Source organism: Canis aureus, chromosome 34 (genome assembly GCF_053574225.1).
Source record: "Canis aureus isolate CA01 chromosome 34, VMU_Caureus_v.1.0, whole genome shotgun sequence".
NCBI lineage: Eukaryota > Metazoa > Chordata > Mammalia > Carnivora > Canidae > Canis > Canis aureus.
The window spans coordinates 2,560,553-2,704,731 of record NC_135644.1 but is presented as its reverse complement, the minus strand read 5'-3'; the positions used below and the strand labels follow the sequence as shown (position 1 = coordinate 2,704,731).

The following is a 144,179-nucleotide window of genomic DNA, read 5'->3' as shown; positions in this document are numbered from 1 at the left end:
ATGCCTATAAGTGACTCATTTTAGACCTAAAAACCTATGCGAATTGGAAGCGAGGAGATGGAGAAACATTTATCGTGTAAATAGGTGTCAAAAAAAAAATGCTGAACTTATATCAGACAAACTAGACTTTATTTATTTACTTTTTTCAAACTAGACTTTAAAACAAAGACTGTAAAAAGAGACAAAGAAGGGCACTATAACATAATAAAGGGGTCTATCCAACAAGAAGATATAACAATTGTAAATATTTATGTACCCATTGGTAACACCCAAGTATATAAAACAATAACAACATAAAGGAACTAATGGATAATAATACAATAATAGTAAGGGACTTTAACACCCCACTTATGTCAATGGATAGATTATCTAGATAGAAAATAAACAAGGAGACATAAGCTTTGAATGACACACTGGACCAGATGGACTTAACTGATATATTCAGAACATTCCATCCTAGAACAGCAGAATACACATTATTTTCAAGTGCACATGGAATATTCTCCAGAGTAGATCATGCATTAGGCCACAAAACAGCCTCAACAAATACAAAAGATTAATATCTTCCCATAACACTATAAAACCAGAAGCCAAACACAAGAAAAAAATTGGAAGGACTACAAATACACAGAAGACAAAGAACCTGCTACTAAACAATGAATGGATCAACAGGAAATCAAATAAGAAATTTAAATTTACATTTCCATGTAGGAAACAAATGAAGAGGAAAACACAATGGTCCAAAACCTTTGGGTTGCGGCAAAAGTAGCCCTAAGAAGTATATAGCAACACAGGTCTACTCTAAGAGGCAAGAAAAATCTCAAATAATATAACCTTACACCTAAAGGAACTAGGAAAAAAAAAAAAACAAACCTAAAACAGCAGAAAGAAAGAAATAATAATGATTAGAGATAAATGATATAGAATTAAAAAAAAAATAGATTACTGAACCTAGGAATTGGTTCTTTAAAAAAAAAAAAAAAATCATTAAAAGTGATAAGCCTCCAGCAGACTTAGCAAGAAAAAAGAAAGGACCCAAATAAAGAAAATCACAAACGAGAGAGGAGAAATAACAACAAACACCACAGAATACAAACAATTATGAGAATATTATAAAACACTAAATATTAAGAAATTGGACAACCTCAAAAAATTGGCAAATTCCTAAAAACTTACGTATAAGCTACCAAAATCAAAACAGAAAGAAAAACAAAAATTGAACAGATTGCAAAGAAATTGAAACAGTAATCAAGAAACTCCAAATTGGGGCGCCTGGGTGGCTCAGTCAGTTAAGCATCCAGCTCTTGGTTTCAGCTCAGGTCATGATCTCAGAATCTTGTGAGATCAAGCTCCGAATCAATTTCTGTGTTTAGTGTGGAGTTAACTTGAGATTCTTTCCCCTCCCTCTCTCAATCCCTCTGCTCCTCCCCTGCTTACACTATCTCTCTTTCTCTAAAAATAAATAAATAAAATCTAAAAACACAAACCAAAAAAACCCTCTAAATAAACAAAGTCCATGGCCAATTGGCTTCACAAGCAAATTCTACCAAACATTTAAAGTGTTAGTACCTCTTCTTCTCATATGATTCCAAAAAATAGAAGAGGAAGGAAATTTTCCAAATTCATTGTATGAGGCTAATATTATCTTGATATCTGAATCAGATAAAGACTCCATTAAAAAAGAAAACTACAGGCCAATATCCCCAATGAACAGGGATGCAAAAATTCTCAACAATACCAAAACAGTCCAACATTTATTAAAAGAATTCTTTACTACGGTCAAGTGAAATTACTCTGGGATTAAAAGGGTGGTTCAATATTCTCAAGTCAATCAATGTGACACAGCACATTAATAAGAGAAAGGATACAAACCATACGACCATTTCAACAGATATAAGAAAAAGCATTTGACAAAGTACAATAAAAATTCACAACAAAATAGGTTTAGAGGGAACATATCTCAAGATAATAAAGCCCATCTATGAAAAACCCACAGCTAATATCATCCTCAATGGGGAAAAACAGAGTTTTTACTCTATGGTCAGGTAAAGACAGGGATGTCCACTCTCACCACTGTTATTTAACACAGTACTGGAAGTCCTAGCCTCAGCAATTGGACAACAAAAATAAATAAAAGACATCCGGGATCCCTGGGTGGCGCAGCGGTGTAGCGCCTGCCTTTGGCCCAGGGCACGATCCTGGAGACCCGGGATCGAATCCCACGTCGGGCTCCCAGTGCATGGAGCCTGCTTCTCTCTCTGCCTCTCTCTCTCTCTCTCTCTCTGTGACTTACATAAATAAATTTTAAAAAATAAATAAATAAAATAAAATAAAAAAATAAATAAATAAATAAATAAATAAATAAATAAAAGACATCCAAATAGGCAAGGAAAGAATAAAACTTTCACTATTTGCAGATGACATGATACTCTATGTGGAAAACCTGAAATACTCCACCAAAAAACAACTAGAACTTATAAGCAAAATCAGTAAAGCCACAGGATACAAAATCAATGCACAGAAACCTGTTACATCTCTATACACCAATAATGAAAGAGCAGAAAGAGAAATTAAGGAATCAATCTCATTTATAATTGCACCAAAAACCATAAGATATCTAAAAATAAATCCAACCAAAGAAGTAAAAGATCTGTACTCTGAAAATTATAGAACACTGATGAGAGAAATGGAAAATGACACAAAAAATGGAAAAATATTCTATGCTCATGGAATACAAGAATATTGTCAAAATGTTGGTACCGCCCAAAGCAATCTACAGATTTAATGCAATCCTTATCAAAGTACCACCAGCATGTTTCACAGAATTAGAACAAACAATCCTAAATTTTGTATGGAACCAAAAAAAGACCCTGAATAGCCAAAGCAATCTTGAAAAAGAGAAACAAAACTGGAAGCATGATGATTCCGGATTTCAAGCTACATAATAAAGCTGTGATCATCAAGACAGTGTGGTACTGGCACAAAACAGACACATAGATCAATGGAACAGATTAGAAAACCCAGATGGACCCACAACTATATGGTCAACTAATTTTCAACAAAGCAGTAAAGACTGTCCGTCCAATGGGAAAGAGAGACTCTTATATAAATGGTGTTGGGAAAACTGGAAATTTACATGAAAAAGAATGTAACTGGGCCGCTTTCTTATCCCACACACAAAAATAAATTCAAAGTGGATAAAGGACCCAATGTGAGACAGGAAACCATCAAAATCCTAGAGGAGAACATAGGCAGTGACCTCTTGGATATTGGTGGAAGCAACTTCTTTGCAGATATGTCTCCACCACAAAGGAAACAAAACATTGGGACTTCATCAAGAAAAAGCTTCTGCACAGCAAAGGAAACAATCAACGAAATAAAACGCAGCCTGTTGGAATGGGGAAATATATTTGCAAATGACATATCTGATAAAGGGTTAGTTCCCAAAACATATAAAGAACTTATCAAATTCAACACCCCAAAACCAAATAATCCAATCAAAAAATGGGCAGAAGACATGAATGGAGAGTTTTCCAAAGAAGACATCAGACGGCCAACAGGCACACAGAAGGATGCTCAACATCACTGATCATCAGGGAAATGCAAGTCAAGACTACAATGAGATACCATCTTATGCCTCTCCCAATGGCTAAAATCAACAACAGAAGAAACAGCGGATGTTAGATGCAAAGGGGAGCCTCTTACATTGTTGGTGGGAATGCAAACTGATGCAGCCTCTCCAGAAAGGAGTATGGAGTTTCCTCAAAAAGTTAAAAATAGGGCAGCCCGGGTGGCTCAGTGGTTGAGTGCTGCCTTCGGCCCAGGGTCTGATCCTGGAGACCCGGGATTGAGTCCCACGTTGGGCTCCCTGCATGGAGCCTGCTTCTCCCTCTGCCTGTGTCTCTGCCTCTCTCTCTCTGTGTCTCTCATGAATAAATAAAATATTTTTAAAAAGTTAAAAATAGAGATACCTTCCAATCCAGCAATTGCACTACTAGGTACTTACCCAAAGAATTCAATAATGCTAATTCAAAGGGGTACCTGCACTCTCACGTCTATGGCAGCATTACCTACAACAGCCGAATGATGCGTACAGTCCAAATGTCCATCGACTGATGAATGCACAAAGAGGTGATGTACGTATATAGACATGCATATGATGGAAAACCCCTCAGCCGTAAAAAAGAATGAAATCTTGGCATTTGCCATGCCATCTATGAAGCTGGAGAGTATTACACTAAATGAAATAATTCACTCAGAGAAAGACAAATACCATATGATTTCACTCATATATGGAATTTAAGAAACAAAAAAGAAAAATGAGTAAAATGGGGGAAAAAGAGAGACAGAGACAAACCAAGAACAGACTCTTAACTACAGAGAACAAACTGATGGCTACCGGGGGGAGGTGGGGGGGTTAAATGGGTGATGGGAATTCAGGAGGGCACTTGTGATGAGCACCGGGTTGAATTACTAAATTGTATACCGGGAACTAACATTACACTGTATGTTAACTAACTGGAATTTGAATAAAAACTTAAAAATAAAAAGAATTTTCTTAAATGATAGGGAATTGATCAGTGGTTAACCTCATATCAATCTTGAGAAACGATTTAAGATGTCTTGAGACACAAGCAAGAAATGACCCAGGTGAAGTTAGCCTCGCAAAATAAACCAAACGAAACTTTGTCTGTGTGACTAAACTGGTTTTGTCAGCTCAGGGAATTTTCAAGGCTGGTCTTCATTTGCTTTTTATTTTCACGGATGTATTGAGGTCTCAACTCCTGGTAACTGATTTCTTGTCAGGTATGAATATGGGCTTACTTGAATATGGGCTGAATATGGGCTTACTTGGAAAGAGGGTCATTCTAGAGAGGATCAAATTAAGGCAAAGTCATTCGGGTGAGTCCGTAATCCAATGTGACTGGTATATTGACAAAAGGGAAATTTGGACCCATAGGAGAGGAGCAGAGACAACAATCATGTTCCCTGGAGGCAGAACCTGAAGTGGGGCCCCTGGAGCAAGCCAGGCAACACCAGCCATCCACCAGCAGCTAGGAAGAAGCAAGAAAATACTCTCCCCCGCAGGTTCCCAAGAGCATGGTCCCGCCAACACTTTGGGTTCAGACTTCTAGCCTTCAGAACTTTAAGACAGTACATTTCTGTGGTTCTAAACTGCTTGATTTGTAGCACTTTGTCACGGCGGTGCTAAGAAATTAATACAGTAAGTTTGTGGTAATTTGGTACACAGCAATGAAAACAAATACACCAAAAAACCAAAACAAAACAAAACAAATACACCAGACTTTGTGAAGCAATCTTATGTCAATTTAATCATTCTTTCATTATTCTTGAGACTTTTAAGAATACCTCCTTTTTTGATATTTTTAATTTCAAAATACGCCTCTAATTTTTACCTGAGTAATGTTCAACACTGACAATTATTTCCAACTAAAGCACTGCATCTTACTTTAGTTTTTGACAATCCTTGCTCATTATTTATGCAAAATACTCTTACACTTCACTTTTTTCACTTTCTAAAACATATATACTTCTGTTCCTTGAGTATCCTATATTTGATATCATGTATTTTTATTTTAAAAAATATATATATGTGCTTCCGTTATATGTGTGTAGGTATGTATACGATTGTATCATGATGATATTATTAAAACATCCATGTTTCTCACACCCAGTTTAGAACTTAGAACATTAATGTTAGTTTTAGAATCTCCTGTGTGCCCCTCTCTAACCATTTCTTTGATGGAATATCCAATGTTGATTATTTGAGAGGACAACTCGTTGATAAGTGTGTTATCTAGTAAGGAACCAAAAGTCCCATATTGAATTTCATGGATTAATTTAAGCAGTGTATTTCCTCATTCAAAATTAAAATCCCTAATTAACTCTTGGCTACTTCAGATTCTAATTACCAAGGCTTCCCTCTAGGGTTGGATGGTTTAGCGGGTTAGAATAAAAAATTTAAAAGTGCAGGTAATTTCTCTCTTCTTTTTCATAATCTACTTAAAATCTGTTTTTGTGACTGTCTGAGATTATCTTACATGCTTCAATTTCCCTTGTTGGCTCAGTCAGTCACCCCGGTATCTTATTTTAATAAACATTTTCCTTGTTTTGATTGCCAGTGGTTGCAAGCTGTTGGCAAGGACGGAATTCAAGCAATTAAAGCAGTAGATGGGTTTTATTTGCCCCATATGGGAGGCTTGAAAATTATGTTTGAATACCTTAAGTGGACATGAAACACAATCCACAACAAATTTTGTCGATGTAATAATTTGCATACTTGTCTTGTCCACAAATATCATAGAATTTATACTTCATGGATTAAGTAGCAAATCTTAGAATGTCAGTTTAGGATCCACAAAAGAGGGGGAAACAACCAAATTGCCCCAAATATTTATAATCCTTTTTAAAACTTAATCATTTATATCATTCTCATTCTTACTAAGAATTTGGTGGAATATGAATTAATGAATAAACAAAACATATGATTCCTTTAAAGTTCAGTTTAAATTATGCTCCCCTCTTCCACCCCTCTATATTTTGCATCGAGTGTAGATTTTGCATCCCTAATGTTTTTTCCAATTTTCCCTGTTTTGGGTGTACATATTTGAATTTACAGATAGAATGTTATAATATATGTCATATATATATGATATATATGTAATATATACAATATATATAAGCTTTATATAAACTTTTTATATATAAACTTAAAAAAAGATGCATCCATAATCCTCCAAGCTATCATGCCCATGTAATCTATAGTTTCTATATGGGGCATAGAACTCCATGTTGTCCTAATACCTCTCTTACCTATCTTCCCACCTAGTAACAGACAAGATATCTCCATCCCCTTGGCACTACAGAGAACATTTTAATAAACATTGTACTGATGTCCCCTTATTGTCCCTATGTGTGAGAAATTCTGTGGGATAGAGGAGAGAAGGTATACATTATACCTAGGAGCATATTTATAAGGAAAAAGGGTATCGGTATAACCATTTAAACAGTGGTGCCAGACTGTTCTCCAGAATGACCCTATCATTCTACATTCCCATAGGTGAAATATTATTTTATATATTTCCATATCCCAGAACACTTGGTTAAATCCCCTTGTGCTCTTGCACCTGGCTTTTCTGAATGAAAGGTTTCTGTGTCTACAGGGGACGACAGGACACTAAGTAAAGTTATAATTACTGTAATAGGGCATACAGATTCTGTGGATGTATAAGGTTAGGAACTTAGCACTGGGGAGGGGATAACATCCTGGGAGGAATGGGAGTGGAAGAAGCATTAACGATCTTTTGTATTTTAATACTGCCCCAAACAAAAACTAGACACAATTATTTAAACTAAGGACCCTAAAGCTTATCAGTCCTCTTCAAGACCATTTTAGAGGCACCTTACAACCATGCCCCTTGTCTGGTATAGGCCCCATTGGTTGGAGGAGGGTAATGAATTTCAACCCCATATCCTTTCAAGAAGTACATATGCACTCCCAAAACTGGACATCTTAAGTGGAAACCAGGCATAAATGGGCTCATCTTCTGAAAATACAGTGACTTTCACTTCAGGGTTGCTCATAAGCAACTTATAAGTAGATTATGTAGCTCTCAGGTTACAGATTTCTCCAAAATATGGCTGTCATTTATGTGCATGCTGCAGGCCATTTTCCCTGCAATAAGAGTCATTCATTTAGGAAAGTGGGTACAAAATTTACCCCTGATTGTAGTTGAAGTGATCAATGACACCATCTTGGTCATGGAAGTTATTCAGGTTAGCTTCAACTCCCTATACAGGGTAGTGAAAGATTATAGTACTGTCTGGACTTCTTTGTGAACCAAGATGGAGCTTGTGCAATGACTGATACATCTTACTCTAACTGGATTAATGCTTTAGGCCAAGTGGAAAAGCCAATACAGAAACTAAAAAAGATAATCATCCAACTCTCTAAGGTAGATCCTTACAGTATATATGATTTGTTCAAGAAGCTGAGCCTGGAACTCCGGGGAGCAAGGTTGAAATCAATACTGCAGGTTGACTCATTGTGCTGGTTCTAGTCATGATGATAGTGGCCTTGATTATATACTATATGAAACTAATGGAATAGATTTGGCCCCAGTCCTCGTCAGTCAGATTCTCTTCCATTTCTGCCTATCTTGTGAGCAGAGAACACTGATGGGTTTTGTTCAAACAGCTTTTTCAAGGATGTTTGTATAGCAAACAACTTTGAAAGCTGGAGATAGTATTTCCCATTGGAATAAAGGACTGATCTGCTTGTTGTCCAGTATAATGAAATGATGTCTTCCTCCAGGGCAAGTGTTGGGCAGATTTGCTTGTAGAACCTTATAACGAATTTGGGTTTCCTAAATTCAAGGTTACTCAATTGTAATGAAAACCCACTGTGTATTCAGCATCCATTTGTGTCCTCTTCTACTACACTTGGGACATTGGGGGCCAAAGTATTCTAGCACAAACATGAAATTCATATTGCCATCTGTGCTGTAATAAATCCTTGTCTCTGACCAAGGAGTCTCAAGTTATCTTTCAGCATCCATTAAGCCAATTTGTTAATTTGCAAGTAGGGTAAAACCTCAGTCCCTTCACATTTACTGACATTACTATATGTTTAACATATGTCCATGAAGAAATATTGCTCTTATATGTACTCTTTTCTCCACTACTACAGGATTTAATTCATTTTTTAAAAGTGTAATTTGCATTGTCAAACTCACAGATGTTCATTACATCTTATAACATCTAATCTAATACCAAAGGATGCAACCCCTTCCATCAATATGGCTTTATTCCACTGAAAAGATTTATTCATGTGGTTTATCTCTCACACACACACACACACACACACACACACACGAAAATAAAACCCTGGTGTTTCTATGTTTTACAGTGATCTCTTCTACAATTATCCAAGTTGATTGAGTTCAATCTACACTATGAATTTTAACTTACCAGATACTTTAGAGATAAGTTATAAAGCTATTATGGGAATCTCATAGAATGCTAGAAAAAATACAATGTGGACTTAGAACTAAAACGTTTTACATTCAGCAGTGTTGCCTCTAGATACCTAACATACTCAGCATCATTTCAAAGACTGTATTTTTTCCTAATCAATACACAGTCATACCTAAGAAAGAAGCATCCCTTGTCCATGCTCATTTACACATGTTTACTCAATGAATATTAAATTAATACAATATGGCTAATTTATAGCTGTGAAAACAAATGGCGTGTTCAAAGAATGGTAATGAGCACTTGTGGGGGAAAAAATCTTTTTTTTTGTTATTCCTTATGCTCTTCCTTATATTATTTTAGGAATTGTCTGAAATTATGCCGAATAATATAGTTATAATATCATTTTGTTTGGTACTTTCACAGACTGAAAAGAAGCAAACTAGTTTTCTTAAATACAAACAATTTTGTAGTTTATATTAAAAACTATTTTATAAACATAGTCAACTCATGAACTAAATATGTAAGCATCCAAACATCAGAATATGTATTTAAAATGACTTTAAACTGTCCCAAAATACGATGATGTCAAGAAGATGAGGGTCATCTTTTTCTATTAATCCAAGTTGATGATTAGCAAACAATCATGTATAAGCATGAAAACTCAACATATATTCATTCTATAAATCTTCCATATTTATTTTTCTTTTCAATCCATTTTATTTTGTCAGACATAGACTAACCAAAACAGAAAAAAATTATTTTATGCTATAATGTAGGAATTATTTAAGACCATCAATATACCTTCCTATCCACTAGCTGTCTGAATCCGACAGCTCGTCAATTTATAACAAATACCAATAATTGCTAATTTCTTCTAAGGCAATAATTAACACACATCTAAGGTATTCGGATCAATTAAAATATATTTGAGAATAAATGCTCATGTTTACTAGATTTAGGATTTGGCAAATGATAAACCGCTATAATCCTTTCCAAAAAAGAGAACATACTTACGTAAAATTAGGTCTTCTAAATGATTCACCAGTTTTTTAAGACAAAAATTTTTAATGAGGAAAAAGCAAGATCAACTCTGAAGGACAGTATACATAGCTTTCAGCCTCAAAATAATTTCTTTCATATCAAATTGTATATTATACACTAGTCTTTACATTCATAGTTTATATTCAGAGGTAGTTTCTATTACTATGACAAATGACTGTAAATAAACAATGCAATGACAGTGAACTCAGAATTTCAAAACAGTTCATTATAAACATACATCATGCAAGAATTAGGAAATTATCTCTATGATTTATTTTGATCAACTATGTTCATATCACAGTTGAGAAAGAAAAGGGAAAATCAGTATGAGAAAAATGTAGTTCAAAAATTATCCCACATTAAATTCTGTGAAGTTATTTATTCTGAATTAAAAAGAAAAACATCTGAGTCTCATGACACATCAACTGTCTTAAGAATGATGGACAGATACAAAGGTAATTGTATTTCTAGTGAAATGAATGAAAACAAAGGTAAAGGGAACACTTTCTGACTCTAAGAATAACTGCATTGTAAACATGGATTCAATTATAACTGGATTTGTCCTGTTGTTTGTGCTCATGTCCAAAGTAATGATAATCTTGTGAGAAGCAATTTCAAACGCTGAATATGACTGTGAATTAATACAAGTGTTATATTTAGACATCCACGACTTGTTTTAATACTCTATACGATCCTCGACAGGCCAAGGGTAAACATATAGCCCTCATTACTGCTTTCATCCAGTCATGGGGTAGGTTGCTTCATTTTCAGTAAAATAACTTTGGGTATCTTAACCCTTAAAATATACTTTTGTGCATTGCCTTGTTCTAGCTCATAGGGCCCACTATCATTTGACAATTTCACAAAGTTTTTTTTTTTTTTTTTTTAAACTCTATCTCCATCTGGCACATACAACAAACCAAATGCTGAAAATGTGGTCAGATGGGATTTCTCAGGTTTATTTGAATACTCTAGATCTTTTGTGCTCTTATTTTGAAAACATTATATTTTAAATAGAGAATATATGATATGTTTCCAAAATATAAAACCATATTTTATTAAGAAACAGATCTGAGGGGAAAAAAGTGAAAATGAATCAAGTTTCCTGAATACAAAATTACTACAGAGATTGTTTTAACTGAGGATGAACATATAATAAAGACAAGGTGGAAAGAATAAATGGAGAAGCCCTGGGATACCTGTAAAACGCCTACGTGACAAGCAGCTCTATAAAGAGCACATGTGTGAATGACCATAGTGCAGACTGAACAGTTGAAAGCTTTAGAAGACAATGGGTTGTATATTCCCTATATCTTAAGAAATATAGATCACGAGTACCCGGTGCACATCTACTGAATGGAGAGGTCATACCAAGGAAAGGGAAAATATCTTAGCATAATAACTTCAGTGTTCTTGGAAAAAGATACCTAGCTAATAACAATAACTATAATAGAAAAAGCACCATAAAACATAAAATTCATAAGGGCAAATTCCATTTTGCCTAAAAGTGAAAAGACTTGTTAAATAAAACAAAAAATATTCAGTATGTACCTAAGATAAGAAAAAAAAATAGAAAAAAAAAACAAGTGCCAGACAGAAAAAGAATAAATAAATTCAGAAGAATAGATGCAAGAAAATGGCCTGGTTTTGAAGCAGATTTAGATCCTGCAGAGGGTAGGAATGTGTGGATTTTTAATACCTACGTGGCCATCCTTTCTGGCTCCATGAGGCAGGAACTGAGTTGCCATGCCAGATTTCAAAATATGTTTTAAAGCCAGTGCTGTGGGATACATTTTTCTTCCTTATAAAAGAAAACTTGAGTGAAGTTTTATCTTTGTGAATAGTGATGCTGAGGAGAAAAGGGTAAAAACATTTCTAGAGAGACACAATTAATTCATTTTGATGGGATAACAGCTCAAGGCCTCAATGATGACTGGGAGACCTAAGTCTACGGGAATTTACATATTTAACAAGATTCCAAGCTGATTCTTAGTCACACTACAAGTTGAGTCCCACCGACTTGGGGATATGGTCCAATAAAGATAAAAGTATTCTATTCTAAATAGGTTAGCCCAAACTGACTAAAAAAAAGAAAGAAGATGTATTCCATTTGATTCACAATCAACTCTCAAGTTATTTTGTACATGATGCTAAAATGAGATTGCATAGAATATCCATTGTCTAAACTTTCCTTTCATGCAAATACTTACTAGAGAAATTATTTCAATAAGCCGATTTTATTTCATAAGTTTTAAGTTAATATTTTAATGGCAGCAAGTAGTTAAATTGGTGTCATTTTAAAAAGCATAATAGTTTCCAGAAGTATTGAAATAAAATGTTCTCCGTAACCAGAGACAATGGAAAAAATGATTTTATTGCTCTCCTGGATTCTTTCCTTTTTCCCAGGAACTACTTAATGAGCCAAAGACATCACTATTTAGGGAAAAGGTTTGATTATCAATTGCTTAAATAATAAATTAATGCAAAGTGATTATGTGGATTCTGAATCCGACAGCTCGTCAATTTATAACAAATACCTATTAAATGCCTTCTGCATATAAGTTACTGAATAGTACAAATACTCTTTGCTTCACTGAATTTACCTTCTTGTATGAAATAATTGTCATCGGTTGAATTCAATTTGGGGCTGAAAATTCACTGTTTTATCCTCCCCTATGTTATCATAGGCAATATATGAATATTGAAAATTGGATTGTTTGGGAGGACAAGAGTTTGTTTATCTTCTGAAGGGAATTTGAATTTTGGTCATAAATGCTTGGAGCACATCTGGCATATAGGATAAGGAAAATGATAAGTCATTAGACAAACTGCAAAGGGTCACAGTGGAGCATGTGCCCGTGCGTGAATATGAGGACTACACCCTGGGGGAGTGCAAGGCATGTTTGGCCTGCTGCTTTAATTTGTCCTACATGATTTGTTAAGCAAACAAAAGACTATGGGAAGCTCGCTCGTCTGAGTGTGCCAGGGCGGCAGTCGGGCACTGGCCCCATTCTTTCCAGCCCACCAGCCCTGTGAGAGCTGCAGATGCAGGAGAGCTGGCTGCTGCACCAAGGTAAAGATGGCACAGTAGCCACAAAGAATTACCAACTACAGAAATGTAAACTGCAGCTGCCGTCCTGGAAGAGTACACAGAGAGGGAGAAAGCTAAAACAAAAAACAAAGCAGGCATAAAACACGCACAGAAGCCAAAAATTAAAACCCACTCTCTTAGATGTGTATTTAAATACATTAAAGGTAATCGATACAAATATCATAGAAAAGTGTATGACATATATATATATATGTATATATTGAGTTTGTATATATTGAATATATATATTTTTTCAATATATATATTCAATATATTGAATTCAATATATTGAATATATATATTTTCTTTTTTTATATATATATTTTCAATTCAATATATTGAATTTGTATATATTAAAAATATATATTTTATATTATAAATATATAATATAAATATATAAAATTATATGCAATAAAATTATATATTATATAATTATAATTTTAAAATTATATATATTATATGAAATTATATATATATATATATATATATAAACTGAGACATGAGGAAACTGAATTGATAGAGGAGAAACACCTGTCACCTGTGATGGAAAATGGTTTTCTACGTAACACCATAAATTTGAAGCAAGGCCAGAATTACAACCTGAGACTCATAATTTCTAGTGTAATCCTTTTTCCACAAAGCGTGCTGTGTCTTACCAACACTACACGTTCTCTGTATCACCAATATCACTCATGTTATGATGCAGTTATTTGACTATTTTCTCAAATAGTACCACTTAATAAATTCAACTGATTATTTGATGTTCTGATAATATGTGGAATGAACATGCGCCACTTTTGTTAAATTTCTCACTTTATTAAACAAATTATAATAGTGGTTCTAAAATATTTTAAGTACTATACATTATAATCTTTTCTGTGACAATGTTCCTTCTATTATTTAACCCTTTTGTTGTTTTGGTTTTATTTTAGTTTCTCAAAAACTAAATATGTGGTACCCTTGATCCTTTTAGGAAAGATTAATTAAGTGTAAAAAATTCTCTTCCATTCTTTACATTACCTCTGCATGTTTTGGGAGCTGTGGCTCAATTTTTATATTCTGACCTTGCTTTTTCTGCTGCTGGCTATCTTCAAATACTTGTTAATCTTCAACCGGTTTTTAATATTTACAAATGAAGGACTATGTTGTTTAGTATTACCATTAGCATTTTATTCTTTCGCAATGGTAGAGGGTTGCAAACAAATTACAACAATGGTGGGAGGTTGCAATATTCTTTGCATTATGCAAGAAATAAGTCCAAGCTCTGAAAAATGGACAAGTTCTAAGTAGAGGCAGCCTTCTACTTAGGGAATGTTGTTAAGGAGATGTGTAGACCCTTCGAAACACTACAATAATAAAAAATATGCTATTCTGGGGTTGGCATACTTAATATTTATTTCAAAAACGAGTGGCATGAAATTCTTTTCTTCCCGCCAGCCTCTTGACTAATTTGGGGATGGAAAATTGTCTGAGCCTTTGTTTGCTCTCCAATTCTCACACTAGTTCCCTTCTTTGAAATGACTATTTTAGAAAGCATGTCTTAGTGTCATAGCCCGTTGCTCCTCGTACACAGAACATATATGCTTTCAAAGATAGGTCTTTCGTTCATTACTGTGATTGCTCCTCCAACAGCCCATCACCGCATTCAGATTCTTTACCACATCCTCTTCTATGCAAAAATCAGAGTTATACCTTCTTTTTAGAGGTCTCAATCAATAACCATCCACTCTATTCTAGAAATTTGTCAGTGTTTCTCTTCTGTTGAGTCACTATTTCTTATTTTGAAATGGATTTATTCTTTTGTTATTAGTATTTTGTATACATCAACTCCCACTTCAGTTAGATTTTATGAATGAAAAAGGGTAAATCATATACTCTGCCATCTTGAATCAGACACTCATTTATTCTTCATGCTAGTTTTTAATAGTTTGTTTTGACTAATTTTTTAATTCATATAAATCTGTGTCTATTTTTTATAGTTTCTTTCTTGTTTTTATTAGAAAGATTTTGCTCTCCCTAATATTATGTGGTATTTTATTGTTAATTACAATTATTTCAAAGTTTTATCCATATTTTCCTCTTTCTATATGACCATGAGAAACACAATGGATAAAATAAATAAATAAACAATAATTATGGACACCAACATGTGACTTACTTGGCTCCACTTGAAGAATTAGGGGGAGTTCTAAAGGGTAGTGAGTAATGAAGAAAGAATAAGACCAAGATGGCATAAACTTGGGTTTTAAGTAGATTAAACTGTAATGAAAATGCAATTAAAGCATTTATAGGACATCACAGCTCTATAGATCTCCCAACTGGCATGGGTTATAATCAATGTGAATGAATTAAGTATTAAGTATCCATGTATTTACATCCTCTAACTTGGCATTGCTTCCAGAAGGAAACTGCAGAGTCAGGAAATGATGGTGCAGATTTCCTGGCTTTTTCTGTCTTCTGGCTTGAGCTACTAATCTCTTGCTGATTTGTTTGATCTTACTTCGAGTTTTTACCAAAATAGATCACATAAATCCAAAAGAAAAGTCACCATATTGAACACACAGGATTTTTACCTGAAATTTTGGATTCTATTAAACTCCCTATGGGAATATAATGAATGCTCGCTTTGACATAATTATGTGATGACTCTTTCTTTGTCTAACACTATAAAATCTTTCAAATTTTCCTAGGGATAATTTTTTTTTAAGTAAATGGTTAGAATAATTTATGCTTGATACATTAAAAATTGCATATTACAGGTTTTTTTTTAATTACAACTATTATTTAAAGCAGTTTAAAGTTCACCAAAAAATTGACAGGAAAGTGCAGAGATTTCTCATATACCTTCAGTCCCCACATGTTTTTTTAAACCTAAGAATCTGTGTTTCTCTCTCTCCACCCCCACTCCACCCCACTCCAACTCCATACGGGATCTCATTCAATAACATACGTAATAAATAGTATACTCAGACTTGCTTTCCATATCTTGCTTCAGTCTTTCTGGTTTTAGGTTCTTTTTCTTTTTTGTCTTTATGTGTTTCATTTTCCAAAATATAGTTTGTTTTAGAGCTTTACTAAATTTCTTAAAGATTATTTATTTATTTTTAATTTAAATTCAATTAGCCAACATATAGAACATCATTAGTTTCAGATGTAGAGTTCAGTAATTCATCAGTTACATATAACACCTAGTGCTCATCACATCACATGCCTTTCTTAATGCCCATCACCCAATTACCCCATCCTGCTACCCACCTCCACTCCAGCAACCCTCAGGTTCTTTCTCAGAACCTGAGAGTCTTTCATGGTTTGTCTCACTCTCTTTGATTTCTTCCCAGTCCGCTTTTCTCTCCCTTCTCCTATGATCCTCTGCACTGTTTCTTATATGCTTCGTATGAGTGAAACCATATAATTGTCTTTCTCTGATTGACTTATGTATTTATTTTAGAAAGGGAGAAAGACAGAGAGAAAGTTGGAGGGGCGCTGCAGAGGGAGAGAGAGAGAGAGAGAATGTCAAACAGACTGCCTACCAAGCACAGAGCCCGATGTGGGGCTCAATCTCATGATCCATGAGATCACGACCTGAGCCGAAAACCAAGAGTCAGATGTTCAACGGACTCAGCCACTCAGGTGCCCCTAAGCTTTACTAAATTTAAAAGGGAAATCTTTTATATTATGTAAGCCAACTTGAAACTAAATTCTGCTTATTCAGCAATAAAATAAATGAAAAAAAAATCTATTGACTAATCCCACAAATAATCTCCACCTGTTTCCTAGACTTTGATAATATACACTGGAAGGTTCAATGTTGAAGAATAACAGTAAAATATCTTAGTTTATATTATGCATTTTCTTTATAAAAATAATAGCTTCTTTTGTTTGCCATTTATAATCAACAACTTTATATTTAGATCTTCATATTCACTTCAAATGTTGTCAAAGTACGTCATCATCCACTTGTTCTATTTCCCTTTCCTTATCTACTCCTAATACACACTGCACAAAGTGCTCTTCCTCCTCAGTTATCTCTTTCATGAACCTACCTACTAATTAGTTGCACAGGCCAGAAATATGGAAGTTATTTTTGATGACTTCCTTTTCCTAACTTCAACATTTAATTAATCAATCAGCAAGACCTCTGTATCATTCAAATCTATCTACTTTTCTCCTTTACATTGCTATAGTTTAAGTTCACACCACCATGTTTTCTTGTTTTCTGAGCCTCTGAGGGTTTCTTGCATTATTCCTGCTTACATAATTTCACACACTGTAGCTGTAGACATTTTTTTCTTTCTGCATTATTTTAACCCATAATTAAAATATGTTAATCATAGAAGAAAATATTTTCCTATGTTAATAACTATACAGATTTAATAAATAAAGTGGGTTTATCATGTTTATACTTCTGGATTTTATTATATGTCTTTTTTATTCCTACATAATTGTAACTTTTAGATATGAGTACATTTTGCTAGTAATTATTTTTATTAAAGTTGAGGAATCTTGCACAATAAAATCAAATATTAATATATGAGAAATATGCTCAGGTACACTTTTTCTAAACATATTTTCAAAACTGTCAAGTAGAATTAATTTCATTTTTAAAAATTTGTGAATACTTATTTTTTAATATATCATGATAAATTGAAACTGTCATTAAAATTTTGTGATATTTCAGAATCAGTTCCTTGGTAATATTACATTCAAGGATAATTTAGACATAAAGAGAAATATGATATATTTTCTAGGCAATTATGCATAATAACCTTGCTCAAAATTTGTAACAAATTAACATTTTAGGAACTAACTATCCAGAATGATAAGATGGAAGGTGAGAATAAAAGAAAAATTATTAATTCTGCATATTTCTCTATCTTTAAAAGATTATTATAGGTTATTATAGATACTATATATTATTAAGAGATTATTACTTATGAATTCTTATGATCTGTTGGCATCAGGGTATAATTCTTATTTAAATTTGCAGGAATAAGAAATGACCTAATATAGCCCACTTCCTATTTAATAATGAGTTATATTAATTTCCAATTATTTCTTCATATAACTCGTCAAATTGTAATATTGGAAATTAACATTGCTATTGCAATTTAACAGTATTTGTACATTCTAGCAATACTCTCAATCTTATAATAATTTAATAAATTGAAAGTCTGTTCTGAAAGTACTCCTATAATATTAGGATCAATCAGAAAAAACACATTTTTATTTTTGTGAATATATTTTAGTGTCTTTTCTTTCAAATGTAAGGACGTTTCTTTCCTTCAAGTAATTTATCTAGGAAAACACAAAATTGAGAACTTGGGTTAATAATGAAAGAAGATATTAAACAATCAACTGCGTTTTTTTCCTGATTAGTGAATCTCTACAAGAAATCTAGTTCAACAATAACAAAAATTTACCTAAAATGAAATACTACAGAGAAGGAAACTAAAAAGAAAGGCAACTCCAGAGATCAACTGCTTGTTGACAAAGAAGCAAAGCAATTTAACTGAGAAAGAACAGTCTTTCCACAAATGGAGCTAGAAGCCCTGGATATCCATATGCAAAGAAAACAAAACAAAGCAAACAAAAAGCAAAAAGAAAAGCAAGAATCTAAATTTTAAAACTTTCCAAAAATTAACCCAAATGGATCATAGATATAAATATAAAATGCAAAGCTATAAAACTCCTAGAAGATAAAAGAAAATCTAGCTAACATGGGGTTTGGTGATGACTTCTTTGGTACAACACAAATTTTTATGATCCATGAAAGACAAAAAAAATTGACACATTCAAATTTAATAAAATTAAACACTTCTCCACTGTGAACAACTGTTGAGAATGAAAAGACAGGCCACAGACTAGAAGAAAATATTCATTAAACACATATCTGATAAAAGACTAGCATCCAAACTATGCAAAGAACTCAATAATATACAAAATATTTTTGAAGGGTCAGAAAGAAAATAACTCAATTTAAAAATGAAAAGACTTGAAAGACATGTCACCCAAAAAGATATACAGATGGTAAATAAACATGTGGATAGATGTCCAACATCATGTATCATTAGGGAACTGCAAATTTAAAACATTAAATCCCACTATCCGCATATTAGAATGATTAAAATCCAAAACACTGACATCAAATCTTGGTGAGGAAGCAGAGCAAGAGAAACTTCTATTCATTGCTACTGAAAGTGCAAGACTGTGTACGCACTTTGAAAGACACTTTGGAAGGGCCTTACAAAATCAAACACACTATTAACCATATGATCCAGCCATTGTGTTGTTTGGTATTTTCTCAAATGAACTGAAAATTTATATATTCACAAATGCCAGCACATAAATGTTTATAGCAGCTTTATTCATGATTGTCAAAACTAGGAAGCAGCCAAGATGAACACTAATAGGTGAATGAATAAACAAATTGTAGTACATTTAAAAAAAATACAATACTATTCAGCACTAAAAAGACAAGAGTTATCATGTCATGAAAAAAGACATGGAAAAAATCTTAAATGGTGATTTCAGAACCATTTAAAACAAGCCAATCTGAAAAGGCTACATACATTTCCAACCATATGATATCTGGAAAAGGCAAAGCTATGGATACAATAAAAAAATATCAGGGGTGTAGAGGGAGGGAGAAAAGGATAAAAGGGAAGGAAAAAGGAGGGAGGGAGAGAAAGAAGGATAAAAAGGTGGATCACAGTGATTTTGGTACACCAAATCTATTCTGTAAGAGACTATAATGGTGGATACATTATATATATATATATATATATATATATATATATATATATATATATAATGATAAAAAATGTAATAGAGTGAACTCTAATGTAAATTAAGTATTTTAGTTAATAATAACTCATCTATGTTAAGATCATCTATGGCCCATCTATGTTAAGAAATGTACCACCATGCTGATGCAAGATGTTAGTAATAGGGGCAGTGGAGAATGTACTCGGGAATTCTGTATTTTCTGCTCAATTTTTCTACTCTATATACCTAAATTTGTTCAAATAAAAAAAAAAGACTGTTTAACTTAAAAACATGGACAGGGAATTGAACAGACATGTCCCCAGAGAAGATAAACTGAAGGCCAATAAGCATATGAAAAATATTCATCATAGTTAGTCATTAAGGATCCTTCAAAACCACAATGATATACCACTTGATACCCACTAGGACAGCTACTATGAAAAAACAAGAACAAAAGACAAATATTGGCAGGGAGTTGGAGATATTGAAAGCCTCTTACAACACTGGTGGGACTATGAAACAGTATAGTCTCTGTGGAAAACACTTTGACAATTTTTTGCAAAGTTAAACATAGACTATACCCTATGACCCAGAAATACTGCTTCTAAGTATATTTCAAAAGTAAATTTGCATCTTGATTTTTTTAAAGAGATTTTATTCATTTATTTGACAGAGAGAGCGAGACAGCACAAGCAGGGGGAACAGCAGAGGGAGAAGGAGAAGCAGACTCCATGCTCAGATCCCTCCTGGGATCATGACCCGAACCAAAGGCAGACACTTAACCCACTGAGCCACCCAGGCACCACTGTTCTTTCACAGTCTTATACTTTTATAGGATTCTTATATTACACTATGTAAAGTAGTTTAATAGTATTTGTAGGTAGACTGTGAAAGAATAAAGACATAAATGATATTCTTCAGAGCAGTGAAAAAAAAATAAAACCAAGAGATACAGATAGGAACCCATAGAGGAGAGAGCATGGAATACTAAAATATTTTAAAAAACAACCAGATTGGGCAAAGAGAAAATCAGAGCAGTTGAGTCCCAGATATGATATGTCCTAAAACAGTTTCTTCCTTGAGCCTTCGTGTCACTTCTTTCAAGTTATGTTCAGTTGTTTCAGTTTCCAAAACTTCTGATATATATATATATATATATATTTTTTTTTTGGTCTATATTAGCTAAAATTTCCACCCCACCTCACTTCTCAAAAAGTCAGGATTTAGCTCCTTTAGCTATAAAGGGAATTTCCTTCTCGATTGAAATAGGCCCTTATGTTAACTCTGAACCATCTGACTCTTAGGCACAGCTCATTTAAAGCCTATGTGTGCACACTCAATGCTCAGATGTTCTTTTTTTTTATTTTTTCTAGGTTTGTATTTCTATTCAATAAGTATTTTGCTATAATTCCCTAGATGTAAGGAGTAGATTTGAGGTTATTTCTGAGGTTTCTATGTTAAAACTAACTTTCCACTTAAATACAACTCATGATTTTGTGTCTGTTTTGTGTTGATTCTGCTTTCCTGAGTCTCTGGAATCCAGGCTTCATATTCCCCGTCACTGTTTGAGAATTTATGTCTAGATATTTTGTCATCCTTTCTGTATCAGTTTAACAACTGGGTTTAGCTAAAAAAAAAAAAAAGAGAGAGAAAGCTGCCTACAGAAGCTTTAAGAAATAAGACTATTTTTCTCGTGCAATTAAAAGTCTGGAATAGGTAGTACAGAGCTCATTTAGCTGTCAAAAATAAAAATAAAAATAAAATAAAATAAAATAAAATAAAATAAAATAAAATAAAATAAAATAAAATAAAATAAAATAAAATAAAATAAAATAAAATAAAATAAAATAAAATATAAAATAAAATAAAATAAAATAAAATAAAAAATAAAATAAAATAAAATCTTCCTTCTATCGAAAGATAACATTTGAACCTCTGTGACTTTTTCCCTCATGGCCTAAGAAGGCTATTCTGAGTTCAGTCTATCTATATTTTAGGTGTAAAGAAAAGAACAGGATGAAGCCAAAAATTTTCCCAGAAACTCAGGTCTACTGATTTTGCATCTTTTTATCCAGAACTGTAATACGTGGCCTCACTGGCTGCAGGACAGTCTGAAGAGGTGAGTGTATTTAAAAGGACACATGCCTCTCTGGACAAAAACATGGGTTGTAAAGAAGGGGGACACTGGAAAACAAAGATGAAATTAGTATAGCCAAAAAAGTCTATTTTAATAACTACTTTCTGGGTTCTTCAGTACAATCCAAGTAGTAGAATCTCTTTTGATCCATATCAGTAGTTTACACTTCCCAAGGCAAACAGCAATTCACTCCCACAAACATTATCCTCTTGTCAAAATCTCTAAAGATCTAGGAAATGCTCCTGTCCTCCATCCAAGGACATGCATAGACTCAGTAGTCCTATTGCATTCTTTTTCTTTATGAAATCTCAAGTTGATATGAAATCAGAATCCAGATAATTCAATTTCTCATTCTTTTTCCTCCAGATGATCACATTTTGTCCATTTCAGAACCTTTCCTCACAGATCTGAGCTGTAAAATCCTTGATCTATATCAAAAATTTATTTAATCTGTATGCTATATCATGAGAATCTTAAAAACACTATTGTGACTTCTATGCAGATATTGCTGATATTCTAAAGTTCTACTGACAAAATTTTGATATATCTAACAAATTATTTAAAATATGTAATATTTGGTTATTATTTGGTCATTTATCATTATCCATTAATCTGAACAAATTTTTTTCTTTTTTCTTTTGGGAGCTGACATGGCAAACTGCATCAAACTAAAATTTTTGAATCAAATATTCATGGCTTTCTTCTTATAATTTTCTCATCAAATGGCTATTTGTTGGGGCACCTGGGTGGCTCAGTGGTTGAGCATCTGCCTTCAGCTCAGGTTATGATCCTGGGGTCCTGGGATCGAGTCCCACATCAGGCTCCGCACAGGGAGCTTGCTTTTCCCTCTGCCTGTGTCTCTGCCTCTCTTTCTGTCTCTCATGAATAATAAATAAAATCTTTTAAAAAGTGGCTATTTGTGGCTCTTTAATTAGTTTTCCCATAATTCATTTTATCTTTTCCTTCATGCATTTCAAGGTGAATGCTAGTATCATTATATTTAATGACATAGTACTGTCTGTATTGAATACTGGAGTATGGACAGAATTCAAGGATTTTTTTGATATAAATATTCACCTGCAATAAAATGGATGAATTTTAAGTGTACATTGGCTGGATTTCGATGAATGAGCATTCCTATGTAACCCAAATCCTTACCAAAGTAGAGAACGTTATCATCACCTCAGAAATTTCCTTTATTTCCCTTCTCATTCAGCTCTTACCCACACTCCTTCAAATGTCAGCATTGCCATGATTTTTCCCCTATAAACACTAGTTTTACTTGTTCGACAAACTCACGTAAATGGACTCCTTCAGTATACATTCTTTAGAGAAGGCTTATTTTACTCAACAAACCGTTCTTGAGATTTATGCTGCTGTTGTGCATATTATTAGTTTGTTCCTTCTCATTGCTGAGCAGCGTTCCATGTGTGAATATACCACATTTGTTTAGCAAGTCTCCTAGTGTAGGACGCTGGGCTGTTTCCATGGTTTGGACTATTATGAAATAGAATGGTTATTAACATTCATCTGCACCTCTATTTTGAAAAAATATTTATTTCTTTTGAATAAATACTCAGATGGGGACTGCTAGGTCAAAGAGTAGTTTAGTTTTACTTTAAAGAAAAAAGAAGGAAGGAAGGAAGGAAGGAAGGAAGGAAGGAAGGAAGGAAGGAAGGAAGGAAGGAAGGAAGGAAGGAAAAAGCTTCCACATTGTCTTCCAAAGATATTTCACCATTTTACATTCCATCACCTATATATTTGTTGGTTATCCCAATCGAAAATCAAATAGGTTTGGTTATGTCACATTCTTGCTGATATTTGATATTGGCATTCATTTTAATGGTGGACATCCTGATGGGTGTGTAATAGATCTCTCTGCAGTCTTAAATTGCATTTCCTTAATAACAACTAATCGTGTTGATTTGTACTGTTTTGAGTCAGCTTCAGGTATGCATGGCTTTCAGAGTCAGCCAGAGATTTTACCACAATTTATACATACAATTTGGAGCTCCTTATCTCTGTACTTTCAGAGCTAATATTTCCACTGAATTTTTTTTTCACTTTGCTATTTTCTGCTTATACTTCCTATATTTTCTCATTGTAAATATATGTTCCTTTACTTCACTGAACGTAGTCAAAATAGTTGCTATAAAGTCTTGGTCTGACAATTGCAGCATTGCATTAATTAGCATTTACCATTTGTTGATAGTTTTTTTTTTTTTAATACTAGATCACATTTTCCTCCCTGTGTGAATAATTGGATTTTGTCCCGATCATTATGAATAATACATTGGGTACATTCTAGATTCTGTTATTTTGCTTGAAAGAGTACTAACGTTTTTGCTTCAGACTGTTTTACTTAAATTGCTGATTCATGCTTGCATTGAATGGCAGCGTAGATTTCCATTCAATTTCTTAATCATTGGTTGCAAGTTGCTTTCAATTTGACCTTCACATGACTTGTTCAGGGATCATTCAGTGACTTGGACTGAGGTTATGAAACAATCAGGAATTTTCTCCTGGCTTTCTCTTTTCTGGTGACTCCTTCTCCACTTTCCTGTAGCTCTGGTTTACTGGCGCTCTTTCATTTGGTTCCTCAGCTTGAAAGATTTCACATTTTTCTGTTAAACTTTTGGAAATCTGTGCCGCCACTTTCGCAACTATGGTGGGAATTATTCCCTTTTGATTGATTCTCCTAAGTTTTGCCTCCGCACACAAAAATTAATAACATAATTGCTTACTTTTTAAAGCTATAGAGCCCTAATGTAGTATTTTGTTTTCTCCCAAAGTTATTAATAACTTACCTAGAACTAGTGCATTAGGTGCTCATTCCTCCAAGCCGAACAACAAATTCTGGAAGAATAGGCTACTTTTAGTATCAGATTAAGACCCTGCCATTTCAAGTGTCACAAATATCACCTAATGACTAAGGAGACTAGCTTATCTAATAAGACTTTTTATGGACCTTTTCCTTTTATTTAAACTATATTACTGAACAGCATCAAATGAATTCCGGACCTTTCTCCTGTATTTGCAATAGACAGCCATTCTATCGGTCCAACTATTTCAGTAGTACCGTTTATTTCTACAATTCTTTATTATTTTTTAAGATTTATTTATTTATTTATTTATTTATTTATTTATTCATTCATTCATTCGTTCGTTCATTTATTCATTCATTTATTTATTTTAGAGAGAGAGCAAAAGCAAAGGGGAGGGACAGAGAATGTGCAGCAGACTCCGCACTGAGCCTGAAACAGGGCTCCCTTTGGGGACATTGAGATCAGGACCTGAGCCAAAGCAAGAGTCAGACATTTAATCCACTATGACTCATAAATGTTTAGACGAGTGGGATATTAAAGAAGGGATACAGGCGCGAGTAAAGGAAATGGAAAAAATGAATATTAATGTATGTCTACAATGTACTAAGTATTTTGTTAGAGCAGTGAACCCTAAATATCTGGTACTGAATAAGCTTAACCCAGCTACTGGATTTTTTCCACATGGCTCTCATAGCAAGACCTCAGTTTTAACCATGCAAATATGACTTAAGCAAATTAAATTAAAAAATGAATTCTATTTACTATATAGTTGTCGAATTTAAAAGTTCTCATAGTAATTTAGCACTTTTTAATCCAAGTAAGGGGGAACTTTAAAATATACTTCTGGAGACAGGATGGAAGGTGAAATGGGTTCATAAAATATAAACATGTAGAATAATGTCCAAATACAAAATAAAAGATTCAGAAAGATAGGATACTGTTCATGTGTACATAATGTCACTAAGAATAAATATGCCTTAAATTTTACCCAGGTTAATATCTGATGAACCTTTGTCTAACAGGCTGATTAAAATCAATGTCAAGTGTAAATTTTTCTTTCTTTTCATTTTCATATCAAAAGGATTTATATCTTATGAATCATAAAGATACATCTACTTCACATTTTAGAAACAGTATACATAAATATTATATAACTTAAATAATAAAGGAATCTTAGATTCCCTGTGATTATTTTACAAGTATACAACCTTTGTTATGTATTTTGCAGTAAATTTAACTTAAAAATGCGATTATTCTTTTGAGTTACTCTATTAGTATTTTAATACATTAAAAATCACATTAAACTTAATACCAGAGTGAGAAAAGACCTTCCATTTAGTGAAATCCAATCATTCTTTGTGCTTCAGTCTACTTTCGTAAATCTTTTCCTCAGTTCTGATGATATCATAAAACGTCATTCACTTGCAGAGTCAATCGTGTGCCATCTTGTGATCTCACTTTCATTTGTGGCATTATTTCTATTTTTCACACAGTTAATGTCCTGTTTCCCTAAATGAGCTTAATCAGTCCCTGAGGGGACTTCACATTGTACTTCCGGCTGTTTCTATACAGAGACACACAAAAGACACACACACACATCATATGGTGCCTACATACAAAAATGAAATATATTAATGTTTGAAAATGTGAAATGTCTTTTCTTTTCTTTGGTTTGAGTAGAAGATTTACTAGAAATCTTACATTTCTGAAGATATAGATAACAAAAGAATTCTATAATTTCTATAGCTGAATTTAGCTAGTTATATGTTTTCTGTCATCCTAAAAATGTTTTAAATTATATATGTAAATTCAATTTAGTTAACACATACTGTATTATTAGTTTCGGCGTAGAGTTCAGGGCTTCATCAGTTGCGTAGAACACCCAGTGCTCACTACATCAAGTCTGCTTCTAATGTCCATCACCCGATTACCCCATCCCCCCACCCACCTCCCCTCCAGCAACCGTCATTTGTTTCCTAAAGCTAAGCATCTTTATGGATTGCCTTCCTCTCTGTTTTCATTCTATTTTATTTTTCCTTCCCTTCCCTTATGTTTTTCTGTTTTGTTTCCCAAATTCTACAGACGAGTAAAATCATATGGCATTTGTCTGTCTCTGCCTGACTTATTTCACTTAGCATAATACCCTCTCGTTCCATCCATATCATTGCAAATGGCAAGATTTCATTGTTTTTGATGGTTGAGTAGTAGTCCATTATATATATAAATATATTTATATATATTTATATAAATATAAATGGTATATATATATATATATATATATATATATATATATATACCACATCTGTTTATCCATTCATCTGTCAATGGAAATCTGGGCTCTTTCCATATTTTGGTTATAGTGGACATTTCTGCTATAGACACTAGGGTGCGTGTGCCCCTTCAGATCACTATGTTTGTATCCTTTTGAAAAATACCTGGTAGGCAATTGTTGGGTCCTATGATAGTCTATTTATAATCTTTTGAAGAATCTCCACACTGTTTTCCAGAGTGGCTGCACCAGCTTGCGTTCCCACCCATAGTGCATGAGGGTTCCCCTTTCTCTGCATCCTCACCAACATCTGTTGCTTCCTGAGGTGTTCATTTAAGTCATTTTGACAGGTATGACATGGTATCACATTGGGGTTCTGGTTTGTATTTCCCTGATGCTGAGTGATGTGGGGCATATTTTTCTGTACCTGTCGGCCATGTGTATGTCTTCCTTGGAGAAAGATCTGCTCATGTCTTCACCTATTTCTTGACTGGACTTTTTAGGTTCGGGGGTATTGGGTTTGAGAAGTTCTTTATAGATTTTGGATACTAGTCCTTTATCTGATAACATATTCGCAAATATCAGAGGCTGCCTTTTAGTTTTATTGACTGCTTCCATTGCTGTGCAAAAGCTTTTTATCTTGATAAAGTCCCAGTAGTTCATTTTTGCTTTTATTTCCCTTGCCTTTGGAGATGTGACTAGCAAGAAGCTGCTGTGTTCGAGCTCAAAGAGCTTGTGTCCAGCTTTACATGTAAGCTTTCGCCCATTTTGACTATATTTTTCTATATGGTGTAAGAAAGTGGTCCAGTTTCATTCTTCTGCACGTGGCCGTCCAAGTTTCCCAACACCATTTATTGAAGAGACTGTGATTTTTCTATTGGATATTCTTTCCTGCTTCATCGAAGATTAGTGACCATAGAGTCAAGAGTCCATTTCTGGGTTCTCTGTTCTCTTCCACTGATCTCTGTGTCTGTTTTTGTGCCAGTACCACACTGTCTTGATGACCACGGCTTTGTAATAATACAGCTTTATGTCCAGGGTTCTGATGTCATCAGCTTTGATTTTCTTTTTCCACATTCCTTTGGCTATTTGGGGTCTTTCCTGGTTCCATACAAATGTTAGGATTATTTGTTTCAGCTCTGTGAAAAATGTTAGTGATGTTTTGATAGGGATTGCATTGAATGTGTAGATTGCTTTGGGTAGCATAGACGTTTTAACACTATTTGTTCTTCCAGTTCACGAGCATGGAATGTTTCTCCGTTTCTTTGTATCTTCCTCAATTTCTTTCACAAACACTCTAGAGTTTTCACAGTGCAGATCCTTTATCACTTTGGTTAGGTTTATCTCTAGGTATCTTATTGTTTTTGGTGCAATGGTAAATGGGATCAATTTGCTGATTTCTCCTTCTGCTTCATTGATAGGGTATAGAAATTTAACTGACTTCCGTGCATTAATTTTATGTCTTGTGATTTTGCTGAATTCCTGTATTAGTTCTAGCAATTTTGGGGTGGAATCTTTTGGGTTTTCTACATACAGTATCATGTCATCTGTAAAGAATGAAAGTTTGACTTATTTCCTGCTTATTTGAATGCCTTTTATTTCTTTTCATCGTCTAATTGCTGAGGCTAGGATATCCAGTACTATGCTGAGCAGTGATGACAGTAGACATTCCTGTCATGTTCCTGACCTTACGGGAATTGGTCTCAGATTTTTCCCATTGAGGATGATATTTGCGCTGGGTCTTTTGTATAAGGCATTTATGATATTGAGGTATGTTCCCTCTATCCCTACTTTGTTGAGGGTTTTATTTTTTATCAAGAAAGGATGCCATATTTTGTCAATTGCCTTTTCTGCATCTATTGAGAGGATCATATGGTTCTTGTTCTTTCTTTTATTAATGTCGCGTATCACATTGATTGATTTGCAGACGTTGAACTACCCTTGCAGCCCAGGTATAAATCCCACTTGGTTGTGGTGAATAATCCTTTAATGTACTTAGATCCTATTGGCTAGTACCTTTATGAAAATTTTTGCATCCATGTTCATCAGGGATATTGGTCTGTAATTCTCCTTTTTGGTGAGGTCTTTGTCGGGCTTGGGGATCAAGGTAATGCTGGCCTCATGGAATGCGTTTGGAAGTTTTCCTTCCATTTCTATTTTTGAAAACAGTTTCGGGAGAATAAGTATTCATTCTTCTTTAAATGTGTGGTAGAATTTCACTGGGAAGCCATTCAACCCTGGACTCTTTTGTTGGAAGATTTTTTTTTTTATTACTGCTTCAATATCTTTTTTAGTTATGAGTCTGTTCAGGTTTTCTATTTCTTCCTATTTCAGTTTGGTAGTTTACATATTTCTAGGAGTGTATCCATTTCTTCTGGGTTGCCTAATTTGTGGGGCATATAAATGCTTATAATATTTTATTACAATTGCTTGTCTTTCTTTGGTGTTGGTTGTGATCTCTCCTCTTTCTTTTATGACTGTATTTATTTGGGTCCTCTCTCTTTTCTTTTTGGTAAATCTGGCTAGGCTTTTATCAATCTTATTAATTCTTTCAAAGAACCAGCTCCTACTTTCATTGATCTGTTCTACTTGTTTTTATTTTTTAAATTTCTATATCATTGATTGCTGCTCTAATATTTATTATTTCGATTCTGCTGGATTTAGGCTTTATTTGCTGTTCTTTTTTCCAGCTCCTTTAGGTGTGAGGTTAACTTGTGTATTTGAGACTTCTCTTGTCCCTTGAGGAAGGCCTAAATCACCACATTTTTCCTTCTTTGGACCCCTTTCCTGCATCCCAAAGGTTTTGAACTGTCGTGTTTTCATTTTCATTTGCTTCGATGTATGTTTTAAAATTCGTCTTTAATTTCCTAATGACCCATTCACTCCTTAGTAGGATGTTCTTTGACCTCCAAGTATTTGTGGTCCTTCCAAATTTTTTCTTGCATTTGACTTCAAGTTTTAAAGCATTTTGGTCTGAAAATATGCATGGTATGATCTCAATCTTTTTGTACCAGTTGAGACCTGATTTGTGACCTAGTATGTGATCTGAAGAATGTTCCATGTGCACTTGAGAAGAATGTGTATTTTGCTGCTTTAGGATAAAACGCTCTGAGTATATCTGTGAAGTCTCTGGTCCAGTGTGTCATTCAAAGCCTTTGTTTCCTTGTTGATCCGCTTAGATGATCTGTCCATTGCTGAATGGAGTATTCATTCCCCACTATTAATGTATTATTACAAATGAGTTTCTTTAAGCTTATTATTAATTGGTTTATATATTTGGCTTCTCCCAAGTTAGGGACATAAATATTTACATTTGTTAGACCTTCTTATTGGATAGAGTCTTTTATTATGATAGAATGTCCTTCTTCATCTCTTATTACAGTCTTTGGCTTAAATCTAGTTTGTCTGACATAAGGATCACCAGTCCAGCTTTCTTTTGATGTCCATTAACATGATAGATGGTTCTCTGTCCCCTTACTTTCAATCTGCAGGTGTGTTTAGGTCTAAAATGAGTCTCTTGTAAGCAGTATAATGATGGGTTTAGTTCATTTACATTCATAATAATTATTGAAAGATATGAATTTAGTGCCATTGTATTATCTGTAAATTTGCTGTTCCTATACATTATCTCTGTTTCTGTTTTTTTTTTTTGGGGGGGGGGCTCTCTCTTTAGTCAAAGGATACCCTTTAATATTTCTTGCAGGGCTGGTTTAGTGATCATAAAATCCTTTAGTCTTTGGTTCTCCTGGAAACTCTCTCTCTATTCCGAATGACAGCCTTTCTGGATAAAATATTTATCCATATTTTTAATATGGCTGCATATTTTTCACATCTGTACATCAAATAGGTCATGCCTGGCAGTTCTGGCCTGTCAGGTCTCTGTGGTCACATGTGCTGCCCTCCTCGTAGGTTAAGGACTTCTTGTCCTGAGCTGCTTTCAGGATCTTCTATCTTTGAAATTTGCAAATGTCATAAGTGGGTGACTTTTTATTGATTATTATATGTCAAAGTGGGTGACCTACTTTTATTGATTTTGAGGGGAGTTCTCTACAGCTCCTAGACTTGAATGCCTGTTTCCCTTCTCAGATTAGAGAAATTCTCAGCTATAATTTGTTCAAATGAACCTTACCCCTCTCTCCTGTTCTTCATCTTCTGGGATCCCAATTATAAAGATATTATTTCGATTTATGGAATCACTGAGTTCTCTAAGTTTCTCTTATTTATCTAATAGTTTTTTTTATTTTCAGATTTCTTATTTTCCATAATTTCATCTTCTATATCACTGATTCACTATTCTGATTTGTTCTTTCTTCTTTTTATAGCCTCCACTTGGTTCTGCATCTTTGTAATAGCATTTTTTTAATTTCAGTCTGACTAGATTTCAGTTCTTTTATTTCTTCAGTAAGGGATTCTCTAGAATCTTCATGCTTTTTCTTTTTTTCCAAGCCCAGCTAGAATCTTTATAACCCTTATTTTAAATTCTAGTTCAGGCATCTTACTTATATCCATATTGATTAAATCTCTGGCAGTGAGTTCTATCTCTTGCTCTTTCTTTTGGGGTGAATTTCTCCATCTCATCATTTTGTCCAGAAAAGAAAAGAAATGAGAAGAAAACAACAATAATAACAACGATGGGAACCCCTGGGCAGGGCGTGATCCCAGGTTCCAGGATTGAGTCCCACATCTGGGTCTTTGGGGGGAGCCTGCTTCTCGCTCTGCCTAGGTGTCTCTCTCTCTCTCTCTCTCTCTCTCTCTCTCTCTTCCTCTTTAAATAAAATCTTTAAAAAAATGGAAAAACAAAACAAAATGAAAAAACTAGACCTGGCATGTATTTTGGTTTACTTGTTAAAAGAAACTAGATTCCAAAATAAGAAAAAAAGAAAAACTTTCTATGTATACATTAAAAAAAGAATTGAAAAAAAAAATACTGAAAGACTAAAGAATAAAAAACAAAGAATGCTATATACTGTTTTCCCCAAGAGCGGAAACTTTGCAGCCCTCTATGATTAGTAAACTTGGTGTGAGCGGGTTGTTCCTACTAGGCGTCTGGGGGAGGGACCTATTGTGCTGATTCTCAGGTGCACTTGCCCTTTGCAAATGCATCTCCCTTGCCAGGAGGCCAGGCTCAGTGTAAGCAGCTCCAGGTTCTACTCGGTGGTGCTGTTTTGCTCCCTGAAGACTTTCAGCCCTGATGAGTGGGATGAATATAGCAGCACCCATTCTCGAGCCCCAGGACTGAAAGTTCACAGCCCCGACTCCTCAGTGAGCCTCACAGGAAAACAATCACTCATCTCTCTGGTTTCCATCAGAACCCTGTAGTCACCTGGCCTGTGACCAAGTGTTTTTACCTCAGGCACACAACTGAGTTTCAAAACTCCAAATCCTACAGACTCCTGTGGTGTGGATCCATGCTACTCATCCTGCAGGAGGGAGGCAGGTCTTGCCACTCTTCTGCCTTTTGCTGGGCCCCTGCCAGGAAAGCAGTTGCACAACCACACAGTGGTTTGCAGTTTATGGCAACACAGAGCAGAAGAAAGCAGGCACCTAGACTAGCTGGCCTTCCCACTCTTAGGCCTGGGAACCCTGCCACTATGCTTCCTGTGACCCAGGGAACCCGGAGATGATGCTGTCACACCTGGGACTCCACCCTCCTTTGCTAGCCAGGGGTGTCCTCCACTGCAATCGGACTTCTAAAAGTTCTGATTTTGCACTCCACTGCTTGTTATATTTTGTAGTAACCTCCTTACACAGGCTCCCTCCCCTCCATATGCTTAGACATATCACCCGGGTTTCAAGTCTCCGCACCTCCTACCTTCCAAGAAGTGGTCACTTTTCTACTTGTGGAATTGCAGCATTTCTTTTCCCAGATCTCTGACCTATGTGTCAGGTGTTCAGAATGATTTGATAACAATCTAGCTGTATTCAAGGGTTGAAACAACAGGATCCCCTACTCCTCCACCATCTTAACTTCTCCCCCCTGTCATCCTAAGATTTTATCGTGTATGTGGATTAGGTTGTTAGTTGGTGTGCTCTTTTTTTTTTTTTTTTTTTGGCTTATAAAAATAATTTTGACATGTTACATCTTGTAAATTTAAGTTATAGAGCATACTTTTTTAAGATTTTATTTATTTATTCATGAGAGACACAGAGAGAGAGAGAGAGGCAGAAACACAGGCAGAGGGAGAAGCAGGCTCCATGCAGGGAGCCCGATGTGGGACTCGATCCCGGGACTCCAGGATCAGTCCCTGGGCCAAAGGCAGGTGCTAAACCACTGAGCCACCAGGCCTGCCCAGCATATTACTTTAATACATTTATATATTATAATACGATTGCCATTGAAGTAATATTTATCACATCACAATAGTACAGTATTATCGTCTGTATTCATCATACTGTGTATTAGATCTCTATGACTTATAGCCTGAAACACAATCTTAATCCTTCACACTCCATCCCCTGGTAACCACAATTTTACTCCATTTTTTTTACTGGTTGGACTTTTTTAGACTCCACATATAAATGGTATTATTCAATACTTGTCTTTCGCTGTCTCACTTATCTTGCTTAGCATGATGTACTCAAGGTCCATCCATGTCATCATAAATGGTAGGACTTCCTTGTTTTTTATGGCTGAATAATATTCCATTGTGTGTATATACAACATACTTTCTTCATCCATTCATCCATCAAGGAACATTTAGTTTAAGCTTAATTTGTTTCTTTTTCTAGTTCTTTGAGATATAAAATTAGATTATTTGATATCTTTCTAGTTTCTTAGTTAAATAAAAATTGCTACAAAATTCCTTCTCAGAACTGTTTTTGCTGTATGTCACAAAGTTTGGTATGTTGTATTTTCATTTTAATGTGTTTCAAGGTAACTTTTTATATTTTCCTTTTGATTTCTTCTCTATTACTTGTTTAGAAGCATGTTGTTTAGTTTACACAGATTTGAAGATCTATTCACTTTCCCCTTGTTGATTTCTAATGTCATGCCACTGTGGTCAGAGAAGATAGCCAGTATGATTTCAATCTTCTTAAATTTGCTAAGATTAGTTTTGTGGTCTAATATATATTAGGATCTATCCTGGAGAATGTTCCATGTGTACTTGAGAAGAATCTGTATTCTGCTGTTGTTGGATGGAGTGTTCTATGTATGTCCACTAAGTCCATTTGTTCTAAACTGTTGTTCAATTCCAACATTTCCTTGTCAATATTCTGTCTAGACAATCTATTCATTGTTGATAGTGGGTACTAAAGTCCCCAACTACTATTATATTGTTGTTTATGTATTAGTTAAGTCCTATTAGCATTTGCTTAATGTATTTCAGTGGTAGGAGCATATATACAGTTGACTCTTGAACAACAAAAGTTTGAATCATGTGAGTCCACTCATACATGGATCTTTTAAATATAAATATCATATAGTACTGTAAATGAATTTTCTCTTATGATTTTCTTTTCTTTGTAATTCTCTTAATAACATTTTCTTTTCCCTGATTTATTTTATTATAGGAATACAGTATATAAAATGTATACAAAACACATCAAATCAACAGTTTATGTTATTGGTAAAGCTTCCAGTCGATACTAGGCTCTTTATAGTTATATCAAACTTTTGAATCTCTGAAATACAATATTAAAAGTATATACTGAAAATGCTTATTAGGCAAATTCCTAGTCTCTTTTTTCCTAGAGTCTCTGGAACCCCCCCCCCCCACGAAGAACAGTAAACCCAGAGCTATATAAACCTCATAAGAAGGGCAAAGAAAAATTCCTGTGACTGGCAGAATCAGCACCATTTGGGGGTCTCCTAGGAGGTCACACACACTGTGGTAGCACATTATGAGAGCTCACACTTCCACATACCTATCAATAATGGCTTTTTATTGAGAAATCTGAAAATACCACCCTCACCAGGTAACTGAGTTCAGGGCACAAGTAGTAGGGCAAATTAACTTCATCATCTGCTGATAAGATATATTGAGAGAAAGGTGGTGCGGCATCTGTGGTATTCTAGTCAAATATGCTTAACCTGAATCTAATGACCAGGAAATGTTATACAAAAACTAAATGAGGAAAAAATCTACAAAATAATAGGCTTCAGCTTGGAATTATATCAAGAACTCAAAAGACAAGTAACAACTGAGGAACTGTTCCATATTGAGGGAGTCTTAAGTAGAAATGCATCCTTTAATACATGATCCCAGATCCTGGGTCCTGGATTAGAATGTGTTTGTTTGTTTGCTTTGTCATAATGGGTATCTTTGGACAATTGGTAAAATATGAATGAGATCTTTGGATTAGAAGGTAATATTAGTGTTGAATTTCTGATTTTGATTATTGTGCTACGTTTATACAGAGAATGCCTTTGGCTTTTAGTGATTATACACTTAAGTATTTAGCAATAATGGCACATCAGGCTTTCAAATTACTATCAATTTTTTGAAAAAGATCTAATGGGGGTGTTTATCAGGGAACTTAAAGGGTGTGTGTGGAAAGAGAGAGAAAAAGAGAACAAATGTAAAATGGGGAAACACTAGAAACAATTGGGGAACCTGGAATTTCTTGTAAGATTGAGATTATTTCAAAATTTAAAAAGTATAAATAACATCAAAGGAATGAAAAAGGAACTTAGTAAGTGGAGAGAATATTTATAAATATCCTTAAATGGAAAGCTGTTCTCGGAATGGAAGACTGAATACAGTAGATATCTATTTTCTTCAACTTTATCTATAGCTTCAATGCAATTCCAATCAAAATTATAGTATATTTTTATTTTTGTAGAAATGTAAAAGCCAACTCTAAAATCTATATATAAATGCAAAGTTCTAATATGTCTAATATTGTTTTGAAGAAGAAAAATGAATCTAGAAGCTGTACAATACCAGATAAGTCTACAGTAATTAAGAGAGTGGGGTAAAGGTGTAAGGATAGACAAATAGCTCAATGAAACAGACGAGGAGCACACTGATTCATGTTTTGTCACCTGATGTATGCCAAAGTGCCTCTGCACTGAAATGAGAGAAGCACCTTCAATAAAAGGTGCTGTATCAGTTGGAATCTATATGAAAAAAAATATAAGTTTTCACCCCCACAACCCACAGGCATTAATTCCAGCAAACATCTCCAAGAACCTAGGATAGGCAACAAATCTCTGAATAAGTATATAAGAAGTAAAGTATTAAGGGAAAGATGGAGAAATTGAATGTCAAAAACTAAGAGACTCTTTATCAAAAGACACTGTAAGAAAATGAAATCAGGCCACAAGTGATAGAAGATATCTGTAATACATGGAAACAAGAAAGAACATATCCAGTTACATGGAGAACACCTCAAATCAATAATTAAAAAGGCAAATGTCCCAACAAAGAGTGAAAAAAAACCCTGAACTCTTCACAAAAAAGTATACACAAATGGCCAAAAGCAAATGAAAAAATGTGCAACATCATTAATCATCAGAAAAATGAAAATTAGATACTACTCCATATCTATCAGAAGGCTAAAATAAAGCAACAACAACAACTGATTATACCAATTTTGGGTGAGGATGTGGGGAACTACAATTTTTATACTACTAGTGGGAGTGTAAATTAGAAATCCACTCTGGAAAATAGCTTGCAGTATTTACTAAAGCTAAAAGTGTTCATGGTACTGCTCATCAATTCCATACCAGAAATAAATATGTGCATCAAAGAACATGTACAATAATTTTTATAGCATCATTATTTGTAATATCTCTAAACTGTAATATCTCTAAATTATATCAATAAACTCAAATGTTCATTGATAATAAAATGGAAAAGTATGGTTTGCTATACCCGTACAGTGAAATGCCCTTCACGACCTACTCGTATATGCAACAGGGATGAATCTTACAAACATAATATTGAATAAAATAAGCTAAGCATAAATGATACACACCCTTACACTTCATTTATGTAATATACAAAAACATTCAAATTTCACCAATACCTACAAATGTCAGAATATTTCGCTTGGAGACATCATTGATAGTCCTCTGGTGTGCTGATAACATTCTACATTTTGATCTAGGTGACAGTTACACAGGTGAGTTTATTTTGTCAAACTCAGAGACATGTGCCTAACAATTGTGCATTTTACTAGATATAGAGCATACTTCTATAGAAAACACTAAATGAACAATAAGAAATCAAATTCTAACCCATGCACAGTTTGGTTGGCTTCATTGCAATTTGTAGCTAGTAGAAATCTTCTATTTATTTTAGTAAGTTAAAGAAGCTGTTATAATACTTTTGAAAGCAAATATCACACGTGTGAAATGCAAATTGACGGTAATATGCTCAACATTGAACTAAGAAAACATTTGTAAAAATTTTACGTTTTGTAATTTTAAGATTACCTTGTGAAGCACATAGTGCAATGCTGTTAAAATATTAACAACGCCAACGGTAGTGATTATCATCATTATCACTAATAATTATCATTATTAGCGACACTATTTACATTGGGAGTTTACATATGGGTGACAATAATGTAATATGAGCTAAGATGTACTTAGTTTTGTGAAATGCAAAGCTGTTGGTATCCTCCTGCATTCATTTTGGTCTAATGACTTAGTGGAAAATATCTTCTCAGCAAGTATATTTCAACAAAAAAGTCACAAACCACAAACTACTATTTAGATACACTACAACAATGAAGCAATGAAGGGAAGAAATAAGGAAAGAGAATGAGTGGGAGGGGGAGGAGACAAGAGGGGAGATAGGAGAGTGAATGAAAGAATGAAAAGAATCAATAATGTGAAAGATTTAGATAATTCAATTTATGGCAATGCTACTATGCTGGAGTAACACAAAATTTTGCCAGTAATTTAACACTAACTTTCTTCTAAATGTTTAATTCAATGATACATCACTAACAGTTCACTTTCATTTAATAAAATGAATAATATAAAACATACTTGCTTCACATTTCAATTGCATTGTTTAATATTACCAACTCAGAGAAATTATAAAAATAATCATCACTATTATAATCTAACAATCATCATATAAAGACACATTTGCAAGTCTACACATGTTGCAAAGCAAATACATTTTATTACAAAACTAAATCATTTGTGAGATGAAATTATATGTAAAGAAAGTTTTCAAATTGCACACTTTTGATAAAACATGGTGCAAGCATCTGAACATTAAAAGCTAATTTAAGCAAATCAATTGCTTTATTCTTTGTACTACTAAACAAGAAAAAATCTGGGGAAATTAGTTTAATAAGCTATTATCCAACACCCTAAAATCTTCCATTGTAGGAATTGTTTTTTTTAAGACATAATTGTTTCTCCATAATTCAGTACCTATAAAAATACTGGTTTCAATGATTACCAAGGTTATCCAAGGCAAACACAATAAATTTAAAATGAGGACAAATCTAAAACGTGTCTCTAATATTGAGAGCCATCAGAGGCTAATAAGATCATACTGAAAATGAAGAACCTACATAATTGAGGGCACGAGGAATATTCGATTCGTAAATGACAAACTTTCTCTGAATTTTCTTCTCTTCCTCACTTAAAACATTTTATTTTCTGTACTTTCAAGATCTTAGCAAGAAACCACGGATCTGACAATCTCTTAAATATGGCCAGAATTGTCAGAGGACATTATTCCCTTTTCAATATGCACTCCCTGGGCCAGAATGGAAATATTAAGAGTGCACCCTTGTGAGTCCATAACTGAAGATGACTTTACTATTACTATTTGTATAAAGATATCAAAGAAATTTAGAAACAATATTTTAAAAGGCAGTAAAGGCCTTTAATAAGGGTTAGCAAAAAAGACAAAGTCATCTAAAGAATCTTAGTAAATATAGCATCAACTAATTTGATTATCATGTACACGTTATTTATGGTAATAAGTGAGCTGCTAGCATCACACAACATAGAATTCAGACAGAAAGCCTCAAATAAGGAGGAAAAGAAATAAGGGAATTTATTTTTTTCTACAGAATTTCTTCTAAGGTCATTTTTATTCCCACCATTACTTTTTAAATCATGCTAAAAATAAAACGTTTCTCAGACTGTTTGCTAATTAGGTGAAAGAACTAAGCATCCAAACAAACAAACAAACAAACAAAAAAGCCCCATAACTGATAAGCTGCTTTCTGAAATAACCCTGCCATGTTAATATAAATGACCAGCTGGCTGAAGATGATAAGGAAGTAGTAATATTTTTAATTGGCACTTATTCCGAATACTTATAATACCAACTACATGAAAGGCTAAAAAATTATTCCATGTTAACAAAAAACAAATTTCTCTTAATTCAATATCAGAAGGATTCAAAAGTAAAGATATATAACCACAATTAGAGGCACTTTATTTAAATGGATATTTATTCTTCAAAAAAAAAAAAAAATGAAAACAACCACCACATTTCCATGGTGATTGCACTTACTGTAACAAATGTGTTTATTGGAAAAAAAAACAAAAAACCTTAACTTGATGCCAGTTTCAGCTTAATAAGTAGAACAGATCCAGAGTTATACTTGGACAGCATTAAACATTATATTATCTTAACTTTTATGATTTGATGGTAAATTGACCGAAGACTTGAGTTATAGCTTAAAGTTCCCACTAATCTAATTTCTAATGTTGGAAGATTTCATTTTATTAATCCCTATTATCCTTACTTGTAAAATAAAAGTACTCACTTAAATAATGTCTAATAACATATTATGTTCTAATATTTTGAAGGGTTTTCACTTTTTAGAATCTTTATTGAAATATGAAAGCTCATAATCAATTATCCTGTGTTACTTTCAAAAACTACTTCCTTAAATCCATAATACACATATTATACATCTTATATATTTATATAAGCAAATATGTAAATTTTATATCTATAATTAAAACAAATTTTCATAAAGTGATATTCTTGTTAAATCTGAAACACACTATTTCTATTAATTCCTCTTTTGTTTTATCTTTAAAAATATCGTCTTAATCTACTGAGTAAATTTCACAAGTTACTATTTTTTTCCTTCTTTTAACAAAATAGCTATGTTTATGTACATCAGTAAGCCTGGTACTTTTTCAATCTGCAGATACTTATAGTTTTTACAACCGTTCGCGTATGAATGCTGAACAAATGTGATTAAAATATTCTGATTCAGAGAAAGTATGCAACAAAGTTATTGCTACAGATTTAATGATGTACCTACTCTTGAAATAAATGAGAAAGGAATGATAAGCCATGGCATTGATATTTACTATTCTATAGCTCATATTCTTAACACTATTAAGACAATAATTAAACAATAATTCAGGAGTTAAAAGCATGCTATCTTAAAGGAGACAGTGTCAATCAGAAGGATCACTGTTCAGAGATCAATGACAAAAAATAAATAAATAAATAAAAAACCAGAGATATACCGAAGTAAAACATTGGCAATGTCCATTTAAGCGTGACCAAGAAAAAAAAAAGATAACTGACTCACTAACTGAAGTTATTTATTGAATTCCTACTATTGAATTTTTCCTACTTAATAATAATTACTGGGCACCTTTCTGGTTATTGAAGAGTATATAGGCAAAAATTGTATTGAAGAAGACAGGCATAAATCTTCCCTAAAGAAATTTCATTTTATTGTGATGAGACATACCCATGTCTTCACATGGTCTTCTTTCTGTGCCTGTGTCCTAATCTCTTCCTCCCATAAAAAGACCCATGCTATTAGATTAACATCCATCTTAATGACCTCATTTTAACTTAATTACCTTTTTAAAGAACCTTTCTCCAAATACACTCAGTTCTGAGGTACTGACGGTTAGGATTTCCACATATGAATTTTAGATGGACACAGTTCCATAACAATGCCCAAGTTTTTATAGTAGTTGATGATGTAAGCAAGCACCTGCTGCTTAGTACGTATCAATTTTCTAGACTCCCAGATAGAAAGCATAAGTCCAGGATGAACCACGCTTATTTTATAATCAGTCTAGGCACAGTGAACCAGTGTTACCAGTTCTTTAATGGCTCAACTGCCACGTTCCCCAATGCCAGTCACCAGGGGAGGGGACCTTTCAAGTAGGCTTTGCAAAAAATACCAACCTCAGATCTTCTTCATTAACTCTTTTGAGTATTGTCAGGCTGACAAGTTCAGCGTTATTTTTAATTTGGGATACATTTTAGGCCAAATACATACATTTTTATTACAATTACTAAATTTTGCATTGATTTTTAAAAAAAAAATACCAAATTTACTTTTTGCAAATTAGTCCATAATATGCAAACTGGCCACTATTTTCATTTTACTTATCCTCTAAGCTTGTATAATTTTAAAAATAACAGAAAATTATCCAGTGATTTAGCTAAAAGTCAGCAGAGTGAAGGTTTCAAAAACAAAATTAAAAATACAAAGAGGAAAGAGTATCTATTGTCTCTGAAACAAAACAAAACTAGAAAAAACTAATTTTAGCTGATACTTGAAACCACAACCTATGAGAAAGATTTATCCAGGATAGAAAGGAGATGCTAACAGCAGGCACATGCCTTATCAAATCTCTATTTGTGGGAGGATAAATCAGTGTAACTGCTTTGAAGGAAACATGATGTTAACTATATGAAAAATAGATGAAATCAACATACCTTTAATCCATAAATCTATGTAATAGGATGCTTATTATAAAATTTTTATAACAGCATAAAACCTCAAAATCCATAAATAGAAGATTAATTAAATAAATTTTTGGTAATTACAGCACTAAATACCACTTATATATAGTGAAAAACTAAATCAGTGTAGTCATATGGAATGATCTTCAAGATATATTGGTCAGTTAAAAATGGAACATGGGGAACCGTGAACACTAAATGCTTGATAATATAAGTTTGCACATGTTGGGGAAAAAGAATTTCCTCTGCCCCTCAAAATCCTTCTAGCTGGACTAAGAATCAAATGGATATGAGACAGAGTAACAGAGGAAAATCAAATTTAGTAGCATATGCATGAGGAGTCCACACAGATATGGAAATTTCCAAAGTGAGGCCACATGATGCTTATATGAACTGAGAAGAGGGGTAGGGCCCTGAAAATTTACAGCAGTGAAAGATCATTAGCAAGAAGGTAAGAGGGGATGTTTGGAAACCACAGTTTGCCCTATTATTCAGATCAGTTTCTTAGGTAAAGAGGAGTCTCTGTTAATAGCTCCATGCCTGGCACATAGAGACAGCTGGGGGTGGGGGTGGGGGAGGTAAAGAGCTTTTTTTTTTTTCTGAATCTGCTGTGTGTAGATTGCTTTTAACTCAAAATGATGTTCATGCCAAAGTGGCGCCTTGGGCAGAGGGCTGTCCTCGGCTTCTACGCATATGTGTAATGATACACAGGCTACTCTTGTTTGCTTGGTTGAGAGACTCAGCATCTGGGAATAGGATAAATTATTTTATTTTACATTGTTTTGATTTTTTTTACTCACTCATGTTATTACTTGGCCATTCCAAAATTCTGCGTCCTGTGCCTCTGAGGGACACCTACATGATTAAATCAATTAGATGGGTGAAATCTGAGGACTATCATAGAAATCGATGCATCTTGGACTTTAAGATCACATGAAAGGTCAGATTGATAATTCAGACTCACAGGACTCAATGATCTTACTCAATATCATTTTAGTAATAGTTCCAAGGATATATGTGATCATGAGGCACAGATAGATGAGAGAGGTCCAGAGCCCCTAGTGCAGTTCCTTCCACAAGTTCTATTAAACCACATCAGATGGGCATGCTAGTAGGGGTTTCTATGAGTTATGGAGTTATTTATTTCACTTTCATATAATAACCCGCTCAGGTTATAAGACACTCAGATTTTATATTGAGAGGGTTATATTGAATCTGTAACATTTTCCAACCAGCCATTATCCATAACTCCGTATGTTACAGTTTATTTACCATAAACAATTTTAGACAATTAGGCACATTCTGCTAAAAGAATTCTGCATAAAAAGCCTCTTTTGCTAGCAAAAACATTTGTTGCATTTGCTGTGCCAGAAGGATTGTCATCAGTATGTTTATAAGGGAACTAGTTCAGGCTACTCGCCTTCTTTCTCTTCCTGGGGCACCCCCAGTAAAAGAAGAGATTGTATTGCAGACCTGTGACTTTTAAACTTCGTTCCATATGACAAACTACCTTGGACATACTGAGCAAATATATTTACGTTGGAATGAGAAGAGCAGTGGGTATATCTTAAGAGCCGAGAAAGAGACTACAATTTAATTCAGAATGTAGTGAATTTATATTCTTCTGTATTAAGAACAGAAAATGACTAAAATGGATAAAAGTAAACAGAGATTTCAATAAACAGATGTGTGAGATCCTAGTGAATTACTGAGGTGGTGAAGTAGTTTAGAGATCGTATCTTTGACATGTGAGAAAGACTTGAGGAGAGAAATCAGTACATGGATCGTGCCTCTCAGGTCTTATTCAGGCTCTGTCGAGGTCATAATGGTACTCAGCAGAGATAATGAAGTTTACACCATGTGGCGGCAATATTGTTGGTTTTCTATTATACTCCCTAATTTTATACTGGTGAAGCCCAATGTGAGAAGTACGTAAAGTACTTCAGTTTGTTAAGATTAAAGGGTATGGGGGACTGGAGAAAGGTGGTCAAAAGGTATAAAGTTCCAGTTATAAGATAAATACCAAGGATATGATGTACAATAGGAAGACTATAGTGAACGCTGTACTTAATACATAGGAAAGTTGTAAAGTAAGTAAATCCCAACAGTTCTCATCACAGGGAATTGTTTTATTCTTTTCCTGTTTTCTTTTTTTAAGTATTTTATTTATTTATGATAGACATAGAAAGAGAGAGAGGCAGAGACACAGGCAGAGGGAGAGGCAGGCTCCATGCAGGGAGCCCAACGCAGGACTCGATCCCAGGGCTCCAGGATCGTGCCCTGGGCCAAAGGCAGGCGCTAAACAGCTGAGCCACCCAGGGATCCTGTTTTCTTTTTATTGTATCTACATGAGATTACTTACTGCAGTAATTATTTCATAATATATGTAAATCAAGCCATCATGGTATAGGCCTTAAACTTTTGCCATGATGTATGTCAATCGTATCTCAGTAAAACTGAAAAAAGGAAAAAAAAAAGATTTAAGATCTAAGAAATGATTTTATTTAAAAAATGATGAGAAAAATAATTGTTTACTGATTAAGAATCCCTTAAAACAGAGCCAATTTCAAATTTCAAAGCTTTATGATGACAAGCAAATTACTTTTTCCAAGCCCAAGTTTCCACTGTAAAATGGATATTGGAATAGCTAGAAATATGTTTGAGCATTACTTTTATTTAATATTTCACAATGATTTGTGCTATCACACACATACACACACGCATATATATATATATATAGAGAGAGAGAGAGAGAGAGAGAGGAGAGAGAGAGAGAATAAATGAACAAATATCCCAGCCAACATTGCATTTGGCCCCCTTCTTTCTACATAGTCTGCACCACTTAACAAATCAGGAATCTGTATTCAATGTCAGCTTTTCATCATCAAGGTAAATATAATATTTTTAAAATAATGCAAATATAAAGTGAAGTATTTACATGGGTGGGATACTAATAAAGAGATATAACTTATAATATGAAAAGATACCGTGTGGTCCTTACCAGAGGCTGTGTGTGGGTGCGGGCCTGTGCATGTGGGGCCCTGTGCGAGTGTGTGTGTATGTGGGCCTGTGCATGTGTGTGTGCACATGTGCGTACACTACTTAGCAATGACTGAATGGTAATCAAGAAAGCAGCCTGAGTGCCCAGCACCACACTGGGCACTGCTGACCCGGGCAAGGTACTCACATCAAAGGACCCAGACTCTTATGGGGTGTGAGCCCCACAGAGCCTCATCGCGTATTGAGAGGTAAGAGCCAGACCATACAAAGCCCCGGCTAATCTGTTCTGCCCTGGAGAGAGTATTGCCCTAATGATAGAGACAAAATTTCTTTTTAATATAATTTTTCATTTTCTCCTTTGTAAAGCTTTTACAAAAGGTTTTCCTTTTGCAATTTGTAAATCATTTGAAAGACTAGAAAACATCAGCAAATAATTGATGTTTTACAGAAATCTAGAAAAACACCTGGAATGCCTGGGTGGCTCAGCGGTTGAGCACCTGCCTTTAGCCCAGATCATGACCCCGGGGTCCTGGGATCGAGTCCCTCATCGGGCTTCCTGCGTGGAGCCTGCTTCTTCCTCTGCCCCTGTCTCTGCCTCTCTCTCCGTGTCTCTCATGAATAAATAAATTAGATCTTTAAAAAAAAAAAGAAAGAAAAACAGTTAACATTTGGTAAGTTATATATCTTCAGAGGATGGTTTACTTTAATATTTGAGTCCGTTTTGTCGGCAAAATAAGGAGGAATGTTTAATCAGAGGCAGTGACTAACCAGAAACTGAGTAAGCTTAAGTCACGTGGGAGAAACAGACCACTTCAGAAAGGAGATGAGGGTGGTTTTCATTTATCCTTTTTGCCTACTTTTACTGAATCAATTATGGGAAGTTGGGTAATTTTATTCTTTAAGTCTTGGAATCATTTAGAAACTCACATACATCATGATGGTTCTGATATCTATAATTTTGTTATTTCTAGACAGATTCTTATTTTGAGCCCTCTGCCTAATAGATGTCCCAATAAAGCCTTTTTTTGACATGTCAATATATCAAACTTTCTCCATTAGCAGGATGCTTTGTAACTTTTTGTACTTGGTTGAATGGTGTCCTCCCTGAAAATTTAATCCACTCAGAACCTCATTATAAAATTATTTAGAAATGGAGAATCTGCAGATGTAATCTGGTTAAGATGAGGTCATACTGCATCAGTGTGGACTCTGACGGAAGGATTGGCATCCTTAGAAAATTTTATACTGGTGAAGGTTTGAAAAGCACAAAAGCACACTCATGTTTATCCCCTCTTGATGCTGGAAATCCCAAGACTTCCATGTAAAAAAGCTTGATCTAACCACCTGGAATATGAAAAGAACATCTGTGGAGCAATCCGAACCATTTCAGCCGTCCCAGCTGAGGTCCTAGACAGGAGGGTGAAGCCACCGTAGATAATCCAGCTCTGGCTGAGCCAACTGAGGCTAAAGGAAACATCCACCAACCCAGAGAGCTGAGAGAAATAATAAGCCATTGTTGAAAGCAATTAAATGCTGTGAAGGGTCTGCTATGAAGGAAAGGCCCCAAAGTTCATAAAACTTCAAACGCATGCTCCTCCGTCATCTCCACGAATACAAGTACTTCTTTGCACAATTATCCTAGACCTCCTTCTCCATTCTCACTTCCCTGCTACTCTCCTTATAAAGAGAACTCACTTGTTTGATATGCTTTTCTTAGGGAATTTATTTACTTTTCTGGCTTGACTGTTCTCTCCAGAATTCAAGCTAATCATCTACCCTTATCAGCCTTACAACAGCAATTATTCCCTCCAAATCTGTTTTTTAAAGTAGGTGAGATAGAGAAGAACCCAAAGTTATGACAATGTTGCCTCAAATGTCTCTCAAATCCATTCTCTCCCCCACTTCATTCCTGTTGACTCATTATTTTAGGACTTTTTTCTTGCCCACGTAACTACATGTCATAAAGTCTCCTAGGCCTTTAGTCTCACCCCTACAAATCCATCCCCTTTACGGTCGCCAGAATGATCTTCTAAAATAAAAATTTGCTTAAGACCCTTTCATGGGTTCTCATTCGGGTCTGCCTACGTCAAAAGAAACCAACAAAAAATAGACCGGGGTTTCACTAAATACTTGCTGGACGCTACACCAAGCGTTATGCATATAAAGTTGAATAAGCCAATAGCTGCTCTCATGGGGTTTCTATTCCCTTAAAGGGGGACTGACAGATAAAGACATATTTTTGATGTAGTATGAGAAGTGCTACAATGGAGGGAAGCACAGAGGAAGAAAATTGGCAAAAGCTTAGGATGTCAGAAAAACTCCCTAGAAATGATGATACTTAAGCAGTCTTACAAGCTGACTGAAATTAGCCGAGCAATGAAGTGCAAAGGGCTGCCAGGCAGGGGGACAGCACAGCAAACATAGAGTCTTGAATCCGCAGGCTCAGTGGAGGGAATAGACCACAAAGAGCTCCAAATCACTTGAGGTTCAACTTGAGAGGTGGTATAGGGAAGTCGTGTCTTAAAAAGGGAGCAGAGTGGTAGTAGGCAGTCCGATATCCTGCAAAGGTGTCTACAGTTTAATTCCCAAGACTTATGCATCTGTATGTTCCATGGCAATGGGAAATTAGGGTTGTTTGGTGGAATTAAGGCTGCTAATCAGATGACCTCAAAATAAAGAAATTATCAGGGTGCCTGGGTGGCTCAGTCGGTTAAGCACCCGATCCTTGATTTTGGCTCACGTCTTGACCTCTAGGTCATGAGACTGAGCCCATGTATGCTGGGCATGGAGCCCGCTTAAGATTCTCTCTCTCCCTCTGCCCCTCCTCCCTATCCATGCTCTCTTGTTCTCTAAAGAATAAAAATAAAAGATAAATTATCACAGGTCATCTAGATGGACCCAATGTAATCAACAGATTTTTGATTATAGAAAAGGAGGCAGAGATCCTCCTGTCTTAGAGATCTGAAGACACTACATGCCAGATTTGAAGAGGGAGGACAGGCAAGCTTCTAGAAGCCATAAGGAGGAAGGACATAGGCCCCAGAAGAATGCAGGCTTGCCAACCCCTTGACTTCAGTAGGATGGGATTCATTTCAGACTGCTGAGCTCAGTTATTTTAAGACAATGCCTCTGTGTTGTTTGAAGCCACTAAAATTATGGTCATTTGTTACAGCAGGAAGAGAAAACTAATACAGGGACCCAGTCACAGGGGCTGTCATATGCTTCGTGGTAAGTTTTACAGCAACTGGGGATTTCCTAGAACAGGGAGAGACGGCATCAGAGGCCAGTTTGATTTAAAAAAAAAAAAAATGTACTGTTGGGTAAAAGGTGGCAGAGAGCTAAGACTGGTGATCGCAGAAACCAGAAAATGATCGATGGCTTCACTGAGGGAGAAGAGTGCAGATGGAGAGGAGAGGACCAGTTAATTTGAGCGATAAAATCAGGAGGACAGAGAGATCCCCTGAATGTGGGGAGTCGGGGGGAAGGGAAGCATCTAGTATTATACTTCCAGCTTGGGTAGGTGCTGATATCATCGCCCGGATGGGAAAGGCAGGGAGAACAGGCCCTTAATTCTGCCCTGTTTTGGTGACGGGGTAGCTTGAGATTTGAATACACTGAATTGGAGATGCCTGTGCGACGTCGACGACGGGGAGCGCTGGCAGGGGACTGTCTCTCACCCAAACCCAGATTTCAGATTCAGGAGTCCCATGCATACGAGGGGCATTAAAACAGACAGAGCAGACCTACGACTAGCGGGGTGACTAAGAAACTGTCTCTGGGGCCACTATTTAACGAAGTAACTATCATTCTTCTTTAACCTTTGGGGAAAAAAGAGGTCATTATCGGCAAGGCTGTTATAAAGATGGAATGTGGGGAGCACTCAGCACGGTGCCTGGAGTTCGCAGAGTCTCAGTAAATAGTAGGTTATTATTACCAAATGGGCCAGAAAGAAGAAAGAACAAGGATGAGTTAAGGAATCCTAGGGGCCGAAGGCCTCACTCCTGACAAATCATACTGTCCGTGCCCTCAAGGTCCTCATGGTCTGGTTGGTTCCTCCAAGGAAGGGCCAGGTTTGACTCACCAACGGGTCCCCAGTGCCCCTTCCAGGACGGGCCCCAGGAGTCAGGCATCTTACAGACCCTAGACCCTGTCTGGAGGGCTGAGAGGAGGCAACAGAGGGGTGTGGGAGAGAGCAAGCCTGGGTGTGGGGTGTGACCCGGATTCGGACCCTACAATGGGCTACACGGTCACTCCTGGTTTATAGTAGCAGTGGGTGCTGTCCCCACCCCCCCAAACTGCAGCTCCTTGGCGGCCAGGAGCCCTTAGCCCCCTACCCTCCCGCAAAGCGTTCAAAGCTTGGACTTCGGTTTGCGGGACTGATGCGGGCCTCTGGGACCAGGCCCCGTGTGGGGCACCCCCGGCCCAAGCCCCGAGGGCACCGCCCTTCCCCGCCCCCGGGTTCGGAGCCTAGAACGCCGCGGCCACCGAGCCTCGCGGGCGGGGTACTGGCCAGTCCGGGTCCAGGCGCCACGGAGGGAGGACGACGAGGAGGGAGACGGGGGGCGCGGAGGGGGGCAGAGGGGCCCGGGGGGCATGGAGCTGTACCTCAGCGCCTGCTCCAAGGCTGCCAGCGACGCGGCCACCAAGACGGCCAGCAGCAGCCTGGCGGCGGACAGCCAGCGATGCGGAGACGTGAGTGCCCGCCCGGTCGGCCGGGGGGGGGGGGGGGGCGCACACCTGCCCGCGTTCCTAACCTCCGCCTGGGGCGCGTGCGGGTAGGTCCAGGCCGGGGGGGAGGGCGAGAGGGCACCGCACACCTGCTGCACGTTCCTAACCTCCCGCCTCGGCCGCGTGCGGGCAGCTCCAGGCCTGGGGGGGTGGGGGGGGCGGGTGCAGGGGCATCGCACACCTGCCGCGCGTTCCTAACCTCCTAACCTCCCCCCTCAGCCCCCCCCCCATGGGGACAGCTCCAGGCCTGGGGGGGTGGGATTGCAGGGGCGCCGCACACCTGCCTGCGTTCCTCACCTCCTAACCTCCCACCTCAGGCCCCCCTGTACCGGCAGCTCCAAGCCTGGGGCGGGGGGGTGCAGGGGCGCCGCACATCTGCCTGCGTTCCTCACCTCCTTACCTCCTGCCTCAGCGCCCCCCCCCACCGTGGGGACAGCTCCAGGCCTGGGGGTGGGGGGCGGGGGGATGCAGGGGCGCCACACACCTGCCCCACGTTCCTAACCTCCTAACCTCCCGCCTCAGCCCCCCCACCCCACCCCATGGGGACAGCTCCAGGCCTTGGGGGGGTGCAGGGGCATCGCATACCTGCCAGGCGTTCCTCACCTCCTAACCTGCTGCCTCAGCCCCCCCCCCCCCCGTGGGGACAGCTCCAGGCCTGGGGGCGGGGGGCGGGGGGTGCATGGGCGCTGCACACCTGCCGCGCGTTCCTAACCTCCTAACCTCCCGCCTCAGCCCCCCCACCCCACCCCATGGGGACAGCTCCAGGCCTGGGGGGGGGTGCAGGGGCATCGCACACCTGCCAGGCGTTCCTCACCTCCTAACCTCCTGCCTCAGCCCCCCCCCGTGGGGACAGCTCCAGGCCTGGGGGCGGGGGGCGGGGGGGGGTGCATGGGCCCCGCACACCTGCCGCGCGTTCCTAACCTCCTAACCTCCCGCCTCAGCCCCCCCACCCCACCCCATGGGGACAGCTCCAGGCCTGGGGGGGGGTGCAGGGGCATCGCACACCTGCCAGGCGTTCCTCACCTCCTAACCTCCTGCCTCAGCCTCCCCCCTCCCCGTGGGGACAGCTCCAGGCCTGCGGGCGGGGGGCGGGGGGATGCAGGGGCGCCGCACACCTGCTGCGCGTTCCTAACCTCCCAACGGCCGGTCCTGAACCGCAGGGTGGCGGTGGCGCGGGCTGCTCGGCAACCGGCTGGGGAGGCGGGGGCTGCTGGGGCGGGACCGGGCCGGACTGCAGGACTCTCCGGCCGGCTCCCGGGCTGGAGGCGAGCGGATGGGCCGCGGGCCTAACACCCAAAGGGCTTCAAAGGCCCAACTCCCCGATTGCATCCGCAGGGCGTGCACAAAACCCACATACGAGGGGTCGGAGCGGGTCAACTCCTGGATCTGCCTCTCGGGGTCAAGCTGCCTGTGATCCCGGGGAGCAACACTTTATACTATACCACGAAGATAAGTGAAAAGGTAAAGTGGTTTTTAAGGACCTGACGTTGCTCTTCTTTGCTCTTTCCTACCGGCTGTTGGATTGGGGCGCTGCAGGTGCAAAGTCCAACAGGAAACAATAAGGATCCCACACCCAACCTAAGACAGGGCTGAGGATGCACATCGAGCAACTTCATCTTAGTAGACTTTGCCCGGAACCTTGGGCTATATATAAAGTTTAGATTCTTAGTTCTGTCTTATAATGCATGGGACCACATTAACTTTCCTTTATAATAACTTTATACCTGGTGAGTGAGATTTTTGTCAGAAAGGCCGGAGGTTACTGGTGCCAGCTGGCCATCTAATTGTGTCATGATTTTAAGGCATCATAACCTGGACAAAACTCGCATTGCACAGCACTTCTCTACGATTTTGCTTTGAGCTGCATTCTATTTCGTACACTAAGTGAGAAAAAAAAGTGAAGTCGGAATAAGCGAACATGTTTACTATTTAACTAATGACTCCATGATTTGCCCCAACTTCCGCATCCAGTCCTTTCTGTAATCCCACCTGTGGTCTCCTGTGCCTTACTCACACATACCACGTTGATATTTCTGGGAGTTTGTTGGCCTTGCTTCCCGAACCTGACATATCCTTTCCTCTTCTGCCCAATCTCTGAATCTGAACCGCCCTTTGAGATTCTTTCTGAACTATTACAGCCCCCAGTTAGCTTATCTTTCCTTAAAATTTGCATTGTCCTCGGTTTGTATGATTTTACTCAACACTTATGATTTTATAATTATGATTGTATAATGAAGTCATCCTGGGGTATAGTGTGCTTCCCTCAAACCCTTTCATGCTTTTAGTCCTCAACACTACCTCTACCTTCAAACCCCCCCAGCCTTTGACTCAGTAAACTAAAGCTTAAGGAGGCTCAGGACATTCTTTTTCAGGTGGTTACTTTGGTCCATAGTGCAAACAGACAAACAATTTTACATGAAAGAATTCCGAGTGACCTTTGTGCCCTCCTTCTATCTATGATGTCATCAGAAATGACTAGGGCCCCTTGGTATCTGATACTTGCCTAACCAACATGATGTCTTAAAGTGAGTTTTGTTTCTGGGAAACACATAATTTCCCTTTGTTCTACTAGACTAAAGCAAGCTAAGGAAAAAGATGCCTCCTCACACTGTTCGAGCCACATCCAAACCAGCTCGCTTTCCTACGCGTGCACAAAACCTTTCACAACCCCTTTTTAGGATGTAAACTTAGCCCTGCCTTTCGTCTGCTTATTCAAATATATTGGTTGCCCAATTACCATTTCTGTCAAATAGTAATTCACTTTTCAACTACTCTTTTCAAAGATGTTCCATTCTTTATTACATTCATTCCTCACCAAACTGTCTTCATTTAATCATAGTTAGGAACCAGACTATTTTCTTAAAGACTGACTTTGTGAGTCCTTCTTTTTCTTTCAGTACAATCTCCTCAATAAAGTGATGCTTTGCGTTTACACTTTTAGTGTTTTTTGTTTGTTTGTTTTTTTAAGAGAAACCAATCGCTTTAATTGACAACAGAATGCATATCCTGGCTGTAATGAATGGATGTGTCTAAAAGGTGTTCCTCATCTACAGGTCAGCAGCCTAAGTTTGGTCTTGAGAAACATATTGCCATCATAGCTAAAGTTCAACAGCTAAGAGATGTTGACAGCTAAATGTCAAGATCTTAAAAAAAAAATAAAATAAAAATCCACTCTTGAGTCATGATTGTTGATTGTTCTCCTTACAGGAAAGGTATAGGCTTTATAACTAAATTCAAGACACCATCCTAAAAGATTCTTTTCTTTGCCTTCTCAGAGAAACATTAGTAATTAGGGAATTCTGCTGTGTGATGTACACGCTTGGAAGACATTGAAACCTCGTGTTAAGCAAGAAGTCAGAGACTTATCAAGGAAGCTTCTAAATGGAAAAGGAAAGCCGGCATCCTATCAGATTCCTCCCGTCTGCCCCTTTGCCCACATATGAAACATCCTCCCACCTGAATCTTGAGGGAGTTCTTTATAGGGTCCTACCCAGCCAGGCTCCTCCACTTTAACCCTCCACTTTTTCCTTTCACAGGTTCCCCAACTACCCATCGTCACCATCTTGCCATTGAAAAATGGACTAGGAACTCACACACCCACACAAAACCCACCCCACTCTGGTATTAATGTTTTCATTTACAAAGGAGATGAGATAATTCAGCTGTTTCCTCTCAAGTAACAGAGAAACGTGGCTATTAGCTGATATTTTCCTTCTTTTATATGCTAATGATTACTGTCGTTGGTCTTTACATGTATGTAGAAACCTCCATCCTTATCAATATCTTTTATAATTGGTTTTTCAATATATTGAACTTTATAATACAGACCTCGGTTTTTTTCCCTGACTGTAGCACTCCGAGACCTATGGGTTTCTTGCCTCAGATAAGACGCCAACACAAAATGACTTTTATTATCTTTAACATCTGAGTTTTGCTTCTACTTTTCTTGGTTAAAATTGTTTCCATGAGTCTATTTTCTTCATTTTCAGATTACTGAGATATAATGATCATAATTAATATCATCCCTTTATCCTTTTAGATGAAGTGAGTACCTTGATTTGAAAGAGGGAGAAGGAAAAGGAAAAATCATAGCTTTTACATCCTTTATACATTAAAACAGATTTTATTCATTTTCTTTTCCTTCTTTCTTTTCTGGCTCAGGACTAGGGACTGATAGTGATCAGGGGAGGAATTAATTGAGTGAGGGTAGGTTTTTAGAGTAAGTCAGGTCAGTGGGGAGAAGTCGGGATAATAGATTCATGTTGCCTAATCCAAATCTTTCTGCTGCTGGTTTTTCCCCCACTTCAAATTCTTCTGGTGTGCTTTATTTTCAGTGAACAGTCTAGTCATTTCAATGGATTGACATTTAAAAGTGAAATTCATTAGTTTTACCTTTTAATATTTTAAAATCTTGTATTTGCAGCTTTTTCGACCTTCTTACGGTTTCAACCTGAATGATCCTTATTGTCGACTTTTGGAAAACCAATATAAAAGTCTCCATGATCCACATTTAAGAGAATACTATAAGCGCAAAGATATCCTGAGAAGATTAAAGAAAGGTGGCTATATCACCAGCAATAATAAAGTGGGTTGCAGATTAATTCTTTTTAATCATTGCAAACCTCCGAGAATTGATAAAGTTTGCTTCTGTACCTCACTGGGGGGGTCTGTATCACCTTTAACTTGGTCGTGAGAAATATTTAATGGGAAATTTCACAAATTACTCAGGATTTGGGTCAAGAGAAACCAGACAACTGTCTTTTCTAAATGAAACTACTTCTTCCCTCGCCATTTTTTCTTTATAATATCAAAAGATGATTACCAAAGAATATGAGGATGTAAAAGTAATTTCCCCAAATGTAGCATGGTCCTCTTTCTCTGTCTCTAATGTCACTGCATGCTTGTCAAGAATTATGTCCCATAAGCTTTTTAAGAAATTGAGACAAAAGAGGAACCTAGAAAAATCAGCCTGATAGAATCTTGATGGACTATATTCTTATTGGGGTTAAACATTATTATTACACTGCTAGTTTCTTTTAATAACTCTATTTGTATAATAAATCCCTTATCATGGGATAGTGCATATTAATGAGGTGATGTTATGTGGATAGAAACTTGCTGTTGACTAAAAATTACTTTTAGATACTGCTTACAAAATTGTTGGCAATCTATTGCTCTTAATACCAAAATATTATCAAATGGTATGTTATTACTATCTTTCCTTGGAAAGTAATTGCTATGATTTTTAAATAATTGTATTCATATATTTTTGCTATTTTGTTTTTTAGATTGTATGTACCTTGAGGGAATTGAATAAGTACAGGCAATATCTTACCAGTATAAAATTAGACTTTGAAAGAAACTATATAAGAGATCAAGTAAGTTAAATACCTAAATTTGGTTTCTCTACATAGGGTTTATTTGTATGCAAATAAATAAATAAAGCTTTATTTGTATGCAAAATATTTTCATATAATATTTTTATTATTATATTTCATGTAATATTTTTACTTTTACTCTTAATTTTTATCAAGTACTTTTTCCAAATGAAAATTTAGAAGAGGAATAAATAATATTTTGAGGTTGCTATGTTAAACCAAGGAAAGGAAAAGGGCCAAGTCATCTATTAATATGCCAATGGGAGCTTTCATAATTTAGCAATTAAATTACTACTTAGATATGTCATTCCTACCTGAGCTAGGAGCAATAGGAAGAGTCTTTTGTGGCAGCAAGATTCTTCGGCTTGAGTAACAAGAGAAGGAGTATGACTAGTGACTATGTCCTATAAGTGACTAGAAGAACATGCACACTGTGTACGTGTACCCACACATGCGGCTGTGTTTGTTCAATAAAAATGTTGTGAAGTGGAATGATTTGGTGTAGAGTGGGTGTGGATAGTGACTTCCTTTCAATTTTTGACTCAAAGTTTGTGTGAGAGTGTGTGAACACATGCAGGCTTTGGGGTCAAGAGAGTTGGATAAAAATGAGAGATGTGTGTATACATTTATAAATTTATGTTCAAAGGTTAAGAGAGTTGTAGACGGGCACCCGGGTGGTTCAGTCAGTGGAGTGACTGACTCTTGGTTTCAGCTCAGGGTCATGATCTCATGGGTCACGGGATGGTGCCCCATGTCGGGCTCCACACTCAGCCAAGAGTCTGCTTGAGAATTCTCTCCCTCATCCTTTCCCCCGACTCATGTGCTCCCACTCTCTGTCCCTCTAAGATAAATAAATAAATCTTAAAACAAAAGAGAATTGTAGAGAAATGATAATGACTTCCTTACACTATTAATTGTTCTATATTTTCCCCAGTTTCACCCTTGTCCCTAGAGCGTCTCCTCCCTTCTTTCCTTATTTTCATTTGATTTTTAAAGAAAAGATAGAAAAATAAGATGAAATATTTATCACTTATTTTCAGCGAAAGACAACTCTATTTTGGGTCAGTTGTCCTTGTCTATAATAGCTTTAAATGCAGTTAAACAGAATGAGCTATTCACAAAGTACAGGAATTTTACTAAGCATATAATAGGACAGTTTTATTTCTGGAGGATGTGAAAAAAAAGGTTTTATATATACATACCCCCATTTACATACCTCTATGTATATATGATACACACTTTTTTTTTTATAGGAAATGCTTGCAAAGCAAGTAAATAGACTACATGAAAACAATCAAATACCTGGACGTTCTGATGTTGCACAGTTCCAAAACTGGTTGTTACAGGAAGGCACCCAATCTATGAAGGACCAGGAACAATTAATAAGGCACAGGTAAGACTGAAGTTAATGCATATTTTACTTAAATATTGTGGACCCAAATACGTAGGAAGATACTAGAAAGAAGTGAAGGTAGGATTTTTTTTTTTTTTTTTAGAGAACTAGACACTGTTTAACACCACTGTGGTCCTTACAATGAAGAAGAAAGGAGACCAAGAGGTACAGGGATTGGGAAATTATGGCAGCAAGGTTATAAAGAGAAATTTCCACTAGGGAAGACAGGGTTACTGGGAGTCCACAAGGTAATCTAAGCTGGCAACTGAAGAACAAAATCAGATCCAAAGCCCTTCCCGTTGGAGGAGATAGAGGGAAAGTATCCTTAAGCACAGTAGCTCTCACAGTAGCTTCTTCTGATCATCTTGAAGGATTGATGGTATGAAGTCTGAGGAAGTTAGTGAAAAGTCAAAAAAGGAAACTTTATCTAATGCCAATATAAATACGCGTTGTCTCTAAACTTTCTAAGTTCTTCGGATGTTACCTACTAACGTTCAGTCATTACCATCCTGTGATCAAGACCATTTGTTAGGAAGTGAAGGGATTTTATAGGTCTTTTTCCTCCTCCTCCATTAAAGTGAGAGATCGGGCTGCAGTACCTGACTTCTTATTTCCATAGTTTCGTTTCATGGTAGTTCCTCAAAACACACTGACATACCAGAGACCCCGACAATAGATGGAAGATTTGTTTGAGGCCTTGTAAATTACAAGGGAGCCGGTATACATCGTTTTCTTAGGAATTCCAGATCTGCTTTGCTCGTTTTCCCAGAATCAAAGCCAGTGTTGCAGTTGTTTGAGCTTTCTTTCCAAACCAAAGTCATGTAAACTTACTGCGCAAAATCTTTTCAATCAATTTACTCCACAGTTTACCATTAGCTATGCCATAACAGGTCCTTATATAGTAGAGAGATTCGTATAAGGAGTAACGTATGATGAGTTGGTGGGCCAGGCTGGCTTAAAGGTCCATGAGCAGAGCTCATAGAAAAACTGTAAAATTCCTGTAGTTTAAGAAATACAAAGCTAGCAAGAAGGTGGTTTGGGAATATCAAGGCAGATGATGCCATCATAAGGGACGCACCTTGACTTGTATTTGCACTTTTACTTAGATATTTGGATATGATAAGTAGGGAATTAGAACAACTTGAGCGCACAGCAGAAGAGCAACGCCTACTCCGGTTGGACAGAGAAGAAAGACGACAGCGAGAATACACCCGAAGAAAACTTAGCCTTCGCAGAAAAATTGAAGAGGTGAGATGACAAATTGAAAATATTTAGAGGAAAATTGCATACAGTTGTTTCATTTGTAAGAAATTTAGCTGTGCATCATACTTCTTGAAGTCATCTCAGGTCTGAATCATTTATCCGCATTACTCTTCTTTTCACCCCTATAGTGTGCAAGTTGTTACCTAAAATAATGAGGCTGACACCACAAACTATATACATAAGCCAATATCTGCTTTTAAGGAGATGATGGTGAAAGTGGCTAGACACTATTTAACCCCCTAACATCCGCATTGTGGGGTAGAAAAATTTTAAAAGTTAGCTTTATTTAAACATAACCACACGTGCATTCCTAGTAGGAGTGGGTAGGAATAAGGCCATCCCAAACCCAACGTATGGCTTTAATTACGCTTGACCTGATTTCTGCTGGGCCCCTGCCTTGTGCTAATATGCCTGGTGCTGTGGACAGAATACAAAGGTTTATTGTGAACGTGTACTGAGTACAGTAACACCGTGCTTTCTAGGAATGGAAGACAAAGGAGATGCTACTCCTGACCAGGATCGGAGAAGACGTTAGAAGAGAAGCCAGGATAGAGGAACAACGGCGTAGAAGCAGAGAAGAGAGTGACAGGAAGGTAGGCTGAGCCCCACCTCTCACTGGGGCTGTTTGACGAGAAGCGTTTGCCAGTTTTGATATTTGGGAGTCCACTCTGTGACATAACAGTGGACCAGTTACCCTGAGTGATATGCATGGTACAGAACGGAAGGTTGTGGAGTTCACTATATTTTGCCTAGATTATATTCCGACAATAATCTAAAAAGCCCTGCCCCACTGTTTGATGCGACTGCTTTTGGCTTTATCTCCCACCGTAAACTAATACTTGGAATTCCTCTAGAAGAAAAATGATAATGATTTTTCCTACACTCAGAATTTCTCGGAACACAAGTTCTCAATATTTCCCCACCAGCTAATTTTTTAGAGTAACTTTTTAATTTTAAATGACACATAATATTTTGTGAGAATATAAATTGGTATAAAGAGAAAGAAAACTCATTTGTAATCCCACCCTATCATACACACGCACATTTTACAATGTTCCTATGAAAATCTATTACAAAAAAAAAAAAAGAAAATATCTATCACAATAAATAAATTCACGTTATTATGTCTTTCAGGGTATTTTATAGATTGCTTTTTCATTTCATAAAATAACATTGACAACCTTCCTTGTCATTTAATGCTTGTCAACAATTCCAAATAATTTAGGTAGCTTATTGTTGACAAACCTAGATATGTAGTGTAAGATAGATGTAATTTGGTTATATTGATATATACTACTATGTAGAAATTATTTTAATATTATAAATATAAATATGTATGATAAGCTTTTATTCTACTTTTGTCACATGTACCTGTTAGTATTGTCAGGGCTGGTATGCTTAGCTCAGCTTGCTCCACTTTACCATAATTATTATTTTCCAATATTCACCCCTTTTTATTCAGTGGCATTCTCTCCAAGTTGCCTTTTTTATTTTTATTTTTTTATTTTTTGTTTTTTTGGAGAGCAACAGAATGCCCCAGGTCTCCTCTTTTTGCCTGATAGCAATTAGTATTCAGTGAGTCCTGGCCAATTTTAGTGACAACTAGTGCATTGGGAGAAGTTCTGGCTCTGGGAGGGCCCATTAGACATGACCTGATGGTAGGCTTGGGAACTCCACTGGCTGCTGGAGCCAGGTTATTGGCGGAGCTATTTGAATTTTAGATATTTCCAATGGAGTCATTCTAAATTGTTTTCTTTTGAATTTTGTTTTAATAAAAACAGATTTTCAGTCCTCTGCTATAACTTCTTAATATCTTAATATTTTTCTTCCATTGACATTTTTTACTCCAAAGTATGTGCTTAAGTTACAGTTAGCGAAATCTTTCAAAGAGTTTGCTTTTGCATCTTTGTCAAAAAATCAGTTGTACAGACTGATTTTTGACTCTTTTCTGCTCTTTGACCTCTTTGTCAATTATACTGTCTTGATTATTGTACCTTTAATGTTTTTTTTTTTTAAATCAGTAGTGTTAACTTTCTAAGTCTGTTCTTCTATTTTAAAGTCGTGTTGGCTAATTTAAGCCCTTTGCATTTCAATATAAATTTAGAATAAGCATTTCAATTTCTACAAAGAAATTCTGCCAAGACTTTGTTGAGAATTGCATTGATTCTATAGGTCAATGTGGGCACAACTGATCTCTGATTATACGGAGTCTTCCAACTCATGAACCAAATTTCTTTAGGTTTCCTTAATTTTTGCTGTTAATTGGTCTTACACATCTTTCGATAGATTCATCCCTAGGTATTTCATAATTTGTAAGTTATTATAATTGGTATTTTTAATTTCAAATTCTGGTTATTTGATATTCGTCTATAGAAAAGGAATTTTTTATATCCATCTTGTATTTCGCATTGACAAAATCGCTTATTATCACTTGTAATTTATTTCTAGATGCCAGTGATTAATGATTATGGTATCTACCAATAAAGGTCGTTTTATTTCCCCTCTTTAGATGTGGATGCATTTTTCATTTTCTTGCTTGATTGCACTGACTATAACCTGTGTTATAATATCGGATAGAAAAGGTGATAATGAACATTATTATCAAGCATTTCCTTTGCCACCTCTCTCCTCTCTACAGGCATATTAGGATGCTTGATGTTGTTCCACACCTTCTTTTTATTTTGTAACTTTTTTCTCTGGTTTCCTTTTGGATGGTTTCTTTTCCTGAATGTGCATTAATCTCTCCTTCTGCAATGTCTATTCTATTATTAATGCATATCTCATATTACTCATACATTTAAAAAATTGATTCTGATCCTTTTTATATCTTCAGTCTTTTATTTACCTTATAAATATATGGAATACAATTATGTCTTAAGATTCTTATCTTTAATTCTAACATTTGTGTCATTATGGTTGACTGATTCATTCGTTTTATGAGTCCTATTTCTCTGCTTTTTGTATGCTTGGCACTCTTTGATTGGATACCAGATATTATGAATTTTACTTTTTGGGTGCTGAATGTTTTCAGATTCTTATATCCTTTAGCTTTTTTCTTGAATGTAGATAATTTCTTTGGAAACAGCTTGATTGCTATAGGTTTTGGTTTTTAAGATTTGTTAGATGAGGCCAGAGCCATGTTTAATCTGAGGCTAGTCACTCCCCGCAACTGAAGCAAGACCCATTTTAGTACTCTACACAATCCATGGCTTAGGAACCTCCTCCAAGGTGGATGGTGAAAACAGGCATGATAGATAGATGCCAAGCACTGTTCTCTCTCATCCTTTAGTACTGTCCTTCCTGCGGCTTTGGTTAGTCTCCTCACACACTTGTACTGACCCATTCTATTGCTGAATCCTCTAGGGAATCCTTTGCAGATTTCTATGGTTCTTTCTCTGTGCAGTTATTTCCTTTCTGGTACATCTAGGGTCAACATTACCCGGAGATTCTCAAAAGGAAGTCCCGTTTCATATATAACATGTATCTCTGGTAGGCCTGGGTGATACTGGTTTAGTCTTTCAGAAATCCTCCTGTTGAAGGTGATTTCTAAATTGCCTAAGCTCTCCAGGATAGCTAGCTCTGATTAAGAGATGCCACCTCATTTGTAACTGGACCAGTGTGTGCAGTGAGGTCATTGTATCTAAGCGCTCATGTTTGATCACAGATGGAAACTGACCCCTTACTGCACTCCTAAATTTGTACCATGTGACCTTACAAGTCACAAGACAGGAGTGACTACTGATTTCCAATATATGCTCATATTTAAATATTTGTCTTTCATTTTTAAGCTGATGTTAACATATATATATATTTTAATATTTTAGAAACAGGCCCTTATAGAGAAAAAAATGGCTTACCATTTACAAAAAATGCAAGAAAATGGCTTTAAAGGAGAAGATATGAGGAACGACACGTTTCATTATAGAGGACAAGATGGAAGATACTGTGAACGTGAGATATTAAAAGCTAATGGAGCTATGTAGAAACGCTTACATATATATATTGATTATTTATATATTGATGTAAAAATCCTTTTGTAAAATTCTGTTTGCTTACAATTGCTATCTGCTTTGTGCTAGGCACAGTTTTAGGCATTTATTATAGTTCAAGTTGAACTATAAACACATAAAACTTTTGTGTTCTGTTGTTGTAAAAATTAAAACCAAGTAAAGTAATCTTACCAAGTGGTTCAGTAGACAAGCTTGCATATACTGCAGTTCTAACCAACTTCCCTATGCTAAAACTAATGTGTTTTGTTACTGAAACTTTAAAAACTTGTGTGTACGATTGCTATCATATACCAACATAGTAATGTACCGGGTTGCCAGTCAGAAAGGACAGTGCCAGAAGAAAGGGGGAGAGGGAGGAAGGAAGTTGGGGAATAAGGATGGGAGGAGGTAGAGAAGAAGGGAAAGTAAGGAAAGGAAAAAAGGAGGAAATGAAAAAGGAGGGACATCAAGTCACGACTCTACTATGCCCAATCTCTACCAGCTTTCTTTTATTTATAACATTAGAAAAAATAATGAGTATTAGATTGAATTCATTGAAGTTATTAATTACAATTTCGTTGTTAGAATGCAAAAATGTAGACTTGCTTTAATTATCATGACTATGTAGTATCAGGAAAGAATAAGATCATCTTCCATCTCATCAATCCTCTCTCTCTCCCATCAATCCTGTTTCCAGGTGAGAGTAGATTGCATCCTTGCATCACTCTAGTAGATTGCTAACTAGTCTCCATTGGCTGTTTTTCCTACCTACTTCAAATCCATTTTTCACGCTACTACTAATTACACTTTAAATCTGTTCTGAGGCTTTCTTCAGGCCCCCAAATGTAAAGATCCCCAATACCTCTTAAATGAAGCTCAGACTTTTGAGGCAACCATTGACCATCACCTTTAGCCCAACTCAAATCTAACTTCTAAACTTAACTTCATACCACCTCCTTGAGGAAGGCAGCTATGATTTCGGAGTGATGTGCATGGGCTCTGGAGACAAACTGCTGAAGTCCAAGCCCTGCTTTATCATCATCTAGCCATGTAAATAGCCTGGCCAAATAACCTCTCTGAGCTACAGTTTCATCATCTGAAAACAAAAATAATACTCCTAAATTCTCATAAAGATCTCAAAAGCTCTGGCCCAATGTAAGCACTCAATTTATTTCATTGTCCAATCAAATGAGACTATGGACCATTCCTAAAACACAAGTAACTTCTCTGACTTCTGTGCCTCTCTTCATCAAGTTTTCTCAGCCTGCAGTGATGTGTTCATCGTCCATCTATCCCAATCCCACAATTCCTTTAGCTCAGCTATCAAGGACACTCCACAAAGTCTTTCTTAATAATAATCCTTATTGGAAGATTCTTCTCCTTTGAACCCTTTATAGTACTTTGTATCATTCTCAATACACTTATTACATACTTCCCACTGTCTTAATCACCTGTAATAGTCTAACTCCCACTTTTGTGTTCACAGAATAGTACGGTACGTGAGTGTATGTGTGTGTATATGTGTGTGTGTATTTGCTAAATGGACTAATTCAATCTATTCAGCTCATTGAAATAATGACAACAATCTCATGTTTTGGGAAAGAAACCACCTTAGGGGCACCTGGGTGGCCCAGTCAGTTAAGCAGCTGACTCTTGGTTTCAGCTCAGGTCATGATCTCCCAGTTGTGTGATCGAACCTTGAGTCAGGCTCTGGGCTCAGTGTAGAGTCTGCCCCAGATTCGCTCACCCTCTCCCTCTGTCAAATATATAAATCTTAAACAAAAAATAGAGAGAAAAGAAATCACTTTAGCAACAATATGTATCCCTACATCTTCAACTGTTAACTTTCCCATTTACTAGGAAGAGAGGTTCAACTAGACATTTTAGACATTGGTTACCTTAAAACCCCTTTTTTGAAGATGTTAATGAACTTATGTTGTCAAGACTATCTACTTTGCAAATGAAATTGAATTACCATTCTGAGTAACATTGTCATCTTCCACTAAGTAGACAGTTTCCAGAGGGACGGAGAATGAGAGGGGAAGGGAATACGAGGTGAATTTGCTTCAGTGGGGAGACAGATCACTCTCACATCACATCTCTAATGAAAACCCACTGAGTGCACTTGATGTGAGGAGACTTTGCCCTCCTTAAACAGTCAGAAACAGGAACTACAACTGGGTCTATCACAAAGGAGGAATATGCATACAGTTGCTTGTGCCAGGCTGGGGGGCACATCCAGGAAGTGCAACACTCACTGGGGGCTGACAGGTCTCCAGCCAGTAGCTACCTTGGTTGGTATGCATCTCCACAGATGGGAAATGACATGGTACGGGGGTCTGCATGTAGCTTTTCTCTCCACCAGAAGAAAATTCCATCCTTCCAAGTGTATCTTTTAACCCAAAGTGATAATATTTCAAGAGTGTCTTCCCATGTCATATCTCTCTGGCTCCTCTAATACCACACCCCATCCCACATACAAATTAGCATAAGGCTCACTTCTTCTTGGGGATGAAAAAAAATAGTCTATCTTGAGAATTCATCATCACTATCATTAAAAATAAATATCTTATTACATTTCTTTAAGCGTATTCTCTAAAGAAGAAAAAGAAGATTTATGACAACATGAACTTAGTTTACCCTGTTGGTGACCAGAGAGCAAATAAAGCAGTAAATGGTAATTGAATATTTTGATAAGAAATACTAAGTAATAATTTTGGGAAAGACTGAGTTTGGATAGCACTGTTTGCTTAGATGCTTTAAATGCTTGAATCTTCTGTTTTCTGTTGTCAAGTGACTGAGGAAGAGTGATCCCTACCAACAATGACACAACCTCTATGGGTTTCAGAATTTGATCTCTATACTGATTTAGTGTTCTAACCCTAACATTATGTCCTTGTTTTAGAAAAATCAAATGTACAGTCTACTGATGTTAAATAAGTGGGGTATACACATATACACACACACCTAACAAACTGCAAAATAGTTTTAATAATGTTCAAAATGATTTTAGAAAACTCTGAAATAGGTCAGAAATGAACTCCAAAGCCACTGTGAACTCTACTCATGCTATATTACTTGATGTTGTCTCTTACAGCTCACTGGACTAAACCAGGAACCCAAATGACAGCATTAAACTCCTCCAAATAATACACTATCAAAAGTGTGAGATTATTCAAAATTGAACAATCTGAATTATCAAATTTCCAGGGAAAAAGTAAAGCGTAAAGAGTTAAAATTCCTTTGGCTTTATCAGTTCAAATCTAAAACAAACAAAAAAAGGTCCAATATCTTTCCTCCCTGATAATGTGATTTGATTAGTCTTAATCAAGAATTAGAAACCTGGGGAGCCACAGGGTGCCTTAGCGGAGGCTGTCTTCCACTCTTAGGACCATGAGGTAGACTTAATTCAACTCTAAGTTTCATGGGTCCTATTTTTAAAGTTTAAAGACTTTTTTTTTTTTTGGCACCAAAGTTATTATTACCATGTACAAAATTAGGACAACACCAGCCCACCTCTACTAAGTATAGACAATATAAACTTACTTTCCATCAATGAACCCTGAGTATGAACTCTGTAGAGTATCACAGCTTTTATATAGTTCTATGGCCAATTTGCCCTGTGTTTTGTGGTTGGCAGCTCCCCAATCAGAGTTGTGAGCCCTGAACTCTATTCCTTGCTTCTGATCTTGTGTCTGTATTTTCTTATGTCCTCGAAAAAAGTCCTGACATGTTTACCTTGATTTTAAATCACCTCAGGCAAAATGGAATTTTTTTTTTTGTATAATTGCATCCAATCACATGTATGGATTTGTGTGATCTCTACCACAGTCACACAGGATTCATACAATCACACCATTCCAAAACTTTCCTTTTCCTGTCATACCTTGCTCCCTCCCATTACTAACCCTAGGTAACCACTGATCGTTCTTCATCACTCTAGTGCTTTTTCCCTTAGAGCATGTCTTATAAATAGAATCCTATAGTATTTGACGTTGTGATAACGTCTTCTTTCACTCGGCGTTCAGAATTTATTCAAGTTATTGCAGGTACTGATCATTTACTGATCATTTACTACTAGTATTCGATAGTATATATGCACCAGAATTTTTGTGTACATTCATCAGTTGAAGGACATTTTGGTTGTTTCCAGGTTTGGTGATTATGAATAGAAAAAATCAGAAGTGTTTACAAGTCAGATTTTTGTGTAAACAAGGGATCGTGGAGTCGGATGGTGAACGTATGCTTAAGTTTGTGAAGAGCTGCCCAACTGCTTTCCCGAATGCCTACACTGTTTTGCATTCCTATCAGTAGCGTAGGAGAGATCCATTTGCTATGCAGTCTTGCAACCATTAGTATTATCAGCAATTTTTTAATTTTAGTCTCTCTAGTAGGTGTAGTGGTGACTCATCCTGATTTCCGTTTCCATTTCCTTAATGGCTAATGATGTTAATATCTTTTCATATGCTGTTTGCCTTTTGTAAATCCTGCTCAGTTCAGTTATATGTTGAGGGGTTTTTTGCTCATCCTTTATCAGGTAGTTTTCTTACTGTCAAGTTTAAGGAGTTACTTATATATTCTGAATACAAGTGTTTTCCAGATTGCAGTTTGAAAATATTTTCTCTCCGTCTGACTTACCATTTCATTTTCTGTTCCAGTCATCAATTAATGTGTCTATCTCTTTGCCAGCATTGCCCCATCTTAATTATTGCAGCTTTTCACTCTCTTAAAATCAGGTAATATAATTCTACCTTTATTTTTTCCCTCAAAATTTAAGGACTTTTAATTCATTTGATTTTGCATATAAATTTTGTGATCAGCTTGTCTGCAAAAATTATGCTGGGATTTTTTTAAATGAAGTACATTAAATCAATCTATAGATCATTTTGAGGAAAAAAGAAATCTTTACAGATCTTGGTCCTCCGATTCATGAACATAGTATCTCTTTCTGTTTGTTTGGGTTATACTTGATTTCTGTCCCAAGTGTTTATATAGTTTTCAGCATAGAGATCTTGTATGTGTTGTGTTATACATAAGTACTTCATTTTTTGGTACTATTATACATGACATTCTTAAAATTTGTTTTTCAATTGTCTATGACTTTTTTTTAAGATTTACTAATTTATTTTAGAGAGAGAGGGTACTCGAGATAGAGGAGGGGCAGAGGGAGTGGGACAGAGAGAAACCCCAAGCTGACTCCCTAATAAGTTGAATGTGGAGCTTGATCTCATGACACTGAGATCATAATCTGAGCTGAAATCAAGAGTAGGACGCTCAACTGACAGCCACCCACGTAACCATGTCCATGACTATGCTTCCTTTGTACAGATTTTTTTTTCCCCCAGTGGCTGTTCCAGATAACAGTGTACTTAGCTTTTCACAATGAACTATGAATAAATATTCACCCTTTAAATGGAATATGGAAACCTTACCACTATATATGACCCCTTATCCCATCTTCCCTTTGTTATAGTTGTTCTACATATTACATCTATTCATCAAACATCCACTCGGACAATGTAATAAGTTTTATTTTAAATAAGTAGAAGACTAGCTTATTCTATTACTCAGATAGTTACCATTTCAAAAGCCCTTTAATTTCTGATATCCCAGGTTTCTCTCCCATATCATTTTTTTCAATCTATAGAACTTCCTTTTAGCATCTCTTTTAGAACAGATTCTCTGGCACTGAATCATCTTAATTTCCATTTTTATCTAAGAGTGTCTTTATTTTACCTTTCTCCTTGAATGATAATGTTTTCATTTGATATAGAATTGTGTAAGTTGACATTTTTTTTTCCAGAACTTGAAAACTGTTATTTTATTTTATTGTATTTCCTGGTGCTGATATCAGCCGTAATCGAGTTGTTGATGCTCTATAAGTAAGGTGACATTTTTCTCTGCTTGTTAAGATGTGGGAGGGGGGGTGCTAAATAGTTGTTAGCAACTTGATTCTGATACATTTTGATATAGATTTCTTTTTCTCCCTCCATTTTCCCTGACTTTCCTTAAGCTGTAAGTTCATAGCTTCTGCCAAATTTCTTTTAAGCAGGCTTCCTTCTCCCACAGAAAGAAACACTATCTAAATCTGGTGATTGCTATAACCATCATTTTTTCAATATACTTACAATGTGAATGTATATCCTTAAACTACACATATATATAAACACAGATACCATTAAACTATTTTAATGTGACTTATATGCTGTTCTTCCCAGTCTTAGGTGACTTGCTTTTTACACTCAGCATTATATTTCAGAAGTTTTATCTCTGGGCTGCCTGACATTTTATTTCATTTCACTACTGATCCTATCCCATTGTGTGAATATACCACAATTTACACATACATCTGTTTTCCTATTGATGCAAGTATCTGTTATTTGAACAATATTGCACTGAACATTCATATATGTATGTTCATATATATTATATATATATATGAATACTCATATATATATAAAATCTCCTCATACTCATAGACAAGAGATTCTCCAGGGGTTGTATGTCTAGATACACGAGTTCTGGGTCATGTTTCCTCTACTAAGAAGTTATCTTTTCATATCTCTTGTCCATTTTTCCTACTGGGTTTTCTTTTTTCCTATGGATTTGGAAGATATTTAAAGCTATATTAGACATTTTTCTATTATATACATAAATATAGTATAATAAATAACTTCTAATTTGTGATTTTGTTTTCTGTTCTTTCTTTTTATCTTTTGATGATGGAAATTCTTAATTCAATATGGCTGATGTTAATTTTTTGTCTTATTTGGAGCACATATTCCCAGTGTTGTTAATTATTTTTTTTAGCTTTTCTTATGGAACATTTCAAACATAAATAAAAACCAGCAGTTCCTGGTTTTTAATGTGCCTATCATTCAAGTTGGACATCCAATCGTGAATAATTTTGTCAATGTCCTCAACCTTTCTCTGCTGCCTTGTTGTTCCAAAGCTCATCCCATCAAGATGTAAATAGTAACTAAAAGATATTTTAAATGGGTAACAATACCATTATCACATGGCACAAACAATTCTTTAGCATAACAAAATATTAAATCACTCACCCCCAACCCTGCCCTCCCTGGCAAGGATTAATCTGTTCTCTGCATCTGTGAGTTTGGTTTGGGCTTACTTGTTTTATTTTTTAGATTCCACACATGAAGTGAAATCATATTGTATTTGTCTTTCTCTGACTTGTTTCACTTAGCATAATGCCTTTTCTACACATAAAATCATGTTATTCACAAATAGTGACAATTTTGCATCTTCTTTTCTAATTTTGATGCCTTTTGTTTCTCTTTTTTGCCTAATCGGGGTCTCAGCAGGTCCCTTAAGCAACCCATAAATTTTTTTAATCTATCTTTTAAAAATCCTTTTTTTTTTTTCTGCTCTGGGTGAGTGGTGCTGCCCTGTATTCTAGATCCCTAGCCCTTCCTTCTGGTTCATCCAGTCTGCTGTGAACCCCTCGAGTGTCTTCTTCAGTTCAGCTATTGTATTCTTCAGCTCTATGGCTTATGTTTGGTACTTTCTTATATTTTCCCTCTCTTTGTTGATCCTTCTGTGTTCATCCATCTTTCTCTCAAGATCCATGAGCATCTTTATGACTATTACTTTGGCCTCTTTATCAGATAAATTACTTATGTCTGTTTCATTAAAGGTTTTGTTTTTGGAGGCTTTTCTTATTCTTTCGTTTGGAACACATTTCCTCATTTCCTCATTTTGCTTGATTCTCTGCTTCTATGTTTGAGGCAAAACAGCTCTCCCAGTCTTACGGGCATGGTCACAAGAAGATTGGGGGTGTGTTTCATCTGTTATCTGTGCAGCATCCCACCAAGAACTGTCTCTCTGACTGTTTCAGTCCCAGGGGCCCCAAAATGCAGGACCCCTTGGCCTCTGGAGACAGGCATTCAAAGGGTACCTCCTGTGAACGGTGCATACTGCTAGCTTTGGCAGGGCCACAGGGTGGCATGGGGGCAGGCAAGCCCAACCACTGGCTTTCGTGGGGCAGGGCCACCGGAGTGGCACTAGCAGGGTAAAGAGACTACAAAAAATGGCATCTGGCATTACCAGCACTTAGCAATGTCGGAGAGCGTAAAATGGCAGTAACCAGCACCTCCTTCCCTGGAGAGAATTGGAACAGACCTCTGCCCTTCCAGCAGGTGCCATAAGAATAGCTGGGGGAACTCCTTCCTGTATGGTCTAAGTGCTCTTCAGCCTGCTGCTTTTGTGCTGGGTCCCAGGGTAAGCAGTCTGTGCACAAGCCCTTTAAGAACAGAGTCTCAAGTTCCTAATGCTCTTTGAATCTCCTGGACATACGCCATGTTAATTTTTAAAGCCAATCACCATACTTTTTTTTTTATAATGTTCATTATTATTTTTAGTACTACCTATAGACTTCTGTTGTGCTGTTACTTCTAATTTTCCTGATGCTCCTCTATCTAGTGCAGGTCCCAAGGGTTAGTAGGGAGCTCAGACTCAGGGATGTGCTCCATATTTGTGAAATCCCTCTCACCTGTGGGTTGTTGCACTGGAGTAGGGGATGGGGGGTGTCGGGTGGAGCATGCCTCTGCCTCTCCTCCCAACCCATGTGTGGCCTTTTATCTTTTGTCGTGGAGGAACTGTTGGGCTAGCTTTCAGGTCTTCTTCAGAAAGAGTTGTTCTAGATGTAGCTGGAGATTTCCTGTGTCCAGGGAGGAGATGAAATCGGGGTCTTCTTATGCTGCCATTTTGCAGGTTCAATTTCTCCGACAATACTGATTCCTAGATGGTGGTGAGTCCTTCCATCAGGAGGCGTAGAACATCTCCTTTTTCTCTTTGTAATGTTAGCAGCCATTTATGTTCAAGGCCTAGATCCAGGAATTAATTAGGGATTGCAAACTGGGATATTTTAATTCTGTCATTCATTCTTCATAGATTAACTGGAATACTTGTATAAAATAAACTTCCTCTTAACTACTCTTTGGTTAGGTGTAGTACAGGATAGTGGAGAAAAGCAAATCGATGCTTAATATTTTACCATCATTTATCAGTTTTCAGAGTAGTAAATTGTTTCAGTAGCATCCTCCAACAATGAGCAATTAGCTTTGTTTTATGTCAGTATGAATTTACAGATTTAAATAAATTCAGTGTGCCTCAATATAATTCTGTTATTGTATTAATGCTGAAATTGTGATAGCTTTAGCCAGTGGGATCTCCCTTTAGGATGATGACTCTTGAGCCCTTTGTGACATAACTCTGATGATTTTTGATAGCTTCCTTGCTATCTGAGAAGACAAGATTATTCAAGCTTATCTTGTATACGTTCAATTGCTTCAACATTCAGTTTCACTGGCATTTTTGTAAAGATAAAGTGAACATTTATAAATGATAAGTAGATAGACAGACCTACTTGTGGGCAGTCTCCTGTTTTATTTATCTATTTGTTCTTATATGAATACAGTGTTCTCTGCATCTTTGGGATGATCATCTCAATTTTTTTGTCTTTTAATGTTGTTAATCATTTTGACTTATTTTTAATGTTAAATGTTAAACCAGTCCTGCATTCTCAGGATTAACCTTACTCATTCATTATGCACTATCTTTATCATATATTGTTAAATTCAATTTATTTTATTTATAATTTTTGCATTTTTGTTCATGGGAGGATGTTGACTGAGGTTTTCTTTTCTTGTAATGTCTTTTAATGATCGTAGTATCAGAGTGATCTTGATCTCAAAGTATAACTTGGGATAAGAGTTCATTCCTCTTCAATTTTCTGGGAGAGTCTGTGTGGAATTTTTGTGTTTTCTTCCTTACATATTTGGCATATAAAAGAGAAATTAAATCATTTGAGCCTGGAGTTTTCTTTCTGGACAATTTTTTAGGAACACATTCAATTTCTTTAATAGATATGTAGTTCTTTATATCATCTATTTATTCAGGAATGAGATTAATTTGTGTTTCTCAAGGAATTTGTCTTTTGTATGTAAATTTTTAAACATACTGCCATACATTTTTTTATATTATTATTATTTTTAGTACTATCTATAGACTTTTGTTGTGCTATTATCTCTAATTTTCTTGATGCTGAAAACTTGTATCCTCTCTTTTTTCCTGGTCAATCTGGATATCACTTATTTTGAACTTTTAAAAAAAGTCAGCTGTTAGTTTCATTATTTTCTCTCTTTTTTCTTTTTCTTTGATCTTTACTATTTTATTTATTTGCTTACTAAATGTTGACAATGATGCGTAAGAATTGAAACTCTAATGCATTGCCGAATGGTGTGCAAAAGGTATAGCCATTTTGGAAAACAAAAGTTACACATACAGTATGATCCAGTCATTCCACTACTAGATATTTACCCAACAGAAATGAAGACACATGTCCACACATGACTTGTACATGAAAGCTCATAAATATCTATTGTGAGAGGCCAAAATGGAAACAACCCAAACAAGAGGTAAATAGATAAAAAATTGTGATGTATCCATATAATAAAACACTTCTCAGTGGATGAAAAAAAATAAAGGTATTAGAAAAGTTATTTTGATTGCAGTGATAGTTCCACAGTTGTAGATATATTTTAAAATTGAAGAAAACTTTCAATTTAAATAAGTATAGTTTATTGTATTTCAATTACACTTCAATAGGTTGCTTTAAAAAAAAAAAACAACTATGGTGTTTCTCTCTCGCTTTTAGGACCTACAGCGAATGTCATTTATCAATGTCTAAGTACTTCAAAGACTGTTAACAAAAAAACAGCAAATCCAGCTGGTCTGTCAGATGTACAAGTTAATGATACTGGACAAAAGGTATAAAATTCTGTCTCCAACTTTTGTATGGTGATTTTCTAGTTAAGTTTTCACTTCCATGACCTATCTTCTTCACTAGCATGATACTGACTGACTAAGGATATTAGGATCTATTCATGAGGCCAGATCTTTCCTTTAGAATATTGAGTCACTTTGTGATATAGCAGAAACTAATCCAAACATTTAGTAATTGCAATAATAAGAGCTACAATTTGTTGAACATCTACTGTTGGCCAAGCCCTGTGCTAAACCAGAAAGAAGGGGAAATAAGGAAGTTGGGACATATAAGATAAAAAGATGAATAAAACATAATCACTCTGCTTGAGGATCCATTACCTGATGAGACAGACAGACACAGAAAAATGTCATCACAATGAAATGATTTTGGAAAAATGTTTGCTAAGCTGTAGGCTGGATTGGAATGGGTTATATTTTATTTCCCTGAAACAGATTGAATGACTCTAACTTTTTAGAACCAACTATTGAATGGATTACTATACCTTTAAACAAAATATGGAATACTAGAAAAGGAACAACTTGTACATTGTTATATATTGAACTCAATTTTAAACTAGTTAAGTTTGAGATCCCTATGTAAGATCTTCTAGAAGGAGACAATTTGCATGTAAAAGATAAGAGGATAAATGGGGGGGGATTTTTATAAATTTGGTTGATTGATAGAGGCAAAATTTCTCTTAGAAGTAGTTACTAATGAATGTTTTTCTCTTTAATGTACCATATAGAAAGAGAAAATAACTCAAAAATCAAGTAATTTTGATGATAGAGGTAAGAAAGTAGAAAGCAATCATACTTGTTATTTTATTAAATTCATAATCATAGTCTTATCATGTAGCTTTTCAAGTTGTTTTACATGATTATAAAAACCATGATTATTCTATACAATGCTTTACTTTCCAAAATAATTTATGAACATAGATATTATAATTGGGTTATATATTTTAGTGATTGCTTGTTGAGTATGACTTTTGAATTTTGTAATCTGTGGAAAAATTAGGGTCCATGCTGGGGCTGTTTATACTGCTAGACCATATTACTGATTTACTGGAATTCAGAGAGTTCTAGAACAGAGAACCATCTCCAGAAAGGTCCTCATACTCCACTGCCATCAATTCTCCATAAACAATACAACTTATTTCCCATCTCCTCTTCAGTGCACTACACATTGGCTAAATTTTTCTGTGCCTTGTGAGACTCCTGAAAGTCACTAAAAATACTTCCGTGCATATCCTATGTATACATACAGAAGATATTAGACACCCCCATCCAGTGGCCAATGATCACCTCAAATTCAAAAGAGTATCAAACTCATCATCTTCCTGGTCCTCTTTGTGTTTTCACCCAGGCACAAAATATGAATTATCTTTGACTCTTCTTTTTTGTATTTGCATCCCAAAGTTGCCACTTTCTGTCTAATTTACCTCCTTAATTTCTTTTGCTCTTTCCTATTTTTTCATTCCCACAGCTTCTACCCTTGTTTCTTTCATCCTTGACTATTTGAGTGACCTTCCTCCATTCTACTCCTCCTCTTTTTAATGCACCATAAATTTTACTGTGAAAGCAATCTTCCCAAAACACAGCTTTGGTTCTTCCCCTATCCAAGTAGTGGGTGGTTTACCACTGCAGACTGAGTGAAATGAAAACAACTAATCCTGGGAGTAGTCCATGTTTCATTAAAGGGATTAAGTGGCCTAATAGTAAATAAATTAGGATCAGAGGTCAAGGATTTCAGACATGTCTCTGAAGGCTAGAGTGAACCATTGGAAATTTGTAGTTAGTGAACATTTAAAAAGGTTATTCTTGGAGATACTTCTCTTTAAGTCAAATATACCCCTAATTAATTGTGGTAATTCAGTGATTGCGGCAGCTCGGCCGAGAGAGCACTAGATTAAATCTATTCATTGGCATTCACCCTTGTTCCAGAAATATGATCTTCTCATATGTAAAGTTATCTCTTCTTTCTCTAGGAAATGTACACATCTCAGCTCAAAATTCAGTTGTTTCACCTCAAACTTCCCCCACAAGAAATTGTCCAAAATCTTCACCGTCTTACTTGGATCCTCCAAAAGATGAGGTATGTAATATTTCTATTGCTCTAAATGCAAGTAGAGTAAATGAAATCCGGTCTTATGATCAGCATTGGTATAAAACCTTTCGTCATGAAGTGACCATACCAACCACTTCACTCCCTGAAATTAGCCATACCATAACAAAATTTTAATAGCCCTAGGATAATCTTCCTAAACATAAGCTACAACATTGGCGCTCACAGTGCATACCCACAGCCCTTAGAGGAAGTATTAATTTGGCCTTTGATTGGGCTTTGACTAGGACTGATGGATTGTTCAGAGATAGCCATGCTACCTGTCCTCTTTTTGCTTTTGACTGGCCATCAGTCACCTGCTATTGGAAAGTTCCTAGCAAAGATTCAAAGATTGTGATATAAACGAGAATTTTTTTCTCTGTGAGTTGCCTACTTTGTGACCACATCATTCCATTCCATTAGTAGCACAGCATGAATTGGTCTAACTATGCTACAGAGTTCACGTGATTTGAAAATGGCAATTTGCTAGGTTCTTTCCAAATGAATTCTACTTGAATAGGGTAGGAAGTGGCATCATTTTCTGTTTCTTCTAATGCACGATAATTGACAGACTCTGTTATGCATAACTTCTAAGACGTATGTTTACCACAACATGCTTGTCTGACACGCAGCCTTATTGTAAATATTTTGCAGGTCAGTGTTCTACTACATCGATATCCATTTTATGTAGGCTAAGAGTCAATAAAAGAAATTTCTTAAACTTCAACATTTAAAATCCTCGTATTGCCCAACAGATTGCAAAAGCTATGTCCTTTACTAAACAAACAAACCTCTTGTAAAAACAGTATCTAAATTTTATTACTGACCTTTTATGGTTAATACATTCGCCACCCATGTGGATCTCAAGTGAATACTAAATGTCCACCAAGTCCTAATTTATTATGAGAAATAGCATGGCCATTTTTTTTTATTTTTTTTAAATAAATTAATTTTTTATTGGTGTTCAATTTACCAACATACAGAATAACACCCAGTGCTCATCCCGTCAAGTGCCCCCCTCAGTGCCCGTCACACAGTCACCCCCACCCCCCGCCCTCCTCCCCTTCCACCACCCCTAGTTCGTTTCCCAGAGTCAGGAGTCTTTATGTTCTGTCTCCCTTTCTGATATTTCCCACACATTTCTTATGCTAAGTATTACACTCTGCTTCTGACATGTTGTGCACAGCCTATCACTGTCGGAAAATGTATTTCTAGGGGCCTATGTTCAGCTCTCAGATCTGAGGGGGGAAAAAAATAAGCCTATTTCATGGATTTACCTCCCTCAGCAGGTTGAGTTCCGGAACAAGTCTAGAGAACAACACGTCTTCTCTGCTTCAGCTCTACTTAAACCTTTCTCCTATTGTAGCTTTGTTAAAAATAATACTAATAACAATGCATCCATTCTTTTGTCCATTGAGTTGATGAACTTACTAATCAGTGCATTCTACAGAAAGTTAATTTTAGGATGCCAGTGAGTACTGCTGTGTAGGAAAGAGTTAATGTAGCAGGCTTGAGACTGCTGTCTTTAGAAGGGCCTGCTTTCAAGGTTGCCCTTGGCTAGTGTCTGGGAAGTTAGCTTTTCTAACAGTCCCCAAGTGATATGGAACGTCCCCTCACTGAATAGATGGTGCACTATATTGCAAATACTGTGATTTTTGCTGAACATCTGATTTCTTTTTAGGAGGCTGGAATCTTGATAGGCACTAAGGCAGAGGGTGTCCTCATGACCAGCCTTCCATAAAAACTTTGAGTGCTGAGTTTCTAATGGATTTCTCTGGACATAAACATTGTACATGCTACTGTATATATATATTTTTTTTTTCTTAAAGATTTATTTATTCATTTATGATAGACATAGAGAGAGAGAGGGAGGCAGAGACACAGGAGGAGGGAGAAGCAGGCTCCATGCCGGGAGCCCGATGACGTGGGACTTGATCCCGGGACTCCAGGATCGCTCCCTGGGCCAAAGGCAGGCGCCAAACCGCTGAGCCACCCAGGGATCCCCTACTGTATATATTTTTTTCAACTGCTAGAGAAAAGAGCATACTCATGTGTTCTCTCACAGTAGGGAATGAATATAAGAAAAATTGTGCATAGATTTTTCCAGACTCAGCCTGTGTCTTTTCTCCCCTTCTTTATCCTATAGTGTATCCTTTTACTGTAATAAATCTTAGATGTGAGTACAACTATATTCTGAGTCCTATGAGCCTAAGCATATCACCAAATGTGTGGGCGGTCTTATGGACCTCCCATGATACAACAGTGAACTTTTAAATACTGTAAATAAATATAACATAAACATCACAAAATGTGTGCATTTAAAAAAAAAACTGACATTTTAGAAGAGTTCTCAAAATTTTAAGTTTCTATATTTTAAATATAGAATAATTATTGATGTTCAAATCCTGGGGAGAAAAATCCTTTGAGGATGTTTGTTTGTTGTTTGGATTATGCAGAAGGGGATAACTGCTGACTGTAATGGAAGATTAAACAAGAGCTCAAGCTACCTCTGTGAATCAGGTAAACATCAATAATAGCTATTGAGTAAGTCATGTAATCTCTTAATTCATTTTTTCAACTAACATTTATTGAGCTCCTGCTTCATGCCTGGTATGGTGCTAAATATTCTTTGAAGGTTTGGTACAAATCACCAGCAAAATATTTAACCTGGTCCTGGTTCTCTTAGTGAGAAAAAAATTTAAACCATATATCTAATTAGATGTGAAACTACATATTTTGTTTCTTTTTGTTTTCACAATTTACACTTTACTTGTAAATTTACTTATCTGAATTTTCCAACTTCCAGGCATAAAGTTATCGTATATCCTATGCATGTGGGTCAGATTATTGGAAGGCAGTACAGCATAATGAGTAGGAACATATATTCTGACACAATTACTTAAGTTGAATCCACACACCAAAACTAAAAATTTACATCTGGCCAAGTTATTTAATTTTCCGTTCTTTGTTTTTTTTTCCACCTATAAAATGAGAATGTCATGTAACCCAAATTCACTGCCCAATCACTGGAAAGGCCAATAATGAAAAGAAGAGTTTTGATAAGGAAGGTACTTAATTGTTTTGTGGACTGACAACATAGCCTTTAAGGTAGCAGATTTTTGAAATATCTACAAAATTGCTTTATTGGCTTAGCACACATGATCAATTTATTATATGTTCTGATTAATTTATTATATGTTCTGTGTGGTTGAAAACAATAAATATTACCAATTTGGTGGTGCCATGTTCTAAATATTTCCATTCAATCAAGACGTTGAATTGTGTTGTTCAAATGTTCAATATATTTATTTTATTTACTCTGTTCTGATACTATTATAGCTACATCAGCTTTCAGTCTTGAATCTTTTTATGTATAGATGTGGCTTTTGTAAACACTCTACCCCTGCATCTTGTTTTATTTTTATTGTGTATTGGAAATTTGCTTTTAACTGAATTTAAGCTATTTACAGTTATGTTAATTAAACCGTTAGATTTTTACTGCCTTATTGGTGCTTTTGCTTTGTTATGCTTTTTTATATTTTGCTTTAATTTCTCCTTTCTTGCTTTGTTTCAGAATATTAAACTTATTTTTAATCCATTTTTCTCTCTACTGTTTTAGAAACTGTATGCTATGTATATTCCTTTTGACAATTATCCGAATTCTGGAATGTATAAAGTAAAAGTCAAAGTTAAAATAATTAACTTCTAAACCACCATCTCATATTTAACCAATAATTTAGTTTTTATTATTTTTTACCAGCTAAATATTGTTCTGATTTTTGAACAGTCAGGTTTTGTTTATATTTGTACATGTTTACCAATAGTTTTTTGTTCACCATTCCTTTTTGCATTTCCTACTTTATAGAATCACCTTCATTCTTCCCTAAGTAAATCTATTCTTTAGAAATGTCATCAGTGAATGTGTTTTGGGAATAAATCGTCAGATTTTATTTGATAAAGTTCCATTTTACCATGTTCTAGGACATAATTATGGCTGGGTATATAAGTTCTTAAGGGCAGTTATTTTTTTCTTGGTACTTTAAAGACATTGCTCTACTTAATGTTCTACTTTTTCTCTAATAATCTAATTCTCCCTCTCCCCTACCCACACACACTTCAGTCTGCTTTGAAGGTCTTACTTTTGCTTTTCTGCAGTACTACTATGATGAACAGTTCTGGACAGGTTTCAGCTATTTTTCTCTCCTGTATTGCCTCTCCTCACTTTCTTTATTATCTTCTTCTAAAATTCCAGTTACGTATATGTTAGACCTCCGTTTTTTCTTCTACATCTTTTAACAATTAGATTTTTCATTTCTCTGCTGCATTCTGGTTAATTTCTTCAAATTTGTCTTTCAAATCACCAAATCTTTCTTCAGTTTATCTAATCTACTATTTTATCAATTCAATGCATTCTGAAATTTTACTGATTAATTATATATATGCATATATATATACACACACACATATATATATAATTTCTGAAGTTATTTTTCAAATTTTACTAGATTTTTTTGACAAGTTCTTGTCCCATTCTTGTGTTCTCCAATCCCTTCTTTATATATTTAAATATATAAATGCACTCATAAGATATTCCTTATTTGGTAATTCAAATATCTGATATCATTAATGCCTAATTCTAATTTTGTTTTGTTTTGTTTTGCTGCTAACAGTCATGGGGATTTGTTTCTTCATATTTGTCTTTGTGTGTGTGTGTGTGTGTGTGTTTGTAAGGGGCATCATTGTTTTATGTGAGCTCATTTTTGATAGAAATGTATCCTTGGGAATTCTATGTTTGTATAGTATGTATTGCTCTATAGAACTCAAATTCAACACATTAAATATGTACAGTTTTTTGAATATCAATTATACCTCAATACACCAGTTTTAAAAATGTCCATATGCTTCTGCTAGGCATCTGGAAGAGGCATAAATACAGATTCATTTTAAATTCTCACTTAGAGTTTTAAGACCATATAGTAGATTTGAACCTCAAAGTCATACAGGAATTCATAATCACAGATTATCTCTTAAGAGATATTTTTATTTTTTCCTCTTCTTCCTCTATCCACAGCTGAAGCCAAGACATAGTTTATGTGTGCTGCTACCTCTGTGGCATGAGTTTTTTTTTTTTTTTTTAATTCTTCAATGAAAGGTATAGCTCTCCAGCATCCAGTATGTTTTTAGAGGCTCTTACTTAGTTTTGATTCTCCATTTCGTTTGCAGGTATTGCCAATGTTCATAGAGCAAGCATCAGCTTCAAAATTTGCTTAGATTTGTGTTACTCCAGACTTTTTACTGTCAAGGATTTTTTTTTTATTGTGTTTCAAAGCTTAGCTGCTTTTAAAAGGATAGTTTTAATATTTTATATAGAATTCTAAGCAAATTTTTCAAATATCTACTCCAGCATACTAATGGAAACAGAAAACTTTTTGTATTTTGTTTTTATAATAGTATTGTCTTCACACTTAATATCTCAGAGATCCGTGCTCTCCTAATTCCAGTTACTTCTACCAAACTGAACACACACAAAAAAAGTATCTACAAAAACAAATTCAAAAAGGTTCACACAATTTAAGTAAGACTTTTTATACACATTGCTAGAACCTACCGGTTACTCATTTACTGGAAGAAACGAGTTACCATCTAAACTTGACTTTGAACTGGTTCTAATCACTAATACTACTTTCTGAAATTAGGACAATCTTTTTGTTTAAAACTTTTATTCATGTCCATTTTTGCATAATTGACATACACCAATTCAGTATGCCTGTAGAGATGGACAGAAAGACTTCCTCTATCACTTCAATCCAGAGTATTTAACAAAACTCAGTAATAGAATCTTGCTGGATTATATACAGAGCAAGTTAGGTAATACCCAAGTAGGAGAAGATTAATGGCAGACAAATCAATGAATAAATTTTGGTGAACGTGTTAAATAATGGACTCAACAGACAAATGTTAGTGAATACTTACTGTGTTATGCGCTGAGGATACAGTGGTAAATTTGTGGCATAGGAAGACAGAAGAGTAAACATTTAATCATGTTATAACGTAATGAGTTTTGTAATAGAACTATGTGTGGAATACTTCAGGCTCACTACAGAAGGATATTTATTTACTTTGGCAAAGGTTTCTAGTGGAATTAACACAAACTGAAGCCTAAAAGACGAGTGGTTAAAAAAGAAGTCATAGGGTGCTCCAAACAAAGGGAATGGCAAAAACAAAGGCCCAGACACATGGAAAATATGACATATTCAGCAAATTATGTCATTCGGGATCTCTGAACCATAGAATATATATGAATATATAGAGACCAGCCAGAGTAGACACTGCAGAGGTAAGTGAGAACATCAGATTGTATGGTATATTTTATGCCTTCCTAAGGAATTTGGGCTTCATTGTGGAGAATCTCTGGAGGCTTTTAAACAAGGTGCAGTACCAAAGAATAAAGATCTACTAGAGGATATTAATTTCCATTTTACAAGTTGCTGGGGGGAAGAATACAAACTAATTACAATTTTCTTTTTCTAATAAATAGGACCTCCAGTTCATGCCACAGCTCAGGGTACTTTCCCTTCCCGTGTTTTCTCAAATGTGTAAGTATCTAAGAAAATTAATGTGTAATTATAAATTAATACTTTAATAATTACATGAGTGCTATTCAAAAGCAAATGATTACATGGACTCCTCTACTAGTTCTACTTGGATTTAGTGAAACTTCTGTCTTTTGCAAACTCTCAGCACTAAGCTTAAATTGTAAAGCAGACAAAGGGAATGTTTTTTGTCTTCCTTCTCTGTCTCCTTATCCCCACTGTGTTTCTACACTTCCCCCTTCACTTCAGAGTCTTCATACGACATTCAAGTATATCCTGCCATAATCCTTCCTCTTCAGGAAATTTCTGAGTTTTGGACCTTGTTACTTTGTTCTTATCTCCTTTGAAATATTTACCATTTCTTAGGCCGTTTGCGATTATTGGCTTCCCAAGGATGGTATGTTAGGTTACTACAAATATTAATGGCTTAACCAATTATTCTTGTCCTAAAGGGTGTTTACAGTAAAATCCCAAATAATGACCTCTGATGATGGAAATTGCGAGTCTCTGGAGAAGAAATTTGGGGGTCCTGATGGATTTTCATTCCTCAAAACTCAATAGCCACTATTTTATTGGTGGTTATAAATGGTTTTTCCAACTCTAGGGAAAAAAAACTACTATTTTAGACCCAATATCATCAATTTCTAAAAAGGTAATTTAAAAAATAATGTCCAGGATATACTTTAGAAACCCCAAATCTCTAACAATATGATAGAGCAACGTTAAGTGATGTATGGTGGCAAAGGGTATCAAAATATTCAGGTCGAACTTCCTTGGAGGAAGAATCTTGATTTAGGATTGATGGATGTCAGTTTGACTGACTTACTGAGAGTGCACAGGATATGTAGCGCTGTAATAGATGCAGAAAGAAGAAAACTGACAAGTTCAGTTTAAAGCAATAGTACAAAGTGGAGGAATGACAATCATGTGCACATAATGACCATTTTTATTTTATGTATTGAATAAATACATTTTTATTTATTGGAAATATACTTGCCTCTTCATTAAAAAGGTTAAAAGAGGTTCATAATAAAGTCTCAATTCTTGCCTCTTTATTTTGCCCCCACCCAAGATAACAGAACTACAAAATCATTTGAATCTCTTAGCAAATATTTTGGCTACTCTTTCATTAAAAATGTTAGCTCAGCTAAGATGATTAACTCTATGCATGGCCTGGAGTTTCTTCCCAGTCCCTCCCAAATTGACAGTAGTAAAAACTTTTAGTTGCACGTACCCAGCGTAACCTCAGGTCAGGGTACAAATAAAACAGAACTAACAATCCTTTCTGGTCTGACTCTTCTCGTCATATGCATATCACAGTCCTCTTGTTCTGATTTAAATCAAAATTTCATAAGACTTTATTGTAGAATCATCACATTTGATCTACTGTCCACCTCATCTTCCCTTCTTTTATTGCTTAGTTCTATTTTTCTCTAGTGTTAATACAAAAGGCATACAGGAAGGTTTATAAAATAATAAATGGAAATTCAGGATTAAGAGAATGAACACAAAGCAAATGCCATAACAGTGGGGGTAAACAGAGTTGCCATAATTGTGTACTGCACTTAGATAATAAGTACGTTCACGTTAGTAAGAAGGGAGACATAAGGAGTAATAGAGTGAAGGAGGCAATAAGTCTGCAGCTATGCAGACTGTGGTCAGGAATTTGTAGTTTATTTATTAGGTGGCACTCTGATGGTGTGGATGGGGAATATAATGGTCATATTAGCATGTATGAGAGACAACTCTGACAAATATATAAGAAAAATTGAAGGCAAGAAACCAGGAATCAGTTCTAGAAGTCCATTAGTGACCTGCATTAAGGCTCCATTCTGTATTAGAGAGTAGGCCTAGATCCAAAAGGCTGTAAATGGGAATTTATCAAATGTTATTGAGAAACTCCCATGTTCAAAACAGAATGCTAAATGGTAGGCAGATACCACAATGAACAAAGCCATGATATGAAGGTGGTGTTTTTCAAGGATACCATGGAGCTGGAGAAAAAGGACAGAAATAGGGCAAGTGAAAATTTCACAAAGCTCACTCTTTTTACTTAGATCAACCATTTTTCTTGGATAAACGTTCTTTGAAAAGCTGAAAGTCCTATGGTTAATTTTCAGAGTTCAGAAACTGAAACAAGAATTCTCTAAAGACGTTTGCTATGAAATTATTTTTAAAACATTTTGCCAGTTTTCCCACCGCTTCTATGGAGTAGTAAGTTTTCAGAGCTCCTTGCTCTGCCTTTTTCATACTTCTTCTGGTTATTACAGTTGTTCAAAGTGGGCTTCATTAAAGCTTTCTGTTATTTGGTCAATTTTATTCTTTGGTCTTTGCTCTGTTTGGACCTATATGCATGTCTTTGGGGCAGAGAGCCTTTTGAGGACAGTTATCAATCAATAGGTTGGACTCCTCAAGTTCCATTTGGTACCTACAGTATAATGTAGAGAGAATAGAAGAATGAATCTGGGAGAATTAGGTTGCAGAGTGTCTGCAAGAAGAAAACTATGCTTAGGTTGACCTGAGAAAGCAGATCCTAGAAAAATAAAGGCCAAAAGACAGAAAACATGTCACTGATATCAGCTTTCATGTTCCCAGTTCCATACTACAAAAAGGTTTTAATCTAAATATGAGTTGTTGCTACCAAGCCTAATATCTGAGCTGAAACCAGTGAATTTGGGGTTTGGGACGGTATGTGTGTGTGTGGGGGGAGGGGGGCATTGTTGTTGTTTCTGCCAAGATTTAGGATGTAATTCTCAGTCTTGCTGTTTCTCATGACTGAATTTTAGACTTTGGGAAAGACTTTGATTGTTTTAATGTATATTACAGACCTACAACAATGAAAAAGAATGTCAATTTTATTTTAAGAAACTGGGAAGAGGGCCTATGTTAAAATATATGAGAGTTCAGATATCTGATCATATGCAAAGAGCCAAAGTCAAAACTTATAGAAGCATCACATGGTCTTTGATCTGGTTTTATTGTTAATAAAACAATAATATTGTTTTTTATTAAAACAATAAAACAAATTTGTTTATTAAAACAAACAACAAATATTTGTTTTTTTTTTCTAAAATCTTCATTATTTTATTTGTTACAATTCAGAAACTATACTTTTAATTTCATTAGTGTGTGTTGACAATCCCATTAGAACACACGATAGAATATGTTCATACATATAAAAGGTCTACATCTAAATTGGTATTGCATATGACTAGGAACCTCTTATTTTAACCCATATTGAAAAATCATTCACATATTCCCTTCCTGCTGTTTGATGAAAGTGTAGGTGGGGCTATGAGGTTTAAAAGGGTAAGTAACGATTATCAGAAAACTCTGGTCAAATACCTTTCCTCATGGTGCTTTTTAGAAAACGGAAAGGACTAGCCCACCATCCTCCTCCAATTCTGTGTCCTCCTCCAGAGAACCACAAAGCAGGCATGGCGAAGGTGGCTTAGAAGTAGGATTTTCAGATAGATATATTTTGTATGCAGCAGCTACAATTCCATCCCCCAAGCAATAAAGTACATGAGTACCAAAGAAGCAGGATAAATTATGGAGAGGGGGAAGATTGGAAAAAAAAAATAAGTTTATTCTTCCTTTTGGATTTCTGTAGAAAAACTCTCAGATAAAAGAGAAGAAACAGATGATTCAATGATTAGAAATTTTGAGAAAAGTTATATAACTTCTTGCCCGTAGGTAATAACTAAATGCTCAATCTTTCTTGACTTTACAGAGACCAGAGCCTCCTAGAAAATTGCTTGCAAGAGAAAGTATGTACCATAAAATCTATTGATAAAGCAACATACTTTTAGTACTTTCTAATGTGGCATAACAGGAAAGAAACTGTGAATTGAATAATGAGTAATCATCTATTGATATTAGTCTTTTATATTTGCCTTTTTTTTCCCCCTTAAAGCTAACTTTCAGTTAATTCTTAAATTTTGCAGTGATCTAAAGTTCTTATCAAAAGATAACGTTGGCCCGTCAGGAAGAGTCTCACAGGTATAGATAGAAGTGTGCGGAATGACATTAAAGGACCTAGCCGTCACAGCAGCACGAAATCCCACAAGCCCATTTTATCATGGGAAGCCACTAGGTGACATGGCTTTGCAGCCTGGGCTGGTGAGCTTGGGATGCCTGGGTCTGGCTCTAGCCATTTTAGTGAGAAGTGCCCTGGTCACCTAAGAACGTCACATATAAAAGTACCTGGTCACCTATGAGCTGAGTCTTGGAACAAGCAGATAAGATGGTGCAATTTACAAAGCCCAGGCCTGGAACTAGTCAAACCAGTCAGGAAAGACAAAGATGTTGGAGAACAACACATTCTCTGACATACTTTTTCACACGGACACTCAAGTCATAGGATGTGTAGCAAATATAAAAGCTTTGCTTCAAGAGAATATTTCTCAGTCTAATTTTAAAGTGGAAAACAACTAAAAACTAGGTTCTAATTACTATATTTCACTAAGTGGAAAATTTTTGGAATATCTCTTTTTCATATGTCAAAGTTGGAAACTCTTTCTCACACTTAGCCTAAGAATAACAATGCAGGGTTTTTTTTTAGTATCTGTGGTAATCAGAAAAATAATATATACTGAATGTCTTAGTTTATATGTGCTGTAGTGCATTAGAACAACTACTTTCTCTGTAAAAATTTAGATTTCATTTTAAAAATGTTTGATTTAGGATGTCATTATATAAAACAAGTATTTTACAACATAGGCCGTCATCCAAAATCTGTTTTCAAAGCAGTAGCCATTGTACAATAAAGGGGAAAAAAAGTACATTAGGAGACTCCTGGATAAGAGCAAGATTGAATTGCTTTTCCTAAGGTGCTTCCAAACACTCTCAAATGTGTCGGGAAAGAGTGTGTTGCAGAGGTGTTAAATTTTCTTTGAATGTTGATCTGAAATGTGAATATTTCCATGCTAACCTAAGGTCATATTCTGGGCATGAACAAGCTCCATTATGGGGATCATATTGTTTAACTTGGTGCCTACATACTGGCCTTCCAGGCTTTGCTGCCAATTACTGATATCTACAGCCTTTATGTCTTAAGAGAAATAATTTAAAAACAGACTACTCATTTATCAGTAAAAGGGTTTTTTTGCAAACCCCAAATTTATTTGCAGTAAATAAGAGGTGGCTTACAGAAATGCTGCAGATGCATTTTCTTTCCACTTTTGGTCCAGTTTAAGCTGTGACGTCACCATTGACTTACTAGGAAAATGGTTTCCCAAATCTGGTCCCCAGGCGTCCATTTCTGGATCAAAATGAGGAATCCAATTTCCCTAACCTTGTTCTTCTCCTAACTCTTTCAGACCCCAGCCTAGTGGGACCCTTTTTTTTCTATCTTAACTAATTTGTTCCTTCATTATACCATCTTTTCTCAGCCTTCCTGTCTAAAACAGTTTGCACTGATACTCTTTTATTGAGTACAAAACCAGTCAGTCTCTAGGATTAACATTTTTGTGCCTATCAGAAAATTGTTAACAGTTAGCTGTACTCATTTTCATATATGCAAATCATAGGTTCATCTCTGCAGCAGGGATTGGGAGAGAGCGATGGCTTATTTTTCACTCTTACATCTTAGCTAGACAGATGCCTCTGAAGACACCCAAATGTTTTGACGACATCTGTTTTGAGAAACACTTTGTTATAAATAATCTGGCATATTATTAAATAATATTGTTGGATTGTAGACACCATTTCTTCTTGCATGTTATGTGGCTAGCCAGCAATTTGGTAATTTTTTTTTTCTATTTTTACCAAAAAGTAATTTATCTCAGCAACAAATGTTGGGGAAAAACAAAAAGACTTGGAGGAAATATGGATCAAATGGAAACCTATAAAAAATATTTTACTCCTGTACAGAGTAAACCAACTTGAAAGCAATCTGAAATTCTAAGTAAATTCCTCACTATGTTCTCTTTATAACCATGAGAGTACCCAGCGAGGCACCATCTGATATAAAAAATTAAATGTTACCCTCTGTTCCAGAATAATGTAAGAATGTTACATGATTCTTCTTCATTCCTGCTTGCCTCTTCTCCAGGTAACCTCTGAAGAACTGAATAGTATAATTCAGAATATAATGACCTGGGTTGTAGCTACAGTGACCAGTATATTATACCCAGCCATCACAAAGTATGAAGAAAGATTGCGAAATAAGGCGTATCCAGTGTCTGAGGACTCCATCCTCTCTTCAGACAGCTCAAGTTTCTGCAGCACATGCAGTGAAGAGTTTACATATGGAAGCTACACATCTGCCACAACTCAAACATTTCATAGAGAGCCCTGTGCATTTGCAGTTGACATATCAGTAAGGCGACCAACCACACCCTTAAAACCACCATCTGCTCACGTGGAAAGAACAATTGTGGGTAAAACATATGACGTGGAAGGACAATCTATAACATCTGAACTCAAATATAATAAAACCAGTATGATATATGCATATCCTAAGGTCAGAACTTGTAAATCTGATAGTCACCTCCTGACATCATTTGAAAGATGCACCAAAATATCTAAGGACGCCACCACTGAAACAGATGGCTTAGAGAGTCCACTGTTTCCTGATCAAAAAGCAAAAGCCACGAATGAAATGAAGAATTTAAAGAATGTTTTTGTTAACTTTAAATGTCACTTAAAAGGGGAAACTGAACTGATTTTAGAAAGTATTTTTCAAGAAATAATGTCTGATTTAACACAGGCCATTCCTTCTCTTTCTTCTGTTACTGCTGAAGTTTTTGTTGACCAAAGTGAACCGGAAAAAGAAGACTTGCTTTCCAATATTGATATCTGCTCAGCAGCCTCCGAGATTGTAGAGAATATGCTTGAGAAGCTACAGTCTGCAGTTGAGAAAAAATGTGTTGAGATATTTTCCCCAGAAGATCTGTCAGTTGACATTAAACCAGGTTTACCACTCAGTAGAGAATATCTCAGTCCATCGAATGCAAAATCTTTAAAAGCTTCACTGCCTTACAATTTGGAGCCCATGTGTGACATTGCTGAGGATATGGTACATGCCATTTTAGAAAAGCTGATGGCTCTTGCATCTTGTAAGCAAAATGAACTTCCTCGTCTTGAAGATACAACCAGACTTTCTGATCAGCAACCTATGACAGACCCAACATGCACGTCCCTCAAAAGAGCCAGCAAAAAGAAACCTAGTCCCGAACCTGATGCAGCTACTTTAATGGTTAAAGATCAGATACAAGATTTAATATCAAATATTTTTTCTCAGTCCTCTTTGGTTGGATATATAGAGGAAGCAATCAGTACTATACTAGGATTTGTACAAACCGAACTTAATAACGAGAGGCTTATTGCATCTGAAGAAACCATAGTCGTCCTTCAGCTTCTCGATGACGCCTTCACTCAGCTACATCAGGAGCCAGTAAAGGCAGATGCCCCAAAATGTAGGCACTCTAGACTACAAAATCCTTCTGACACTGAAGAAAAGTACAGACTCACTGGCACGAGATTATCTAACGGTCCTAGGTCTAAAAGATCCTTTCCACCTATTAATGTTCCTGGCATGGTCCTTTATTCTGAAGATGATAATGAAGAAATCGACAAAATTGTGAAAAATGTACTCGATTCATCTTTCAGAGATGAAAAGCCAAAATCACAGGCACAAATTCCTGAGAATCAGTTTACAAAAGGCAACACCTGTTTTGAATATAAAAAAAATAGCAAACCACCTACAAAGGCTGCTTCTGGAAGAAGCAAAGTTGAATTTTGTGAGAGGGGATTGAAGACTGAGCTACCATCTTTTAATGATAAAGAAATTCTAAAGGAAAAACCCTGTTTGAATAGGGACATGTTGATTTTCAGCCAAGATGAAAAGCATCACATACAAAAGGCTTCAGAAAACATAGTTAAAAGTATTTTAACAGAAATGCTCAAGGACCTAGCTTCTGTTCCTGGCCACTTAGACAGTAAAACTGGCCAAGAAGCCTCAGTTCTTGTTTCAGAAAAATCTCAAGGTCTGTCGCATCAAGAACGGACGGACCAGATGATCTCTGTGTCAGAAATTAGTGCGGTGGCTCAAGAAATAACAGATGCTGTGCTAAATATACTCCAAAAGGCTTCAAGGTGCATTCTCAATACCACCAAAGGTTCCATTTCATCATCAGTTCAAACATCTCTAGGTAGTTCTGATACTCCACACACGGTCGAAGGAGCACCAAATAAAAAGCCACTAAAAATATGGTTTGACAGTGAAAAGAAAGTGAAATATTTATCTTCAGTCAATGTAGATTCTGCAAAGCCTTCTCCGTTAAAATCTGAAAAAAGTGAACCTCAACCTGTAGGTGACGTTACTGATAAGATCATCAATACAATTTGTAAAAGGCTGAAGTTATTCATTTGTCAAAAATTACAAATGGGCTTCAAACCTTCAGTTGTGGAGCAAACATCATTAAAATCTCAACTTAGTGGTTACACAACTAAAGTGGTAAACATTGTTTTGCGTGCTATCCAGAATGAACTAGAACTCAATAAGAGAAGCCTAAATCATAGGGAACTGGACCCTGCCAAATCCCTAACAGGTAAAGGACTTCTTGCTGGCACTGATAAATTGGAATCTCTTGTCTCAAATCTCAGTGATGACATTATGGAATCTCCATTATTAACTTGTATTTATGAAATGTTATCAAGTGGACATTGTGACCAAAGCAGTATATCACTTCCTGCAGAGAAGCCAAAGCCTGCAACTTCATATGGATCTGACATTATTGATAAACAAGATGTTTTGCCAAGTAGGCAGGATCAAAAATCTTTTCACAGATTTTTGGCTACTCCATGCGCTCTCCATAGTGTTGTAAATGGAAAAGATCCCAAAGACAATGCTAGATTGCAAGTGTTAGACAGCATTGGGGAAGCACTATATGAAATGTTATGTACGCTCATAGCAACCCATTCTCAGCATCAGCCACCTTGTAGTAAACCAAATGGAGAAAAGAATGAAAATTCCCAAATGGCTGCTACGTTAAAGTCCAATATTCAGCACATTTCCAAAACAATTTTGGAATACATCCTTGCAAAATTATGTAATGTTGATACGGATACCAGCTTTGCAAGTTCTGGATTTAAAGCTGTCTCAGAGTCTCTTGATATCGACAACCTATCATTTGCTTCGATTATTGAGGAAATGGCCAAATGCACTGACATAATCTCCGGCATAATTTCCAGGATGATTCAGGAGGGTCCTAAACAGGTGACAAAAAGCAAAGCAAAAACTATCACGCCTGCGTCTTCCAAAACAGGAAGCACAAAAGAAACACCTCCCAATGAACTGAAAGCTATAGCTTTAGATATTCTTAATATGGTTTTTGCTAAACTGGAAGGGTTTGCTAATGGAAATTTAGAAACTCTGGGGTCTCTTAATGATGGAAATGAAGAAAGCGGTAAGAGAGCCTTGGAATGGGAAAGTCCCAGTATTTTCACAGACACACATGAGGAACTGCTGCAGTCTGCTTTATACACGAATGCAAAGAGGATCTCTAGTACTATTTTGAAAGCTATTCAAATGGAACTGAATGTGAACTCATTAGATTTGAAGACAAGTGTAAATACCCCAACACCCGAGAAACAAATGCTTAAGAATATAGTCAATTTAATTTTAGATGCAGTATCCTCGGATATGTTCAATGAGACTGAATCTGAAGAGGGAGGCACTGAAACTTATCGATACCGGCCAACCTGTGGAAATTCGCTTCCTGGAGGAGCTGAATCAGATTCATTTCTAGAAGATGCCTCCTGTACAAAGAAAGAATTCACTGGGGAAAGAACACTAGTAAGAGAAGAAGATAAATCAGATTCTCTTAAACAATGGGTTCTAGAAAAAACCTTAAGCAAAATTCAAGTGAAACTCAAAGACCCACAGAAATCTCCAATTGTCCCCATTATAAGAAATATTTTGAATGAAATTTTTCAAAACGCTTTGGTCAGTCAATTAAATGTGCTTTCTCTCTCCCATTGTCATTTAAGGAGCACCGCTCACGATGTTGATGAGCCGATTCCTCAAACATCTGTTCAGTTTATAGATAAAATGATGGGTCCTATAGTGTCTGAAGCAGACGTAATCATAGTGGCAGACGATGTTGTTAGAACTGTATTTCATAAACTTTTCTCAGCCGCCATGCTGGAAAGAAATGCAAGTGAAAATAGGTATAAAACCATCACCTTTAGAGCCAATGTTTCTTTACATGAACACACCCACGGAGGGAAGTCCTCTGTTAGCGTGCTAGATAAGAACCCGTGTACTCTTACATCCAGACTCAATGATGACAAACAGGCCAAAGTAAACATAGTTGAAGATATTGTGCAGGCAATATTGACAAACTTAGAGACTTTTGCTACTTCCAAAGTAAGATCCCTCTTTTGTCCCCAAATCAACTTCACAGTTCCAATGGCTTTCCCTACTCAGGATAAAAGTGCATTAAGCAAGGCATTATCAGCCAAAGATTTGTATTCTGGTGATCAACTGTCCACTTGCTCAGTGGATCATATTACATCAGAAGAGACCAACTCAGTGTGTCAACTCCCTCTAAATAAATTAAATACATATGCAACAGAGGTGGCTAGAAAAATTTTACAAGGCATCAAACATGAGTTAGATAAAGAAAGGGAAAGTCCCTTCTTAACTCATAACATTGTGGTTTCTGAGAGCGTTGCAAGTCACGTTGTTAACACAGTGTTAGATATCGTATCATCTAAAGGCAAGTGTGGCAAAAACAATTCCGAGGAAGAGAGCAATTCAGGTCAACAAGAAGGAATCATTGAAAAGCTGTTTAATAAGACCGAATATAGGAAAGTACTTCAGTTTCAAATACAAGATATCATTGAAGGCATCTTATGTGATATTTATGAAAAAACCTTGTATCAAAATCATCTCTCATGTGCCACAGCCACTCTGAAGTGTAGCACAGCTGGGAAACATTCCGGAGCAAATTCTGAAACGGTCACTGAGGAGGCGAATAAGATTATTCCAAGACTTTCAGTTCCCAAATCGGATGTCATTTTGGTATCTAATGACATGGTCAATATTGTTCTTCATAATCTCAGCTCCGCTGTCCTACTCAGCATAAATGCAAAGAATCCTACTTCTGCAAGACTGCCCCTGAACTTCTGTGACATATTTTCACAAGCCGAGTGTCAACAGCCTCCTCTTATGGGGTCAACAAATGAAAGAAAAACAGAGTATTTGCCACCCTCAGGAAGTCTGAAATCCGCTTATGCTGATGATTGTCAGATAACTGCAGTAGAGAAAGAAGATGCCAAGAAATCTGCTCCTGACCCGAGTGAGGAAAACGCTAACTTCATTACTAAAACTGTTTTCAATCGGTTAGAAGCTTTTGCCACAGAAAGAATAGACTCGTTAATTACTGTTGCTTTCCAGGCTAACAAAGAGTCCATTGCTGGCCTAGAACTGGAAAATTATAAACGAGACGATAGCGCCTGTCATGAATCAAGCCAAGTCGAATCAAATGTGAACGTCCTTAAAGTATCCACTAAAACTATCCTTGGCCTCGAGCTCACAGATTCCACTTTTGCAAGTTACAGAGAAAATCTTCGGTCCACAATTCATCTACCACAAGGTTGTCTTAAGAAATATGCCGACATCATTACCAGTGCCATATTGAGACTTATTAAAAGCGACCTAGACTTAGAAATTCAAAAGATGTATTCATACCCAAACAACATTTCATTCCAAGAAAATATCCTCGTGAGTGGAATTGTCAACAGTATCTTAGAGAATTTATATGACAAAAGATCTGCTAAGGAAATCAGTGTTTACTCAAAAGAGAATCCTAAGTCGTTTTCACCACTAACTGTACCAAATGAAATATGGCTGGGACAAAGAGAGCAGGAGAAAGACAAACTACCTCGGGTTTCAATATATCCGTTGGAACAAAACCAAATGACATTGGAAAAAGAAAGCCAGGGAACTGTTTTGGAAGAAATATTTATGAGAAATGGAGAATCAAAGCAAAAAGAAAAGACAGTATTACTCAGTGCAGTGGAAGACGTTTTAACTCAAGTGCATCAAAGAATAATGGAAATCATTGGCCATTTGTCTCCATTTAATGAAATCCCCCACTTAGTATCTAATTCTAAAATTAGAACATCAGGCATAACACAGAAAAACCTCTTCCAGTCACAGATTAGCAGCACAGCAAATGACGTGGTTGAAAGTGTTTTTGGGAAAATGTACTCTATAGTTGTTATCTCATTAAACAAAAGTAACAGACAAGTAGGAGCACCTGACAACAACGATACGTTGTCTAAGAAAGTGGCATGCGCCAAAGAAACCAAACAAACAGGAAAAGGAAGTAACGCCACCAGATATGTGATACCACAGGTTTATTCTTATGCAGACAGTCAAAATGTCTCTCTATTAGAAAACAAATGTTTGCAGTACTCCCCGTCGCAAGTGGGGAAGGATTTAGTCCAAATGGTTCTTAATAAGATCATAAATTTTGCCTCAATTCATCTAGAAGAGACTTTGTCCCCTGAAAGTTGTTCTGATGAGTTGCAACCTGTAAAGCTACACAGTTCTAAAGTGAGCTTTAAGGGCAGCCCTAAACCAGATTTTAAAACGGGTTTAAAAGCAAGACCAAAAGTTACTCCTTTGTCTAAATTTAGAACGAAATCACACCTAGGACCTGGTGGTACTAAGGTCAAAGGCAAGACCAGGTTGGGTGCTAGAGAGAAGACCCCAAGAGACAGCCAGTCCAAGACCTCCACTAAGCTGTCGCACTCCCTATCAGCAGGAGATGCCAAAAACTTACTGGACATGAAACTGCCTACCTCGGAACTAAAAATGTACGCCAAGGATATAATAAGTACCATCCTGGAAACAATTATGAAAGCATTTGAGAAGGTGAAGCAAACCAGAACAATGATGAATGTTGAAGCTTTACCGTCGGATCAAATCATGGCAGCCAATGAAACAGTTACTATGGTTTTGCAAGAATTATATGCTACAAGTAACCACGATTTGGCTTATCCAATCAAGTTCTCACACGTGGACCACCTCAAACTTTCACAAGGGCATTTAGATGCGGAGTACCTTGCCAAACCACAGGCGTGTTTTTACTTGGAAAATGTTTCTTCACAGCTAGAACAGATTTTTCCCAAAGAAGGTATATTTAAAAAAATGTTTGACAAATGGCAAGCGGAATCAAATGACATGGAAAATGAAAAGTATAAGCTAATGATGATAGCTGAAAACGTCTTGACTGAAATTCCAATAAAAGCAAAAGAATTAGAACATTCCCTCTCGCTTTTAAGTTTGCCGCAACTTGAGGATTGTGAAAGCAGGTGCTATAGTCATTTTAAAGGAACTTCTACTAGACTTGAAGATACCAAAGCGCAAATTAATATATTTGGAAGGGAAATTGTAGAAATGCTGTTTGAAAAATTACAGCTGTGTTTTTTGTCCCAGGTGTCGCCCCCAGATAGCAAAGAAACTCTAGCAAGTAGGAAAGAATACAGTCGTACCAGAAGTAAACACGATTTGCCCATCAAGGACATCCTCAGCAGTGCGCCGGTATATAACACAAAGACAATAGACCAGATTTCTTTGGGCTCCAGCAACCAAATTGTCCGAGACATTGTAGAAAGGGTTTTAAACATTTTGGAGTCCTTTGTCGACTTGCAGTTTAAATATATCTCTAAATATGAGTTTTCTGAAATAGTGAAAATGCCTATAGAGAACTTTTTTCCCGCCCAACAGAGCCTATTAAGCAAAAAGATGTTGCCAAAACTGCAACCGCTTAAAAAGTTTTCTGATGAACCCAGTTCAAGTACTATTGCTTCCAAGGAAAACATACAGGACACCCTTCTACAGCTCCACTCGTTCCATTCAGAATTACTTACATATGCTATTAATATTGTCAGTGACATGCTCAGTACAATTAAGAACAAGCTAGACAAAGAAATAAGTCAAGTGGAACCATCTTCCATTAGCACATTGAAAGAGACCGTCATAGCAAGTGAGATCATTGGCACACTGATGGACCAGTGTACTCATATCAATAATCTTCCGAAGGAAAGGTGGTACCAAGGAGCAGAAAATAGCTATGTTGCTAACCAGGTTGAGTTAGCAACTAATGTGAAAATGCCCACATCGAAGTTGAAGGAAGTTCGTTTTGGGGATAATCCTTTGCAAATCATACCTGGTGTCGTGTGTCATTCAGAGGAAAATATGAAAAGAAAGTACAGGGCTTCGTCAAACTTACCCTCATATGCCAGAGCGTCTATAGAAGATACAATTAAAGGCTCAGAGCCAATGGAAAGGCTTGATTCAGAAAATACAGTGTCGTGCTTTAAAAACAAGGTACAAGACTACAGCGCAAGGGACTCAGACTTTGGCCATTTTGACCAAACCGTGCGAGGAAGTAGCTCTCTCCCTGAAGCCAGTGTCTTACAAAGACTGTTTAAGAAAGCAAATGAGTCCACAGAGACAGCATTAAAGCAAGTCATGTCGTTCATAGAAATAGGAAAAGGTGAAAACCCAAGAGTGTTTCACTATGAAACTCTCAAACCAGTTGAGCCAAACCAAATTCAGACCAATGTTTCTCCACTCAAAATATGTTTAGCTGCAGAAAATATTGTCAATACTGTGCTGTCGAGTTCTGGCTTTCCAAGTCAACCACACATTAATGAAAAAAACATGGAAACAATGAAACCAATTTTCATATCAAATCAAAACCCTTTGTCTGTAATATCTGAAGGGCAAAAGAATGAGGAGAAGAGTTTGCTTAGAACGTGGGATAAAAAAGTCAGCTATCTACTGGAAGAAGAAGAAAAAAGAGCTGAAGCCAGCTGGGGAGATTTTTCTTTATTGCAAAAATGGGAAAGTCAGAGATACCCAAGAAGAAAGAGTCTGAAGGAAGTTAAAGTCATCGCTTTTGCTGATCATGAGCTGGGTTCAAAGGAAATTCATTTGGTAGCAAGGCATATCACCACATCTGTGGTCACATATTTCAAGAACTTTGAAACTAGAGGTAAGCAAGAAATAACCTACTTTAAAAGTTGGCATAATGTATAAATAATAGATTTTTTTAAAAAATAAAATATCGTATCCAAGGAGCTGAATTTACTGGTTTTTGGGGGGTTTTGTTTTGTTGTTTGTTTGTTTCTTTGTTTTTCCTGAAAATAGCCTCAGAAGTGGAGTATCTAATTACTACTTAATATATCAAGATACAAAAGAAAAAAAAAAAAAGCAAAGTTTAACCTCACATGGTTTGAATCTGAACAATTCTGTTGCTCAGTTTTCCATATCTACAGATGAGGGAAGAAGACATTACTATAAAGCAGGGGATTTTGGTTTAATATAAGATAGGAGTTCCAAATAATTTTTAAAGGTTTTATACATGACCTCTTTATAATCTTGCCAAGTACATAGTTAATTGATTGAAGTTAGTGGTTCATCTTTTCAAGGTGTACAGTTGAATTCTTTGCATCATTAATCATGATTTCTAAGAACAGTGGTATTAACCATTTGTTTTGTATATATTCCAGGATTCTTAAATTCCTTTAAGCCCAAATACAACCTCACAAAGTTATTTTCACTCCTTTTCTAAGAGGTTGAATCATATGTAAGAGCCATTTTTTTGTGTATCAAAACCTATTGATTATTGGCGGTTTCACAAAAATGTAAACCAATAATGCCATAGTACCCCTGAACCGGATCAGTAATTCCAGTTACCAGTTATGAGTTGCTTCAATACCAGGTCAGATACATCACTTGCCAACCATTCAGATGGGGAAACACATCGCAGCAGTCCTATCCACCTGCCTGGGGGTCATTTTTCATCCTCAAAACGAGCGTTCTTTCAAGATGGATAGCTGTGCGTCTGCATTTCAAGCTCATAAATAGGCTTTCCCCAAACATAGCTTACGTGAACTTAGAGAATAATAATGAAAAACAAACAAGAGAAGATCCATGATTTCATGCCATTGGTATTTATCTCTATCACATCTATTCTCTATTTTCAGACATGTTTGGGGCCTTCCACTGATTTTACTTCTGCTTCTTATTCCTCTTGGAATATGCTTTCCTCACTTTCTTCATCTCAACATAACCAAATCCTATCTAGAAGTCAAAGCTCAGCTTAAAAAGCTGCCCATCTCCACGGAGTGTTGCCTGATTTTGCATGCAGAGACGTAATAGATGATTATGTGTTGAGGAAGTTTTGAGGGGGGAAGAAAGTTCCTCCCCCAAATAAATAAGAATAAATAATAAATATTTTTTTTAGGAAAAAAGTAATGGATAGCCTAACATTAAATGTTTTCACTGAAAAAATAATTTTAAATAATTACATGAGCTCTCTAGAGATCATGGCAGATAAGCTAAATTATAACATTAAACTAGGAAATGATTATTCTGCTCCATGATTTCCAGCTTCTTAGGGCCCCTAACCCATCTTAGCAAGACAGATATCAGCACTTAACTGGGAAATTTAAATTCTTCAGGGTTACTTGATTTCCTGGCTAAAATTAAGAGTCTAAGGAGGGAAAGAAATTTCTGATAATTAAGAGTCTAAGGTGGGAAAGAAATTTCTGATGAAAACTCAGTTTCATTCCTGATTACGTTTTTTCTTCAGTGAGATATCCCAGAGGAGAAAGTCATATGAAAATAATTACCAATACATTGAATTGTACATATTTATTTTTATGCATGCTAAAAGTAGTCATTTCTTTCCAGCTTCCAGTGAAGAGAAGGTGTCTATTATCTCTACATTGTCAAGTAAAAAATGTGAATCAGAACAGCCTCTAAGAAGTATCTACACTGATTCTTCACTTAATCAATTTTGCGACCATCTCACTGAGTCTGTTATTTGCCGTTTAACTTCAAGCATTTCTGGTAACATCAAAGATAGTAGAGCCAAAGGGAAAACATTGGAAAGCCAAATTGCATCATTTAACAAGATTATTTCAATTGATTCCCAAATGTTTGAAAGCAGGTCAATTTCTATTGGGGAACTTGCTTTAAGTATTTCCAATACCATTACTGAAATCCTTTTAAAGAGTAACGTTATAGAGGTTGACACCGCACAGCAAATGCTTCCTTTAGAAACAAAGTACGTTTACTGCCCGGGAGTAGCTCCTGATGACTTTGATAATCTCTTTCAAGATCTCTTAACAGGAGTGATTCATGTAATGTCCAAAGAAATTGGAATAAACCATCACCTTGAAAGCAATGGAAGAAAATCATTTTCCATGCTTAGAAGAAATAGGGTGACTGTTTGCAATGAAACAAATACCTTGGAAAGACAGAAAGGCTCCAAAGATTGGGAATCATCTAATTACCAAATTGATCCTCTCCTTCAAAAAAGTAAATTAAATTATCTGGCACGTAAGTTAGACAATCTGGCTGGTACCCTAAAAACTCATGAATCCAAAGAAGTAGTCAATAAAGTTTTTAATATTGTTTTAGATTTATTTTTACCAGATGAACATCCAGATGACGTTATGAATTCTGGTAAAACAGCAGGAACATTTTACTCATCCTCAAATGATCAGCAAAGTAACGGCATTCTTGAAAATAACTTAGGCCTCACCCCCAAATCAGTTTTTCTTCTCAATGTCGTGTGTGAGAAACTTATCAGAACACTTTTGGAAAAATGCACAAACACGGTTTCTCTCGATAATAGCCCTCTATCCAATGAAATATCAGCAGAAGAATATAAACTTTTGAAAACACTGCAAAATGTAGATGAAGAATCTGATTATTATAAGGGAGCAATGGACTGTGAACAAATTCAGGATTATATGTCAGACTTTTTAGAAAATCTGGCAGAAATAGATCAAGATTTATTATCATCAGACTCTATGCTTACTATTATTTCCCACAACTTGGTTAAATCACTGATGGAGAAACTACATCACAGCGTACAGCTCCCCCAGACCCCACCTTTTGCATGCACAAGAAGAGAGATGCAGGCTAGTTTCATAAAGGCAACCAGGCCAGAATTAACAGAATTAGGACAAGGTAAAGCCTTTTTAGGATTCATGAGTTATGATAGTAATGCTTTGACGGATTCCCTGAATAATCCCACTGCGGTTAGCTCCAAAATAGAAGCACCACTTGGCAAGAAATGTTCCGTAAATTCTACTTTTGTGTCTCCTCTCAAGAGACAGGGATCGAATGATATGGAGACAATACCCATCCATAATAAACCATATCCAGGAGATATAAATACAGGTGTGTACTCGGCCACATTTTTGGAGGAAATAATTTCTGAACTATTTTTTAATCTCTCTACTTCACTGTGGGGCAAAAATGAAATCACTGAGGGCCGGCTCAATGAGATGAATACATTATTTGTCAACAACATAGTGAAAGAGTTTAATAAAGCACAGGTCACTGCTTTACGGAAAGTTGAGGAAAGGCTGTGTTTTCCACCAATCCATGAGGAAACTATTAGTAGAATTGTTGGCTCAGTTTATTGTGATGTTTTTCAGCAATATAAATTGAGAGTGACCTGTGATGATAATCTAGCATGTGACAATACCTCACTAGCAGAACAAATAACTAATGGCATATTGTTAGAGATTCTAGACTACCAACTCCCATCTTGCTTCAGAGGAAAGCTCGCACCAAATTCATATTACCCTCTCCAAGCCGAAATTATATTGCAGAAACTTCATAATAAACTGAGAAAATCTACTTCCTCATTCAGTTCTTCAACAGGCTACAGTACCATGTTGTCCCATTCATTTTTAGAAGACATTATCCGAAGACTTTTATCTCAACTCATTCCTTTACCCAACAAGGCTTCCTCTTTGGGAAACAAATATTTCATGAGTGCCGATTTCAATGAAATGTCTACCTGTATAATAAATAAGGTTATATCAGCCATTTCAAAACATAAAATTTTGTTCACTATATATGATAATCAGTATCTATGTACTGGAAAAAACCTCCAGAAGATGGTGGATTCTGTTTATAGTAATATCATGCAAATGTCTGACTCTCTTGTTTCAATACAGAAAAGTATAGTCAGCCGAAGCCCAATTATGATTAACCGAATAGCCAGTTTTATTATCCAAGAGATTATTGATAATCATCTTCAGCCATTTTTGTGTGGAGAAGGTTTACCTCGTCCGAAGATTCCACTGGATGCAGTATCAAATATGGTTAAGCAGGTTCTCAGTGAAGTCACAGAGTCACACAGACTCCAGACACCATCACCCTTAGGAATATATCCTGATACATTTGTAGGGGAAATTGTTTCCAGACTTTTATCAAGGATTTTCAGTCCAAAACATAACACTGAAATTGAACTGGAAAATATGACCCAGAAAATAGTAAACTCAATCAATAGCCATTTTAACAAAGCTAAAATTCATTTTCTGAATGATGACAAAGAACAGCCTTACACTTCAATAAATACAGATATTGTGGACCAACTCGTCACCTCGATTTATAGAAATGTTTTAAAACAGCATGGGCTAGACTCTGAAGTTGATAAAGAGTCTGAAGGCAGTGATATTTTTGTGGAAAATATTACCAATTTAATTGTAGCAGCTATTTCAGATTATCTTCTTCATCCACTATTTTCTGGGGATTTGTCGTCATCTTCGCATTCTATTCCAATGGCTGAGAACATTGTTCAGGACATTCTTAGTAACATCAGTAAATCTACCAAGTCAAGGCAGACTTTATCTCCATATAACACCTTGCTGCCATACACATTTTTAGATGACATGATAAGAGGACTGTTATCTAGAATCTTTCCTTCTGCATCTAGCAGTATTCTAGACAGAGAAGCTCCAAAAGACAGATCAAGAGTGAATTTCAATGAAATTGCTTCCAAGATAATCAGCGATATTAGGATGAAAATTTCCCAACATGAAATACGATTTTCAAAAAATGAAGAGACTAAGTTTGTTTATTCAGAAGATGATGTTCAGAATCTCGTTGATTCAGTATTCAAAAATATTTCACAAAACTCTGAGTCTCAAGAACCAGTTGAGCAAAATATCACAGGCAGCAATGATATTCTTATTGATAGAATAGCAGGCTTTATCATTAAACATATCTGTCACCAACATCTTCAGCCATTTGTGGATGGAAAGTTATCACCTCCTTCATCATACACATATTTTGATGATGAAAGAAAGCAGTGGTTTTATGCCACTGTTTATTCCTCAGCTTTCTTGGAAGATGTAGTCTCAGGGGTTTTAAGCAAAATATTCCACAGGGTGTTAGGCATTGTGCAAACAAAATCAGTAAGAGATTCAGAAGATGAACTGTTTGATAAAGCTGAAAAACTCATACACTTGATAGCAGAGGAATTCCCAAAATTTGAAGTTAGCATTCTAGAAAATGCTGAGGAACAATTGTGTTTGCCTCCAGTGGAGAGAGATGTAGTCAAGAACATTATTGACACGGTGTACAGCAAACTTCTGCAAGAATATGAGATGGGAATAATGCCTGATGAAGATTTTCTGAATGACACAAAGACATTAGCTACAAGGATGACCAAAATCATCCTCGCTGAAACTTTTAATTTCCAAATTCATCCAAACCTTATAGGAAAGCTTCCTTTTACATCACACTCCAAACTCAATACTAATGTTTTGATGAAGAGAGTTCAATGTTACATTACCAAATCCAGATTTCAAAGGCAGGCATCAACAGTATATACTACCATGTTATCACATACCCATTTGGAGAAAATTGTCACTCAACTTCTATCTCAGATGAGTCAATTGGCCACCAGGACAGAACGCCCAGATACTTCTCAATCAGACTTAAGTAACACAGTCATAAAATTGATAAATGAAATCATGTCGATAATTTCAAAACATGCAATATGTATTGTTAAACATGGACAAGGGAAACAAAGTATGATTTCAGAAAAAGATATCCAGTCTATGGTTGATTCCATTTATGCTGATCTTTCATATTCAAATCTATACCAATCTCTTACAAAAGATAAAAAAGGAATAAGTAATATACCTGTTTCAAAAATAGCAAGTTTTATTATAAAAGAAATCTTTAACCACCATCTTCAGTCATTTTTATCTGCAGATAAAACTCTTCTTTTACCTGCAGTTGATCAAACACGTAAACAGAAAGCAATAGATCCTAAACAAAGAGAGTTGTCTTTCATTGTGAATTCGGCTTTCTTTTTGGAGGAAGTAATTTCTGAGCTCTTATGTAAACTCCTCTATGCATTCTCACATAATTTATTGGCTGCTGAAAACCCAGATACAGTAAAAGCCAAAATTACTGGCATTGTTACAACACTAGTAAATTCAATTGTTCTGGAGTTTACCACATCAGAGATTCTAGTTGCAGATAACTTTGATGCTGATATGTGTTTTTCAGAAGGATATAGAGAAATTGTTCAAAAAACAGTCAACCTAATTTATGAAAAAATTTTAGATGAATATAAATCTCTGATTCAAGTATACAGGGCTCTACAAAGTGACACTGTTTGTTTTGGAAGAAAAATATATCACTTGCTATTGGAGGAAATTTATGACTATCAGGTGCAATCACTAGTTTCAGGAGAACTGGTGCCTTCTTCCTTTTCTTCCCCTCAAGCCGATAATATCATTAGAAATGTGCTCAATGTCATCACAAATGACAGCCATACCTTGCCATCATGTGTTACTGTGCTGCCTCGTTCCCTTTTGGAAGATATGATTTACAAGCTGCTCGTGCATATCTTCCCCTCGTCCAACGGTGACAGTGAGCTAAAAGAGGAAGAAGTTGCATCAGACTGTGAGTTTGTAGATGCAACTTCAAAGCTGACAGAGGAAATTATCAAAGAAATATCTGCACATGAGGTCCGTCTCGCCGCAGCAGAAGAGCATGCTGAAAGTATGCAATTAGAAGTGATTGAGAATTTGGTTGACTCTATATGTAATAACATTTTGAAGAAATCTGAATTTCAAGCTGAAGTACAGAAAGGTGCAGACAAAAAGGGGGGCTCGTTCCTCAGTAAAATAGCTGGATTCATCATGAAGGAAATCATGGATCATCATCTGCAGCCATTTTTACATGGTGAAGAATCATCTTCCAGGGCCATATCTGATCACGGGCGTATGTCTGTACTTAGTAAACCTGGTAAAGAAAAAACACAGCCCGCTCTATATTCAGCTACATTTTTGGAAGACGTAATCGTTGACCTTGTTCATAAGTTTTATTCCCTTCCCAGTATTACTGAAGATTCTAAGAAAAAAGAAGTGCTAGAGCCAGACATTGTGGGCTTAGCTATAAAGTTCGCAAATTCTCTGATAGGAGAATTTAGGAAGAGTAAAATTAAAGTTCTGCCAAAAGCCGAGGAAATGTTTTCTTTTCCACCAATTGATAAAGAAACCGTTGACAAGATATCCAATTTTGTGTATGATCAGTTCATGGGAAAGTACGGATCTAGTGATATTCAGACAGATGATAAAAGTAACATTGTAATAGAAACGATTGCTGCTTTAGCCCAGAAGGCAATCTCTGCTTTCAAGATTCAACCACTCTTTTCAGGAGACTGGTCTGCCACCTTCTTTTCATTTCTAAATCCGGATAATATCACCCAAAGGGTTCAGCACCTACCACAGCAAACCTCTACACAGATAAACAGATCCTTGAAAGGGAACGAACTTGCTTTGCCAAAGCAATCGCATAAACACACGTCTGTAACCACAGACCAGAAAAATGTGTCGGACACTTTGGAAACAGACAGCGGCGCAATAGCTAGAAAGAAAAGTCTCAAAACCGAAAAGACATCAATGAAAAAAGGTGACGTCCAAGATACAGTAGTTAACTCTATAACTAGAATTATGGGAAGCAATGTGATTAACGTGCTATCCATGCCAGCTGCAAGTGCGGCAAATAAAAAGAAAGGGACAGAAAATAAAACAGAAGTTCCAGGTAATGAGAATGTATCAGGAGTCGCTTCTCTAACTACTAGTGTGAAAAGTAAAGCTAGGCCAGAGCCCGATTTGGTGGCAACTGTGGAAAGTAATGAAATTGAGAAGACGAGCATATCAGCTACAAAAGATGAGAAGAGACAAGATAATAAGGTACACATGCAGTCTCCAGTAGCTACTATGATAGTATATGAGGGGGAGAAACTTGGACCAAATGTTGAAATAAAAAATGAAGAGATTGACAAAATAAGTGTAGATACGTTTAAAAAGGAAGACAAGCCCTTCCAGTTATCTGTGATATCCAAAGCAAGAAATACAAGGACCAAACCAGAAGGTGGTTTGAAAACAGTTACCCAAAGGCCAAACAACGAGGATGGAAAAGACCCTGCATATCAAAAAGATGTAAATGAGGAACAATATTCAGATTATGAATATGTTCAAAATGTCACTGAAAACATTTATAACAATATTTTAGAACTATATCATTCCGCAGAATCGGCAGAGTGTTCAAAACCCCCCAGTCTCGTAACTGATGCAACATCGCATGTAATTCAAGACGTTGGTCAAAATTTTACACAGTCTGTTTCAACAAGGGATTCATCCCTCTCAATGGTCAAAGAGAAAGAAGATAAAGACCAACAGAGAAATAAAGAGAGAGAGAAAGAGAGCGAGAGAGAGAAATGGAAAAAAATAGAAAAAGTGAAAAGTAAGGAGATTAAAAGTGAACCTAGTAAATCAGACAGTCCTCACTACCCACCAAAAAGTAAACCTGGAATTGTTCCCGCTAAATTTTTAGAAGATGTTATCACCGAAATGGTTAACAAATTGATCTTTTCTTCCTCATCAGAAACACAAATATGTAATAGATACCAAAATGTAAGTGATGATGAAAATCAAGCTGAACTTTATGACATTGCTCTGAAACTTATGGACTCACTGTTAAAGGAATTTTCAGATGCTCAAATTAAGGTATTTAGGCCACATGAGGAAAATCAGTTTATTCCACCCGCCGATAAAGTGTCCTCAGTTCCTAAAGCACCTCCTAGGCATAAAAAGCCAACTGCAGAGGAAACATCATCCAACATTAAGAAATTGACTGGGGATAAAATGCCACACATGCCCAAAATGACTGAAAAACCTTCATCAAATAAGATACCTTTCCTAGATAAAATACAAGTAATTGATAAAACGCTGGTCAACAAAGTTGTTCATTCTTCTGTATGCAATATTTTGAAGGAATATAAATCTCAAGACTCCATTTGTAAGGATATAAAGAGCAATGGCGAAAATTTAGCAAGAAGACTAACCAGGGCAGTGATAAATGAAATTTTTCAACATCAGCTTAATTTCATATTTTGTGATGAGGTTCTAGCGTCAGCATGTTCGCCTCTGGAATCTAAGGATGTTGTGAGAAAGGTCCAAAAGGTGGCACAAACAGCCAGCAAAGAATGTCAAACATCATCGCCATACACCATCATGCTGCCTCACAAATTTTTGGGGAATGTGATTTCTGCGCTTTTATGGAAAATTTTCTCAACGGTCTCCGATGCTGGAGTAGAAACATCTGAGTACAATTGGTTCACAAAACTGGATTTCCTTCAAATGAAACTATTAAATACAGTTACAACAGCAATCTCCAAAGATAAAGATATGACCATACAATATGTAGAATCCTTACATCCCAATGATGATGAAATTATTCAACTAGTGATTCATTCTATTTATAATAATCTCTTGTCACAGTTTGGATCACAAGAGGTAATACAAAATTGTGTGGCCAGCAGATGCAGAATCCTTTCAGAAACCATAGTGGACTTAGTCCTGCAAGAAGTGTCCGGCAACCAATTGCAAAACTATTTTTCTGGAGAGCTGACTCCTCATCAGTGCACAGAAGTTGACAAAGTCGTTGAAAATATTCTTAAAGATGTCATCCAGACCACTGATGTTCCCCAGCCTCAACCGTCGCGTGTTCATATCCTGCCTTATAACATAGTAGAAGAAATTACCGTAAAATTTTTATCAAAGCTTTTATCTATGTTTCCAAATGTGGATGAGGAAAGAACCAAATCTCTAGAAACTGACATGCAAACAATAAGCTCAAAAATATTGAATTCGATACAAGAATTTATGTCCAAAAGTATGATAAAACTTGTGCCACCAGCCAAAGAATTGCCTACTGTACCTTTAGCTAACAATGAAACTATCGAAAAAGTGGTTAACTCTGTGTATGCCAGTGTTTTAAAGCACTCTGGCTCTCACACTTCTGTATTTAAAGATTTGATGGGTAAGAGCAATGTCCTCTCTGATGTAATAGGCCTTTTAATGGTGAAGGAAATTTCCAATTCTGAATTTCAACCTCCAGTAGAGGACAAAGTATCAAGTTCGGAATTAGTTCTGGAAGCTGTCAAAATCATAGAAAAAGTGCTCAGAATTGTTGATGAGTTTAAGTCCGGGGAAAAGTCTTCATCCAAAAAGCATCCTATGCTAGACGCCAGGCTTGTGGAGGAAGCACTGGCCTTGTTCTTGGCTAAAATAGTAAGGTTGCAAAGTATCTCATGCAAAGACGCAAAAAATGTATCAAAGCCTGAGTTAAACAAAATTGTATCCCAACTGATGAAATCTGTGACAGCTGAAATTTCCCAGAGTAACATTAATCTTGTTGCTGCTGATCCTGAATATCTTTTAAATTCAGAAAGTATAGAAATGATTTCTCAGGTTATTGATTCTGTTTATAGTAACGCACTGCAACAGTCTGGAACCCAGGAGGAACTTTATGATGATCTAAAAGGTACAAACACTGTTTTCCCTAAAAAAGTGGCTAGTTTAATTATTAATGGAGTTTCACATCTTCCAGTAGATGCAGTTAGCGGAAAGAATCCAAATGCTAAACGCTTTGGAAATCTAGACGTTAATAGAATTATTCAAAAGGCCCAAAAGCACGCTGCTATTGATATAATGCATGAGTTACAGGAAGACGAGTCCTATCGAGATTCAACTGAAAATTTTCCGATCAGAATCGTTCCTCATATTGGGAATAAAGCAATCAATATAGATCCAGAAATTATCTCAGATCACTTAGCAGTGATTTCTGTAAAAACTGAGCCTCTTGAGAAACTCAAGATGGAGTGTTTAAGAAAAACTGGACATAGCATAACTGAACTGCGAAGAGCGTCAATCAGTGGGAGAAGCTACTCCTTACCAGATACATCTAAGGTGGAAAAGATCAAGAGAGAAAGACGGATCTCATTAAATAGAATGGGACGACTGGATGTAAAACCCTTGGAGGTAAGTGCAAAAGCAATAGCAAAAAATAGAAGTGAATAGTGAGACATGGTTGTTCCGTGATTCCCTTCCTCCAACAGATATATGGGAATGCGTTATTTGTTGTTATTGTCAAGCCCAATAGGATAAACTGGTTGCACGGGTTCATCCGTGTACTCATATAATTTATTGGGACTTGCCATATCAGCTTGGGGGCTCACTCTAAAGATCTCAGGCTAGTTTTCCTAAGAAAATCAGTTTAAACGGGCATTTTTTTTTTTTTTTAAAGAACAGAAATGCAGGAACATACCCTTAACGGTAAAATAAGGTTGACTGAAATCTTAATCTTCAATGCAAATTTAGAAGAAGCAAAATCTCATGTAATTCCTATAGTATTTGATTGTGGATATCGAAAGCAGTTTTAAAAGGCCGCTTAATAGAATATCAGGACACATGAGGTTTCAAAAACTACCTAAAATACGTTTGACCTCTCAAACTTACAGCTCTACAACAGTAGTGCTCTCTTTACTTTTAGCAACATTCAGAAACAAACATTACACTACAAATGCTAGCGTATGCTTGTTTCTTATTATTTCATTTTAATTAGCCTTCCTCAATTTTCTCTGTGCTCTCAGTAAGTGCCCAGTTTCCTCTTTTCTCCCTATTCTGGATCCAGCTGCCCTAATGCTGCCATTTTGATTTCCCCTTGCTACGGACCTAGCTCTGCCCGAAAGCTTCATACCAGGGGCCCAAATATATTAAACCAGTTATGACTTTAAAAATGCCAAAACGATGGCCTTGTATCATGGAAACTATACCGCGGAGGACAAAGGGATTGTCTGCCTATACAGTTACATTAAGCTACACATTTTGATTTTTGTCAAATCCCCTTCCACTAATGGGTTTCCCTCATTAGACGACTGAGTGTGTTTAGAGATAATAATCCGTGGCCTAGACAATGAACAAAGTTTTCTAGAACCCTTCTCCCTGGAGCATAAACTTGAAGTGATTTTTTTTTTTTTTCCCAATACTGTCCTACAACACACTGAAGTAAGTCTTAGGGCTAGTAAATATGTTAAGTAGTACTTTATGTTTCACACTCAGATACTGAGATCATCATGAGCTGAGGCACTGATTTAATCTCCTTTGCCCTAAACTTTTTGGCTCAGATGACAGTCCTTTACACCTCTAAGATTTGTTCTTCTCAAAAAAAAAAAAAAAAAAAAAAAAAAAAAAGATTTGTTCTTCTCTATGTTCTGATACATCTATAACATTCTAATACAATGTTCCCATCATTGTATTAGCATATTACTTAGTAGTCTTCATTTATATAAAGTAATCCCTTGGGGGTAAAATTTGTGTGGCCTCTAGAATAACATTACTCAAAATTGTTTTTTAATTATCTGTAAAATTGTCTGTTACAAATCTTACTCTTAGTCACTGCCTCACTTTCTAAACCACTAGTTCCCTCTACTAACACAGAAAATCAAAATTGTGTTTTAATTTCTTTAAAAAGATGTTTCTATATTTTTTTCCATAGAAGATATTCTTTTAGGGCACCATTGTCTGAAAAACTGGCTCACCATATTACAAAGGGATGTCGAGGTCTACGATTAGTAAGTCAGTTTGGATGGAGGTTCTGTGGCATCATCAAAAGCTACAGAAATTAGAGCAATTCTAATTATAGTTATAGTTGTCTTTTTTTTAAATCTGTTTTTAGACATTGAAAATGGAAAGTAAGACTTGACTAGGAGGGTAAAAAAAAATTAAGATTTATGTTTTGAATATTCTTTTGGAAAATATAACCAAAGGATCGGGAGTGGAAGAATGGGGATTAAGGAGTCAAAAATCTTCACAAGTTTGGTTATTAATCATCTTTAAAAGCCAAGATCAGACAATACCTTGGTTTTTTGTTGAATATATATACATTGGTGTTCTCTATGATTGCCGATCTAGAATTTTAGAAAAATCGATATTTCTGTCCCAAAATTTTCAAGGTCAATGAAAAACAAAAAGTAAATTATGACACAGCAAAATATAAAGCTTAAGAAAAAAAAGAAAAAAGAAAAGAAACCAATGTCAGATGTTCCTCTATAATTTGGAGTAAGTTCTGATACATTAAGATGATCTCTGGCATAGAAAATAAATGCTAGATGCAAGCATGTTTTTTTTATAACTTTCATATGTTTCTTCTTCTTAAAACATTGCTAATATACAAGTATAATGGCATTTGAAGATAATATTTCTTAAACTGAAACTAAAAATCATATTAAAATAGCTATCTTACAATAGAACCACAAGAAGAGTGATTGAGGCATTTGTTTTTAATGCTTGTTTTACCTTCAATTCCAGGCTGTTTGCAGAAATTCATTTCAGAATATAAGAAAGCCTGATATCACCAAGGTAGAGCTTTTAAAAGATGTTCAGAACAAAAAAGATCTTATCATTCGGTTAGTAGCTCATGATATTTATCAAGAAGATTCAGTAAATGCCACAGAAGAGGGACTAATGTCTGAAGGTGAAGTTGTTTTGAAAGAGGTTACACAAGAAGGATCCTTAGAACAATTTGAAGATCAAGTGAAAGAAGCCACGAAGCCAGTAGAAAGCACAAGCAGCCTGAAAAAATTTTTGTCTCTAAGCAAATGTTGTCAGTCCACATCCAGTGTAAATATTGAATGTATTGAAGCAACCTCAAATCACATAATAGAACCTAAGGCGAGAAAAGTTAAAAGAACTATTGCTGAGCTTGACATGGCTACGTGCTCAAGAAACATGACTGAAACAGGCTCTTGGGAGAAAAAGCCACAGAGTAAGGTGAATGAGAAACATAACTGTCAGCGACAGATATCTATGTTTAGAGATCTTCAGAAATTCTGTCCAAGAATGTATCTTAATTAGCCAGAAAAGAATACCAAAATTGTTCTAGTCTCCTCCTAAGCCTGGTAATATTTATGGTATAAAAGAAATCATTAACAGACGAAGTCATGAAACTCAATGGAAGGACAGCAGATAATGGAAAGAGACCTAGAGTAGTTAGAAGCCCAAGGAGAATAGAGGATAGAAATCATTGAAAAGAAATGCAAGTTAATGGTTTAAATCCATTTATTTAACAAATCCCAGTCCTTTTGTATTTTGGCTGGTAAATACCCATTGAACATTTGTGTAAAGAAAACTTATATAGGTAAGATAGCCCTAGAAATTGGGTCAATGTTGGAGGAAGTAAAAAAGACCCATATGGATTTAGATTGAGTTTGAATCCTGACTCTCACTTAATAGCTATGTGTCTTTTGGGTGAGCTACATAGCCAACTTTTTCTTAAAAGTTACTTAGCCAACATGCCCAAAATTAACAGGGCATCAAAATATCTTAAATATCACCCTTACAACTAGCCCATATGCTCCACTGTCCTCATGGGGTGTAGCTCTTGTCCCTACTATCATACACCCCTCAAATGACAGTCTGGATTTCAGTGATCATTAAGGTTGGCCCTGTCCAAAAACTGGTATCAAAACATGTTTTTGAAAAGTATATATGATGTGATATTGCCTGGTGATACAGTTCTATTGATTATCCAGTTGATAGGTTTCCTGGATATACACAAAAACTGAGATGAACAAGAGAAAAAGAACAGAGATACAACTCTGTTCCAATCATAACCTTAACAGGTAACTTAACACATATTCTGATGTATCAATTGGGAAGCTGTGCGTTATTTCATAACCAGATGCAGTCTTCAGAATAGCTTTCTTAAGCCTCATAATCAGAAAAGCTGACTTTATAGATAACTAAAGAAACATTATAATATTAGCAAAACTCAAAATGGATTATATGAACTATAATCCCAGTAATAGTAGCTATTTTAAAATTTTAAGAAATTCCACAATAAAGATATTCTCATAAAAAAAAATATGGCCATGAAATCACACTGAATTCCTAACAAATATATTAGAGGACATATTAAGAATGTTGACCAGAAAAGCTTCTCAATTGACCAGAGTTATGTCTCTGTTCCTTTTCTTTTTCAACTCAGTAAGATATGATTTAAAATATTTGTAAAGTGAAGAAATGGAAAATTATATTCTTCGAATACTGCTTAAATTTGTATTTAAAGTCTACTCAAACTCCAATATTATAATATATATCATCTTCCCTGAGTCATTTCCAAAAAAAAAAAAGTATCAGAAAGAGACCTTTTCATTAGAGTTATGGGATTCATCCATCTTTTAAGTAATCTCTAGAAGTTTTTTTTTTCATTATAGTATAGATTAGAGTGCAAAATATGCCAATAAGGTGAGAAAAGTACATGTCAAACTGTACTTTATGTCACACATGGTTTTCACTTTTCCAGAAAGAAGACAAGACTCTTAATAATGAACCAACACATTACTTCATACATAGAATTATGAGTTCATCCTCATACAACCAAGAAGATCTGATTTCATCTGCCAGGTACATGAAATTAAAGCAATATAACAATAGAAGTCTGAGTAAAAATTATACTTATGGGAAGAATGGCGTCCCTGGTAAAATTAGGGTTGGGCAAGTATTCAGCCTTAGACTTTCTTTCCCTCACTCCTTATTCTTCCCTCCTATAGCTTCCCATTGAGTAGACTTGTTGAGGCCTTCCCTTTTTCTACATAATCCCTCATTTCTAGTTACCTGGTTTCTACATCTTTGCTAGTATAACAGTGTCTTGGATCAAGAATTTTCTAGTGTGTTTTGGTTTTGGTTTTCATTTTTGTTTTCAATGGGACATAGGCACAATGGTATCTGCACTATCAACCCAAAGAGTTCCTACTCAACTCTCTTCAGTAGTTAAATGTTCTAGTGCATATAACTGCCTGTAAGAAGAATTCAAAGATTAAAGGAGGCAGTGTAAGGTAGAGCATTCAGAGATGAAGTCTAGAAAACAATGCATCTTGATAAGGACCTCTAAGTATAGAGAGCATTTACATGAGAAGATAATCCAGGTTTGGACGACTATAGAAACAAAGTCTGGAGTGTGTGGCCATTACAGGGGACAGAGAGAGCAAAGCATGCTGTAGACTTGAAATCTAATAACTAAATCTAGGAGAGTTAAAACGTGTTTAAAATTTTTCTCGTTTCTGAATATTCTCATAAGCCAGAAGAGGTAACATTTTAAATTATAGGAGAAGAAAAATCTGCCTGGTTACATTTTTTTCCACACAGCATGAAGCAATTGTTTCTTTCTGACACTGACGCACTATTTTGGGGACACCCATCATTGCCTCTTTTTCCTGCATAGTAGTTACTTTAAAATGCATTAGTAATACAAGCACCTCTCTATTGTTTATATCAATGATGAAGACAGAGGGCACAGATAACATCAAATAAAAGACAATTCAGAGCAAGATGGCAGACCAGGAAACTGCAGGCCCTTGTTTCCTCAGGAAAACAAACAAACAAAAAACAAGTACAATCTGACAAAATAACTTTATATGAGCTCTCAAAACCAAGCAAGTATTTGCAATAATAAAGTGAATGTCTAATCAAGGAAAAGCCACATTCAAAATGGTAGGAAATTCCAGATTTTTGTTTGCATTTGCCTAGTGCCCTCTGCAACATGACAAGACACGGGAAGAAATGGCCCAATTCCCAGTTCCCTCTCTTGGGATGGAAAGAGCAGATTAGAACTTGTTTGTATTGTGCTTCTATCCGTGGGCTGCCTGAGGGAATGTTTCTGTCTCACCTAAATAGACTGAGACAGTGGCATGGTTTGGAGCTCTGCCTGGAAATCACAGAAGGAAGCTCATGGGTGCCACAGTGTGTGAAAATCACAGGGGACTACAAAATGCACCTGAGAGCAGGAGATTATTGCCAAAAGTATACAATGAATATTGAAGACCCTGAGAAGAAGCACGATGGGAAGCATTCTTGGGAAATAAAACATTTAAAAGAAGATCAGAGGGAAGGGAGTTCTTGAAGTTTGGCTGGGAAGATGGCAGAAGGAGGACCCTAGGCTCATTTTGTCCCATGGACACAAGTAGGTAACACCCATGTCAGTGTAAATAACAATCAATTACCTGAAGACTGGTATGGGAAACTCCACAACTAAAGGCAAGGAAGAGGCCATGTTGAAAAAGGTAGAAAGGGTAAAAACATGGTCTAAGAGCCAAATGGACAATGGCCTTCATTGGTAGGGAGCAAGCCAATGGCATAGAGAAGGGCAGAAAATAGATTTTCATACTGAGAAGCCCACAAATGGGGAGGATGAATCTCTGTAATATTTGTCCTTGAAAGTGAGTGGGACTAAATTTCATGAGTTCCTAAAACCAGCAGGACTTAAAGTCTATTATTTTAAAAATCAGCAGGCTTGGCTGTGGTGCAGCCCAGAGGTGTTAGGAAGCGGAGTCTCTGTCCTTAAAAAGACGGCATGACAAACAGCCCATGCAGATACAGCCTAGAACCAGCAGTTTGAAAAATGCAGGGGACAGACAGGAGGAGAGTGATCTGCTCATGTCAGAGTGTACCTGAGAGAGACAGGGATCACGAGGAGACCCCTCTGGGAACAAAGGAGATGTCAGGTGTCATGTCCCTCCCCTGCCCCCAGCATAAACAACGGCCACCTGTGGCAACCAGTACAACACTGACACTCCTTACCTAACTTGGTTGGATCAAGTCCCATCCCCCAACACATCAGCAGATTTACCCTTCTCGGTCATGCTTACTTCAGTCTTGACACTGCAAGCTCTTCCCCCAGAAAACCAGCACAAACTCAGTCAATACCATATCACCTGACCCCTGAGTATCTTGCAGGACCTCAGTTCCAGCGGCAATGGGGAAAGGTCTCACTTTGCAAGCAGACCACTGCACACCTTGCTGCCCACAATAGGCAAAGGCAGCCTCTGCAAACAATTGGACTAAAGAAAAAAGAGATGGTCTCTCTCTGCCTATGTCTTTGTGTCTCTCATGGATAAATAAAATCTTAAAAAAAAGAAAATGTCATAAACAAAAACACATTTAATACACCTAAACTACTGAACACCATAGATTAGCCTAGCCTACTTTAAACATGCTCAAAACACATTAGTGTACAGTTGCACAAAGTCATCTAACACCTATTTTATGATAGAGTGTTAAATAAAAGGCAAAGCATAAGGAATATAATCAATGATAGTGTCGTATGGGGGCAGATGGTAGCTACACTTGTGGTAAACATGGCATAATGTATAAACTCGTCAAATCACTAGGTTGTACACTTGAAATTAATATAACGTTGTGTGTCGACTATACTCAAATTTTAAAAAGTAATTAAAAACTCATGGATTGGAAGATTTACTATTGTTAAGATGTCAATAATTATACAAAGTATTCTACGTATTAGTATTTTATAAGAATTATATTTGATGGCATTCTTTTTTTGGCAGAAGTAGAAAAACATTCATTCTAAAACTGATATGGTCTCTCAAGGGACTCCTAATAGCAAAACAATGCTGACAAGAAAGAACAGAGTTAGATTTACTAATTTTAAAGCCTACTGCCAAGACATGGTAATGAAAACAGCATGGTCCTGGCATAAAGACAGATATATAAAGCAATGGAATAAAATAAAAGGCCTATACATAGATTTTTCATATAAGACCAAATGATTTTTGATAAGCATGCCAAGGCCATTTAATGGGAAAAGGATATTCTCAACAATGGTGTTGGGAAAACTAATAACTACACACACACACACACACACACACACACACACTGAATTTAGACCCTTACCTTATACCAGATATAAAAATTAACTCAAAGTGGATCAAAGATCCAAGTAAAGCTATAGACCTCTTATAAGAAAACATGGGGAGAAGGAGCATATGGGTGGCTCAGTTAGTTAAGCACCTGACTCTTGATTTCTGCTCAGGTCATGATATCAGTGTTGTGAGATTGAGCTCTGCGGTCAGTGGGAAAGCCACTTGGGATTTGCTTTCTCCCTCTCTGCCCCTCCCCTGCCCCCTGCTAGTGCACATGTTCTCTCGCTCTCTCTCTCCCTCTCTCTAAAAAACAAACAAAAAACAACCAACACACACACAGGAAAAAGCTTCATGACATTGGATTTGGCAATAATTTATTGGATATGACACTGAAAGCACAAGCAACAACAAAAAAATTACATAAACTGGACTCCACCAAAATTAAAATCTTTTAGCTCCAAAGGACAGAGTGAAAAGTCAACTCAGAATGGGAGAAAACTCTTGCAAATCATCTATCTAATAAGGGTTACTATATAGAAAGAACTCCTGTAACTCAATAACAACAACAAATCAAACAACTTGATTAAAAATTGAGCAAAGGACTTGAATAGATATTTCTTCAAAGAAGATATACAAATGGGCAATAAGTATATGAAAAGATATTCAACACCACTAATCATTAGGAAAATGCAAATCAAAGTCACAATAAGATACTATTTTACACCCATTAGGGTATCTATTGTCAAAATAGAAAACAAAATCAAACAGAAACAGAAAATGACAAGTGTTGGCAAGAAAGGGAGGAAATTGGAATCCTTGTACATTGCTGTTGGGTAATTAAAAACGGTGCAGTTATAAATAAAATCTTAAAAAAGGGGGGACGCCTGGTGGCTCAGCAGTTGGGCATCTACCTTTGGCTCAGGGTGTGATCCCGGAGTCCCGGGATCAAGTCCCACATCAGGCTCCCTGCATGGAGCCTGCTTCTCCCTCTGCCTGTGTCTTTGTGTGTCTCATGAATAAATAAAATCTTTTAAAAAAATTAAAAAATAAAAATGGTGCAGTTGCTGTGGGAAACAGTATGACAGTTTATCAAAAAATAGAATTATCATATGACCCAGCAATCACACTTCTGGATATATACCCCCAATGAGTTGGAAAGAGTCACTCAGATATTTGTACACTCGTATTCATAAGCAGCATCATTAACAGCAGGCAAATCACGGGAGCAAGTCAAGAGTCACTGATAGATGAATGGTTAGGCACAATGTGGAGTACTCATTCAATAGAATATTGTTAAGCCTTAAAAAGGAAATTTTGGTACATGCGTTGCATAGGAACCTTGAAGACATTAAGCTAAATGAAATAAGTCAGGCACAAAAGGACTAGTAGTACATGATCCCTCTTATATGAGATGCCTCAGTCAAGTCATAGAGGCAGAAACCAAAATAGTGGTCACTGGGAATAGAAAGAGAGGGTGATATGGTGTTAATATTTAATGGGTTCAGAGTGTCAGTGGAGGAGGATGAAAAAGTTCTGGACAATGGATCGTGCTGATGGCTGCATAATAATGAGAATGTATCCAAGCACAGAACTGTACACTTAAACATCATTAGGTGGCAAATTTCGTGCTATGTATATTTAACCAAGATTTTCAAAGTGGGGGAAAAAGTCAATTGAAAAGTGATTTCACTTGGTTTGGAAACTCTGTGATAAATTATTTCAGGTTTTCTTCCATATGAAGAATAACTGACAGGTTGTTCATTTGATTAACCAGTAATTTCTTCATGTTCAATTAAGACACAGAAAATGAAATGTTCTCTTTCTTTTGTTTTAGTGAGACTGAAGATTTCACCACAGATTCAAGCGACAAATTATTAGAAGGTTGGATTTACTACTTTTCTTAAATTAGAAAGCATTCGAAAGGAGACTGCTCTACTGCTTTAATGAACTCTTTAGTTACTGCCTTTGTTTGTTTACTGCTTTGATGAATTTTTAGTGATCAAACCTGGGGTTGATACTTTTTCTTTTCCTGTGAATTTACCTGTTTTTTTGGAAAATAATCCAGTACTACATCACTCAGGTTTTAAAATGAGCCAACTCATTTGCTTTTGCCGAATTGTTATCAAGATTTTATTAATGATTTTGACCAAGCAAATGGTGACATTATGAATTCACATTTACCATGCTCATGTGAAAGATATTCATAAAACAAGAATGCATCACACAATAGCTTTTATCCATTATACTAGGATTTAATGATTTCTTACCCTTCCTTTGTACTTAGCCCTACCAAAATGTACAAAAAAAAAAAAGAAAAAGTATGTGTGTGGAGGGAGAGTTTTTGAGCTAAATTTATTTTCTCACATTAATATCTGACTAGTATGGATTTAACTTTAAAAAAAAAAAATCTATCAATACCTACTCCTTAGAACATTCACGAGAACTTTTTGGTTCTCTATTTTTTGAAACCTCAGAGAATCAATGTGGTTCTAACAGTGATCGTACATACAAGAGGGAGAATGTCATGTTTATTGCAAAGTGGCCTCAAAATCAAACCAAAGGTTTACCATTGGCTATTTCAAACAGACAACCCACTCAAGGAATTGCTTCAAAAACATATTCTCTCAGCTTGGAAGTAAAATGATTTTTTTTTTATTAAGATGATTCCTAGGATAGCAATAAATATGCCTGAATTCCATCAACACACCATAATCAGATGACGTCACAATAATCACTGATCATAGCTGTAGGATGGAATCATTAGGCTGCCAGAGTCAGAAAGAAACCATCATGTTACCCCATCTCCTCTGGGACACCAAGAACCTAAAATAGGCACATAGTAGGAAGACCATTTAGTAAAATGAGAGAAACAATGGGAATAACTTATGAGAGGCACAAGAATTCTCTTTTGGTTGTTTTGGGATTGAGGTACCCATTAGATATTCAAGTTGGGGTGTCACATCTGAAGCAATAGGATGTTTAAGATTGGAGTTTCATGGAGAGGTTAGAGCTGGAAAGTTATATAGTTTCCTATAGATAGACAACTTAAATCTGAATATCTGAGTTCCTCAATTAACAGGAATTTTTCTGTGACTTCTCATTAAAACATAGTGTATCCTGGGATGTGGACAGCCATTTAGCCTGGAAAATTAAAAGCTTGTATGACATGGAATGATAGCCCTGGAAGTAAACCCAACACCCTCAGTCATTTAAAAGTAAACATCAGTTCAATTATGTGCAATATGGAGATGGGCAGTTTAGAAAGATTATCAGCAATAAAATTTTACCAATACTGTCAGATAAGTGCAATAATCAGTTCCCTCTCATATTTGGGTTCATTGAGGTTTTACTACTACTTTTCTTCCCAAAGCCTACATTGACCTAAAGGATAACGCAGAGAATGACCACTTGTGTTGGCCCTTGACGATTGCATGTCTATAAAATACACAATTTTTATATGTAAGATATCTCCTTGCATCCTTTTTGTGAGACAAGCAGGGAAGATGGTCTCATTCACATTCTACATAATGAGGAAACAGAGTCAAATAAGTTAGATTCAATTTGCCAGTGTCCACACAGCTCTAAGCAGTGAAGCTAAGACTCAAACTCAGATTTTCTGCTTCCCTAGTGGTGAGTCTTTGTGAAATGTTCACATCATCTCTTACTCCTTCAGCTAAATTTGTTTAACAGGCATAGTAACCTCCCCTGGAACTCAGGCAGCTCTTGGTTCTGCAGCACTTCCTCTTGATAGTATCTCAAAAGTCTCTTGGTTCTCAATGAAAGAATTTCATAAGACCACACTTTCCTGTTTGTTCCAATTATCTGCTTTTAATTAGCTATGTAGAATCAAAGAGCATTAGAGCTGGGAGGCCTCTAGGAATCATCTATAAGGTAATCCCTCAATTTACATGTAAGCAAATAGGCCTGTAGAGATTGGATAGTTGTGCAAAGATATGTGGCTACTAAGTTACAGAGGCTGCCTCTCCTACCAAGTCATGTCATCTTTCATAATTCCAGAAGGAAAGTCTAAGACACGCCTCAGAATTCTGGGGATCTCTCCCATTTCAGTTTTGTTCCCGTGGTCTGTACACTGAAACTAACAATAATTTCTTCTACCTGCCTGAATTCTAGAACTCTCTGACGAAAAATAATAAGACCAGGTATGTCTCAATATTATGCCTCCAAAAGAAAAATAATATTTTTCCTTCCTCCCCTCACCCCCAACAGGAAATTCTCAGGAGCAAAGGCCAGAGAATTCAAACAGTCTTAAGGTAAATATTCTTCAATAAACTGTAATTGCAGGATGTCTTGGTGGCTCAGCGGTTTAGCGCGCCTTCAGTCCTGGCTGTGATCCTGGAGACCCAGGATCTAGTCCCACATCGGGCTCCCTGCATGGAGCCTGCTTCTCCCTCTGCCTGTGTCTCTGCCTGTTTCTCTCTCCCCCTCTCTCTGTGTCTCTCATGAATAAATACATAAATAAATCTTAAAAAAAAAAATAAAATAAAATAGTAAAATAAAATAAAATAAAAAATAAATAAAATATAAAATAAATAAAATAATAAAATAAAATAATAAAATAAAATAATAAAATAAAAAATATATAATAATTGGCATACAGGAGGTCCAGCTGACTATGAGCCCAGTTTTCAAGGTCAAATCAGGGCTTAGGTGGTAGACATGAGGAATGTCAGAGGCGCATCCCTATTCCCAATTTCCTCCTGCTCAGATCTCCCCCTCTCTGGCTGAGGCCTGTCCATGGGACTGGAGAAATCCCCTAATTAAAATTCTCACCTTACAGTTAAATTATTCCTTGCTTAAGTGCACAGAATAAGCCACTGTTCTTCCCTAGCCCCTAAATCCAATTCCATTCCTAAGCTCTGCAGCCTCTGAAGAAAGCCCTACAGGGAGTCACTTGTGCAGGGCAGGGAGGCCCAAGTGAGAACTGGTGGAGGCAGGGAGGGAGTAGAAGCTTCAAAAATAGAGGAAACTGGCTTGTAGCACATGAGTGCAGATCCCACCTATTTTTCTGTATTCCTAAGGACTATTAAAAGGCAGCATTCCAAAGGGGTCAGCTACTCTCCACCATAAACTCAGATTTCCTCTTCCTTAATCCTTTTTGGAAGTTTCCGGTGAGGGCTGAAGCTATAGATCCTCTTCTGTTTTTATCACTTTGTTTGTTGGCTCAATTGAATCCCACTTTTAATTGAGTTTCCCCAACACCGTGTACCACATAATCTGTCAATTATCCAATCCCTTCTCATCACAGTAGTTTTCAGAACAAAATCTTACAAATCCTTATCTCATGCCAACCCCTGACGATGATGGGCTAGTTCCTCATTCAACCTAATCTTCATTTATGAATGTAAACATCTATTTCACAACCTCAGGCTTAACTTAGGCCGTATTTTCCAAGTAAACTCACATGGAAATAACACGGAGACAGAGAATTTCTAGACTGATGACCTGATTACAGACTATTCCTTGTGCTAAGCTGTATCTCTGGCAAACCTGGACCCTTTTGTCTCCCTGCCCTTCCCCTCGCTTGCACCTTTTCCATGGTGAAACTACGGTTGAAATTGGTGTTTCCAATTCAGTTCAATGTAAAGTGAAGTAAGCACATTCCACCCCGTCTCTCTCTCTCTCTCTCTCTCCCTTTTAAAGATTTTATTTATTTATTCATGAGAGAAACAGAAAGAGGCGGAGACACAGGCAGAGGGCGAAGCAGGCTCCCTGCAGGGAGCCTGATGAAGGACTTGATCCCAGGACCTCTGGGACCTGAGCCAAGACGCTCAACCACTGAGCCCCCTGGGTGCCCACCCCCGCTGTTTCTCTCTTTTTGGCTAAAAATTTTGGAGAACTACGAGGCTGCTGAAAAATAAATAATAGCAGGGGTTTGAGGAGAGAAATAAAAACTCAAAGAATCACCATGAGTTTCCTGCTGCTCCCCCTGCCATCTCCTGGTTTAGACTCAGAGCACTTCAAATCCTGGAATTATATAGAAAGAACAGGCAGAAAAAACCTTCAGGAGAAACCATTGCCCTCTCACCAGAATTAGGAAGAAGTTTTTGTGGAGTGGGAATTAGAGGAAGCTCACAGTCCACACGCACCCCCACTTGGCTCTGCCTCCAGGCAAGTTTCAGACATGCAGCTACTCCGCAATGGCAGCAGAGGCTGCTGAGGTGCTTGAAACTCAGAGAAAACACGTCCCTCTGACCAGGAGAATTAGGAAAAGGTCTCCAGTAACCTGAAGAATATTAGAAGGAGACCTGCTACTTTTTTTTCTCTGCTTCCTTTTGTCGTTTCACTCTAAGCATGATGCAGTTATGAGCCGTGGGAGATGGCACAGAGGGAGGGCAGCCACAGCATTCTAGCCAAAGAGCCAGAAAAGGAGACTTCTGAGAGATAGAGATACTGAAGAGGAAAAAAAAAAAGTCAGAGGGGAATCATCAAAACAGGATCCCCTACAAATCTGTCTGAAAAGTCTCTCCTGAGCTGTGAATGTATGGAACTGATCTGAAGTTATATCAAAAAAAAAAGTCTTTGAGATCTTAAACTATAGCTTTAATAATGGTGCACACAGATATACAAAAAAGTATTGCCAAGACTTTAGAAATTGAATTTACATTGGAAACACAGCCGTAGAAGGTAGGGTAGGATGTGTGGTCTGAATCTAAGTGCGTTACCTACTTGAGCAAACAAACAAACAACCATCTCCAGAGGAAAGAAATGCCAAGTGTTAGAGATACTGGAAAAAAAAGAAAGTCTGAGGATTATCAAAAAAGAGGATCCCCTACTAATCAATGCAGCCAAGGTTTTGGGAGGTGATTATAACAGTGTTCCATAAAGAAATGGCAAATACTCCTAAATCTAATGTAAAGACAGATGTTTGCCGCAGAACGTATGTGTATTTACTCATTTCAGACACTTGGTAGCATCTGCCTTCTGCTTTTAGATTAGAGATTCTCTAGTCAGTCTCACACATGTGGGCATTTAAAAAAAAAAGATATCAATATCTGCCTCACCCACAGAGATTTAAATTCTATTAGAGGTGTGGGACCCAGGGATTCATATTTTCTTTTCAAAAATGTCCACAGATAATTATTGTGCAGCCAATACTGAGAATCAGTGCTTTATAGCCTCAGTTTTATTCCTTAGGTATCCTGTTTTGAAATATATTAATTTATAAATTGCCTGAAGTCCTCTTGGAGAAACTATGATAAAACTCCTCTTAATATCTGGTGGTCTTTCCATAATCTATGCATATTTTATGTTCCATATATTTAGGCCTTCTTTTATTTCTCTTCGTTGATTTCCTTATTTAATAGCTAGTATCATAAAATATATACGATGAAGTCCAGCAACCTATCCCAGTCTATTTTATGCCTAAGATTACTGCTTCTGCATTCAAAGAGGTGATAATAGGCTAGAGAATAAAGCTAGTTTCTGAGCCATGTTCCCTACCTTACTAGGTCGGTCCACAGAACCACTTTATTGCTCCAGACCCCAAAATGCTTAAGATTTCCACAACAGGAGATTGCAGTTACATAGTGCACAGCCATTTTCTTTCCCCACTTACCATTATCTCTAGTATTAGAAAATAATTTATATCATTTGTTACTTATTTCAATTTACCCAAAAGATGGAGGGGGCAGACAGAGCTGGCATTTTTTGTGAGGTAAGATGCCTGGTCATCATTTAATGATGGGCTGAGGCCCACATCAATGACAAGGGTAAATCCTAGGTGCCATAATTGGCAAAAAATTTTGAGCCCAAGTCTCTGAGAATAGTCCTGAGATTTCAGAGAACAGAAAACTATTCATGTAAGGTTCTACATAAACATACATGGCTGTACTACATCTTTGGAGGGATTTCTAAGTATCTTTAGTGTGTTGTGTCCAATAAAACATTAAGTATGTACTTTGCTTTGCCTTGGCAGTTTATCACCATCTTTGAAGGAAACAAGAATATTCATGGCAGTGGGTATTCCTCAAAAGAAGTCATTTCAGGTACAAAATACATATCCTTTAACATTCCTCTTGGAATAACTGGCTCCTGCCTTGCAAAATTGACACCTATTATCCATATGAGATTGAAATAATATTATGTACATGTATGTGTGTATAGTAAATTACAGCTTATTATGAAGCTCTTTTACTTTAACCTCAAACCACAGTAATAAGTAATGGAACTAACATTTGTTAGGTACCAGATTTATCTCCATTTTATTGAAGAGGAAAGTGAAAGTCATTGAAGAGAAAAGTGAGAGTAGGTTACTCAAGGTCACCGCACAGCTAATAAGCTGCAGAGCTGAGGTTCAAACACAGATCTGCCCAACTTCAAAGCTTAAGCTCATTCAGTATGACCATGATTCATACATTCAAATGCTCACCGGAGCCAGACAAGTAATATAAACAAGAGCGGAGGTAGGTTGAGTAGGGGTCTCTGGTGCACTGGAGATGGCATGCCCCCTCTATAGGAGGGAGCTGCTACTCGGGTCCAGTCACTGACAAACTGGGTTGTTGCTAGATCTCCAGTTCAACTCTTGGCATTTTTCAAAACAAGCTGGAGATGAAAGTTTTATGTGAAAATCCCCGACTTTTAAATTTTATCAAATAACTCAAAGCTTTTGTGAAATATTTTTGTGGACCAAACAAAACTTGTCTACATCCCTTACACCATACTAATCTCCCTCTGTCAATCATAATGCCCTAGTTTACAAAAGAGAAAATGGAGGTAACAATTGCCTGAGTTTACAAAGCCAACAAATGGAGAGCTCTCAGAGCTCAAAAACAGATCTTCTGACTTTGATCCTCCTTAAGGATGGATCCTTGCTTTCCTCCATAAGGTGCTTCCATATTGTAGCCGCTGCATTGCAGAATGAGCCCCACATTGGGTAATGGCCAAAGTTAGTCTATAGCTTTGCTATGAAAAGAACTATCAACAGACAAACACAGGGGCACAGGGGTTCACTAATCTCTCTAGGGATGAGTTTCACGTATGTCATTAACCTATGACACTAGCCACCCACAGGTCTTGAACAAGATAAAGGGAATCTAATAATAGATGCGTATTTGAGAAAGTGTCCTCAGGAGATGTCGTTCTTCCTATCTCCCTCACAAGAGTGTTAGAAGGATCAAATCAAGAGTCTATGTGTTTTTAAATCCCATAAAGTATTTTAAAATGTCTCTTTCTGAATTCTATCTGAATCATCAATGCTGTAGTATAACTTCTCTCTTTAGAATGTCTAATAAATAGCCGTATTATTTTTCTGCTTTGTCCACAGAAACTGCCAAGCCCAGTATTTCCAAACAAGGATCTAAAATGCTGGCGAAGGTATCTTCAGCTCTGTCAAAGGTGTTTTCTCGAACTAACACCAATATCTCCAAACCTTCCTCATCATCTCACCAGGATGAGCATGAAAGCTTTCAAAGCTGACGCTTACTTTCCTTTGAAAATAAAGTGGTTTTTACAGCAGAACATATTGTCCTATGAGGTGATGTTTATAATACTAAGCAAAATTTTAAGAGCAAAGAAAAGTGCAATAGTGATCTGGGTAAGAGAAAGTTTTGATGAATGCTTTTGATAAGCATCTTGGTATGAGAAGAGGCAGGGCATTAGTATTACCTGTGCACCATAAGGACAGAGACAAAAAAAAAAAAAAAATGAACCCAGTAGCCAGTCAGCACTAAGCAACCACCAAAAAATGACCTTGGATGTTTCCTGTTAAGTTTTTAGAGGGTGTTTTCACCAAAATAGTTAGGGAATTTAGATGACACTCAAATGAATTTTATAACACAGCTAGGAAATGGATTCGTTCACTATTAAAGGTGTATTTGGAGGTTCAAATAAAAGTATACCCAATATATAAAATCAGTCTTTCCCATCCACAGATAATGTCTCATCAGTTTGCAAAATACCTCCCAAGCAAAAAGATCCAACTATGGATAAAACACAAATAAATTAATTACTGTGGATAAAATACTATGTATGCATAGAATGACTCCTGTAACTCAAACAAACAAGCAAAACAAAATCTTTTCAGAAAAGAGAAAGGTATTTTGTGGATAAAAATACCATCAATAAGTAAATTGTTGGTCAGCAGTCATTAAATCCTTTATATAAATATTTTTCATGAATATAAATAAAGGCTTGATTTGTAAGAACATAAAAAGTAATGAAAATTTAACAGGAACAACTGCCACAGTGATAAAAGAAACTTTTCAAAATCAGTTAATGTGCTACTCTTTGATATAGATTCAACTTCAGCATGTTTGCCACTGGAATCCAAGAATCTTGTTTAAAAGATCCAGAACAGCAAAAAGTGTCAATCATCATCACTATCTACCCTAATGCTGAGTCATGAATTTTTAGAGATTGTGACATCTCTTTTATCTAAAATTTTCTTGACAGTAGCCAGTGCTAAAGTAGAAACATCTGAGAAAATTTTGTTTTACAAAATTGGACTTTAATAAAGTTAGTGAGGTTATGATAGGGAGCTCCAGAGAAAAGGATGTGATTATATAGTAGAATTTCTACATTCTAACGATAATGAAGTTATTCAATTAGTAATTTATGATAATCTCAAATTATTTGATCTCAAAGATCACACAAAATAATGTAACTTATAGATGTAGATGTTTTCAAAAGTGATAGTTGATGAGAAATGACTGGCAGTCCAGAACTATTTTTAAAAGAATTCTACCAATGGGCTTAAATTGACAAGTATTAATTGGAAGTTTCCTTACAGATGTCATCAGAACCACTGATGTTTGATATCTTATACTTTTAAGCTGTCTTTTAACATAAGATTTTGCTGTAAAAATTTTTATCAAAGGTTTTATCCACCTTTTCAAAAGCTGATAAGAAAATAAATCTCTCCCAAGGGAAATTCAGTTGGATTTCAAGGCACTCTGATTCACGTAGTTCTCAGATACTTTTTATGTAAAGGGCAAGACAATAAACACTATAGGTTTGCAGAGTATATGATCTCTTTCAAAGCTATGCCATTGTGCCTTTGTAGCACAGAAACAGCCATAGAAAATATATAAACAAATAATGTGGCTGTCTGTGATCCAGTGAAATCTTATTTACAAAGAGTAAAACTTGAACTTTAATTTTCACATGAAAAATATCATTCTTCTGATTTTTTTCAGTGATTAAAAATTGTAAAACCATTTTTAGTTTGCAAGCTGGTCAAAAACAGGTGGCAGGCTAGATTTATGCCATTGGTGGTAGTTTGTTTAGCCATTTAATGTAAAATATAAAGATTTGGGACCCATAAATTAATTGAGTATGATATGAAGGACACAGAATTTTCTAAAAACAATAAACTTTACTAGTGAAGTACATTACAAAAAAATGACTAATTATTCAAAAACTCAGTACATAAATTTCAAACATTCATCTCTTTAGTGATTTAGTTATTGAATATATTGCCAAGAAGGCACATAACCTTCTGTTAAAATATACCTTGAGTTAGAAAAAGAAAAGTTAGACCAAATTTAATTTGAAGCTGAATTTCTAGTGAAAGTTATTTCTTACCTTGGGAATAGCTAGTCAAAATCAATCTACTAAATGCTACTAAGGTATTCATTTAATGCTACTAAATTATACATTTTTAAATGGTTAAAATGGTAATCTTCTGATAAAATGGTTGCTTTTATCATAATAAAGTTTAAAAATATTTTGAAAAAGAAACCACACATATTCTGGAGGTAAAGACTCCAATAACAAATAAAAAATTTACTAGAGGTGTTCAACAGCAGAGTTAAGCAAAGAGAAGAAACAATCACTGAACTTGAAGCTAGGACAATTGAAATCATTTAGTTTGAGGATCAGGAAGAAAAGGAATGAAGAAAAGTATATATAGCCTGAAGGACCTATAGAAGATCCCATGAAGCAGACTAAAATATGCAGTATGCAAATCCCAGAAAGAAAGGAGGAAGAAAAAGGGACAGAAAGAAAATTTGAAGTATACCTTCATATATACCACAAATCTCTCTCTCTCTCTTTTTTTTTTTATTTTTTTATTATTTTTTTTTTTACTGTGTCCTAAAGCCAGATATCCTCAAGTTGCTAATTTTATACACCAGTTTTAATTTAGGAGCTTAGCTGGTCAAGAATTTTATCTCATACTCTATTTTTGGAAAAGCATAGATTTGATGACCAAATTCAATGTGCAATTTTCAGCATGGTCAGAAATGCATATAGAAGAAAACTTTAAGGCATTGTTTTCTTATATCAAACTCTTCTTTGTCTACATCTAACTTGCACTTTTTCCTAAAGGTGATCTATTACTGAACCAACAGATTATTGCATAAATAGAATTGTGAGTTCTTATTCAGATATCTAAGAGGATCTGATTTCATCTTCCGGTTATATTCAGTTAAAGCAATTAAAAATATAATTCTGAGATATAATTTATGAGTTTGCTAAGATAAGGCCCTTGACAACATTGACTACTTGAGCATTCCTCCATTCCCCAACTCCCTAGTAAAGTCAGTTCCTAGACCTACCTTTTCCATCTGCTTCCCCATTCCTGTTTCCCTAATTTCTACTTTCTTTTCTTGAGACCTACTTTGCTGTGCAATGATATGATGGATAAAATTGTTGCTAACGTGTTAGATTCTTTAATTGGGAGACAGGAACTTAGCAAGAGGGCCTTTGCACTCTATCCCTTTTTACTTTAGGCCCTTATTTTTCTTTTTAGTGTTCAATTTACCCAGTTTATAAATCTTAACTATTCTTAAACTTGTAAACACGATTTATAATCTGTCACTTAAATGGTTACTTGCAAATACAGTAATTTATGTTAGAATTGAAAGCACTAATTTTACTCATATTTTTTGTTTATTTTTTTTAATTTTTTATTTATTTATGATAGTCACACAGAGAGAAAGAGAGAGAGGCAGAGACACAGGCAGAGGGAGAAGCAGGCTCCATGCACCGGGAGCCTGACGTGGGATTCGATCCCGGGTCTCCAGGATCGCGCCCTGGGCCAAAGGCAGGCGCCAAACCGCTGCGCCACCCAGGGATCCCATATTTTTTGTTTAATACTAAGTCTATCATTTTGGCAGTGTGGAATTACAATAAACATTTACCACAGTTTACAAATTTCATTATGCAAATTCTTTAAGATATTTCAAACTACGTTAAAAAAATAGTCTATTTTTCTCAAGCATTCAAAATATCTACATCTCAATCTAGACAACAAATGCTTCCTATTAAACTTTTAAATGTAATAAATTGGATTTTTAAATTAGAAACAAATTCTAAAGTATTTCAACTAAAGCATAAAGAAAAACATAATGATTGTAAAATTTGTCAAGTACACCCCCACACACATATACAGATAAGTATTATTATGATTGCAAGACAGCTTTGAGTGTTGTGACCAAAAACAAGATTTTTGGTGATGGATTTCATTGGTGGGTATCTAATATGAGAGTGCCTGAAATGACTGAAGGTTGCCAGAAACAACTCAATGGTCAGCATTCTAAGGACCGAACCAATCTAAGAGCAGTGATCATGGAGGCACCCCAACTGACAATATTTACTCAAATGAAAAGTTATCTTCAAAAGACTATTTTTTCTCTGACACATTATTTAAATGGACTGAATATATAACCAAAAGAGACTACTTAGACAGGAAAGACTTAAGATGCTATAGATTAAGTAGTTTATTGCCCAATAAGCAAAATACGATTCCACAAAAGTCCGTAGAAAGGGATATTCGAAAATTTAGAGAAAGACAAAGAGACTAATGTTTTTTCTAAATGCCTGAGTATCGCCTGAATAAATTTGCAAAGCTTGTGTCTGGAACTTTTGGCTGTGGCTTTGAAGAGTTTAATAAAATCCTCCTCTTCCTCAAAAAAAATATAAAACTAAATGAAATTGTTAAAGCAAACAATGTGAGGAATATGGAAATAGACCTAGGGCAAACAAAAAAATGGGAAGGGGTTATTCATAACAACCTGCCATAATTTCAGGTAAGAACAGAAAGAGATCTGGTTTTGCATGAGGCTGCTCCTATCATCTCTCTCTCCAATTTGGTCACCTGGGACAGTTTTTTCCAGGCATGGATGACCACCATAACCAGAAGCTTTTTTCTAGAACAAGCACATGATTTGAGGCAGAAGGTAAAAACCTGAGGTGATTTTCTCATTAATGGTAGTAAACTCAGTAGAAAAGAAAGGAGAAAAGCTGACACTGTGCTAGGACTGGTTTGTAGTCATGGTTGGTACACAGAGAGCTCTGTGGGGATTGGCTTATAAGGTGAGATAAGCTATCCGCACATTCCTGGCTAACTAAGACACTAAGTACAAGCATCAGGGATACTTGAGAGACCCTGAGATCTTGGATACTGAGGTACCTCAGATACTAAAGAAGTGAAAGCCCAGAAAGAATAGAAGATTGGCTGTTTTTTTAATGGATTCTAACACACATACATGATTCAAGTGAGGTTTAAAGCCTTAAGGACTTAAGGCATCTGAGCATATTCTCTTCCCCAGTCATTGACTGATACATAGCTCCACAGCCCCAGAAGTGACCATTAAGATACCAGGCTAAGAGCTAAATAAATAAAATATATATATATATGAGGACAAATATATCCAGATACATTCTTTGAGGTGACAGATTTTGTGACTTAATCCAGAACAGTTACCAAAAACATTTTAAAAATAAAGCAAAATAAATTTAAAAATTTAAAAATAAAGCAGACTTGTTATATTACCTAAAACGTACAGTTGTCAGCAAAGTTAGGAAACATGCAAAGAATTGGGAAATTGTGACCAATACTATGGAGGGGTGTAAGAGGGCCCAGATGTTGGACTTAAGAGACAAAGATTTCATACATTATGTAAATGCTTGAAAAATTAAGATAGCACAAAATGACTCAATAAATGGGGATTGGCTACTTTTCTGTTGTTTTTAGTTTAATTACATTGTGGTCTGAGAGTAGACATTATGTGATTTATATACTTTTGAATTTGTGAAGGTGTACTTTATGGTCTATTTTGGTGAGTGTTTACTGTATGCTTGAATGCATATTCTGTTGTTGGATTAAGGGGTCTGTAGATGTCAGTTAATTATCCAGTTGATTTTCCTTATTGATTTTCTGCCTGCTCAACCTATGCATTTATAATAGAGGAGATTGAAGTCTCCAACTGCAATAGTGGATTCATCTATTTCTTCTTACAATTTAATTAATTTTTGCCTCATGTAGTTTGTCACTCTGTTATTAGGTGCACACATGTTTAGGATGTTACATCTTCTTGGAGAACTGACTCCTTTATCATTATATAATGTCCTTCTTTATCTCTGGTATCTTTCCTTGCTGTTAATTTTACCTCTAAAATTAACATAGCTACTTCTGCTTTCTTTTGATTAGTGTTAGCATGGTATATTTTTCTTCATATATTTATTCTTAATCTATATGTATCTTTATATTAAATGAAGTTTCTCATAGACAACAAACATATCATTTTTTACCCACTCTGACAAATCTCTGCCTTTCATTTGGTGTATTGATATTCAAAGTAATTATCAACTATAAAGGAAATTAAAGATCAAAACCCAGTAATTTTACCAAACTTTATAGATCATTTTTTATCAGATAAATGTCAGAGCCTTTACTGGCAAATAAACTGGTACAAATATTGCTATATTATAAATTAAATTGATCGGGATCCCTGGGTGGCGCAGCGGTTTAGCGCCTGCCTTTGGCCCAGGGCGCGATCCTGGAGACCCGGGATCGAATCCCACATCAGGCTCTCGGTGCATGGAGCCTGCTTCTCCCTCTGCCTGTCTCTGCCTCTCTCTCTCTCTCTGTGTGACTATCATAAATAAATGAAAAAAAAAAATAAATAAATAAATAAATTAATTAATTAATTAATTAAATTGATCATTTGAAGTTCTCAAAAGCACTAAATTACAAACATTCCAACATAACAGGAAAACTGTGCTCTCAAAATATTTCTATGCTATGACACTTAAAAAACTAAGAATGCAAAAAAAATAAAAATAAAAAAATAAAAAAATAAAAAAACTAAGAATGCACTCTAAGCTTTCAAACGTTGAAAAGTATAATGAAATATATTTTGTGAGGAAGATTATTTTGTGATAGTACATTTGGTAGTCGGCCTTTACTTTGAATAAAATCACATTTGGAATTTCTAAGAAATATCTTAATTCAAAATTTCTTACTGAAATTTTAAGAAAGTTATAGCAGAGAGGTAAGTTGGGGAAAATGGAAGAGTTATGATAATTAAATGATTTGTAATGCATAAAGCACTTAGGGTAGACTGACACACAGTAAATTTAATAAATCCAGAGATACATTATCACTCAGACTTCATGGAATTTTATACTTTCAGTGGATTCTTCTACATAAATTGAAACTCAAAAATCTGACAAATATATTAAAAATGTAAACAAAAATGTGCATAGTGCTGTAATTTTAAATAGAATAAAATTTAACCATTGTTTATCTTAATATTTGAGTTCAAATAAATTATCATCCAGTCATCTAAATCAATTTCATTACAAACAACTTGTTCTTAATGGGCAAAGTAACATCATTATAACCTAAGTTTATTGGACTATCAAAATATCTTGACCCAAAACATCAGAATGAAGTCTGTTTTTTAGAATTTTGTTATGTGAATACTTAATTACATTGATCTTCCTTGTTTTTTATTAAACCTTTTTAAAATCTACTATTGTGTATTCCTTCTATTATGAAATGCATGTCCAAAAAACATAATTTTTGGTCAATCCACATCTAAGCATTATAATAGGTGGATAATTATGCAGAGTTGGGAAACACACATACCTACGTGCATATTCCCTCTCTGTCATCTACTAACTTTATTATCTCAGTAACAAAGTTTACTTACTCTCACTGAAATATTCTTATATCATAGAGATGTTGTGAAAAAAATTATGGAGACATGTAATGATGTTCAATTAATGTTACTTTGAATTATTATCAACTACTGATCTTGTTTAGCAATTTCATTTTACAGATGAGAAGACAAAGATCCAGAAAAGCTAATAGGCTTATCCATAGCCAATAGGCTTATCTGTCATAGAGTGTAAAATTTAGAACTAGGTTTACGATTATTTACTCTAAATAACAATTACCTTGCCTTACAACATGTTGATGGACTGTAACTGAACTTAACCATTCCCTCAATTTTTTTTTCTAAAATTAATGAATTAAGGCATATAATTCATGGACAGTTTTCACTCAGATCAAATGTCCTCATTACTATAACTTAGAACAAAGCCCTAATGTGGCCACACATTAGCCTAACAGGCCACAAATATTCACTCCACTATTGAGTTGTGTGCAGACATTTCATACTCTATAAAAACCTGAGGAGAAGGCAAAAATCTCATCCACCCAACTGCATATCCAGAAACTTTATTTGTGCTACACTCTCAAAACTGTTTCCAGATAATAATTTGGGAAATTCTTGGGACTCATCTTGTTTTTCTTTCCTCAAAGATCACAGACTTACACAGTATTTTGTTCAATGTCTGAAAACAATATTTCATATATTTTTATCTGCTTTTAAATTGTTTTTGCATAAGGAGAGGGTAAATCCGGATCACTACTCTATCATGGATAGAAAAAGTATTGTCGTATTTTTACTCTCCTTTTTAGAAACTTATTTTTTTTGGCAAATCATTAGGTAATTTTAGTTGGAAACTTTCTACAAGGTTCTAGTCAGTTGGTATGCTAAAATATTTTATGCTCCAGGGGTTTTTCAGTTTAAGTATTTTATATACTTGTGTTTTATCCAATTCAGTTCATGATCAAGAGGGTTATATATATTCCTTGTTGAACTCCCTCTGAGCACATGAATTACCTCTGAACTTGAACCCCTACGTGTAAATATACCTGACCTTAGAAGACTAAGAGTATATGAGTTTAGTTTCTTATTGGCTGATAAGTGCAATTTAGATAAATCATTTTTTGATATTCTAAACTTGTTCATCCTTCATATCATTCAGGAAAATTTATATTTTGTGTTTCCATGTTTCCCATTGCTAATATGTGCCTGGTTCTGATATAATTTAATGTATTTATAACATTTTGTATCTTATCATATTTTAAAGATGATTACATAGAAGATTTAGTTTTTGTTAAAAGCTTGAAATATGGATCCTTTTTGTCTTAAATAGGAAATGAAAGTTTCAAAATAATACCACAACACACTTAGAATAATTGATCATTATCAATAATATATTTTGGGTTAAATTCTATATTCATTTTCTGAAAGCTACATATTCTAACTTCTGACAGCCCATTTTAAACACTGAATAAACTATTTTACTCTCTAATGTATTTCTCTTATGATTTTTTATTGTAATATAAGGAAAAAGAAAGCATCTGTGTTCGCCAGCTGTGACAAAGTGTTTCAATAAATGAGGCAAGCAACATCAGTAATAAATAAAGCAATTTACTTCTTTACAAAAAATGACTATCTATATTTAATATCAAAGCTGTAGCTAGTGGTACAGCTTAGCAGCTGGTATGGCTAAAGTGAATACTCACTGGAAAATTAAGTTGCCATTATATCAGCTATATTATACTGACAAGAGCATACTAACATTCCTGTGGAAAACATTTAAAAGCTTTCCTTTTGAATTCAGTACCAAGAAACGGTCTCATTTCACTTGGGTCACTGATGTTGGTTGAGTGACAGAGTGCAGTCTCTTGCTGCTACCACAAGGCAATTAACTTCCACTTCCCACTATAAGCACAGAGTCCAGCGTGCTCTGTAATGATAAGTAAGAGGAGATGTGTTAAATCCATAAAATTGATGCAAAACATTACGTTGCTTATCCAGAGATTGCCATGTTTCTAGAACAGCTAGAGGTTGTAGAAATAGAGCATGTTCCAATGTGAAGCTCTTAGGTAATTCATTATTTTTATAAACACACACACACACACACACACACACACACACACACACTCTTCCCCTAGTTGTCAACTATCACAAATTAGACTATATAATAAAATCAAAATTTTCCAAAGTATCTTCGGAACCTATTGTATTTTCTAGTAACCACTAAATCTATGAGGAGCCATGGTGAAACTGAGTTTTGTAATGCTCACTGGAGAAAGCACACAACTAGTCAGTAGCTATTTATCACCTCTCAACCTGGATTCATATTCTCACACTAATATTTGGATATTACAGATCAAGGCATCACCTATTCATAGATCCAGATAAGTGTCTTAAATGTACATGTATCAATGATCAAGGACTAGTATCATTCATTGAAATATTTATAGCTTATATTTGTATATCACTTTGCAGCTTATCTTGTATTTTTGTATATATTAATATATTTAATAACAACGTAAGAAATATATGAAAGGAGTGGGATGCCTGGGTGGCTCAGTGGTTGAGCCTCTGGCTTTGGCTCAGGTTGTGATCCCGGGGTCCTGGGATCGAGTCCTGCATCGAGTTCCTTGCAGGGAGCCTGCTTCTCCCTCTGCCAGTGTCTCTGCCCCTCTCTGTGTCTCTCATGAATAAATAGATAAAATCTTTAAAAAAATTAATATATGAAAGGAGTCACTTCCCCACTTGAGATGAGACCACTCATAAGGGTAAAGAATACTCTAATGCTAAATATGTTTGTAATCTTTCTGTTTGCTAGACTGTGAAAAGGGAAAATTACACAAAATAACTGTCAAAATAAAGTCATCATTACATTAATATACCAAGTTTGGGAAAGAAGTTAATGACAGGATGAAAAAAAAAAGAGAGAGAAAGAGAGAATGCATATAATAGAGAACTTGAAGTGATCACAAAGGAATTGCTGATGCATTTGTATATTTTCATCAACATTTCATTCTCTATTTTTTATAATATGGCCTGAAATGTGTTTCTGTACATAAAAACCAAATTATTATACATATTATTTGTTGAAAATTTCTGCCTTCTGAGTGTGCTGACATTCTTGGCAACTTGCTTAAGCTGCTCAGTGCTCACCAGGTACATAGTGAGCAGAATTTTTATATTCCCAAGGGTGTGACACTGAGGACAAGTTAAAGAATTTTTCCATAGCTGTCAAACAGTACAATAAATGATTATAGCAAACCAGTAGGTAACTTAAAAAACTGCTTCTTGATTTTCTATGGTCTAAAAAATGGCCAGTGAGTTAAAACTATTTTCAGAAGAAGAAGACAATGATGATAATGACAATGACAAATTAGCCTTTCTCATGCTCACACTCTTGTAAGTATTCTAGATGCACATGATGTATAATATTAAAACATATTAAATAAGCCCTCTTCTATTAGACCAAACGTGAAAGTGATTTTCAAAATGATAAAACAATGTCAGTCTTCTTGCTTTTAAACATTTTTAAAGTTCTGGGATCCCTGGGTGGCGCAGCGGTTTGGCGCCTGCCTTTGGCCCAGGGCGCGATCCTGGAGACCCGGGATCGAATCCCACGTCAGGCTCCCGGTGCATGGAGCCTGCTTCTCCCTCTGCCTGTGTCTCTGCCTCTCTCTCTCTCTGTGACTATCATAAATAAATAAAACAAAAATTAAAAAAAAACATTTTTAAAGTTCTATAAATATATAGAATATTTTATAAATATTTCATAAATATACTTGTATTACTTGTTTATGTTATATAAGATATCTATTTTAAATAAATGAATAAATATACTAAGAACTCTGTTTAAATTTCTAACATCATAAATAAAGGTAGAACTTACCCACATTAAGGTTCTCAATAATTTTTAAGAAATTAAAAAGTTCCTGAGAACAATTTTTGAGAGCCACTGCCCTAGATTAAGTATTAGAGTGTACTACACCAGGTTCATAACTAATATATTCATCTTATAAAATGGGAACAGAGTTCTGCTTCTGCTACATATAAGTAAGTTTTTTTTTTTCAGGTCTACTAATTGAAAGTTTTAGGAAAATATTTTCTAATAAACATTACAAGTGTTGGTACATTATAATTAAGCTTACATAAATAAAAATTCATATTAATGATAAGGGTAAAATGTGTCAATTAATTTGATAGTGTACCATTATTGGCAAAGAACTTACCTTTTTCTTTTTTTTTTAAGATTTTATTTACGAGAGAGAGAGAGATAGAGGTAGAGACACAGGCAGAGGGAGAAGCAGGCTCCATGCAGGGAGCCCGATGTGGGACTTGATCTGGAGTCTCCAAGATCACACCCTGGACCAAAGGTGGCACTAAACCAGTGAGCCACCAGGCTGCCCAGAACTTTCCTTTTCATAGCCATGAAAATCAATCAAATGTTATATTAATGAATTTCTATAAAACTTATCTACATCAGAAGTAGTATATTTTGAAGTAGAGGGAAACATGTGAACACTCTTCTGGCAGTGGTCAAAATGGATTATGGCAAATGATACCAATAATAGTGGCCTCTCCATTACTGTTCACAATAGATAAATCTAAAAGGCTCCTGACAGCAAATTTTGAGAGCCATTCAAAAGTATTAAGGATTTTTTTAATGAAAATAATTCTACTCCCTTGTAACACAAAATATTGAAGGTAATCAGAAGTTAGAAACAACCTATAGGATGAAAACGAGAAAGTTAAAACTGAAACAATTTGAATGTACACTGTGGGAGGTGGATTGGCATATCTTAGACGACCTGAATAATCACTTAGTCCTCTCCTCTACAATATCTGGTACATGTATATATATATGAAGTTAAATTTTCACTTAATCATTTTGTGTCTTCTGAGCAAAATTGGAATACAAAGTTAAAATGAGTCTCAGAACTAGACTTCACAAAATTCCCAGTCTCTTAGTATGAAAAGTGTATAGCTGTTTTTTGCTAAGTTTTACTGGATTATACATAAGAAAAAGGTTGTGAAGACAAAAATATTAATTTATATAGAGTCTGGGAAGACCTGAATAGACTAATGGGTTCTAACAGTCTACTGTGTCTCCTGAAACTCTCATATAGAATTACAGTTGATCATTTTCCATGACCTTTTTTGGGAGGTCCATTTCATTATGAAATTTAATTGAATACTTGGTTCGCTTCATTCTTCTCCCAAGGGAATCTAAAAGGACTAACTTGATCGGAGTTGTGTTATTTCTGCCTGCCTTAAGAGTTTTTGTTGTTGTTATTGTTGTCGTTTTATTTAAGAGTTAACCTTAGATTCTATTCTGGTTTACATTGTTTTAGCACTAATTTTTGGTCCATATTTAACTGTTTTGATCTTATTGGAAGAAAATTATATATTATTTAATTTTTCATGCATGAATCATAATAGTGATAACTATTAGTGAAGACTAATAGTGACCTATTAGGGATGCCATAACTAAATATGTCATCTGTACTTAAATTGCACTTTTTGTCTATACCACTTTATTCTCCTAACCACTCACTTGTGCTTCAACAGTTGAATAGATTCCCTAACTTATTGAAATCAACTGCGTACAACTGCAATTCTGCTAGTCAGAAATTATTACTAAGTTCATATATTGAGAATCCAGAAAAATCTAGAGATCTAGATAAAGGTAGCTAATCCTAGTTGCCAACAAATGACTTATTGATATGACAACAAGAGCATATGCAACAAATACTAAAAACAAGGGGAGCTACATCAAGCTAAAAGCTTGTGCGCAGGAAAGGAACAACAACAACAACAACAACAAGAAAAAACCCACAATGGTGTAAAGAGGAAACCTACAGAATGGGAAAGTTATTTGCAAACCACATATCTGATTATAAATTAATTATAATTATAGTTAATTATAAAATATATAAGGAACTACTATAACTCAAAAGCAAAAAACTAAAACAAACAAAAAAACCTCAAAAAGTGGGCAAAGGACTTGAACAACATCTCTCCCAAAAAGGCACACAAATGGCCAACAAATATATGAAATGCTCAAAACTACAATGAGATATCACCTCACACCTGCTAGAATGGCCATTTAAAAAATAAATCAGTGTTGGTAGGAAGTGGAAAATTGGAACTCATACACTGTTGATGTTAAATAGTGTAACAGTTATGGAAAACAGTATAAGGATGCCTAAAAAAAATAAAACTATCATATAATCCAGCAATCCACTTCTCACTATGTATCCAAAAGAGTTGAAATCAGGATCTTGAAGAGATATCTGCAATCCTGTGTTCATCACAGCATCATTCACAATAGTCAAGATACAAAAACAATCTGTGTCCATATATACAGATAAATGATTAAAGAAAGTGTGGCATATACATATAATGAAATATAATTTAGCCTTAAAACGGAAATCTTCTCATTTACAATATAGATGAACCTAAAGAACATTATACTAAGTGAAATAAACCATAGAAGGACAAATACGGTATGATTCCACTCATACAAGGTATCTAAAATAGTCAAATTCATAAAAGCAGTGGAATATAATAGTATTTGCCAGAGAGTGGGGATGGAGAAAATGGGAAATTGTTATTTGATGGGTATAAAGTTTCAATTATGCTAGATAATTAATTTCTAGAATTTCTGCTATACAACATAGTACCTAATTGTTAAGATTATTGTGCATTTCAAAGTTTAAGAGGGTAGATCTCATATTAAGTGTTCTTACCACAAAAATGATGATAGATAGATAGAAAGACAGGTAGATAGATCGATGATAAATAGATACAAGCAAACATAAGAAAACTCTGGATGTTGTTGAATGTGTATTACCTTGATTGCGGTAATGTTATCACTGGTGTTTGCATAAGTTTAAACTCATGAAACAAATTCGTATTAAATATGTGTGGTTTTCGCATATCAATTATACCTTAATAAATCTGTTAAAAATAATAGGGATCTTCCTCAGCCTGGTAGAATTATTGTAACAATATTTACAGCCTAGATTTTCTTTAATAAAGGAAACTTGAATCACTTTCCTGTGTAATCAGGAAAATAATGATTTCCACTTTCAACATTCCTATTAAACATTGTTCTTAAGGTCTTAGGCTTTGCAATAAGGAAAAAAATAATAAAAGACACAAAAAGTAGAAAGTAAGAAGTAAGCTATAATAGTATAATTGTTTTAACAGAAAATTTCATGGAATCTACAAAAAAATTACTAAAATTTATGAATGACGTGGCAAAGTTCAAGGAAAAAAGTTTACAATACCAAAATCAGTTGTGTTTTTATTTACTAGTGGCAACAATTATAAAATATTTCCATTTCCTATATACCAGAAATAAAGTACATAGGAAAAAAAAACAAAAAAGATGTACCATATCTCTACAATGTAAACTATAAATCACTAATGATAGAAAAAATTTTAAAAACCTAACTTAATGGAAAGATAATAATATTCAATGACTAAAACACTCAATAATTTTAGGATAGCAACCTCTTCCATTTGAATTTTGCATTAAATGTAACTAATTATACAAATAGACAAGTTGATTCTAAAAATGATTTCTTTTTAAAATTTAATTTCAGTTAATTAACATATAGTGTATTAGTTTCAGAGGTAGAGGTCAATGACTCATCAGTTGTATAGTACACCCAGTGCTCATTACATCACGTGCCCCCTTAATGCCCATCACCCAGTTACCCCATTGCCCCACAATCACCCTCAGTTTGTTTCCTATCATTAAGAGTCCCTTATGGTTTGTCTTCTCTCTGATTTCGTCTTATTTTATTCTTCCTTCCTTTCTTCAGTGCTCTTCTGTTTTCTTAAATTCCCTATATGAGTGAAATCACATGATAATTGTCTTTCTCTGATTGACTTGTTTCCCTTAGCATAATACCCTCTAGTTCCATCCACGTGGTTGCAATTCGCAAGATTTATTTTTTTTCTAAAAACGATTTCAAATAAAAATAAAAACATTTACTCCACCTTATTTCAAGAATAAAGCTACAAAAATCAAAACTGATATTAGTGCAAAGATAGACATATAGATTGGTGTAACAGCAACAAAAAAACATGCAGAAATAGACCCAAACATATTGGGTCATTTTCTTTTGACAAAGATGCCAAAGCAATTAAATTTAATCTGTAAATGTAATCATAAAGGGTGAGCATTCTCCTTTTCCTCATGCCCCGCATAAAATTAAATCAAAATGAGAAGCATATCTAAATTTCTTCAACCAAAAGCTATACAATTTCTTAAAGAAAATACATTTTATTCATGACCTTGCAAAGACTTCTTAGTAAGCTAAATAAGAAAATGATAAATTGGGACTTCAATTTAAAATGTTCTTCATTGGTACAAGAAGGCATCATTTTATACATCATTTAGACAATTAGAAGACTTCATTTATACAATTAAAAGAAAAGTTACTGAGCTGCCAGATATCAAAGTGGTAAGTTAGGACAAGGAACCCAACCAAAAGTAACAATCAAGCCTTTATTCACTTCCGGTGTGTATTAATTTGTTAGGGCTGCCCTAACGAAGTACCACATACTAGGCAGTTTAAACTTAGTTTTGGAGGACAGAAGTCTGAGATCAAGGTGTTGGCAGGATTGTTTCTTCTGAGGCTTGTAGGTAGCCTCCTATGTCCTCCTATGTCGTCACGTGGTCTTCCCTCTGCATGGTTCTGTCCTAAAATACTCTTCTTATAAAAACACCAGTCATGTTGGATTTGGGCCCATTCCAATGACTTCACTTAACCTTAATAACCTCTTTAAAGTCTGTAACTTACATTCTGAGGTACTAGGGGTCAGGACTTCAACATATAAATTGTGTAAGGACACAATTCAGCTCCTAGTACTGGGATAGTACAGGCAAGAGGCAAAGAAAAATAAGAGAGCAGGCGGGCCATGTTGCACAGGATGGTATGGAGAGAGGGTCCATCAGATGACATGCAGCATGATGACAAGAACCCTCCAGATTCATACACCCAGGTGGCCAAGAGGAACAGGTCAGGGATGGGCGAGGAATGACAAAGTACTGAAACAGAGTGGGGAAAACTCTCTTAGTGAGAAGGTTTCAGCCGACGCACCCAAAATGTGCCTAGGCTAGGAATGCTGACACACATATAACCACAGCTACCCCAGGTGCAGGTATCCTTGACCACCTCAACTTTCAAAACCGGGTGCTTATGAATACAACATATAAATAAATGCAGTCTACAATTTTAATATAATATTAGAAATGTGTAATCTAGAAGCAATGAAAATAAGTTGAAATTGTCAACTTACTAATAAAGGAACTGCGGAAACAAGTGAAGACGACCCAAATGAGAATCAGCAAAGGCTATTTATTCAGAGCTTGCTATGACAAGGGAGGCAGCCATCAACACTTCTGTTTGGCAGATATTCAAAGGCAGGCAGATGAACGGGAAAGCTTTATATGGCAAAAAAGGGAAGGCTTCAAGTATCCTCTGATTGGAGGCTGTTGCCATGGAGAGGCTCTAAGTGGGCTCACTAAAAGCAGGCCATCCAATGTGATTGGTTATGGGACCATATCTGGCTTTCTCTGGTTGGTCCTAAGTTGGAAACAGGAGGCAAAAATTAGGGAAGCTGTCAATTATTGATCAAGTTCTGACTCTTTTGGACCAATGGCTACTGAGGCTATTGTTCACCTCCCGGGACTGACCGTGGCAACTTGAGAATCAGAATCCTACTTTTGTATATGGTCTGGCTCTCGTCCATTTGTATATTCAGTCTCTCAGGCAGAAAGCAGTCAAACATTAGCACAGAATTTTATGACCAAATTATACTGTCAGTTTCTGAATAAAGCCCAAGTAATATATATTCTTTTGCATTTTTTTTCCTGGAAACTAGAGTTTATATGTGGAATTGAAAGTAACACTAACATGTCATATATAATTAGAATTAAAATTACATTGTAAAGTAGGAAAAGTGTTCATAAACCACAAAATTAAGTGCAATAAGCATGAACGTACTAAATATAAAACACTTAGGAGAAAAAAAAAATAAAAGCCTGGAGTTCCCCAGAGGACAAGAATGCAATGCAAATCACAAATAAGGCATTATACAAGGTCAGCAGATTAGAGATCCTAAAGGCAAATTATAATTTTTTAATTTGCCACAGTTTTTTTTTCTGGAAGAAAACAGCAGGTTAGAATATGCATATTTTAAAGCATTGATAAAATTAGTGACTGGAGAACAGACTAAACCTTAACGCTCTCCCTCAACTGGGGTAAAAATAAACGTAAATTGCATTTGCCCTCTTTATTTAAAAGAATGAACACCAAAACCTTAAAGAAGAGAAAGCAATTTTTAATTTTAAATACTAAAAGACATTTCTCATGGTTTGGTAGTTTGATACGATGATTAATAGTGTAGTCTCTGAAATCAGGCTGCCTAAGGTCAAATCCTACAGACTTATAAACTGGCCATTTCTCTGGATAACATAGGATTCCTGCCAGGATGCGGTATCATCTACTTAAACCACTTCATAACACTTGGCACATAGGTTACTATCTCTTCAAAGTTAGCTGTAAATATATAATTCGTGTAAGAAATAAATAGCCTAATACTTTCCAGTCACTGTTTTAAATATTAGTAGTAAACCAAACAGACACAGTGCCCGGTTTTGTAGTTGCATTCTGGAGCAATAAAAATGCTATAAATAAGATGAGAGCAAAGTAACAGCTAGAGAGTGTTAGGGAGAAAGGTCCCATGAAGAATCGGCCAGGAAACAAAGGAAACTTTGAGAAGAGACCTGAAAAGAGAGGGAAAAGTCCCACAGAGAGGCAGAGGAGTGTATGTGATAGAAGGAACCCTGGAGCATCAAGGGCATCTCACTGCATTCTTAATATGGCCTAAGAAAAACAAGGCCATTTTGGTAAAATGGACACTGTGGGGTATTTTGAGCCACGCAATGACTTGAATGTATCTTCCAAAGATTACACTGGCTGTTCTTAGTATAGACTATAGGAGGGCAAAGAAAAGATCATTATCTTGGTCAGTGCCTCCATCTCCCTTCCCTTCCCCTCTGTCTTTCCCTTTCTCATGTTTACTGCTTAATTAATTTTCATTTTAGCTTGTAAATTTCCCTCAACCTCTAACAAATTTTACAAACTTGATCTTATTGATTCTCCAAGACATCCCAAACTACATCTGAAAACTAAGTCTGTTTTTCTCAACCATTTGAAATACCAACTTCCAAACATAGCCCCCTTCCTAATGTTTCAAAAACTCATTGATGTCTAATAAATCAGATTCGGTTTTTAAAAATCCACTTCAGTGCTTCAAACAAACATATAAACAAGCATGAGGGTTTTAAAATTTGTCACTACCCCTGATGAATGCAATTTAAACCAAAGTATTAATGTTTTAGATTTTGATTAAAAACATGCACACAAACCCTTGCATGCACACATGTGCATAAATATGGATAATTAGGAGCATAGAGGACACCTGTAAAAATAAATATATCAACTACTTAAACATTGATCCACTCATAGACACCTCCTACTTTCTCTCATTCTCACATCCATCCACTCTTATGTCACACTCAAACCATCTATACATGCCCATGTGAAGACCCATATATCCAGAAGCACACATAGACTTACACACATAAATATAATTGGAATTAAGATATAATATTATAAGTATTATTGGAATGGTACTAACCCTAAAATAATCTTACATATTAATATATTCTGATACTCTACATATATACCTGTGATATAATATCAAAATACTTCTAATAATCGAATTGCTTCAGTTCAGTGTTGCAATATATTCACTCGAAGAATTCTTGTGACATTGGCACTATATTTGTTTCTTTTTGTTTAAGATACACCATTTCTTGAAGATTTGTTCCAGATCTCTAAGGAGTCATTTTTAATCTTCAATGTGAAGGTCATAAAGAATAGAATACTTTTATAGACTTCCTTAGATGTCATCACTTATTTCAGCCATTTTATGATTATTTTAGGCTTTGTAGCTTTTGATCCAGCCATCAGAATTCTTGCTACAACTTTTGAACAAACGTATTACTAAGCCGTGGAGTTGGAAATGACTAGCTGACAGGGCTATTATGAAATAGCACCTGAGTTATATACTCAGCAGTAATGGGATTTGCAAAATGCAGCAAAACAAAACAAAACAAAAAAGCTAAAAAACTAACTTATTCTGTTAAGAAGATTGGGTGTTAAAATAGAAGAGATGATTTTATGTAGTAAATAGTTTGTTTCTCAAAATGCAAAACTCCTACTAATTACCCTTTGAATAAAAAATATTTTTGCGTTCCGGATACATATAAACAAAGTTTTAATCCTTTAAAATATATGTAGGTTTCAGAAATTGATCTAAAGATACACTGTATCTAAGGGTATTTTAATATTAATGT

The 144,179-nt window shown here is 36.0% G+C and overlaps 1 protein-coding gene across 3 annotated transcripts; it reads left to right on the top strand.

Annotated features, from left to right (window-relative positions):
- The first annotated feature begins 49,359 nt into the window (after positions 1 to 49,359).
- FSIP2 (fibrous sheath interacting protein 2) lies at positions 49,360 to 124,358 on the top strand. 3 transcript variants are annotated; one of them, XM_077883303.1, is made up of 23 exons: positions 49,360 to 49,474; positions 50,846 to 50,971; positions 53,934 to 54,095; positions 54,799 to 54,888; positions 56,142 to 56,281; positions 57,388 to 57,529; positions 58,027 to 58,137; positions 61,369 to 61,495; positions 64,121 to 64,210; positions 72,212 to 72,324; positions 73,068 to 73,110; positions 74,310 to 74,416; positions 76,882 to 76,945; positions 80,964 to 81,021; positions 84,752 to 84,788; positions 87,074 to 96,038; positions 97,742 to 107,202; positions 109,531 to 109,581; positions 111,527 to 111,627; positions 116,716 to 116,762; positions 119,109 to 119,152; positions 122,818 to 122,887; positions 124,165 to 124,358. In XM_077883303.1, the coding sequence occupies exons 1-23, from the start codon at positions 49,376 to 49,378 to the stop codon at positions 124,314 to 124,316; spliced, it is 20,400 nt and encodes a 6,799-aa protein (XP_077739429.1). In that variant the 5' UTR covers positions 49,360 to 49,375; the 3' UTR covers positions 124,317 to 124,358. The 3 variants fall into 3 exon arrangements, with proteins under 3 accessions (XP_077739429.1, XP_077739427.1, XP_077739428.1); XM_077883301.1 differs by having other exon boundaries at positions 109,531 to 109,992; XM_077883302.1 differs by lacking the exon at positions 54,799 to 54,888 and having other exon boundaries at positions 109,531 to 109,992.
- The last annotated feature ends 19,821 nt before the right edge of the window (positions 124,359 to 144,179 follow it).

What these genes read in the sequence shown, in the direction of transcription:
- FSIP2 (XM_077883301.1), top strand. Translation starts at nt 49,376, where the DNA reads ATGGAGCTGTACCTCAGCGCCTGCTCCAAGGCTGCCAGCGACGCGGCC. An exon ending in GAAACTATATAAGAGATCAA is followed by an intron (nt 54,889 to 56,141) that starts GTAAGTTAAATA and finishes TTTTTTTTATAG; the next exon opens with GAAATGCTTGCAAAGCAAGT. An exon ending in TTAATGATACTGGACAAAAG is followed by an intron (nt 72,325 to 73,067) that starts GTATAAAATTCT and finishes TGTACCATATAG; the next exon opens with AAAGAGAAAATAACTCAAAA.